General features: G+C 37.9%; 1 protein-coding gene and 1 pseudogene across 9 annotated transcripts; both read left to right on the top strand.

Moving 5' to 3' along the window:
- Positions 1-35,131: 35,131 nt before the first annotated feature.
- On the top strand, positions 35,132-137,999 carry Elf2 (E74 like ETS transcription factor 2). Of its 9 annotated transcripts, none has more exons than XM_026386198.2 (10): positions 35,132-35,386; positions 68,850-68,936; positions 70,377-70,615; positions 83,967-84,132; positions 126,735-126,848; positions 127,984-128,157; positions 131,096-131,182; positions 134,305-134,497; positions 135,486-135,836; positions 136,265-137,999. In XM_026386198.2, the coding sequence occupies exons 3-10, from the start codon at positions 70,544-70,546 to the stop codon at positions 136,887-136,889; spliced, it is 1,782 nt and encodes a 593-aa protein (XP_026241983.1). In that variant the 5' UTR covers positions 35,132-35,386; positions 68,850-68,936; positions 70,377-70,543; the 3' UTR covers positions 136,890-137,999. The 9 variants fall into 9 exon arrangements, with proteins under 9 accessions (XP_026241983.1, XP_026241984.1, XP_026241982.1 ...); XM_026386199.2 differs by lacking the exon at positions 35,132-35,386 and adding an exon at positions 35,775-36,007 and having other exon boundaries at positions 128,020-128,157; XM_026386197.2 differs by lacking the exon at positions 35,132-35,386 and adding an exon at positions 35,775-36,007.
- Positions 106,510-106,609, top strand: LOC113180977 (U6 spliceosomal RNA; annotated as a pseudogene).
- Positions 138,000-144,179: the final 6,180 nt, after the last annotated feature.

Genomic DNA, 144,179 nt, shown 5'->3' with positions numbered 1-144,179 from the left:
ATTCAAGATCCAAATTATAGGGGCTGGGGCTGGGGCTTAGTGGTACAACACCTGTCTCAAATGTGTGAGGCACTGGGTTCGAGTCTCAGCACCACATATAAATAAATAAAAAGGTCCATCAACAACTAAAGTAAATCAATAAATTAAAAAAGTTTAGAAATACAAATTATAGCAAATATCTATTTTTTTGTCTAAAAAATTGATATCACAGTTATCACATTTTATCTAAAACTATGCAGGTGTCAATCTCTAAGATGGCCTTGAATTGTCCTTGCCTCCTGGTATTCATACTGATGTGTCAAATCGTGGCTGGTCTGTATGACCCATAGAATATGGTGGAAAAGATGCTGCAGGACTTCTATATCTAGGTCATAGGACTCGCAGAAACTTCTGCCTTGATCAAGTGTAGCCTGCCCTGGCAGGCATGAGGGCATTCAGCTGCTCAGGAGAGAGTTTAACATAGCGAGGACTGAGGCCTTCCACCAACAGCCAGCATACTCTTGCCCGATATATGAGTGAGCCATTTTGGAACTGGATTCTCCAGCCCCAGTCAAATCCTTGATGACTATAGATCAAGGTCTATATCTGACAAAAACCTCATAAAATATTGAGAACAAGAACAGTTCAGCCAAGCCACTCCTGAATTTGTGATCAACAGAAATGGTGACAGATGACAAATTATTATTGATATTCTAGGGTATTAAACGATGAGGCTGCAGTTGTGGTACTTGGCAATGGCCCTCAGCAGCTCAGTTGCTGAGTACTTGCCTAGCATCCTATTTTCACCACATGAAAATAAACAAATAAAATAAAGACATGCTGTTCATGTACAACTACAAAAGAAAATTTAAAAAAAGATATTACACTATGAGATAATTTTATAATAGAGCCTTAGATAATGAGTGCAACACAGCATATACAAATGTAAGAGGAAAATGAATTGGGTTTTATTGCAAAAATGTTCCTCACCTGCCATGTACAACTTTTGAAAATAAAATACCAATTCATATATAATCCCAGAATGACAAATTGGAATGTAAGCAAAGGCAAGAAAAAATACATTTTTGGTCCTATCATGTGTTAGTCAGCTTTTCATTGCTATAACGAAATGCCTGAGATAGGCTAACTTATTTAGCTAACGGTTTTGGAGGCTAAAAAGTACAAATGATGTAGTGCAGGCTCTGACAAGCCAGCGCTGTCTCTTGGATATATCACCTCATGGTGAATAACAATGGTAGACATGCACACAGAAGCAGTGGTCACATCTTGAGCCAGGAAGCAGAGAGCACTAGATAGGAGCAGGTTCTTTCCTTTTACAATGCTTTTTTTTTTTTTTTTTTTTTTTTTGAGAATTACCTTAATCTCTTTTGAAGGCACACCCCTTAAGGACAGAGGGCTTGAAAGAAGGGCTGAGCAGGTCAGGCCCTTCCTCCTTTCCTTTGAGTGTTGCCTGCCCACAGGCTGCATGAAGTCTGCTCTGTTTGCCGTGTGATGGTGCAGTACTGCCTGCCATGAGAGCGAAGTTCAATGCAGGTGCAACATTAGCCCACTCGGCTCACACACTCATCGACATCCTTCGATTCCTATGGTGGCAGTAAAGCTGAAATTTCTGTTCTTTGCTGCCTTACTCTTTCATCTTTCTCTTAATTGTTCCGTGTTTAGACAGAAAACAGGATGTCATTCATCGGGCCCCCTAAATCCTAGCTCATGGTCGTACTGTCTGGATGCGGTGTTTCCTTCATAGATTTGCCCAAGGTGGGGCGGGGGCATGCCCGTCAGCTAATTGCCCAACACACATGAAGCCATGGTTTCCCTGGAGGCTCAGGGAAAGTGCAAAATGGAGAATAACTTGCGATAAAAGCTGCATCACAGGTCTTCCCTGGGGTTCTCTGGACAAGTTAACTTCCTGCCTGGTCCTGGCACTATTGTGATGAGTCTGGGCACATTCTGTGCCCTGCAAAAACCTGGTCACCACTATAATCTCTAGCAGCCAGTGTCTTAGACCTCAACAGAACTCCCCAGTCCCTGATGAGTGCCACACAGGGAAGTGACCTTCTCTCCTTTGAGCCACAGTTCCCTGTGAACACCCAGTTCAGATGTGGTGTCCCCCAAGAGCTCACCTGTGAGAGACGATGCAAGAGGATTGGAGGAGAAATGATTGGGTTATAGCTTTAACCTAATCAATGAAATAATCCCTCATGGGATTAACTGAGTGGTAACTGGAGTCAGGTGGGGGCGTGGCTATGGGCCATATATTTTGCATCCAGAGAGTGGAGTCTCTCCCTCTCCCTCTCCCTCTCCCCTCTCCCCTCTCCCCTCTCCCCTCTCCCCTCTCTGATCACCATGTGAGCTGTTTCCCTCTGCCACACTCTTCCACCATGATGCTCAGCCTCACTTTGAGCCCCAAGAAATGAAGCCAGCTGTCTATGGACTAAGACCTCTGAAACTGTGAGCCCTCCAATAAACTTTTCCTCCTTTAAAATTGTTCTGATCGGGTCTTTTAGTCCCAGCAGAGAAAAAGACAAAAACACCCTGTCCAAGTCCTCAGTTCTTATCCTAGAACTCACTACTTCTTTCCAAGTTCAATAACAGTGGGAACATAGTTTTCTTTCAGGAAAAAAAAAAATTCTCATCTACATATAGGGGGGAATTCTGGCCCTATGCTTCTTCTTCTTCTTCTTCTTCTTCTTTTTTTTTTTTGTGCTAGGGATTGAACCCAGGACCTTACTCATGATGTGAGGCAAGTGCTCTATCAACTGAGCTATATCTCCAGCCCCTCCATAGTTCTTATGATGCAGCACAAAAATACATTTACCCAAATATGAAGTATTAAATAATATCACAAGGGAGAACCAACTGATGATATATTCCACATATCTAGTCCTGTTCCTTTCTCAACCTTTCCTTCTGCTTAAAGAATCTTGTGTACTCTTCTCTTATTGAACTCTGTCTCTCCTACAAACAGTTATTCCATAATAACACACAGGACTCTCTGCAGGAGCATGCAACAATCTGGTGGCCTAATAGTCTGAGAAAATTTAGCAGATCATTAGTGAATTATGTCATAATTAATCACTGTCTCAGTCAATTTGGATTGTGCTTAGTTCGTTTTCTGTTGCTATAACAAAACATCAGAGACTGGGTAACTTATAAAGAATAGATGTTTGGTTCACGGTTTTCTCCTAAAGATCCTAGCTCCAGATACAGTCACCCTAGAGTTAGGGACTCGGCATACAACTTTTGGGAGCCCATAATCCAATCCATAGCAAGAAGCTTTGAAAAAATTTACACAATATTCTGTGAAAAAAATCAGGATATAAATCAATAAAATTGGGTTTTCATTTCTGGCAGTATTGCCAGCTGACTATCCCCCCAAACTCATATAATATCTAGAAATTTTATGGAAAATATAATAAATGTTCTTTTAAATGGATAGCTAAACTTTCATAAAAGAAAGATCTCTGAGGGAAAGAATGTTGGATGCTGTGTTTCCTTCATAGATTTATCCAAGGTCGGGTGGGGGCAGAGAAGGAGGTAGAGAAAAAGAGTGAGAATATTAATAATTGATAATTAGTTGAGGTGTATGAAGGTGTTCTTTGAAATATTCTTTCACTTCACTGTGGCTTGAAACATTAAGCCAGGCACAGTAGTACATGCCTATAATACCAGTGACTCAGGAGGCTGAGGTAGGAGGATTGCAAGTTCCAGGTCAACCTTAGTAACTTAGCAAGGACTTAAGCTACTTGGTTAGACCCCATATTAAAATAAAAAAGACCTGGAGATTATCTCAGTGATAACATGCCTCTGAGTTCAATACATATTACCCCCTCCCCAAAAAGAAATTTTCAAGTTAAAAAAATCTAAGTAGCTGGACACAGTGGCACATGCTTGTAATCCCAATGACTTGGGAGTCTGCAGCAGGAGAATCTCAAGTTAGAGGCCAGCCTCAGCAATTCAGTGAGATGCTCAACAACGCGGGGAGACTCTGTCTCAAAATAAAATAAAATATAAATTAATAAAATTGCAGATGTAACTCAGTGGTGAAGCATCCCTGAGTTTAATCCCCAATATGCCACCCCCCCCCAAAAAAAATCAAAGTAATGGCCATATGTGATGGCTCACCTGTCACTCCAGCTGCTGGGTAGGCTGAAGCAGGAAGATCACAAGTTCTAGACCAGTCTGGACATCTTACCAAGACCCCATCTCAAATAGATATAAAGGTTGGGGTGTAGCTCAGTGGTAGAGCGCTCCTGGGTTCAATTCCCAGTACCCCCCCCCAAAAAAAAACAACAGCAAGATTCAAAATTCTGAACATGAAATCACGTAAGACCGGAGGAAGGATGAAGGGAATGGTCAAAGTTAAAGTGTTTCCAGGCCCTCACATTCTGTAGGAGGCGAGCAATACCCATTTACTTTCTTTCTATTTTTTTTTATTAACATTTATTTACTTGTAGATGAAAACACAGTATCTTTATTTATTTTTGTGTGGTACTGAGGATCAAACCCAGTGCCTCACACAAGTGAAGCAAGTGCTTTACCACTGAGCTACAGGCCCAGCCCCTCTGTTTTTTTAAAATAGTTTTCTAGTTATAGGTGGACACAATACCTTTATTTTATTTATTTATATATGGTGCTGAGGATCGAACCCAGGGCCACACTCTACCCTACTAGGCAAGCGCTCTACCGCTAACCACAACTGCAGCACCCAATACCCATTTACATTCTACAGATATCAATAGAGAGCTGTATGTATCTTCAATTTCTTTTTATGTGCGACTTCATAATTTTAATGTGTTATTAATCCTAAAGACATTAGACATGCTCATTTAAATATTTCTGAAAGTGCTGAGAGATATATGCACAAAAAGGCCAGGTGCGGTGGGGCTGCCTGTAATCCCAGTGGCTCAGGAGCATCGCGAGTTCAAAGCCAGCCTCAGCAAAAGCAAGGTGCTAAGCAACTCAGTGAGACCCTTTCTCTAAATAAAATACAAAATGGGGCTGGAGATGTGGCTCCGGGGTCGAGTGTCTCTGAGTTCAATACCCAGTCTCCCCCAACAACAACAACAACAACAAAAAGATATATGCACGAGGACATTTATCCTGGGCTGGGGCTGTAGCTCAGTGGTAGAGCGTTGGCCTTGCATGAGTGAGGCACTGGGTTTAATCCTCAGCACCACATAAAAATAAATAAAGATACCATGTCCATCTACAACTAAAAAAAATTAAAAATAAAACATTTATCCCAACATTGCTGTACACAAATGCTCCTTGACTTATGGTGAGGGTCGTATCCTGTGAATTGAAAATATCACAAGTTCCAAAATGCATGTTATACACCTGACCTACCAGACATCCTGGTTCAGCCCACTGTCGAGGACCAGTGGCTTACCTTTTTGAGTTTTTGTTTGGGTTGGTTGTGGTTTGGTTGTAGGCATTGAACACAGGCCTGCTCTACCTCTCAACTACATCCCCAACCCTTTTTACTTTCTTTTCTTTTCTTTATTACCAGGGATTGAACCCAGGGGCGCTCTACCACTGAGCCACATCCTCAGCCCTTTTTATTTTGAGACAGGGTCTTGCCAAGTTGCTGAGGCTGGCCTCTAACTTGAGATCCTCCTGTCTCAGTCTCTTGCATCTCTGGGATTAAAAAAGTGGCTTATCTTTTTGATCTTGTGACTGACTGGGAGCTGCTAATGGTTACCACTGCCGGCACAGTGAGCTGGTATCTTGTATCATTCTAGTTTGGATCTGAAATGCCCTTCAAATGCCCATGTGTTCAAGACTTAGTCCCCAGCAAGGTGCTATTGGGAAGTGGTGGACACTGTAAGAAGTGGAGCCTAGTGAGTGTCTTCCAGTCATTGGGGCTACTGTCCTTGAAGGGGGCAAGGAGACTCCTTTCGTTTCCTCTCTTTCCTTCCCACCGTGAAGTAAATGGGTTTGGTCCACCAAGTGTTCCTACAATGATGTGCTGCATCTTCACAGACCCAAAGCAACAAGTCCCATCCCTTACGTACTGAAACCTCCAAAACTATGACTCCAAATAAAATTTTTTCTCAATAAGTTGATTACATCAGGCAGTATGTTACAGTAATGGAAAGCTAATACATCTGGGAAAATGTAAAAATTCAAAATTTAAAGTATAGTTTCTACTGAATGCATATCACTTTGGTATCATCATAAAGTCAAAAAATTGTTAGTCCAAGTTTCATAAGTTGGGGACCATCTGAATTAGTAGCTTCACACTGGAAACAGCGTAATTGAGAACTAAGTATGATTTGTGTATTCAGAGTTACACTATGCAATCAACTACGATGGAGATGTTGCTCCATATTTATTGGCTTGGGATGATTTCATGTGTGGTTGAGTCAAGTGGTCCCAGAATATAAATGTGAACTTATTTATATAAAATAATTTCCATATATCTGTGATTAGGATGATGTCTGTCTCTGGATGATGACTGTAGATGACTTTTACTTTCTACTTTATGCTCTTTTGTTAAAATGGGCATGCATTAGTTTCTATAAAGTAAAAGCATTAAAGCTGGTTTTTGTTTTTGTTTTTTTTTTCTTTTGGTACCAGGGACTGAACCTGGAGCACTTAACCACCAAGCCACATCCCCAGTCCTGTTTGTTTTATTCTGAGTAGGACCTCTATAAATTGCTGAGGCTGGCTTTGAACTTGAGATCTTCCTGCCTCAGCCTCCAGGGATTATAGGTGTGCACCACCTCATCTGGCAGAGCTATTCTTCAATATAAATACTAAAATAAATTCAAAAATTTTTTTTGCTGTCTCCATTTCCATGTGGGCTTTTCCCATTAGCAAAGAGGTCTATGAAACCCTGGTAGTTAGAAGGAAAGGGATGGGGAGCAATGACCAGAGTCCAGCTGTGGAATTTCCTCTTGTAAGCAGCGGAGCTTCTGAGGTCTCTAGTGGGACTTTAGTATATGGGGAGAAGTCTATTGTCTCTACCTTGTCTGGAAGTAAGGACTAAAGGACCCATTCCTCGCTGTCATGGAGATACTCTGAAAACGGTCATTATTTCCCTGTCTATTTGAGTGAAAAAAAAAATGTTCAGCTGCCACTGGGAATTAGCAAAGTAACTGTGACTGAATAGTCCATATGAAGGAACTCTGAATGCCTGCATCAAGATGGCTCCCCTTCACATTTTTCAATATTTAATCCAGTTCATCTGCCAGCGTACTTTGTAGTATCTTCTCAGAAACTCATTTCCAACTTCTTTAAACCTTTCACTAAGGATCTACTTCCATCAGTGTTTTAGCAAAGTATATAAATTCACATGTCAGCTTCTCCTGAATCATGAGGTATGGGTGCCTCCCAGGCCTGCAGATGCACCAAGGTCCTTGGGGGTCATGGAACCCACAGGAACAGAAATGAATCTGAGAGTCAGTAAAGTACTTAACACTGAAATGTGTATCTAGGCCCAAGTTGCTTAATCAAACCTCCTACTTATACAGTTATAAAACATTTTCCCGACTCTGAAGATTCAATTTCAAAATAATCTAGATTTTTTTTAAAGGTTAAAACCTTTTTTTTTTTTTTTTTTTTGGGTACCAGGGATTAAACCCAGGGACACTTAATTACTGAGCCACATCCCAGTTCTTTTTTGTATTTTATTTAGAGACAGGGTCTCACTGAGTTGCTTAGGGCCTCACTAAATTGCTGAGGCTGGCTTGAACTCATGATCCTCCTGCCTCAGCCTCCCCAGCTGCTGGGATTCCAGGCAGGTGCCACTGCATCCTGCAGGTTAAAGTCTTAATGAGGGTGCAAACCTTCTCAAACGCTGCAAGCGCAAGTATAAATTTGTACCATCTTTTTGAAAGGCAAGGGGATGAAAGGTGTTTCTCTGAACTGAGTTGTCCCCACCTCATTCCTATATGGAATCCCTAACTCTCAATGTTAGCATGGCTCTCCAGCCACCAAGCTGTCCAGACAGCCCACTGGCCCATATCCAGAAGCAGCAGGGAAGTGGCGAAGCAGCAGGGATGTGGCGAAGCCGCAGAATGGCAGCCAGGTGGGCGAAAGCACAGGCAGCAAGTGCTGGCCCATGGCCATGGCAGCAGGCAGCTCCCACTGGGGCATGGCAGGCCTGAGGCCTGGCGGCCAGGGCCCAGCCAGGACAAGCTGGTCCATTCTCCCGGGGCAGCGGGGCCTGCACACAGTGTGGATGCCCACTGCAGAAGCGTGAAATGGAACAGAGGGCAGACCTAAATGAAAATTCAGACTCAAGAACTGTCCAAGCTGGCGCCATGGCACACACCTGTAATCCCAGCAGCTCAGTAGACTGAGCAGGAGGATCGAGATTTCAAAGCCAGGCTCAGCAACTTAGCAAGGCCCTAAGTAATTCAGTGAGACCCTGTCTCTAAATAAAATACTAAATAGGGCTGGGGGTGTGGCTCAGTGGTTGAGTGGCCCTGGGTTCAAACTCCCCCCAAAATTGAACAATAGTGTTAGTATGTTTCCAAGTCCTAATTAGCATAAATTTGGACCGATAGCAGTGAACCAAATGCTATATAAACCCCTGGACTAGCACACTTGGAGGGAGAAACCCTGCTATTGGTCCCCTATCACACTGCAAGAGTTCTGTTCCTGCTCTTCAGTCAATCCTACTTTTACTCACCCATCCTGGTCTGTGGAGTTCATTCTTAGAATTCACAAGGCAAGAACCCAAGAAGAAGTAGTTGATGGTGAGCTGCTGGGGTCTGTTGCAACACTCGAGGGCATGGGCCACCCTTAAGAGCTGAGACATTTCTGGCTGCAGAGGCCTGCAGCTTGTGCAGACCCAGCTGCCAGCACAGCAGTGAATTGGGTTTTACCTCAAAACTCTGGTTTCAGGTGACTATATTTGGAGAGAGTTTTTTCCCCCCAGTACTAGGGATTGAATTTAGGGCCTGGTACATGCCAGATAAGTGCTCTGCCACATAGCTGCATCTCTTTGGGTTTTGAGACAGAATCTTACTAAGTTGTCCAGCCTGGCCTTGAACTTGTGACCCTTCTGATTAAGACTTTGAGTGACTGGGCAGATACTCCACACTTGGCTGGAGTACTCAACCCCGCTCCCCATGTCTCTCTCTCTCTCTCTCCTCCTTCCTCTTTCTCCCCCTGCACCCAGAAGAAAGGCCATGTAAGGGCACAAGAAGGCAGATGTCTTCAAGCCTGGAAGAGAGCCCTCGTTAGGAACCAAATTTTAGGTTAAGAGCATGCTGCTGATCCCAGAGAATTGGTTTGTGTTCACAATAATGAACCAGAGTGTTCAAGGATGGTCAGTCAGGCAGCTGAGCCCTACAGCTTTAGCCTCTCTCCAGCTCCTAAATGCGATACCCATTTCTGAAATATTTATATTTTCCACTCTCAAAATAGAAATATCTTTTAAAAAACGATTTTAAAACCATCTATATCTATATGTATATCTATATATGTAATGTTCCCCTGCAAAAAAATTTAAATAATTCAAGAGTATGTGAACTAAAAAGAGACTGGGGTTCCTCTCTACTCTCCATTTTAGTATGCTTACATATTAATGATACATCCTACCCACAGTGTGGAATAATATGATTCTTCACTAAATAATGTAATTCAATGTCTTCCAATGTTCAAATGTGAATTGGTATCTGAAATGTACATATCATAAAGTCTATCATTTTAGCTTTTTTTAAAGTAGACATTTCACTAAATACATTCATAATGTTCTGCAGCCATCACTAAAATAAATTTATTTTTAAATAGCATATGTTATCTCCTCCTCTCCTCCTCCTCCTCCTCCTTCTTCTTTCTTTCTTTCTTTCTTTCTTTCTTTCTTTTTTTTTTTTTTTTTGGTACCAGGGATTAAATTCAGGGGCACTCCATCACTGAGCCACATCCCCAGCCCTATTTTGTATTTTATTTAGAGATAGGGTCTCACCAAGTTGCTTAGTGCCTTGCTTTTGCCGAGGCTGGCTTTGAACTCGAAATCCTCCAGCCTCAGCCTCCCGAGCCACTGGGATCTTAGGTGTGCACCACTGTGCGTGGCCATATGTTATATTTTCTTTCTTTTTTAAAAATATATTTTCAAATAATAGATTTCTATAATTTTTTCCACATTTTCAGGACCTCTACATTTAAAGCAAAAAGTCTAAAAGTCAATCTAAACAAACCAAAACAAACCAACTTATATACTGGTTTGACTTAATGGCTTTTCAGCTCCATAACAGTGTAAAAGTGATGTGCACTCAGGAGAAAACATACATCAAATTTTGAATTTAATCTTTTTTTCAGGCTGGTGATATGCAGTACCATACTCTCTCTCTAAGCTGGGCAGAGGCAGCTCCCAGTGATCCAATGGGAAAACGATTAATATTGTACAGGGTACTGCATTGCTAAGCTATGACTTTTGGTAGGTAAGGTGCATGTTTTAGTCAATTTTTTCATCACCGTGACCAAAGACCTGACAAGAAAAATTAGAGGAGGAGAAATTTATTTTGGCTCACAGTTTCAGAGGTTCAGTCCATGGTCAGCTCTCCACAGCTCTAAGCCCAAGATGAGGCATGGTGGAAGGGCATGGCAAAGGGAAGCAGCTCAGAACACTGTGACCAGGAAGCAGAGAGAGCTCTGCTCACCAGGGACAAAATATAAACCTCAAAGACAAGCCCTACTCCTGCATGAACTTCCGCCAGCAACATCCTACCTACCTGTAGTTAATCCGTATCTGTGGATTAATCCACCAATTAGCTTATGCCTTTTGTAATCTAATAATTTCACCCTTGTATATTCCTGTATTGTCTCATACAGACTACTAAACCATAGCAGTGTATTAAATTCATTTTTGGCTTATGATACTTTAGAGTTGTAATGGGTTTATGAGGATGCAACCTCCCTGTAAGTCAAGGAGCATCTGTACAGATAGACTATTATCCCTGTCTTGCAGACGTTGTGGCCACTCTATGTTGGAAACTGGAGGGAGAGAGATATGAACAGGAGTTCTTTAGTGTTGGCTCAAATATTTATGAATATGTGACCTTAGGCAAGTTATTGAATCTCTTGAATCTTATCAGTTAGCTTCTTTTTCCCTGCATTCTAGCAATTTCTCTGCTCTGGCAAGCATAGAACTATATAAATTGTTTAAAAAAAGACTTGCTAAGCTTGAATAATTTAAGAGATGGCAAGAGAACTGCCTGTCCAAACCATCTTTTCCCTTGACTGGATAGATTGCTTCAGATTCTACCTGACAGCCCACTTAGAGAGCCAGCCTCGTGCTGTGTGGCCTGTGCGGTGTCACAAGGTGCCGGGGCTTAGAAGGGCTCTGGGCTTGCTTTAATGCTCTGCTGCTGTTGTCTTGAAATTTGTAATGATTTTAAAATTATTATACAAAAGTTCCTGTTGTATGAGGGATTGAACTCAAGGCCTCAAATATGTCAGGGCAAGCGTTCTACGACTGAGCTACATCCTCAGAACTTTTTATTTGATTTTGAGACAGTGTCTTGCCAAGTTGTCCGGGTTGGCTTTGAACTTGGGATCCTCCTGTTGGGATTACAGGCATGAACCACTGCATCCAGTTCTGCATTTTCATTTTATATGAGGCCCCACAAGTTAGGTAGTCAGTCCTTTGGGTGAAAGCATTGTTCTCAGAAGGCCCTTATTTTAGAAGCAAATAATTTACCTAAAAAACATTTATTAATGCCAGTTATCACAGTAGCATTTTGTCACATTAATTAAGGCATTAATTAATTAATTAGGACAGAGTTCTAAAGGATTGAAGCAGAAAATCTCTGAGTTTCAGTGTGGTAAATTAGCCTGTATAGGTCCAGAGCATGGAGAGACGTGAAGATGATGGATTCCAGAGGACTTGATATATTTTGTTGCCAGAAAGTAAAAATAAATGGGTGAATAGGTGAGAAGAGGGCTGGGTGTAACTCAGTGGTAAAATGCTTACCTAGCTTACATAAGGCCTGGGTTCCATCCCTAGCACCGAGAAAGAAAAGATAGCTCAATAAATAAATAAATGGAAGGTGCTAAGGAGACAAATGGAAGCAATACATAACTCAAATTTGGAGACACAAGATGTACATTTGCAGCTCCCTCCTCAAGTAGAAATCCCTGCTTCCTGTCTGAGCTCAGCAAGCTTCTGGCCTGCACTTGGGGTGGAAGCAGGCTACTTCCCGCCTCAAAGCACCCTGATGGAGGACTGGAGCACTAACTGCAGCCACAACATAAGGTACTGCTGGGGGCTGCTGGCCTGCAGCACTCTGCCCGAGGGGGACACTGCACAGGAGATTGACAAGTCAGCCACATCCAGCAAAATTTCTCTTTGGATGTACCAAAAAGAAGGTGAGTCATTTTAGCTAAGCCACAGGCATGAATAAGGTCCCAGTTCCTGTGACAGCTTCTTTAAAATATCATTAAGCAGGATGCAGCTGGAAGAGCCTCTGTCCAGAGCTCCTTGCCTCTCTGCAAACCCCAGTTCCTACGTCTCCTTGCATCACACCCCATCACTGGAGGTGATCTGTGTGTGTTCCTTTGATCTTAAGCTAATTCAGAATATAATACTGTTAAAACAAACAACCCAAAGTGCACTGAGAGGTGAATGAGTAAGCGAAATATGATGTATGCACACAACAGAATATTATTCAGCCTTAAAAAGGAAGGAAATACTCTCACATGTTGCAACATGGATGCATTTTGAGGCCATTATGCTAAGTGAAGCCAGTCATTAGAAGTACTGCATAATTCCACTCATTATGAGCCACTAGAGTAATCAAATTCTTAGAAGCAGAAAATGGAAGGTTGTTGTCATGGGCGAGGGAGGAATAAATAGGGAGTTGTTATTTAATGGGCATGGAGCTTTGGTTTTGCAAGTTTAAAGTTTTGAAAATTTGTTTCACAACAATGTGAATCTATTTAACACCACTGAAATTATATAATGATTAAAAATTGTTAAGATTGTAAATTTTATATTTGTATAAAATTTTGTCATGATTTAAAAATTTTAAAAATTATTTTTTTAAAGCGTACACACCATTCACTCAGGGACAATTTGATTCATTATGCTAAAACTTTTCTCCATGTACATTGCAATCCTGGTGGCTTCTAAGGTCTCTTAAGCCCTCCAGGATTGTTACATTGGTCACATGGATGCTAAACTTTTATAACAAACAGCCCTTTTACTAGGCAAAACATCTCTTTAGATTCCTAAATGGTTTAATTTGAAAATCAAAACCAGCCTGTTTAATTTTATACTTGGTTAGTTACACTCTTGGTTGGCAAGTTAAAAAGCACATTCTCATGTTTTATCGTGTGATCATTACAAAAATCTTGAGGAAGATAGGGCAAGTATTATTCTTTTCATTTCATGTCAAAATCAAGGCTTTTAGAATACATGTGACTTGCTACGAGTCACACATCCAGTTAGCAGCAAATCTGATTATTGGAACAGATCTCCTAACTCCCAAGAGTGAACTAAACCACTGTGAAAGTAATGAATTATAGTACGTATTGGTTAACATTCATTCTAAAAATCTTAGATTTTATATTTTAGTAAAAGTAAAAGTCAGAATTTCATGAGAAAGCAAACTTCAGAGCCTGGCAGGTTCTAATGCAGGAAGTTAGGGGTTGGGTTGGAGTGAGGGAGTGGTGAGCCTTTCTCAGAAATGCCCTTGGGCAGGAAAGGGAAACTTTTTCTTCAGATGGTGGCTGTCACTTAAGATGGCTGTCCAGATGCTAAGCAAGGACCTTAAAAGCATAAAGTAGAAGAGCCTCTGTCCAGAGCTCCTCGCCTTTCTGCAAACCTGTCACATACATACTCCACTCTATTCAGATCACGACTGGGTAGGAAGGAGGAAAATGACATCTCAGAAGCATCTGGGACAGAGCACTCAAAATGAGAATGGAGGTGCCATCAAGGCCATGGGGTGAATGGCCGCTCCACAAGGTCTCTTGCCTTCACTTCTTCCTCCATTACCCAAACTCAGATGGACCAAACTGAGGCCCAGACTCCCAGAGCTGATGCTCTGCACTGAGATGTGAGGGCCTATTAGCAGTCACTTCACAGGCTTGGACATACAAGGGGTCCTTGACTCTGGACCACTATAAAACTATGCCACCACCAATTGTGAGAAATAGCAAATTCAGTGGTCCATCTTTATAATATACTATTTAGCCTTAATTGGAAAGTAAAATCCAATTGTAGCCATTTTAATTAAGCCCCTTCCTTTGCCCGCCCCAATTTTAAAATTAGCTAAAACCTGTACATTGGTAACCCCCAGATCTTCTAATCAGGGCAAGAGCAAGCTCTGCCCTAGGGATACAAAACACCTGCCTGCCCAGGTGTCCTTGCTGGTCAGGTTTCCTAGCACTTCCTTCTCACAGAAGTAAAGTTTGCCAGCCAGCCCACTTCCCAGCACCTGTTGGATTTCTTACAGCACTTGGGTGTTCCTAACACAATGGAACCAGCCTGATGATTTGGTCTCATGATCTAAAAACCAATTCCCCATAGATATGATTCTCGTGGATCCTCAGGCACTCCCAGGGTTACCATGTGGCCAGGGGCACCCCCAGCCACAGCTTTCACAGCTATGGCTGATCCCTACTGTCCACCAAGTCTATAGGTGGTCTTTTAGTAGGGTCCTGGGCTTCGAGAAAAACCACCCAGGGTGATTGGTAGTTGTTCCTGGTGAGACCTCTCGGCCTTGGGTTAATCTCTGAGGCTGCTGTCCCTACTTAGTGATCGATAGTCACTTCCTGGGACCTGTAGGTTGTTTAGGTCGACTGGAGACAGGGGTCTTACCTGGAAGGTCTGGTGGTGGATGCAGAGAGGGCGTGTGGCAGAATGGAGGACCTGGTTCCACAATGGAATCTAGATTGGGGCCTGGGGACGCTCAGAGCCTTGAAGAGGGAACCCGAAATGTGAAGGGAAAGCGAGGAACAAGAGGCAGTCAGTGAGAAATGAAAGACGGAGACCAGGCAGAGATCCAGCGAAGAGTTTATTTGTCAGCACTGATAAATAAAGGCCATGTCTCTGTAGGAGAGAGGCTAACTAACAGGCTTGGGTTCTGGGACCTTTATGGGGCAGGCTCAGGTTCAGAGCCGGAGGGTTCTCATGCGGGTAGTTAGGGGTTGGGTTGGAGTGAGGCAGCGGTGAGCCATTCTCAGAAATGCCCTCGGGCAGGAAAGGGAAACTTTTTCTTCAGATGGTGGCTGTCACTTAAGATGCTAATCAAGGACCTCACAGGCACAATCACAGACTTGGGGCAGGAGTTCCTAATGTTTCTCCTTTGCTAGCAAAGCAAGCTTTCTTTTTTCCCCCCTTTTTCTCAAAACAGTGATTGGCATCCGGGACAAGGACAGAGCTTTTGGCAACATGTAGTGTTCTGTTCCCAGCAGGTAAAAAGAGAAGTCTGTGGGGCTGCCAGGAAGGACACGGTACAAATTGAAATATGTATTCTCTTTTGTCAGAACAGATTAAAAATTTCCACGTGAGTGTAACAAGATGGATAATATACCTTGCCTAGTGAGAAAGCAAGCCAACTTGTTTTTGTTGACCTCTAAAAGAACACTGATATTCTCTAAATCAGGAATATTGGGAATTTAAAAGGGCAAAGCACTGGAAAAGGAAAATAAGACAAATCTAACATTTGGACACCACCAGAGTAATGAAAAAGGAGTCCTTTGAAATTCTCCTTAGGTTTGCTCCCAACAGTTTTTCAGGCTGCTTGGGAATGCCCAGCCTGGATGTGCACTTTAAGTTTTGAACAGAAGAGGGCACTAAGTCAGAGAGCTTAGTCCACCAAATTGACCGGGGAAGGGAGAAAGGGGAGGGGGAGGAGGAGAATGGACTCCTGGGGAGAAGGAAGGGGAAAACTAGTCGGACTGAGGGGCAGCTGATGGATGATTGTCAGGGATTCTTAATCAAACCCATTTTCAATTTGAAAAGGCCAACTTCAAGTCAGGAAGGAAGTGGATATTCATGTGATTTCTCTTGCTCAAAAACAACTGAGATTTAATGTGAAGCATTAGGTTTGAGAATTTGTGAACACTGCTTTGAAGAAGTTGACTTGAGAGGACCCAGTGTAAACCTGAAGGGTAAACAAAGGAAACCAGTAACTGAAAAGGTCTTTCCTGTGTGTTTATTTTCTAAATGAACAGACAAAGGCTATGCTATGACAAAACCAAAGGTTTACGTCTTAGCACTTCTTTCCATTTAGATTTTTTAAAGTATGAAAGTTGGTAAATTTCATAAAATTTTATTCTAGAAGGAAAAAGGTCATAGTTTACTGGCTTTTTTCCACATTAGAAAATTACTTTTCAAATATCTATTTCAAGTATTTTGGATCAATTATTAGAAGTCTGGCTAAATCTATGAAAGAAAAACTTCATAAGTTGGCATTGGGACAAATTTTCGGGTCTTAAATTTCAAAACAAATATTTCAGTATCCCATTGAAAGGATAATGCCTTGAGATTTCCCTCTCAGGGAAGAACTGAGCACATTGTCCCTCACCCCAGGATAGCTGGAAAGGGCCAGGCTCCTCCTGCTGCTCCTTCAGAGCAGCACTTTCCACGTGAAATAAAGCAGCAACCACGTGGGCAGTTTTCAGTGGATTAGAAATCACATTTTAAGGGCTGGGGATGTGGCTCAGCGGTAGCGTGCTCGCCTGGCATGCGTGCGACCCGGGTTCGATCCTCAGCACCACATACCAACAAAGACATACCAACAAAGATGTTGTGTCCGCCGAGAACTAAAAAATAAATATTAAAAATTCTCTCTCTCTCTCTCTCTCTCTCTCTCTCTCTCTCCTCTCTCACTCTCTCTTTAAAAAAAAAAAAAAAAAAAAAAAAAAGAAATCACATTTTAAAAAGGAAAGAGGAAAGAGATGAAATTAATTTTATTAAAATATGTATTTTACTCAATTATCTAAAATGTTATTGTCAATGGGTCATAAATTTAAAAATTATAAATGAGCTGTTTTACCTTTTTTTTTTTTTTGTACCAAATCCTTGAAATCTGGAGTGTTTTATTCTCATAGAACATCTCCATCTGGATAAGCCACGCTGAAGGTGCTCAAAGCCACATGTGACTCTTGGCTAGTAGAAGACATAAGTCCAGAACTCATTATTTTTTGGTCATGGAAAAATATGTATTCAATCAGTTACACGGCAAATTGAATCTTCTAAAATGCAGGGCTGGGGATGTAGCTTATCGATAGCGTGCTGGCTTAACATGAGAGGCCTGAGTTCAGTCCTCAGTACTGCAAAAAACCAAACAAATTCATCAATAAATAACAATAAAAAATAAAATGCACTGTCATTGAGAAGTTTAATTTGACCTTAACTTTTTAAATTTTATAGTTGTAGTTGGACACTGTACTTTTATTTTTTTATTTTTTATTTTTTTTAGAATTTTTAATATTTATTTTTTTAGTTCTCAGAGGACACAACATCTTTGTTGGTATGTGGTGCTGAGGATCGAACCCGGGCCGCACGCATGCCAGGCGAGCGCGCTACCGCTTGAGCCACATCCCCAGCCCCTTATTTTTTTTTTAAATACCTTTATTTTGTTCATTTATTTTTACTTGGGTGCTGAGGATTGAACTCAGGGCCTTGCCCGTGCTAGGCGAGCACTCTACTGCTAAGCCACAACACTAGCCCTTGACCTTAACTTTTAAAAATTATTGAAAAGTTACTAAAACCACTGAATATCTTTAATCTTTTCACTCAGAATGTTTACATGTTTCCCCCCTTGGATAAAAGAACAAGAGCTAAATGTTTCTATGTGTAAGTGCGTGTGTGGCAGGGAGTTCTGGGATGTGAACCCAGGGCTCGCGTGAGCTAAACAGCTGTTTCTATCACCGTGCTCCACTCTCAGCCCTATTTTTTTCATTTTCAACAAAATTTTCCAACTACTTTTGGGGACTAGGGAAGTCATTGCCCAGTGCCTGTCTTTAAGATTTTTTTTTTTTTTAATTTCTTATAGTTGTAGATGGACAGTGTGCCTTTATTTTATTTATTTCTTATGTGGTGCTAAGGATCAAACCCAGTGCCTCACACATGCTAGGTAAACACTCTGCCACTGAGCTACAGCCCCAGGTCAAGAATTTTATTTTAAATATATTTTTAATTGTTGATAGACCTTTATTTTATTTCTTTATATGCAATGCTGAGAATCAAAACCAGTGCCTCACGAATGCCAGGCAAGTGCTCTACCACTGAGCCCCAGCCCCAGCCCCAGCCCCAGCCCCAGCCCCTGTCTTTAAGAATTTTGCAGACACAAAACTCTACATCACTGAGGGTGAAAATCTGAGAGGAGAGAGGCTGGCATTTGAGCAAAAGCAGTTGTTTCCTAATCTAATAACAGAAGTTAGGGAAAATACAAGTGATTAGCATTAATCTTGTATATTTTAAATTTTATATATATATATAATATTTATTTTTTTAGTTTTAGGTGGACACAATATTTTTATTTTGTTTTTATGTGGTGCTGAGAATCCAACCCAGTGCCTCATGCGAACGTGCTACCACTTGAGCCACATCCCCAGCCCTATATTTTAATTATATTGACAGTGCTATTATAAAATTTACATTTCTCTATTAATATAATGCTGCAAATTGTCTTTTGCTTGGTGTGGTTTTTCTCTATTCTTAAGTAAATAAATACAAGTGGAACTAGAATATTTAGAATAAAAAAGTTTAACACTAATAATATAATTTTCTTTTTGTAAATTCAATTCCATTTTTCATTTCAACTACAATTTTATATTCAGAATTGAGTGAATTGTATGTGAATGATACAGGATTCACTCTTATTTGAAAAATATATTTTCTGAGTTATATGAATTTAACTTTCCTAGTTTTTGAACTATAAGGTTTGCCATCTCATGGTGCTCCGTACAGATGACTGTTATATGAATCCATTCAACCCAGAGTTCTGAAGTAAAATAAGAAATGGCTCAACATGCTTATTTTCTGAGGACACTTTAATCGTTGCTTCCAATTGCCCTCCATCCTGATCCTTCAGTTTGGACACATTTAAAGGTCAAGATCACATATTTTTCTCACATCAGAGATATCTGGATTAAGTATGGACCCGCACTCACTAAGAGCACTGCTCTGGCTTGAACTGGACCTCCTGGACTTACATCTAAAAACTAAAGGAGTCAGTCTAGGATCAAATAATTTACTGTGCTCTTCATCTGCCATATTGTATTATCTCTCGTTTCAAAAATACTGGCTATTTCAAGGACTTGCTTTCTTTGTCAATGTTTGTACTTAGCAATAATTTTTTTGGGGGGCGATAATTTTGGGGGGTGTGGGGGAGTACTAAGGATTGAACCCAGGGGCCCTTAACCACTGAGCCACATCCCCAGGCCTTTTTTTGTATTTTATTTAGAGACAGAGTCTCGATAAGTTGCTGAGGCTGGCTTTGAACTCATGATCCTCCTGCCTCAGCCTCTAGAACAACTGGAATTACAGGTACACATTACCATCCCCAGCTCACCAATAATTTTTTATATTTTTTATTTCAATTAAAAGAAAGAAAGAACGAACCACTAGCTGAAGATTGTTCTCCATAAGAAGGGTATCCTAGTCTTCCTGCAGAAATTTCTTTGCCCTTTACTCAAATGTGCCTAACATCTTGCGTACAATACAATAATAAAGTGCTCTTTAGGGACTGGGGCTATAGCTCTGTAGTAGAGCATTTGCCTGGCATATGTGAGGCACTGGGTTCGATCCTTAGCACCACATAAAAATGAAACAGGTAAAATAAAGGCATACTGTCCATCTACAACTACAAAGAAAGAGAAGTCCTCTTTAAAAAGTCAAGTTAAGGGCTGGGGTTGTGCCTCAGTGGTAGAGTGCTCACTTAGCACACATGAGGCACTAGGTTGGATCCTTAGCACCACATAAAAATAAATTAAAGGTATTGTGTCCACCTACAACTAAAAAAAAAAAAAAAAAAAAGAAGTCAAGTTATATGCTGCTGTAGTTTGAATGTGCCCCCCAAAGTCCTTGCATTGGAAACTTAATGCTCAGTGCAGCTGTGCTGGAAGGTGGGGCCTGATGGGAGGTGTTTAAGTCTTGAGGGCTCCACCCTCACCACTAGACTAATGCCATTATAAGAATGTGTTCAGCTTCTTACAGAAGCTCTCTTTGCCGAGGGGGTGCTGTCCCCCCGCCATGACACAGCATTTGGGCAGCTCGTCCAGCTGTGCTTCCCAGTGTTCAGAACTGTGAGCCAAGTAAATTTTTATTGTTTATAATAACCCAGTCTGTGGTATTCTTTTTTTTTTTTTTTTTGTAGTTGATAGACCTTTATTTTATTTATTTATACCCGGTGCTGAGAATTGAACCCAGTGCCTCACACATGGCAGGCGATGTCTACCGCTAAGCCCCAGCCTCAAGCCCATTTGGTATTCTTGTATAGCAGACACCCCCCACCCCCCACCCCCACTCCCCCGTGTTTGGGGAGAACTGACCCACTCTCACTCTATCCATGAGGTCCATGGCACTGTGAGGTCGTGGGCCTGCAACATCTCCGCTGAAGCAAGTGGACTTGCAAGAAGAATCCCGAACTACCAAGAGAATCAGAGAAAAACAAGGGAGAGCGAGTGTCCTGAAGGGAGAGGTTTTTTTATGGTTGTCCTTATCTGTCCAGTGGTTTGGTTTGTTAAAGAAAAATATATTCAATGACACTTGTTGAAATGGCAAGGCAGCTTTTATTTGGGACTGTCATAGTTTGGATCTGGAATGGCCCCTGCAAAGCTCATGTTTGAAAGCATGATCCCTAATGAGTAAGATGCAGAAGTGGGGTTTTTGTGTGATTAGGATGCTGACCTCATCAGTGGATGAATCCATTTGGTGGATTAATACATTGCTAGCTGAATAGACTACTGGGTACTAAGTATAGCAGGTTGGGCCTGGCTGGAAGAAGGAGGCCACTAGGGTTTTGCCCTGGGGGACTCCTTACTTTCTCCTTCTGCTTCCTGGTTGCCTGAGCTGAGCTGATTCCTCTTCCACACCCTTACGCCATGATGTTCTGCTTCATTTAGTCCCGGAGCAATGGAATTGGCCATCTATAAATTGAGACCTCTGAAAACATGAACACCAAATAAACTTTTCCTTATCTAAAATTGTTCTTGTCAGGTCTTTTGGTCACAGAGGTGAAAAATCTGACTAAAACACCAGTGTGGTGGTGTACATTTGTATCCCCAGTGACTTGGGAGGCTGAGGCAGGAGAATCATAAGTTTGAGCTAGCCTCGGCAACTTAGTGAGATCTTGTCTAAAAATAAAATAAAAAACAGTGCTGGGGATGTAACTCAGAGGTAAAGCATCCCTGAGGTCCTGAATTAAATCCCTAGGACTACAAAAAGAAAAAGAAAAAAAAAAAAGAAAAGAAAGAAAGAAAGAATGCTGATAATCCTGATAAGTTGGCAAGGGAGATAAGTCAGTGGTAGAGTGTGCTTGCCTAGTGTGTGCAAGGCCTTGGGCTTTATCCCCAGTATAGGAAAAAAAAATCCTGATATTTCAATGGGCAAGGTATAAAATTATTCCTTGTTTTTCTTTCTTTCTTTCCCTCCCCTAAAGGTACACATCCGGTTTTATGACTGTCACCATTAATTCATTCTCGGCATATGCTATTCACACTGGGAATAGTACTATGAATGATCTCTGCATTTAGAGAGGTTAAAGATCAATTGACTAATATTTTTGGTAAACTCAGGGGTGCTTAACCATTGAGCCACATCCCCAGCCCCCCCCCCCTTTAAAATTTTGAGACAAGTTCTCATGAAATTTATAATAAGAAAAAAAAAGCAATCTTATTTAAAATAAATCAGCTCTTCAAATAAGAATGGACAAAATTTGTACTTTGTTCAAGAGCCCTTAATTTCTGGGTAGGCCAAGATAGGTGTTATGATAGAGTAAAACAATCCTTCTCTCTATTACTGTGCTTGAGATCAAACCCAGGGCCTCGGGAATGCTAGGCAAGCTCTCTACCACTTAGCTACATCCCCAGCCCCATCTCTTTTAAGGCGCTTTCCCACATTTTGCTCAAAATTATCAACATAGCAAGGAATTTTCCTTCTTGCGTAATAGCGAAAGTGGTCTGGTTGGTTTTGTCAGGCAACATTCTCTAGTTTTACTTAGAACATAAAATCTTGATTTTGGCTTTTCCCCAGGTTGTTTCAATTTTCATAATTTGGAAATAAGCTACTTTTATCCTAGTCCTACTACTAACGTAAACCAGGTGGGCCTGGGGCCTTCCCAAGTCACTCAGGTATCATGAGAATATATTGCTTTTATTTGTTTAATCAATTTATTTATTTGAGTACCAGGGATTGAAATCAGGGGCACTCAACCATTGAGCCACATCTATAGCCCTATTTTGTATTTTATTTAGAGGCAGGGTCTCACTGAGTTGCTTAGTGCTTTGCTTTTGCTGAGACTGGCTTTGAACTCTCCATCCTCCTGCCTCAGCCTCCGGAGTCACTGGGATTTCAGAAATGTGCCACCATGCCCACTCTCATTCTTTTGTGAACTTGCAAAATTTAAAATCAATGTAATTCATTATTTTTTGGGACACATATATTGTTTTTTTAATATTTATTTTTTAGTTTTAGGTGGAACACAACATTTTATTTTTTATTTTTATGTGGTGCTGAGAATAGAACGTAGTGCCTCACGCATGCTAGGCGAGCACACACTACCACTTGAGCCACATCCCCAGCCCCTGTATATATTGTTACAATAATTCTTTTTTAGTAACTTCTATGTACAAGACACTATTTGAGTAACTGCAGGACACAGAGTTGTATAGGATAATATCCCTATCCCCAAGGAACTTACAATAGGGAGGACACAATAGGAGCGACATCTTTACCACCACCATTTATAGAGCATTTGCTCTAATAGACACTATTCTAAGAATTACTACAAGTATATGAAAGAAGTACTATTGTCAGCTTCATTTTACATAAGAGAAAATATAGGTAGGAAAAGTAATAATATTAGTTAATATTTATTAAGCACCAATGTACGCACTATTCTAAGTGTTATACATATATGAAAATAAACTCATTTAATTTTCATTAAGAGAGTAGTAAAAAAGTAATACTATTTTACAGATTAACTGATTGAATCCTTATAATAAGCTTATTAATTAGGCCTTATTATTATTCCTTTTTTACAAACTAGAGATGATAGAAAAATAGGTGTATAAACAGCCAAGTTCATACATCTTGTAAGTGATGGAGCCAAGAACTGAACAACATAGTTCATCGCCACAGTCTGCATCTTAATCGCTCTTAAATCTACTTTATCTATGATAAAATTTCATTATATATGCTTTTAGAATATATGAATTCAATTGTATGCACTGAGAGATGGGGAGAAGAGTCTAAATAGATAGGGCATTTCCCTTTTCAATCCAACTCAGTGAGCACTTGCCTTGGAGGGAGGGTGCTATAGGAAATGAAACTATCCTGCTTAGTTCCCGGGACTCCCTGAATACGGATGTTTTGTCAAGCTGGGGGTGATTTCAGCTTTAAAGATTTTGTGGTTAATGTAATAGGGTCCCCCCCATGCAGGCCAAATCTTATCCAACTTTTAACAGTGATGCCTTTCCATGCCGGAGGGGAGTGTGGATGACCCAGGAGGGCAATAAGTTGCTCTCTAAATTAAACCTCCTTAAGATAGTTCCAGCAATTGTTTTGACTGCAACTTTTTTTTTTTTTTTTGTCTTGCTGGCTGACTTTGAAGCCTAACCCCTGTGTAATCAGTAAGGCTGCTGTGCGAGATAATTATAAACTAAGGCAAAAATAAAGTGTCGGGCAATGTAAAAACCAAAAGCTGTGGTGAGTCAAAGGAAGGTAAAAATCACACCTAGGTTGGGGGCTGGGAGTGTGCTGGGAAATCAGAAAAGAAGCTTCATGGTGGAGATGATATTTCATATGGGCCCTGAAAGATAGGCAGCTGACAGACAAGGCAAGGGAGGGATTTGAGTAGGAGCAGAGGCACACAGGTAGGGAAGTACAGGGTGGGATCCGAGTAGCCTTGTAGCTGGTGCAAAGACTCCTTTGAGAAAAGTAGTGGGAAGCAAGCCTTGGAGGACACTGAGTGGGTGATTTCACATAGGCCTTCAATGCTAGGGGGAGGACTGCACTCAGGGATTCCGAGTAATGATTTCATCAGACCTGTGCTTCAGGAAGTTTAAACTGGCAGAGATGTATAAACCACGTGGAAATGAAAACAGTTAGCATTTAGCATACCATTTACAGGTCAAATGTCAAATGCAGTAATCTTTTTTTTTTTTTCTTGGTAATCAGAATTAAACCCAGGGGCATTTAACCACCGAGCCACATCCCTAGCCCTTTGGGTCTTGCTGAGTTGCTTAGGGCCTCAGTAAATTGCTGCGGCTCCTTTGAATTTATCCTCCTGCCTCAGCCTCCAGAGACACTGGGATTACAGGCACTGCACCCGGCTTCAAATGCAGCAATCTGCAAAAAATATAATAGGTCCTTGCATGAGACGCTTTGGCTTGCAAAATATGTGAATCAACTTGATGTAGTCTAAGCAAAAAAAAAAAAAAAAAAAAAAAAAAAGCATATTATAATGAAATAGGTGATTCAGAAAGTCCTGGGGACCCTGGGGGCAGGTGAGCGGATGGGCCTTAGATTAATAAACTTCAGGGCCTTTTAGTTAAGCTGACTGTTTTAGGACATCTGGGGTGATCCCTAGCACTATACTCAAATGGTCAAGTGTTTCGGTAAAATTTATGAAGACATTTTAACCACAGTTAGTGAAGATCTTTGTCTCTCTACTCATTCCTGGAATCTGCAGCAGCCACTATTAGCAATTTTTCTTTGGTAGGAATTGGGGTGAGGAAATTGCCTCCATAATACCTGAGGTTTCAGACCACCTCAGTCTTTGCAACAGTCACATGTTTTCTTTTAAGGTTCATGATTTAGATGAACCAGTTCTAATCCCTAGATGGAGCATGTAAGCATGCATGCCAACTTGGATTTTTCATTTTAGGATTCACATGCAATGAGATCTGTCCAACTGTAAATTGTTCAAACCTTGCATCATATGTATGCTGACAATGTGAAGATTCTTAAATGCAGATGAGATGCAGAAGAGAAACTCATATACAAAAAAGATGTAAAATATTAAATAATTTTGATAAAACTTAGATTTATGATTTAACTGTAATTTGAAAAGACATTTTGGAATATTTCAAGAAAACAACTAAAGACTTCTTATTTGGATGCATGTGAAGCATTCTTTCCCTTATCATTTAAAAATTATTGTTAAATTCATTTATTGTTTTAAATTTATTTAAAATTTTATTTACATAAAATTAAAGGTCTATGAAACAAAATAAAGATAACGATTATACCAAAAAAAAGTGATCTGAGTTCATAATTTCAGATCATACCAAAAGCAATCATTTGAAAGGAAAAGATACATTTTAAAAATAAGTAAAGTTCTGAATTATTTCATACTACAATTGACAGAAAGAAGTATATTATAGCTGGGCCCACGCCTGTAATCCCAGTGGTTCAAGAGGCTGAGACAAGAGGATCTTGAATTCACAGTCAGCCTTGGCAAGGTGAGGTGATAGCCAACTCAGTGAGACCTGTCTCTAAATAAAATACAAGATAGGGCTGGGGATGTGGATCAGTAGTTGAGTGCCCCTGAGTTCAATCCCCGGTAGCCCCTCGCTCCCCCCCAAAAAAGAGAGAGAAGGTATGTTATAATAATATATTAACAAAGAGACAAAAGATGCAAATGTGTTGCTGATTCGGTATTAAATACTGATGCCTAAAAAGATGAGATAAAATTTTATCACTACTCACTGAACATCAAATAGCAAGCTAATGAATGAGGTTTTTTTAATTCAAGGACTGTTTAAGGTTAGTCACTACATTGGGCTGGGGATATAGCTCAGTTGGTAGAGTGTCACCACAAAAAAAAAAAAAAAAAAAAAAAAAGGTTAGTCACTGCATAAGAAAACAGGAATGTCCTGACATATTATTTCTATATAAAATAAATGTGGTAGAATTTCACTTAAATTGAAAGCAATCCTAAAATCTATATATGGCATTATTGATGGCAAGTCATGAGGCTGGGATAAACTTTTTTAGATAATTAGCGATAAAAAACAAATTTTACGGGCTGGGATGTAGCTCCGTGGCAAAGCATCTGCCTCGAATTTGCAAAGGCCTGGGTTTGACCCCCAGTTCCAAAACAAACAAACAAACAAACAAAAATTAATCTTTGCTAGAGAAAAAAAATTAATTTCCTTCCATTCTATCCGTAGGAAAAATACTGCAATGTCATTATATGGAGAGACAATGAGAGAGCATGTAATGAATGAATGTAGGAAAATACTTTAGATATGTTAGGCAGTTAATGAAAGAAATAGTGTATTTTATTTTTCTGGGTTTTGTAAAACTGAAGGTACTCATGGGCTTTTAAAAATCTGTCATTTAGAAAACTTCCCAAACTAAATAAATATTCATATTCATACCAAATTTGGTGTCATAATTTTCCTTTTTTTTTTTTTTTAAGAGGGACCCTTATACTATATTAAGTTTCAGTCCTCATTTAAGTTGGATTCTGGTCACTGGAATAGAGGGGATCAGGAAGCTTCCAGGAATCCACCCACTTCACTCTGGCTCTCTAACATCTGCTTCTCCTGTGGTAGAGCCCCGTAGCCTGAGACTTTCCTTGCTTCTCAGTGGCAGATCATGGGTTTCCCCAGCCCCCAGCCACATACAGGAGCTCCCAGATGACCTCTTGGTTTTGTTCTCAAATTCTTGAAAGAACAAATATAAGCCTAGTTTATATTTGACTATAACTAGATGGTTGATTCAGCCATCTAGTTATAGTCAAAGACAGCAAAGCCACATGGTCCAAGCATGGCTTCTGTGGGTGTGGGTGGAGGTAAGGGGAGGGTCCTGGGGTCAAACCCAAAAGCATGAAAGTATGTGAGAAGAGAAGTAGAAAATGCACAACCCATGAGATTAGAGGGCAGTGAAGCAAGAGTGTTGGATAGGAGGACCCTACAGCCCAGTGAGAGAGTGGGAGGTTAATCAGAGTTGGGGGTGACTAGCTTGGGGATGCAGCTCAGTAGTAGAGTGCTTGACAGCAGGCACCAGGCCCTGGGTTCAATCCCTGGTACTGACCCCCCTCCCCCCCCAAAAAAAAGAGTGAGTGTCATTAAAGAAGACTAAATTCTCAGAGTGGTAGTAGGTATATCTGTTGCCCAACTCAACCTTGAAATTTGCTTGCTTGCACTAATCTTTGGAGGCTTTGGAAGATTATATTTAAGTGAGACTATATTCCTTTTTAATATCTCAAAGCTTACTTGTTATCTGCAAGAACGTTGTTGTTACAGTGCTGGGGATGGAAGCCAGGGCCTCCTTCATGCTAGGCAAATGCTCTTCTACTAGCCCATGGTGAGGATACTTTTTAGAGATATTTTTAATCTCTTTTTAACTTATCAATATTTTTCACATGCTATCCTCATAATACTACCATTTCAGTCTGCTGTTAAATTTAGAAATTAATACTTTGTTGTTACCTAGCATACAAATGGCCTTAGGCTCTGGTAAATATATTTACTATAAATGTTTTATTTCGTTTTTCTGATAAGATCATTATTTTTTTAAACAAGAATAGAAAACAGCTAGCATATGTGAAGTACACAACTCTTTCTTTCTTACATTTTTATTTCTCTACTCCAGACATAGATGTATCAAGAGGCATTTAGAAGTATGATGTAAGTGTGGATAAACACAGGCTTTGGAGAAGCTTCAATGTCCAATCTGCCTTCTGTGTAACTTGGACATGTCTTGAGTCCAGCTTTGTTTCCCTCAAATCACATGTCAGAGGTGTTGTCTGGGAGAGTGGCCTGACCAAGCTTTCACCCCTGGAGATGACAGTGAGGAGGAGTGGGATGAGGCAGACCAAAGTTAAGAGCTTGGAGTCTGGAGCGGCCTGCCTGGGTTCCTTAGCTGGCCCCCTACTCACTTGCTGGTGGTCTTGGGAAAGTTACTGCCCGAGTGTCTCAGTTTCATAACTGGCCACATGACTACAACTTCATGATGGGTTGTTGTGAGGATTAAGAGAAAGAATGTCTATTAAATTGATGCTAAGTTTCCAAAGTTGTTTTTTAAGGACTTGATCACATATAAGTACAGGTATTATCAATTACCATTCCTATTCATACTTTTTTAAAAATACATTTTATTATTTTTATGTGGTGCTGAGGATCAGAACCCAATACCTCGCATGCGCTGGGCTAGTTAGTACTCTACCACTGAGCTACAGCTCTAGCCCCTCACGGACTCTTGAGTATCAACTTTAACTGCAGAAGTATTTTTACAGGGGTTGAGGATGTGGCTCAAGCGGTAGCGTGCTCGCCTGGCATGCGTTCGGCCCGGGTTCGATCCTCAGCACCACATACAAACAAAGATGTTGGGTCCACCGAAAACTAAAAATTAAATATTAAAATTCTTTCTCCCCCCCCCCTCTTTAAAAAAAAAGTATTTTTACAATGTGAAAGTATCCAGTTTTTCACATAGATTCACAGTATTTTACAACTCTTGACTCTTCTTCCCATTTTCTTTTAGGTATTCATGCTTTGATTATGGTCCTCCTTGAGCCCTTTTAACTTCCATGTTGACAGACTTCTTGTCCTGGCCTTCACTTTTGGGAATCTGTTGGCAGCCAGAGTGCAGGGAGTGACTGCAGAGAGTGAGGTGGGGAACATGCTAGATGCACTCAGTACTGTGTCAGTACCTGGTGTGTTGCGCAGAACTGGCAGGCCTGGCAGGGGTGAGTCCAACTGCAAGGTGGCAGTGATGCCCTAAGAATTTGGGGGGTGGGACATCATTCTTAATGTCTGACAAGAACATTTGAAACAAGGCTGCCATACGTGTGTCAGTAAGGGAGTTTAGAAGTATGATATGGAGAAGGCTCAATCGCCATTTGCTACCTGCTGTGTTGTGACTTTGGGCAAATGTCTCAACTTCTATGTTTTGGTGTTAACTGTAAGACAAAGATAATAATGCTGTTCATAAGATGAATCAACACAAAACACCCAGCAGTGTATAGGTACCGAACAATATTACTTATATTGCTAAAATAACGCTTCATACTGTAATTACCACACAAATTAGCTAATAAATTATGAGAAATAAAATTTTTAAAAATTTATTTATTTTTGGTTACTGGTAATTGAACCCAGGGGTGCTTAACCACTGAACCATATCTCTAGCCCTTTTAATTTTATGTTTTATTTTGAGACAGGGCCTCCCTAAGTCCTTAGAGCCTCACTAAGTTGCTGAGGTTGGTCTTGAACTTGTAATACTCCTGCCTCAGACTCTGGAGTTGCTTGGATTACAGGCACGTGTTTTTCTAATCTTTAGGGTGATCTGTGGAGTGAATTTTAACTTACAAGCATGGAAGAAAGAGGGTTCAATACTCTTTAAAAAAAACTGCTCAGCTCACAAATAAGAAAATGTATTTCCAGTACTTTCCCCAACTAGTATGGCATTTTCCCAGAATTTATTAAGAAACCAAATTTTATTCAGAAGTTTTAAAGATTAACATGATCTGAAATCACTTATAAAATATCTTTATATCTATTTCATTTGACTTAATTTTATAGGAAAGTAAAATCTGCTTACAAAAGTTGGTTTTAGTTGGGCATGCAGCGGCTGGGTAGGCTAAGACAGGAGAATCACAAGTTCAAAGCCAGCCTAGCAACTTAGAGGTCCTAAGTAACTCAGTGAGACCCTGTCTCTAATAAAATACAAAGTAGGGCTGGAGATGTAGCTCAGTCGTTAAGTAGTTCTGAGTTCAATCAAAAAAAAAAAAGCTGGTTTTAACATCGAAATTTAGAAATTCTAAAGAATGAAGTGCAATCCATCTTAAACACTTGAAATTTTTTTTTTATTAAAATGCTTTTATTCAAACACATCTTTTTTTTTTAGAGAGAGAGAGAGAGAGAGAGAGAGAGAGATTTAATTTTTTTTTTTTTTTTTAGTTTTTGGCGGACACAACATCTTTATTTGTACGTGGTGCTGAGGATCGAACCCAGGGCCGTGAGCATGCCAGGTGAGCGTGCTACCGCTTGAGCCACATCCCCAGCCCCCACTTGAAATATTTTAATAAAACAATAAAATGTTTTAAAAATAATTATTTGTAGATGGAATAAAATAAAAATTTTCAACTGAAGCACTATTTTAAAGAGAAAACTGCTTCAAGAATATATTGGAAGGTGGGCTTGGCAGGCTGAGACAGGAGGAGTTCAAAGCCAGCCTCAGCAACAGGGAGGTGCTAAGCAACTCAGTGAGACCTTGTCTATAAATAAAATACAAAATAGGCCTGAGAATGTGGCTCAGTGGTTGAGTGCCCCTGAGTTCAATCCCAGTAACCACCACTCTGCAAAATTATCTTTGTTTCTATCTATCTATCTATCTATCTATCTATCTATCTATCTATCTATCTATCTATCAATAAATAAAAGAGACCAGAGGATGGGAGGAGGGAAAGGCTGGGGAGTGATATTGGTCAAATATCTTGTTATATTGTGTGCATGTATAAATATGTAACACAAATACCATCATTATGTACAACTATAATGCACCAATAAAAAATGTGGAAAGAGAAGAACAGATTGAGAACTCAAAAGTATAAAATGATGACTTATTTTATTAGAAATCAAAGAACAACTTCATGAAAAATGTTATAATTTATTTTATCTGATTGCATTTGATGGTACAAATTTCATCCTCAAAATTGCTTCCTTGGATTCTGAAAACATAAGGTGTTCCCTCCAAATTATTTGGTTTTTGTGATTCTATAAGGCAAGTTTCTTATAATTTGCTCAATACAAACTGTTCAAAAAATTCTGATTCATAAAAAGCAAGACAATACCTAAACTGAAAAGTGAATTTGGGGACTAGGTTCCTCTGCAGACATAGCATATAGGAGAATTATGAATAACCTTCTTTGTAGAAGCCCAGGAAGGGGTGGTAGGAGGAATGGATAGACTGGTTCATAAACAAGGTAGGTTAACACCAGAATGCAACTGGAGAGTTGCCCAGAACCACTTGTTCTTTAAGGAGAGGCCAACGAAGAGATTTTTCTGGCTGTTCTTGTAAAGTCTACATAGTCACTGGCAACTAGGGAATTTGCCAACCTGCAATGATCAGGACTACAAGCTTAAGAATTATTTTGGTCACTCAAAACTCACTACCATGGATGTTCTTGTGGCAGCCAGCTCCCTACACTGCCCTCAACCATCCTTATCTCCTAGTATTAATGAACTTGGGTAGTGTCCTCCCATACTGAATTAGGACTGACCTGTGTGACCAACAGAACACAGCAGCAGTGACAATGAGTGAGTCCTAAGGCAAGGTGAGGGCACTCTGTTCTCTTGGACTGCTTACTTAAAATATTATAAAGGAACATGGCTTTATTTAATCAAACATAACTCAGTGCCTCCAAGGAGTAGCTCCGAGCCAATTTACAAGTTGGGAGAGGGAACTGACTGACCGCCTACCACATTGAGAACTTAGTTTTCTCTTGTGTTCCTCATGTTTTTTTTTTTTTTTTTCTTTCTTTGTTGTTGTTTTTGGTTTTGGTCACAGGGATTGAACCCAGGGGCGCTTAACCACTGAGCCACATCCTCATCCCCTTTTATATTTTATTTTGAGACAGGGTCTCACTAGGTTGCTTACAGCTTGACTAAGTTGTTGAGGCTGGCTTCAAACCTGCAATGCTCCTGCCTCAGCCTCCTGAGCACCTGGGATAACAGGCATGCACCACCGTGCCCAGTTCTCTGTTCCTCATGTTGGTTGCCTCTGCCACAACTACAAGGTCCTAAAGGGTATTCCTCCCTTTTATTTTTTTCTTTTACTTTTTTTGGGTACTGGGGATTGAATTCAGGGACACTCAACACCGAGTCACATCCCTAGTCCTATTTTATTTAGAGATAGGGTCTTACTGAGTTGCTTAGTGATTTGCTGTTGCTGAGGCTGGCTCTGAACCCATGATCCTCCTGTCTCAGCCTCCCAAGCCGCTGGGACCTTTTAACATTTTGATATAAAAGCAGAAAAACCTCTTCCTTTGGCTAGCCTGTCACACTGAAGACAGGCCAGATTTTTAAAAAGAATTTCCTATATAATTAGAACAAAGATGAAATGAACATAGAAAAAAAGGATAAATAATTCTACCATTTTATATATATATTATGTAATCCCATTCATATCTAATTTGTACAAGTGTTTCTATATGTATATAAATGCCCAAGAAAAAAAGTCTAAAAACATACAAGTTAAACCATTTATGGTTATCTGTTAAAGAGGAGAGGTATGGGATGGCCAGCTACATATGAAGGATTAAGTGAGGAATGGAAAGAGAAGCATAGAGGGAAAGGGGACTTGGAAATTTTAAAAAAGTTTATTTTGTGTTACTTGAACATTGATGAGCTGGGCACCATGGCACATTCCTGTAATCCCAGTGGCTCAGGAAGCTGAAGTAGGAAGATTGTGAATTCAAAGCCAGCCTCAGAAACTTAGTGAGGCCCTAAAGAACTCTGTGAGACCCTGTCTCTAAATAAAATATAAAAAGGGGCTAGGAATTTGGCTCTGTGGTTAATTGCCCCTGGGTTCAGTGCCTGGTACAAAAAAAATATGAGAATGTATTAATGAATCGTGTGCATAATTATGAAATAAATTATGGGATAGAAAATACAAAGATATCCCAAAACTCTAAAAACTCAAAGCAAACCAAACTACCAAATCAAATGAACAAAAACAAAGGCAAAAGAAATCCATTTACCACATGGAAATGTGTTCTATGATCCTTAGCATGCTACTGGGACTTCTGGCCACACTGGACCTTTCTTACTGACTTATATAAGAACTTTTGAGGACTACTGCAAACCTCTGGGTTTCTTATTTGGCCTGCTTCCACAGGCATGTGTCTAAGACCCACTCACTACTAAGGAGCTGTGCCAGAGATATCAAGTTTGGCACCATGAAGGCCAATATCAAGGGTCTCATTTAGTAAAAAAGTAGAGTAAATGAAGATAGATTGCTCTGCTATTCTGTCAGCAACTGCAACACTAATCCTGGGAAGAGTACCCCAAAACACAAGGCTTACAAAACATCCTGTATTCTACTGGTTGCTGGCAACACACTGGGGTGGTTCCAGACCTGTTCCATGTGTCTCATCCTTCTTGGACCAGCAGATTCCCCAGACATGTTCTTCACATTGTGAGAGGCAGGAGTGCCAGTGAGGCAAGCAGAAACCTGTAACACACCCTCAGGCCAGGTCCACAACCATTACACTGTCACTTCTCCCCTACTTCTTTGGCCAAAAGCAAGTAAAATGATCTAAACCCAACATCAACAGGGTGGAGATTCATTCTATCTCTAATGGAAGGAACTAGAAATCAGGAATTCACAAAAGTGAATGAATTCACAAAGTGCATGAAGGCATGGAGAGTGAGAATTTGGGAACAATAATATCTACCAATGGTATCAGCCTGGGACTTCCCAGGTTACTTCCAATTGGCACTGAGATACATTTCTTCTCAAGGTGGCTAATAGGAAAGATATGACCCAGCAGGTAAGAGCTTCGCCTTACTTCAGGAATCAAGCTTTGTCCTTGCATGTTTCTTAGTGTTATGCAGATGCAGTAGTAATGACTATTACTAGCAAACATCCAAGTGGGCAATGGCTCCCGGAAATGATAATCTACTCTGCAAGAAATGGGGGATAAAAATAGTGCCCTAGAAAGAATGCCATTTGCAGCACCTTGTTTACTGTGCCTTAAAGTTTTCAATGTTATCAAAGCTCCATAAATTCTTTGGTTCTAACGGGTGGCAATGGTTGCATGTCTTAGAACTCAGGAATTCACAAAACTCTATCGGAGCTAAGAGGATCTCTGATTAGCTATCATGCTACCCAGGTTTCCCCTGCATTTTAAGAGTAAAAATCTCCTAAATAAGAACAAGAACCCCCAGGGCTGCTTAAGAAAGGAAGATTCACCACGATGTAAACAGAAAGGCAATAACAACTTTAAAAAGAGATTATTAAATTCTTGATTCTTCAGGGATTTAAAAAACAGTGGAGCCTCTTGTGGTTCTCTGACCTTTGAGCCTTACTCTAGAGTAATTTCCGTGGTTCCCACGTTCCTTTCAAGTTCAGCTATAACTCATACCGCTCAGGGTTTCTTCTACGTTCAAAATTGACCGTGAAACAGTAAAAGGAGAAAGACTGGAGCCCAGAAGCAAACGTGGTGAATGCTGCGCCAAGCACCGGGTCCCTCGCAGGGAGGCTGCCAGCGCCCGAAAGGGGAGCCGAGTCAGTCCCCGCGCGCCCCGGGACAGTCAGTGCTCTTTGTTAAAGAAACAAATACAAGAAAACGCGGCAGCGGGGAATGGTGGACCATATAGTAGGGTTTGTCTGCATAACCTTGCCTCAGAAAGGCCATTAATGAGACGCTCGCAACGCAGGACCGGCGAGGGTACCGTGTCATTGGCTTTTGTGCACTTGAAGGCGCGTGAGTGCGCCCTGCGCAGAGGTTCCCCTTTGTGTGAAAGTGTGGAAACCAGAAGCGTGCAGCTTCTGCTGGGTTTTCGTTTTCGAATTCGCAGGCACTTGGGCCAAAAGACTCCTTCGCCAATACACTCCCTCGTTCTCGCATCGATACTGGAGCTAGAGTTACTTCTCCGTCGCTGACGGGGAGAGGAGCGACAAAGGCTAGGTGCGGGTGCCGGGCTCCCGGGGCAGCGCGAGGGGCCGCCCGCCGCGCTCCGCAGCTGCGCGCTGGGCCCCGCTGCCCGACCGCCAGCAAAAGCGGGCACCAACCGCCGCGCGGCCGGGCCGTTGGGCGGGTGGTAATTTCTGGGAACGGGGCGGGGTCCGCGGGTGTACAAGGCCGGGCGTTTGCGAGCGGGGAGGAGCGGCGGCGCCGAGGGGCGCGAGGCTGCCGGGGCGGTGCGCCACGTGCGTCAGCGGCCGGGGCGGGGCCGGCGTCGCGCTCCTGCCCGCCCGCGCCCCCACCTTTCACTTAGCAGAGGCTGGGAGCGGGGACCCGGAGAACACGGGCTGGAGTTTTTGCAACCCTTGGCACTGTCAGACTGCCCCAGTGCGGAGTCCCCTGAGGAGAAAGGCGGGAGTCCCGAGTTGGGGATGGGGGTGACAGGCGGGCCCGCGGAGGGCTCCGAGAGTGGCGAGGGAGTGTGCGTGCCGTCCCGGCCGGCGGGGAGAAGCGGGCGGGCGCTGCAGGTGCACGCGCGGCCCCGCCGTCCCCACGCGCCTGCCCCGCGCGGCAGAGCCCCCGCAGCAGTCCGGGGTCGGAGCGGGGAGCCGAGAGCGGTATGGGGATACCCCCAGGGGCAGGACTAGGGGCGAGCGTCTTTACCTGAGAAGCCGGGTTTGGGAGAAGTTGGGCGACGAGGGGAGGGCGGGATTCGAGAGCGCGAGGGGCAGGCTCGGTTGGCAGGCGGGAGCCGGGAGCCGGGGCGGTGGGGCCCCGCGGGGTATAAATAGCCGGCCCGCGTTTGACAGGCGCTGCGGTGACTGGCGGTGCCGCCCCCCCGCCGCGTGGGGAGGGAGGAGCGCCCCGAGCGGGCGGGGTGGGGGAGGCGGACTCAAGTGTCCTGGTGGCGGCGGCAGGAGGCCGAAGGGGAGGAGCCGAGCGGGGGTGGAGGGAGGGGGCCGGGAGCGGGGCGGGGGCCACCAGTGCTCCCCGCGCCGGGCTCTGTGTCGCCGCCGTCGCCGCGGCGGTTGGGAGTCGGTGGGGCGGCGCGGGCGGGGGGCGCTGCGCGGGCGGCGCGCCTCTGTTTTGTCTCCTCTCCCTGTGGAGCGGCTCGGGCTGCCGGGGAGGCCCCGGCTCCCTCCGGACGCCCGGCCAAAGGCGGCGGCAGCAGCGGCTAGTCCGCGGCCCTGCTGGGAGGGAAAGGGACGCCGCGGTCTTCCCGGCGACGTGGAGAGCAGGTAAGAGCGCGGGCCGCTGAGGCTGGCGAGAGGGAGCGCGAAGGGCGCGGCGATAAAGCCTGGCCGTCCTGAGTGCCGCCGCCTCCCTCCGCGCCCCCGCCCCGCGCCTGTGTTGTTTGCTCCCGGCTTTGCGGAGGGGTTTTCCGGAGGCTGTGGCGGTGACACCGGCCGGGGACTGGGGGAAGGGGGCCGAGCGCCCCGGGCAACGGTCGGGAGCGGGACTTGGAGAAAGGCGAAGGCGCGCTGCGCGCCTGCCCGCGGGGAGCGCGGGGCTCGGGGCTGGGACGGGGTTACGGACCCCGGTGGGGGGGGGATGGGCCCGCGCAGCTGGTCGCGCTGTGTTTACATCTCGGCCAGAGGCACCTCTGCGGAGGAGCGGACTGCACTGACCCGCCTCGGCTCCCGGGGAGGCCAGGGCGGGGGTCCGGCTCTGGAGGAAGCGCGTCCTGGGAGGGTCTGTGTCGGCGGGAGGCTGCGGCCGGCGCCGGGGCTGGGCGGCGAGCTCGGGGCGGGACCTGGAGGCTCCGGCCGCTCGGGGCGGCGGGAGGGCTGGACAGCAGTTTCCTTCCCCGTCGGGCCTGATCGCCGCCCCGTACCTTCCCTCGCCTCCGCCGCCGGCTGGCACGACAGGTTGTACTCGACCGTTCTTTTATTCTCGCTCTCCACGCCGGCCCCCTGCTGCCAGCTCCCCCTATTCCCGGGGGTAGGGAGGCTTGCCTGTGCTCGGAATCTGTTTTAAACAAAACAAAAACGGGCTCAGTGACACGCACGTCCAGTGACCGCCTTCTGGGTCCTTTGCTGGCGGAGCTGGCCCTCGGGGACGGCGCTCTGGAGTGTCGTGGGGGCGCGCCAGGGGGACGGCCGGGCTCTGCCGGCTGCGGACCCGCTGGCCCCGCCGCGCTGCGCGCGGGGCAGCCGGCCCCCCTCGCTCCGCTGGGGCGTTTTTTATCCGTCAGTAAAGGACAGAAAATATTCCATAGCGCCAGGAGGGATCCAGATCGCACAGTTTCAGTTTTCCTGGTGTGCCAGCGTCCTGGGCTGTCTTTGTAGGAGCCAGATGCCTGGCAGAATAGCCTTTAAGTTCTTAGTACTTCATTAAATGAGTACTAAGATGGGGACACCTCATTGTAAAACTGAACCCCCTCTTTCTTGTGTTTTGAACATTTACTTGACCTGTGTGGTTTAAATTTTAATCCGGTGATGAGAGAACCGTATCTGCGTTTGGTATCAGATTTGCTTTGCTTTTTATTCGAGTCTCTGTCGAGAGGCGAATTATGTACTTTATCTAGTGCCAGGATCACAGAAGGTCTGGTTTACTGAGGTAGCTATGGATAGCGTGTTTTAGAGTTTCTTCAAAAGGTAGAATAACTTTAATGAGTGGAAAATAATTATATTTAAGGGAATTTAAGAATAATTAAAGTTTACATAAGACAATACAATTTACAGAGTGCATTCATATGAATATAATTGAGACATCTAGTAGTTAAACACATGAAGTAAAAATTGAAATACCTTGGGCATGTGAAATTCGAATATTTAATATTATCCTGTTTTTAAACTTAGCTGAATACTTGGATTAATCATTGTACCTCATTTAGGATATAAACACTCACTTAGAAAATAATTAGCTTGAGTGTAGTTGGAAAGAGTTTCAAACTGGTATTTTTCTGTCCTAAGTATCCTCAGTTGTGGTAGGGTGTGGTAGGCCCTGCCAGTGTTGATGGTTTTACCTGCTCACAGTTCAATACCTTTTTTGGGGGGAGAGGTAACAGCTTTGTTGAGATATAATTCACATACCATTCAGTTTGATTTAAAGTATACAGTTAAGTGGTTTTTAGTATATTCACAGAGTTGTGCAACCATTAACTTCAACAGTTTTAGAACATGTTTATCACTCTCAGAAAGAATGCTACTTTCATTAGCAGTCACCATTTCTACTCAACACTCCCAGTCTTAGGGAACCACTCATCTACTTTCTATCTATAGATTTGCCTGTACTGGAAATTTCATAAAAATGAAACTGTACAATATGTTGTCTTTTGTGACTGGCTTCTTTCATAGTGTTTTCAAAATTTATGCATATTGTAGCATGTGTCAGTACTTCTTTTTATTGCTGAATAATGTTCATTGTATAAATGTACTTTATTGTGTTTACCCATTCTTCATTTGATTAACATTTGAGTTTTTTTTTTTTTTTTTTTTACTTTTTTATTATGAATAATGCTGTGGATGTTTGTGTACAGTTTGTTTTTTTTCTGGTGAACATGTTTTCATTTCTCTTGGGAGTGTACACTTTAAAGAAATTAGGTTTTCAACTTAATTAAAAGCCAAAATTCATTCATTTTGAGAGTATGATTAAATATTTTTAGTAAATACACAGAATTCAGAAACTATCATAAGTCTATTTTAGAACATTTTACTTCTAAAAGTTCTCTCTGGCCTGTTGCAGTTATTTCTCATTCCCCTCATCTTTCATCCCTAGGCAAGCACCAATTGTTCTGTCTCCATAGATTTATTTGCTTTTTCTGGGTATTTCATATGATGGAATTATGCAATATATAGTCTTTTACATCTGATTTTTTTTCGCTTTGCATGTTTTTCGATTCATCTATATTGTAGCATGTATTAGTATTGCCAAATAGTAATTTTTTTTTTTTTTGGTATGGATATACCTCTTTTTGGTATTTGTTAAATCAGTTGATAGATATTTGGATTGTTTTAAGTTTTTGAACATTTTAAATAATGCTTCCTGAACATTTAAGTCTTAATGTGGATATATGATTTTGTTTTTCTTGGGTATATACCTGGGAGTAGAACTACTTTGAAACGTTTAACATTTTTTTTTTTTTTTTGGTACCAGGGATTGAACCCAGAGGTGCTTAACCACTTAACTACATCCCCAGCCCTTTTTATTTTTTATTTTTTTGGTGATGCTGGGGATTGAACCCAGGGCTTGTACATGCTAGGTAAGCACACTACCAACTGAGCTAGATCCCCAGTGTCTTTATTTTTCTATTTTGAGACAGAGTCTTGCTGCTTAGGCCTTTGCTATGTTGCTGAGGCTGGCTTTGAACTTGGAATTCTCCTGCCTCAGCCTCAGCCTCAGCCTTCCCAGCCACTGGGATTACAGGCAAGTGCACCTGCCAGGCATATGTTTAAATTTTTTTTTTTTTTTTGGTGGTGCTGGGAATCCAACCCATGGCCTTGTGCATGCAAGGCAAGCACTCTACCAACTGAGCTATATCCCCAGCCCTATATTTAACTTTTGAAGAAATTGCCATACCGTGTCTCAAAGTGACTGTACCACTTTACATTTTTAACAGTAATATATGAGAATTCGAGTTTTCTTCATATCCTTGACAACACTTATTAATAGCTATCTGAGTGGATATGAAGTGGTTAACTCATTGTTTTAATTTCAAACTTCCTTATAACTCACAGTGTTGAGCACCTTTTTATATGATTATTATCCATTCATATATCTTTTGGTGACATAGCTGTTCAAATCTTTTGTCCATTTTTAAGTTGGGTTGAATGACTTCTTACTGACTTGTAAGAGTTCATAGTATATTCTGGATAAGTCCTTTACTAGATATGTTGTTTGCAAATATTTCTTCCTAGTCTGTGATTGGTCTTCTCCCCCCCGCCCTTTTTTTTTTTAATATTTATTTTTTAGGTGTAGATGGACACAACACAATGCCTTTATTTTTATGTGGTGCTGAAGATCTAACCCGGGTCCAGCCCATGTTAGGCCAGCGCTCTACCGCTGAGCCACAGTCCTAGCCCCTCCCCCTGCCCTCTTTTTTAAAAATATTTTTAGTTGTAGATGGACACAATAACTTTCTTTCTTTCTTTAAATAATTAATTTTTATGTGGTGTTGAGGATTGAACCCAGGGCCTCACACATGCTAGGCAAGCTCTCTACCGCTGAGCTACAACCCCAGCCCCTCTCTTTTCTTCTTCAATTGAATATTAGGGACTTTTGAAGCACACAAGTTTTAATTTGGATGAAATCCAGTTTTTTGGTTTTTTTTTTTATGATATGATTTTGTTGTTTTGAGTAAGAGCTTTGCCTAATCCATGTCTTGAGGATTTTCTCCATTGTTTCTTTCATAAGTTTTATAGTTTTAGCTCTTAAATTTTAATTTTATAACCTATTTTTTAAAAAATACTGTTTAGTTGTCAATGGATCTTTATTTATTTATATGTGGTGCTGAGAATCGAACCCAGTGCCTTACACATGCTAGGCAAGCACTGTGCCACTGAGCCACAACCACAGCCAATTTTATGATCTATTTTGAGCTAATTTATGTGTATGATGTGAAACAAGGGTCTAAATTCTTCTTTATTCTATGGATTATTCTAGTACTATTTATTGAAAAAGTGATCAGTTTCCCATTGATTTTAAATGTATAATTTATCCATATGCCCTTACTTCTGTTCCATTATATATATATGTCTGTCCTTATATCTTTATCCACCTGTTTTAATTCATTGTGCTTTCTGGTAAGTTATGAAACCAGGTGTAGTATAAGCCTTCCAATTTTGTTTTTAAAAAATGTTTTGACTGTTCTGGGTCCTGTGTAAAGTTTTTAGGATCAGCCTGTTAATTACTGTAAAAAAGTCTGCTGGAATTTTTATTAGAGATTTGCATTAAATCTATAAATGAATTTGGGGAGAGCTATTGTGTTATCACATTGAGACTTCTAATATATGAACATGAAATTTTTTTACCATTTATTGATCATCTTCAACATTCATCTATAATAATGATGTTTGCATTTTTCAGTGAATGAATATTCCCTTTTTTTTTTTTTTTTTTTTTTTGGTGGTGCTGAGAATTGAACCCAGAGCTCCGGGCATGTGAGGCAAGCACTACCAACTCAGATATATCCCCAGTCCTCCCATTTCTTTTGTTAAAAAAAAAAAAAAATTATAGTAAAAACACTAAATGTCAGATCTACCCCCACCCTTACCTTTTTTTTTTTTTTTTTTTGGATACCAGAGATTGAACTCAGAGGTGTTTAATCACTGAGCCACATCCCTAGCTCTTTTTATTTTTGATTTTTAGGCAGGGTCTGGCTTAGTTGCTGAGGCTGGCCTTGAACTTGTTATCCTCCTCCCTCAGCCTCTGAGCCATTGGGATTACAGGTATGTGCTACCATTGCTGGCTACCCTTAACTTAAAAAAAAAAAATACATTTTTTAGTTGTAGATGGACACAGTACCTTTATTTTGTTTATTTTATATGGTGCCGAGGATCGAACCCAGTGCCTCATGTATGCTAGGCAAGCACTCCACCACTGAGCCATGACTTCGGCCCCTACCCTTAACTTTTTAAGTATAGAATACAGTACTATTCGTTATAGGCAAAATGTTGTTTTGCAGATCAGTAGAATTTATTCATCTTGCATAATTGAAACTTTATGGCTATTGATCCTTACTCCTTCCTACCCCAGCTCCTGGCTTCTTTGAGTTTAACTATTTTATTTCATTATTATTTTTTTTTTTAGTTGTAGACGGACAACTTTCTTTCTTTCTTTCTTTATTTAATGGGGGTGCTGAATCAAACCCAGGGCCTCACACCTATGAGGCAAGTGCTTTACCACTGAGCTACAGCCCCAGCCGGAGTTTAACTATTTTAGATACCTCATAAGTGGATGTATTGTCCTGTGTCAGGCTCATTTCCCTTAGTCAAATGTTCTCGAAGTTTGTCCATGTTGCATATTGCACAATTTCCTTCCTTTTAAAGGCTCAGTAATATTTCATTGTACGTATATACCATATTAATGCTACTTTTGATCAGTTCATGCCTGAGTGTTTTATTCTTTTTGATGCTATTGTTAATGGCATTATCTTTTTAAAAATTTGTGTCAGATTTTTGTTGCTAGTATAATAGAAACAGTTGATTTTTGCAGATAGATCTTGTATCCTTAAATGTCACTGAAATCATTTATTAGGTTTTTTTTTTGTGTGTGTGTGTGTGTGTGTTTGTGAATTCCTTAGTATTTTCTGCATACAGTTTCATGTCATCCCTGCATTCTTTTTCCCTTCCCTTTCTCCCTCCCTCTGCCATTTCCTTTCCTTTCTCCCTTCTTTCCTTTCATGACTAAAGCCACCAATACAAGGTTGGTTTAAAGTGGGGAGAGTAGGCATCTGTATATTTTTATGAGAAAAGAATTCAGTCTTTTATTATTAAGATTATTATTTTTATAGATGCCATTGTAATTGGTAGAGGAAGTTTCTTTTTATTTCTAATTTTTTCATTGTGTTTGTCATGAAATAGGTATTGAATTTTGTCAATGCTTTTTGTATTATCATTACCAGCTGTGAATTTTCCCAGGACTTTCCTGAATTTAGCTCTGAAAGTCTTGAATCTTGGAAACCCCTCAGTCCTAGACAAACCAGTAAGGTTGGTCACCCTAGTTTTTAAAATGATCATTGGTTTTGTCCTTTATTCCATTAATATTGTATTATGTTATTTGATTTTCAGGTATAAATTAGCCTTATATTCCTCAGACAAATGAAACTTGGTCATTGTATATAATTATACTTTGCTGAAATTGATTTGCTGATTTTAGTTGGACATTGTTGCATCTGTATTTGTAAGGAATATTGGTTGGTATATTTCTTTTAAAAAGAGAAAAGATTATTTTTTGTAGTGCTGGAATGGAACCCAGGGCTCAGTGCCCAGTGCATGCTGGGCAAACACTCTGCCACTGAGTTACCAGCCTTGTGTATTTCTTTTCTTGTGAAAATCTTTGGATTTGGCATTAGAGCAATACTGGTTCATGGAATGAATTGAGCATTCCTGCTTCTTATTTTCTGTAAGAGTTTGTGAAGTATTGGTGTTACTACCTTGTTGAATATATTTGATAGAACTTAACAACTTACCAGTGAAAGCATCTGTGCCTGGGTTTTTCTAGTTAGGAAATTAAAAATTGCTGATTGAATTTCTTTAGTTGTAGATCTATTCAGATTCTGTGCTAATTTTTGAGTTAGTTTTACTACTTGTCTTTCTAAGGATTTGTCCATTCATGTAGGCTATTTAATTGTTTGACATATAGTTCATGATATTCCTGTATGTTTTTAAATTTCTTTTAGATATTGATAGATCTTTATTTTATTTATTTATTGATACGCAGTGCTGAGAATCTAATCCAGTGCCTCACACATGCTAGGCAAGTGCTCTACCACTGAGCCCCAGCCCCAGCCTCCTGTATGTACTTGTAGTGACTTTCTAGCATGTATCCTTTTTCAGTTGATCTTTCTAGCTTTGTCAATTTTATTGCTCTTCTTAAAGAAACAAGTTTAGTTAAAGTCTTGTTTTTTTAATATGTTTTTTTCTGTTTTCAGTTTCATCAATTTCCATTTTAGTCTTTCTTCTTTCGGCTTACTTTGCATTTACTTTGCCTTTCTTTTTTTAGTTTCTTAAAATAGAAGTTTAGTTATTGATTTGAGATCTTTCATCCGTTCCAATTTAGGAATTTAAAGCTATAAATTTTCCTCTTGGGGCTGAGGTTGTGGCTCAGTGGTAGAGGACTTGCCTGGCATGTGTGAGGCACTGGGTTCGATTCTCAGCACCACATATAAATAAATGAATAAAATAAAGGCATTGTTTCCATCTACAACTAAAAATAAAAAAAAAAAAAAATAAATTTTCCTCTAGACACTGGGTTGGTTTTATAACAAATTCTGATATGCTTTTTAACAGTTTCATCCAGTTCAAAATATTTTCTAGTTCCTTTGTGATTTCATCTTTGACTGTGAATTATTTAAAAAATGTGAGTTATTTAAAAATTTCCAAACGTTTGGGGATTCCCCATATTTTATTCTGTTGTTGATTTCTAGCTTAATTTTCTTATTTTATAGCCAAACTATGGAACCAGCATAGGTGTCCATCAACAGATGAATGAATAAAGAAAAATGTATATATATACACAATGGAGTTTTACTCAGCCATAAAGAAAAATGAAATTATGGCATTTGCAGGACCATTATGATAAGCAAAATAAGTCATACTCAGAAGGCCAAGGATCCTGTATTTTCTCTCATGTGTAGAAGCTAGAGAGGAAAAAGGAAAAAAGTGAGGGCAGATCTCATGGTAATCAAAAGGAGATCTGTAGACCAATGGGAGGTGGGGAGCGAGGTGGGAAGTGCTGGAGAGTGCAGGCCAAATCAAATTGTTATGTCGTGTCCGTCTATGAATATGAAATAACAAATCCCATCATTATATACAACAATAATGCACCAATAAAAATTTTAAGCTGAGCGTGGTGGCACATGCCTGTGATCACAGCTTTGGAATGAGGATGAGAGTTCAAAGCCAGCCTCAGCAGAAGTGAAGCCCTAAGCAACTCAGTGAGACCCTGTCTCTAAATAAAATACAAAATAGGGCTGGGGATGTGGCACAGTGGTTGAGTACCCCTGAGTTCAATCCCTGGCACCCCCTTCCCCCCAAAAAATCAGGGAAAACCACTTTCTTTGAAATTTAACTATCTAAAAATAAAATGTCAATATCTATGGAACTTTAAATTTGTAATACACTTGTAGCAATCTCAAGGATTCTTATAACAACTTTAACTAAAACAGATTCGTCTAAAATCAAGGGTAGCTTCCTCATACTGAGAATTAAAACTCCAAATTGTTTTAACTTCTAAATTTCCTGATAACTTCTTTTTCTGCGCTCCTCATACTGATTGTAAAGGCTGCCTATGGACACATTCCTGATTAACAGAGCCTAGCTAAAATCTACATATGTATATTTCCTGCCTTTTGTCCCATTTGGCCTCCTCCTGTAAAACCTTTCCTGGCCCTTCAGTTTTCTGAAGATGGAAATTTGAAACAAAAATTTCTTCTCTCTTCCTTCAAAGCTACCTTTGAGTAAAACCTATTTTGCTGCCAGTTTGACTCTGAATCTTTGTGGAAGCAGGATGGGTGGTAGAACATAGTCTATTCCCCCCTTGATGTAGTAGTTTCACATAGTAACATAACCAGTTTATGTGAGTGTCATAAAATTATATTTCCATCTGTTTATGATTATGGGTCAAAATGAACAGATAATATCATGTGGTTGTATGATGACTGATTTTCCAAATATGTTGGTAATAAATACTGTTTTCCTTTTACACTATTAAAAACAGTGATGTCACCAGTTGTGGTGGTACACACCTGTAATCCCAGTAACCAGAGACTAAGGCAGGAGGATCACAGTTGGAGGCCAGCCTCAGTTTAGCAAGATCTTGTTTCAAAATGAAAAAGGGCTGAGGATGTAGAGTGCTTGTGTTTCAAAATGAAAAAGGGTTTGGGGATGTAGAGTGCTTGTCTGTTATGTGTGGGACCCTGGGTTAGATCCCCAGCACTGCAGACAAACAAATAACAACAACAACAACAACAACAACAACAAATCCCAAACACCCCCAAACAAAAAATCCAGTAAAGTTATTTTTTGTGTGATATAACTAATAGTAATATAAAATATCTTCACATTAGACTGTGGAATACAGTCTTTCAGAGCTTTATGTGAGGATTAGGATGTAGCTTATTGATAAAATGCTTGCCTTATGGGCTCAGAGTCCTGGGTTTGATCCCCAACAGCAAAAAAGAAAAGTAAAAAACAAAGTACAAAAAAGCTTTAATGTAAATGAATTTTTTGAAGATAAATACAAATTACCTTTCTAGAGTATCACTATTGGTTATTTTTAAAAATATTTTTTAGTTGAAATTGGACATAATATCTTTATTTATTTATTTTTATGTGGTGCTGAGTATTGAACCCAGTACCTTGCACACGCCAGGCATGTACTCCACTGCTGAGCCCCAGCCCCACTATTGGTTATTTTTAAAAACGTTTTTTTTTTTTTAATTTTCAATGTATCTTTATCTAATTATTTTTATGTGGTGCTGAAAATCAAACCCAGTACCTCATCTATGTTAGGGAAGTGCTCTATTACTGAGCCACTACCCCAGCCCACAATTTTTTATTGATGAACAGTAACCTCCAGTGTTTCTCATTATGTCATATATATGTATCATGTTCAGTTTGCCCTAGTATGTGGAAGCCAGATATTTTTGAAATAAGCTATATATGTCAAATCAACCTAGATATACCATAATTTGAAGGGCATTTAAAAATTACTCCAATTCTGTGTTAATATCTTACCATGGCTGTAACTTTCTGCAGTCTTCCTTATCACTGTCATCAACTGATCTTTAGGTCTTGAAGTCTTTATCATACTGAATAGCAATACCGTGGGGACTCTATACTACAATAGTTGTGGTAGCTATGAAGTGGTTTCTATTATTTTCCTCTTTCTGCAAGTGAGTCTGACATCTAGAGAAGTTTAATAACTTGCTGTTCAGAGGAATTAACATCGTAGGCTGAGGTGGCCATCCTTAGAAAAACGTTGGCTCTTGGCCGGCCCACGGGAACTTGCTCTCACAGTGCTCCCCAAGCCTGTATAAAGAATATGTTATGATGGACACCAGCTTTCCTTCTGGGGGTCTGGAATTTTGGTATGTGCTAGGCAGAGGGTACCTGTGTGACCAGTCCACCACAAAACCTTAGATGTTGAGTCCCTAGTGGGTTTCCCCGGACATAAACATGGCAAACATGTTGCTGCATTTTTATTGCTAAGGGAGTAAGCTCTGTGTGACCTCTTATGGTAAGGAGAGATTCCTCCAGATTTCACTTGTTCTTTTCTGCTTATGATCTGCTGATTGTTTTCCTTATAGCTGTGAGTACAACTATATGCTGAATTCTTTTAGTTCTAGAAAATCTCCACATATAGAGGAGACCCTGACATACCTAGATGAAGGGAGATTCTGCCCTACTGAAGCTGAAGATTGGAGTGTCAGCTTCTGTGGAAGAAGAGTCCCAGGTGCATTTCTTCACTCATTCATTCACTCATACATTTTACACACATCATCCATTCTATATATGTAAGTGGCTGTGTTCTGTGCTGTTTGGAGGAAGCCTGAGCCTCAGCTTAATTAGGTACAGGGAGATACTGCTGTAAGTAGTTGAGGCTTCAAACTGGGAAACTAGGTGCAGTTTTCCCCCTAGTTTCTACTGCTGGGCTCCTTTTTACTTAGCATTACAAAAATGTTTGGTTTGGTTTCTGGTAGTTCTTTTATTTGAAAGGTAGATGAATTTGAATTAGGATACCAGGCTTATTTGAAAATCTTTGTTTCTTTGTTAGTACAGGATTTCAGGCCAACATTCTTTCTAAAAACCATACAAACTCTTTAAGAGGACAACAAGAAAGACAATTGCTAATGATACTAATCCTCCCACCCCAGGCCTATACAATTTGTGGAACAGAATTTGTGAGCTAGGTAATTCACTAATAAGCAGGATACCTTTTTATTTTTTGGACAGGGAAGAATTCATATACCTACATAGATAAGATATATATAAATTTCCACTTAACATATCTCAAGACTTCCAATCTGTTTCTATTATAAATCAGTAAGGAGAGATCTCCCAGGGTGGGTGGAAAGAAGTTTGGTATGATTCTTTTACAGTTATAATAAAAAACCCAAACAACCCCTCCCTCACAGTTGTAAGCACTCGCCTAACATTCATGAGGCCTAGTGTTTAAGCCTAAGTACTGGAAAAGAAAAAAAAAAAAACAAAAAACGCCAAAACCAAAAAAAGCAACATCTTGCATAATCATGAGGCAGAAAAAGCAGTGTGGGTTGAAATTTTCTCACTTGCCTGCTGGTTGACCTTGAGCAAGTTACTTAAACCTCCTGTATCTCAGTTTCTCCACATGTAAATAGGAACATCCTTTTTTTGGTAGGATTATGTAGATTAAATGGAGTATTACATATGAGTTTAAAATAATGCTTAGCACAGAGTAGGTGCTCTGTGAATTTTAGCTATAACTGTCTCTTCATTGTTTGGAAGAAGAAATAACACTCTTTTTTTAAAAAATATTTTTTAATATTTATTTTTCAGTTTTCGGTGGACACAACATCTTTATTTTATGTGGTGCTGAGGATCAAACCCAGCGCCCCGTGCATGCCAGGCAAGCGCGTTACCGCTTGAGCCACATCTCCGGCCCAGAAATAACACTCTTACTATTTATTGACTTTCCTCTAGGATCAATTCACCCTAATGGATTCATATCCTGTCAAACCAGAATATTAACAGGATTTGTATAAAGGACAGTTCTTTGTACTGCTTTTTAAAATCATCAAAGTGAAGAAGTTGGCAGATGTTAAAATTGCCTGCACTGGGGGTTTCAGAATGATGGTTGCTGAACTTCAGTTTATCCCTCTGTAAAAAAGAAAGTTTCTCTAAGTTTGCTTTGTTAGACAAAACCTAACTAGATTTAGATTTTCTTTCTTGTCTTTCTTTTTTTTTTTGGATACCAGGGATTGAACCCAAGGGCACTTAACCACTGAGCTACATCACCAGCACTTTTAATTTTTTATTTTGAAACAGCCTTGCTAAACTGCTGAAGTTGGCCTTGAACTTGTGATCCTCCTGCCTCAGCCTCCCAAGCTGCCTAAATCACAGTATCCACCACTATGCTCTGCTAGGTCTTCTTATGACTGGGAATCTGCCATACTTCTGATCACTTCTAGTTCCACCCTTGGGTAGAGGAATTGCTTGACTACCTCAAGCTAGTTGAACTAGTTGAAACCAAGTCTCTCATAAAGTCTTGTGTGTCTTTTTTTTTTTTGGATGAACAAGAGGCTATCAGTACCTGGCTTGAGACTTTTCAAACATATGAGCAATGTTCAGGGCATAGATTTTGACTCCGTTACTTTTCCCCAAACCTAAACTTCTGCATCTGTGTCCTTTTGTCTAGTTCTCACTTGATTTGAAAATTTGCTTATTCAGATAATTTAAATAGCTAAATACATCGGTTTCCACAACTTAATATTTCTTACAAAGAGTTCATAGAGTAAGATATTCTTAAATTGAGGGCAATGAATTGGTATTAAGAACTGTACGGCTTACCTCACCCCTCAAGATAGGTTGGATGTTAAGATGTGCTTAATGGGATCCATTTGTCTGTGTACTTGTTCTGACCCTTAGTGTTGCTGCCTCAGAATCTGAGCATATGTGAAATGGCAACAGAGCAATTAAGAGGATGAAAATATTCAAAGGGTGTAGTTAAGCCGCAATATCCCTTTTAGCTCCCCTGGTGACTGTGGGTAGCCAGGTCAGGTTGATTGGGTTTTCTTGTCTCTGTGCTCATCAAGTCTTTAAATAGCTGACATTTGATTATTTGAAAAACGTTTACTCATATATTTTTTGTGATACTGGGGGTTAAACCCAGGGGTATTATACCACTATGTCCTCAGGACACCCCCCACCCCCACCCCCCGCTTTAAAATTTTGAGACAGGGTTGCTGAGGCTGGCCTTGAACTTGTGATTTCTGCCTCAGCCTCCTGAATAACTAGGGATTGCAAATGTGTACCACTGCACGTGGTTTAGAGTATTTTTAGGTGATACTTCCCTGTTAGAGTTTCACCATCGTAAAACAGGTTGAACAAGTCAGTATAGATTAGGTTGTATCTGGGAATGTGGCAAGTCAAGTTCTTAGGTTGAAGATTTCTAGAAAAGCCAAAACATGCCTGGTAAGGAAAGCATCAAGATACCATAAACAGAATTTAGATCACAAATGAGTATAACTTCTCTTTCGTTGGTTGTACATGAAGTAAAGTTACACAAGTTATGTAATCATATATGCACGTAGGGTAATAATGTCCTACTCATTCTACTATCATTCCTACCCCTATGCCCTTTCCTTCCCTTCACTCCCCTCTTCTAGTCTAAAATACCTCTATTCTCCCTGTCCCCTTATTGTGAGTTAGCCTCTGCCTATCAGAGAAAACATTTGGCCTTTGGTTCTTTGGGATTAGTTTATTTACTTAGCATAATATTCTCCAGTTCCATCCACTTACCAGCAAATGCCACAATTTCATGCTTCTTTAAGGCTAAGTAATATTCCATTGTGTGAATTTGCCACAGTTTCTGTATCCACTCATCTGTTGAAGGGTACCTAGGTTGGTTCCATAATTTAGCTGTTGTGAATTGGGCTGCTGTAAACATTGATGTGGCTGCATCACTGTGGTATATTGTTTTTAAGTCCTTTGGGTATAAATCAAAGAGTGATAGACTGGGTCAAATGGTGATTCCATTCCAAGTTTTCTTAGGAGTCTCCATACTGCTTTCTAATAGTGGTTGCGCCAATTTGTAGTCCTACTAGCAATGTATAAGTAAGTATACCTTTTGCCTTGCATCCTGGCCAACATTTATTACTGTTTGTATTCTTGATGATTACATCAGAAATTATTTATATTTACTTCCTGGCTGTGGTGTGTGTGTGTTTGCTTGCATGTGTGTATGCCATGTACACATGGGTGTGTATACTATATTCATGAAAATTATGATTAAGAATACATATCTTAATTGTATGACTTAGTGTCAGGGCCATCAGTAAATGAAGATTTTAGGATATTGTTGGCCATGATATGGGACTCTCAAAATTTGTAAAAATGTTTATGATTGGCAGTTATATATATCACTTAAGTTTTCCACTTAGCCTCTCTAGTCTGTTTTTTTTTTTTGGCAAAATTAGCTCTAAGGTGTCTTCCAGATTAAAAGGTCTTTCCTGCAATTTTCCTTATCCTGTACATGTATAGCATCGAATTTTAAATGTCTCAATTAATCACTAATCTCTGAAATATGTCCCAGGAGATGAAATCTTATTGGCAAAATTGTTTATCTCAATTCTGAAGTATGGGCCCCAACTTTTCTAAACTGTGTAGTCCTTCAACTTTTCTTTTTTTTTTTTTTTTTAAAAAAGAGAGATAGAGAGTGAGGGGGGTGGAGAGAGAGAGAGAATTTTTAATATTTATTTTTTAGTTCTCCGCGGACACAACATCTTTGTTGGTATGTGGTGCTGAGGATCGAACCCGGGCCGCACGCATGCCAGGCGAGCGCGCTACCGCTTGAGCCACATCCCCAGCCCCGGTCCTTCAACTTTTCTCAAAATGATCACATTGACATTTGTGAAAGGAAATTCTTTTTCTTTAAAAGATTCATTAGTACTTTCTGGTCTTTTCAAATGTGCTAATTTTCTCTTAAAATTGTTAGAATGAACATTTCAGTTTTACATGAGGAGCAATTAAGTTACATTGATATATCTGTATATCTGTATATCTATATTTATATATGTATGTATGTAAATATATTTGTGTGTGTGGCGGGGGGTTACTGGGAATTAATCCAGGGCCTCCTGTGTGCTAGGAAAATGTTCTCCCACTAGTCACATACCTAGCCCTATGTCACTATGTGCGTGTGCGTGTGCGTGTGTGTTAAAAAAATGTATGTTTATATACACACATATACTCTCTACTGCTGAGCTATATCCCCAGCACTCCCACCCCTTTAAAAAAAAATTGAGACAGTGTCTCACTAAGTTGCCCAGGCCGGCCTTGCTTAGCTTCCCGAGTAGCTAGGATTATAGGCTGTATCCCAGCTATATCGTTATATGCTTATCTGAAGCTTTATCATTATCATATATCTCTATATTGTCCCTATGCCAGTGTCTTATTCTGTATTATGAAAAAGTTAATAAATTTCATTCATTCATGCTCATAATGTTATACCTGGCACTTTAAAGAATGAAAAGAGTTAAATACATCTACTTCTTAAATAGTTATTTTATAGTCTTATAATGGATAAGGAAATTGAAGTTTAAAGAGTTTTAAGTTTCTGTCCAAGATCACACAGAAGTAAAGCTCAAATATTTATTGAACTCCTGTTGTGTTCTGGGAATACAGTGGCCAACAGATTTTTAACTCTTATATTATACTAGCTCTTTATAAGTACAGTAAAAATAGTCTATGTAAAAAGGAGATAATTATATCAATTTCACAGGGCCATTGTAAGGATGGAATGATAGTGTATAAAAATGCTTGAGTGATCTGGGTGTGGTGGTGCACATCTGTAATCCCAGCAACTTGAGTGGCTGAGACAGGAGGATCCCAAGTTGAAGGCCTGACTTAGCAATTGAAACCCTAAGTAGTTTAGCTATTTCAGAAACACAAAAAGAGTTGGGAATGTGGCTCAGTCGTAAAACACCTATGGGTTCAGTCTCCAGTACTAAAAAAAAAAAAAAAAAAAAAGTTTATTGAAGTTAAATTTAGATGTAGTAAAATTCACCTTTACGTTTCTGAGTTTGACAAATTTCTATCATTGTGCATAACTATCACCATCAACATAAGAACATTTCCTTTATTCCAGAAAGTTTGCTTATGTCCTTTTGAGATTAGAGTCTTTCCACTGATCTTGTTTTCATAGTTTTAGCTTTTCTTGAATGTCATGTAAATGAAGTTAGACTACTGTCTGATCTATTAGGTTGTGAAAATATATTTGTTGCCCAGGTAAGAGAACTTACTCACTTGCTAATACAGCTTTCTCACAAATTAGGAATTGTATTAAGAAGTAATTAAAAAAAATTAACACAACTTGTTGGAAAATTGTAAAAAAAGAGTTTGTCAAATGATTAGTAAAGAGTACTCAACTTTCACAGTTAAAAAGAACCAATTCAGGTAAGCAGTTTTCACACTTTGGATTGGAAATTAATAAATCAATACAGATTTTTAACCTTTTGGACCCCAGAAGTACAAAATTGGATGAATCATAATCCTTGACTATGATACACTTGAAAAATGAGCCTGAACATTAGTCTGTTTTTGATGATATAATTTACCATGAAAAATGGAACCTTGACAAAAACTCACATGTTTACTCATATGAGTCTTAATAGAATTAATTTAAAAATCCTTAATAGAATATTAGTTATGTGTATTTCTTTTAGGAGTTCCTTTGCCCTCCTCTGTTATTTTTTTGGAAGAGGCATACAGATAACTTCCCCCATTCTCTTTCAGTTTGTTTTGATTTCTGTTACTGTAAATTTAAAAAACAAGTTGGTGCAGTCAGACTTATTAATCTTTCTTTTGGTGTGTGTTTTTAATATTTGTTTTAGTTGTTGATGGACCTTTATTTTATTAATTTTTATGTGGTGCTGAGGATCAAACCCAGTGCCTCACACATGCTCCGCAAATGCTCTACCACTGAGCTACAGCCCCAGGCCAGACTTAGTACTATCTTTTGCTTTTTGCTTTCCCTAACTGTGAGTTCATGAAGATACTCTATATTTTCTTCTAACTAAAAAAAAAAATCTAGCTGGATGTGGTAGCAAACACCTGTAATCCCAATGACTCAGGAGGCTAAGGCATAAGGATTGAAAGTTCAAGGCCAACTGTGGCAATTTAGGGAGGCAATCAGCATCTTAGTGAGATCATGTCTCAAAAAAGGCTGGAGATGTAGATCAGTGGTAAAGTGCGTCTGTATTCAATCCCTAGTGTCCCCCTCCTCAATTATTTTTTATATTAGGTCTTCAGTACTTCTGTACTTTATTTTTGTTAGTGGTGAGAAGTAGTAATTTAATTTTTATCTTGTATACATAATGATTTGTACCAGAATCATTTTTTAAAAACCCACCCTTTTTATTGATTTTTTTTTTGGGGGGCGGGGGAGTGTACTGGGGATTGAACTCAGGGGCACTCAACTACTGAGCCACATCTTCAGCTCTATTTTGTATTTTATTTAGAGACGGGGTTTCACTGAGTTGCTAAGCACCTTGCTTTTTGGTGAGGTTGGTTTTGAACTCGCTCCTCCTGCCTCAGCGTCCCTAACAGCTGGGATTAGAGATGTGTGCCACTGTGCCTGGTTTACCAAGTGATTTTTACTGCATCTAACAAAATGAGGAGCTAGGACTCTATTGCTGATTAACAGATTACCTAAAACATTTGTTTTGGCAATGTGGAGAAATTGGAACCTTTATATGCTACTGGTAGGAATGTTAAATGTGCAACCGCTGTGGAAAGCATTTGGCATTTCCTAAAAAGATTTAAACATGGGCTAGTGTTATGGCTCAGTGGTAGAGCACTTGCTTAACATGAGGCACTGGGTTCAATTTTCAGCACCACGTAAAAATAAATAAGTATTGGCTAAGGATATAGCTCAGTTGGTGGAGTGCTTGCCTCGAATACACAAGGCCCTGGGTTCAATCCCCAGCATTAATAAATAAATAAATAAGAAATAAAGGTATCGTGTCCATCTACAACAAAAAATATTTAAAAAAAAGAATATTGTTTTTAAAAATTTTTTTTAATATTTATTTTTTAGTTTTCGGTGGACACGATAACTTTATTTTATTTTTATGTGGTGCTGAGGATTGAACCCAGCACCCCGCACATGCCAGATGAGTGTGCTACCGCTTGAGCCACATCCCCAGCCCCAAGAATATTCTTAAAAAAAAAAAAAAAAAAAGGTTAAAAGTATATTCCAACAATTTCACTCCCAGGTATATACCTAAGAAAAATGAAAGCATCCACATAAAATATGTTTTATACATCATTTTTTTCATAATAACATTGTTAATAATAGCAACAAGTAGAAGCACTCAAAATGTGCATTCACTGATGAATAGATAAATTAGGTGTGATATGTAATGCAGTACTTATTTAGAAAAAAAATAGTGATATTCCTTCATAAGGATGAACCTTGAAAATTTTATACTAAGTAAAAGAAACTAGTCACAAAAACCATCTTTTATATATATCCATTTTATATGGATACTCCTCAGTATCCATAAGGGGATTGATTTCAGGACTCTCCAGGGATAACAAAATACAAGGAATTTCAAGTCCCTTATAGAAAATGGCATTGCACATATCATATGCATATGGCTAAAGGTATAGCTCAGTGACAGTGCTTGCCTCCTAAGGCCCTGACTTTAATCTCTGGTACTGCAACAAAACAAAACAAAACACATGCATATTTTTTTTCTTTTTCATTTTTATTTATTTTTTCTACATTTTTATTGGTCTATTATATTTGAACATAATGATGGGGTTTGTTGTTTCATATTTCTACTTGCATACAATTTAACAATGTAATTTGGGAAGTATCACTACCTAGCACTTTCCCCTCCCTCTCCACCTCACACCCCTTGGTCCTTTTGCTCTACTGATCTCCTTTTGATTACCATGAGATCTGCCCCCACCTTTCTTTTCAGTTTTGCTCTCCAGCTTCTATATATGAGAGAACACATAGGATCCTTGACTTTCTGAGTATAACTATTTCACTTAACATGATGTTCTCTGGTTCCAGCCATTTTCTGATAAGTGCCATAATTTCATTTTTCCTTATGGCTGAGTTAAATCCCATTGTGTGTGTGTATATATGTATATATATATATATATATCTCACATTTTCTTTACCCATTCATCTATTGATGGACATCTAGGCTGGTTCCATAGTTTTGCTATTGTGAATTGTGCTGTTTTGAACATGAGTATGCATGTCTCACTGTAGTATAATAACTAATTGTTCAGAAATAATACCAAGGAGGGGTATAGCTGGGTCATATGGTGGTTCCATGTGTCGTCTTTAGAGGAGCCTCCATACTGATTTCCATAGTGGTTTACAGTCCCACCAACAGTGTCAAAGTGTTCCTTTTTCTCCACATCACCTCCAGTATTTATTATTATTTGCATTCTTTTAAAAATTATTTATTTTTTTATCTATATATGACAGTGGAATGCATTACAATTCTTATTACACATATAGAGTACAATTTTTTCATATCTCTGGTTGTATACACAGTATATTCACACCAATTCGTGTCTTCATACCTGTACTTTGGATAATGTTGATCATCACATTCCACCATCATTAATAACCCTTTGCCCCCTCCCTTCCCCTCCAACCCCTCTGCCCTATCTAAAGTTTGTCTATTCCTCCCATGCTCCCGCTCCCTATCCCACTATTAATCAGCCTCCTTAAATCAAAGAAAACATTCAGCATTTGTTTTTTTGGGATTGGCTAAACTTCACTTAGCATTATCTTCTCAAACTCCATCCATTTACCTGCAAATGCCATGATTTTATTCTCTTTTGTTGCTGAGTTATATTCCATTGTGTATATATTGGACATTTTTTTCTATCCATTCATCTATTGAAGGGCACCTAGGTTGGTTCCACAGTTTAGCTATTGTGAATTGTGCTGCTATAAACATTGATGTGGCTGTGACCCTGTAGTATGCTGTTTTTAAGTCCTTTGGGGATAGACCAAGGAGAGGGATAGCTGGGTCAAATGGTGGTTCCATTCCCAATTTTCCAAGAAATCTCCATACTGCTTTCCATATTGGCTGCATCAATTTGCAGTCCCACCAGTAGTGTATGAGTGTACCTTTTTCCCCACATCCTCGCCAACACTTACTGTTGTTTGTATGCATAATAGCTGCCATTCTGACTAAAGCGAGATGAAATCTTAGAATGATTTTGATTTGCATTTCTCTAATTGCTGGTGATGCCGAACATTTTTTCATGTATTTGTTGATTGATTGTGCATCATCTTTTGAGAAGTGTTTCTTCAGGTCCTTGGCCCATTTATTGATTGGGTTATTTGTTTTTTATTATTTGTATTCTTGATTACTGCCATTCTCAGTGGTGTGAGATGAAATCTGTGTAGTTTTGATTTGCATTTCCTTTATTGCTAATGATGTGAATATTTTTTCATGTATTTATTGGCCATTTGTATTTCTTCTAGTATCTGTCTAATTCATTTGCCCACTTGTTAATTTATTTAATGTTTTTTATTTGATTTTTTGGTGTAATTTTTTTTAGTTCTTTATATATTCTAGCTATTAATCCTCTGTCAGAAGAGTAACTAGCAAAGATTTTCTTCCATTCTGCGGACTCTCTCTTCATATTCCTAATTATTTCCTTCATTAAATATACTTTATTTATTGAAGGGTATGATAGTTCATTTATTTATTTAGTTAAATCTTCTTAGTTGAGGATGGACGCAATACCTTTAATTAGTTTATTTTTTTATGTGGTGCTGAGGCTCAAACATAATGCCTCATGCATGCCAGGCAAGTGCTCTACTACTGAGCCACAACACCAGCCCCAGTTTATTTGTAAAAACTGTACCACACTGATCATGATGACCAGCATACACGTGATAAATGCTTTTCTTTATTAACATTGCTGTATTTTTGTATACCGAAATGTTTTAATAGGACCAAGAATGTTAAGAAAATAAATATCTTAGATGAAAATGGACACTAATGATTCTGGTGTTCTAAGCCACAGAATTAACTTAAACCTCCTATGAATCAGAGGCATTATGTTATTTAGTTATGAAGAACAAAAGTTCTCTTAGAAGTAGGAAGCATGAGCTGGAGTTGTAGCTCAGTGGTAGAACACTACCATGTATGAGACACTGAGTTAGATCCTCAGCATCAAATAAAAACATTTATTTTTATCTACAACTAAAAAAAAATTAAAAGAAGTAGGCAGTATGAATTTATACTTTTATACTTTTAGCTTTATTTTTTGTTTTAATAATTTAAGCTATGTCCTTGGCTAAGCATAATCATACAAAGATACCCTAGAAAATTTCCATACTACCATTGTACAAGTTTAGTTGCATAAACTGTAATTCATGTCTAGATTACTTATAAAACCTAATATCATATACATGCTGTGTAAATAGTTGTAATACTATATTGTTTAGAGATTTTCAATCTGGAGTTGAATCCAAGTAGGTGGAACTAGTGGATATGGAGGGTTGACTGTGATTCTGTTTATAGGAAATGGCCGGAACAGGCAAATATCTAGAAATTGAAAGTAGACATAGTCAGGAACTCAGGGTTGGGCCAGGATAGGGAGTAACTGTTAATGGACATGGGATAATTTAGGGGCGGGGGGGGGGTGCTGAAAATGTTCTAAAATTATTATGTGGTAATGATAGTACAACTTTGTGAATAAACTAAAAACCACTGAATTTTACACTCTCCATGGGTGAACTGTATGGTATTTGAATTATATATCAATAAAGCTGTTAAAAGGAAAAAATGCATATATAGTGGTGTTTGATATTGCCAAATTCTCATCTAGGAGTGTTACACTAATTTGCATTCCCACCAGCAATGTATAAGTGTGTCTTATTTCCCACAGTTTTGCGACAGAATGTTATTTTAATTTTCACATTCTTATTTTAATTTTCATTTCAGTGTGAATTTGAACATCTTTTTGTATTTTTTTTGGGGGGGGTGTCCACAGGGGATGGAACCCAAGGCCTCACATATGTAAGACAAGTACTTTATATTTATATTGAGATATTCTGGACCTTTAATTTAAAAAAAAATTAATTTGAAGACAGGGTCTCACTGCAACCAGGCTGGTTTTCAAAATCCTTCTCTGCTTGAGCCTCTGCCCATTAAACAACAGCTTCTCATTCCTTCCTCCCCTGAGCCTTGGCAACCACCATTATACATGGCTGTGTCTGATTTTTACTACTCCAAGTACCTCATATAAGTGGAACCATAAAGCATTTGTCCTTTTGGCAACTGGCTTATTTCATTTAACATAAATGTCCTCGGGCTGGGGATGTGGCTCAAGCGGTAGCGCGCTCGCCTGGCATGCGTGCGGCCCGGGTTCGATCCTCAGCACCACATACCAACAAAGATGTTGTGTCCGCCGAGAACTAAGAAATAAATATTAAAAATTCTCTCTCTCTCTCTCTCTCTCTCTCTGTCTCTCTCACTCTCCTCTCTCACTCTCTCTTTAAAAATAAATAAATAAATAAATAAAAGATAAGCTGTGCAAAATGTATAAATACCTCTGTTGCCCTACAATAAACGGCTCCTACTCCTGCTGTATCAATCTACACAAGTTGTTCGTCACCCCCCCCCAGTTAAAAAAAAAAAAAAAACCAAAACAAAACATAAATGTCCTCAAGTTTTATGTCTATTGTAGGATATTGCAGGATTTCCTTTCTTTTCAAGGCTGAATCATATGCCCATGTATGGATATATACTGTACCATGTGCTGCTTATCCATTCACCTGTTGATGGACATTTGAGTTGTTTCAGGTTTTAGATACTGTGAATAATGTTGCCGTGAACATGGATGTATAGGTATCTCTTTGAGACCCTGCTTTCTGTTCTTTTGGTTGTACATTCAGCAGTGGAATTGATGGATCATATGGCAATTCTATTTAAAATTTTTTTTTGTAGTTGTAGATGGATGCCTTTATTTTATTTTTATGTGGTGCTAAGTATTGAACCCAGTGCCTCACATATGCTAGGCAAGCGCTCTAATACTGAGCCCTAGCCCCAGTCCGACAATTCTATTTTTAACTTTTTGAAGAACCACCATACTATTTTCCTCCACAGATATACCATTTTATATTACTACTGATAGTACCTAAGGTATCCAGTTTCTCCACATCCTTTCCAACCTTTGTTATTTTCTGTATTTTTGATGCTGTGTGGATGGTATCTCATTGTAGTTTGACTCCCATTTTCCTAAAGATTAGTGATGCTTGTAGGCTGTTTGGTTATCTTCTTTGGAAAGATGTGTTCAAGTTATTTGATCTTTTTTTTTTGGTACCAGGAATTGAGGGACACTCAACCACTGAGCCACATCCCCAGCACCTTTTTATACTTTATTTAGAGACAACAGTTTCCCCAAGTTGCTTAGGGCCTAAATTGCTGAGGCTGGCTTTGAACTTGGAATCCTCCTGCCTCAGCCTCCCAGGATGCTGTGATTACAGGCATGCAGCCACCACACCTGGCTTCTTTGTCTGTTTTTGATTTGGGTTTTGTTGGTGGTGGTAGTTGTTGAGTTTTAGTTCTCTATTTTGGATATAAATTGCTTATCAGATATATGATTTGCAAACATTTCTCCCATTGTGTGCGTTTCCTTTTTAATCTGTGGATAGTGTTCTCTCTCTCTCTCTCTCTTTTTTTTTTTTTTTGATACTGGGGATTGACCCCAGCCGTGTTTTGCCACTGAGCCTCATCCTCAGCCCTTTTTATTTTTATTATTTATTTATTTATTTGTGGTGTAGAGGTTTGAAACCAGGGCCTTAAGCATGCCAGGCAAGCACTTTATCAACTTAGTTTTATGTCCAGTCCCTTTATGTTTTTTTGAGACAGGGTCTTACTAAGGTGCCTAGGGCCTCACTGAATTGCTGAGAATGTTCTCAACTTGGGATACTCTGGTCTCAGCCTCCTGAGTTGCTGGGATTACAGGCATGTGCCACAGTGTCTGGCTGACTATGGTTAGTGTCTATTAATATTCAAAATTTAAAATTTTTATGAAATTTAATTTTTTAAAAAAATGTTAGTTATAGGTGGACACAATATACCTTTATTTTATTTATTTTTATATGGTGCCGAGGATCAAACCCAGTGCCTCACGCATGCTAGGCAAGCGTTCTGCCACTGAGCTACAGCCCCGAAATTTAATTTGTCTATTTTTTCTTCTGTTGCCTGTGCTTTTAGGGTCATATCCAAGAAATTATTTTCAAATTCAGAATTGTGAAGTTTTGCCCTTTAAATGTTTTACTGTTTTAAATTTCACACTTAGATCCTTGATATAATTTTGCTGTAGTTTTTGCATATGCTATTAGGTAAGGATCCGTCTTTGATTTTTTGCACATGGATGTCTAGTTTTCTGAGTACCATTGTTGAAAAAGAAAAGATGGTTCTTTTCTTATTGGGTGGTCTTGGCATACTTGTCAGCCATTTTTTAACTTTTTGAGGCATTATCTCTGGGCACTGTGATCTTTGCCATTGGTCTATATGTCTGTCCTTATATCCAAACCATTCTGTTTTGATGACTACAGCTGTGTAGTAAGGAAGTGTGAACCCTTTGGCTTTGTTCTTTTTCACGATTGTTTTGGCTCTGTGGTGTTTCTTGAGATTTCCTTTGAATGGTAGGATGGGTTTTACATTTCTTTTTTCATTTTTAATAATGCAGTATAATTATACATATAGTGGGATTCATCATGTCATAGTCATATATACACTTAACATAAATGATCAATCACATTCCTCTTTACTTTCCCTTTCCTTTTCTTCCCTCCCCCAATCTGCTTGCTCTACCCTATTGATCCCCCTTCTATTTCTACAAAAAAGATTACTGTAATTTTGATAGGGATTGTATTGAATTCATGGATCACTTTGTGTAATATTGATATCTTAACAATATTTTCTTTTAGTCCATAAAAGACTAAATTTTATGGATTGTATTTCTATTTATTTATGTCTTTAATTTCTTTCAGCAATGTTTACTGTTTGCATTGCATAAATCTTTCACTTCTTTACCTCATAGTATATTCTTTTTTGTTGGTCTTATAAATAGATGTTTCTTGTAATTTTCTTTCAGATTCTTTGTTGTTATTATATAGAAATACAATTGATACTTTTTTTAAAAAAAAATTCTGCTTGTTTTATTTTACTACTTCTTTTTTTTTTTTTTTTTGGTACCAAGGATTGAACCCAGGGGCACTGAACCACTGATCCACATTCCCAGCCTTTAAAATATATATATTTTTTTGTATTTTGAGACAGAGTCTCTCTAAGTTACTTAGAGCCTTGCTAAGCTGCTAAGGCTGGGTTTGAATTTGTAGCCCTCTGGCCTCACCTGTACATCATATGTACAGGTGTACATATGATGCTGGGTAATCCTGCTACTTTACTGAATTCATTTCTTAGTTCTAATATTTTTTTTTATTACTTGTTCTAGTTGTTTTGCATAATCTTTATGCTTTTGTACTTATGAAATCATATTTTCAAACGGATAATTTTACTTTCTCCTTTCCAATTTAGATGCCTTTCATTCTTTTTCTTGCTTAATTGCTTTGACAAATACATCTAGTACTTTGTATGACCACAGGTGGCAAAAGTGGGTATCCTTGCTTGTTCCTAATCTTAGAGCAAAAGCTTTCTGTCTTACTAAGAATGATGTTCACTATGGATTTTTCATGTGTAGATTTTATTATGTTTAGGTAAACTATTCTTAGTTTGTTGAGTATTTTTATCTTGAAAAAGTATTGAGTTTGTCATCTGCTTCCTCTTTGTTCTGTTAATGTGGTGAGTCACATTAATTGATTAAAAAATTTATTATAGTTGTAGATGGACCTGTATTTTTTATTTGTTTATTTTTATGTGGTGCCAGGGATTGAACCCAGTGCCTCACACATGCTAGGTAAGTGCTTTACCACTGAACCACAACCCTGGCCCCACATTAATTGATTTTTGTGTGTTGAATAATCCTTGCCTTCTAGGAATAAATCTCACTTGGTTATGGTGTATAAACCTTTGGTTGTTTAAGGGTGTGTTGTTTAATTTCCACAGTTTACTGAATTTTCTACTTTTACTTCTGTCAAATTCATTTCTAATTTCATCCTGTTGTTATCAGAGAAACTTCATATGGTACCTGTTCTTTTAAAAATATGTTGAGACTTAATATGTGGTCCAATATGTGGCCTGTACTTAAGAATTTCCCATGTGCACTTGAGAACAATGTGTATTCTGTTATTGGAAGGAGTGTTTTATATGTGATTTTCAAGTCTTGTTGTTTTAATGTATTATTTAGGTCATTTTTTATTTTGTTTTATTGTTTTATCCATTTGAGAGGGGACTATTTGAAGTTTCCAACTATTATTGTAGAATTCTCTGTATTTCCCTTCAGTTCTGTGTTTTGTTTTGTTTTGTTTTTTTGTACTAGGAATTTAATCCAGGGGTACTTCACCACTGAGCCACTCCCCAGAACTTTTTAATATTTTGAGACAGGATCTTACTAAGTTGCTTAGGGCCTTGGTAGGTTGCTGAGGCTATTCTCAAACTTTCTGTCCTCCCATTTAGCCTCTTGCTGAGATTATAGGCATGTGACACCTCACCTCGCCAATTCTATTTTTGTTTCATATATTTTTGGTGGTCTGTCATCCTGTCTAAATATTTATAATTGTTATGTTTTCTTGTAATATAGAACCTTTAATTAATGCTTAATATCCTTTTCTTCTTTTTTTGGGGGGAGGGGATGACCAGGAATTGAACTCCGGCACTTCCCTAGAGACAGGGTCTCACTGAGTTGCTTAAGGCCTCACCCTTTCTGAAGCTAGTTTTGATCTTGAGATCCTCCTGTCTCAGCCTCCTGAGCCGCTGGGATTACAAGTGTGCACCACTGCTCCTGGCTCTTGTTACATGTATTCTATAATGATTTTTTTTGAAGTTGCTATGGGAATTACATTGAGCACTAAATGCACTTGATTTGAATTTGTACACATTAAGTTCAATAACATAAAAATGATATATAGTTCTCGCCTCAGTTGTTAGTGTCACATGATTTCATCTTTATACATTGTGTGTCCAACATAAGCTAATAATTTATGTAGAAAATAGCCAGGTGTGTTGTGTATGCCTGTAATCCCAGCAACTTGGGAGGCTGAGGCAGGAGGATTACAAGTTCAAAGTTAGCCTCAGCAATTTAACCAGGATGTAATTTAATAAGACCCTGTCTCAAAATAAAAAGGACTGGGGATGTGGATCACTCATAAAGCACCTCTGGGTTTAATCCCTAGTACATTAAAAAAAAAAGTAGAAAATAAAGTGTGTAGTTTAAACCAAAGTTATAATAATGTTGGCTTTTAGACTAAATTTTTTTTTAAAGATAGAGAATTTATTTATTTTTTTTAAAGAGAGAGTGAGAGAAGAGAGAGAATTTTAATATTTATTTTTTAGTTATTGGCGGACAGAACATCTTTGTTTGTATGTGGTGCTGAGGATTGAACCCAGGCCGCACGCATGCCAGGCGAGCGCGCTACCGCTTGAGCCACATCCCCAGCCCTAGACTGAATTTTTTTAAAGGTGTTAATATTTTAAATTATATAGGAAACAAAAAAGTAAATGCAAACCATCTTTACAGTAATACTTTTTATAATTGCCCATATATCTTTTTATTGAGATCCTTATTTCTTTTTATAGTTCTGAGTTATTGTCTAGTGTCTAGTGTCATCTCATTTCACCTTGTTGGACGTCATTAGCATTTCATGCAGTATAGGTCTGCTGGTAATTGACCCTTTGTTTCCCTGAGAATGTCTTAATTTCTTGTTCACTGTGTGTGTATGTGTGTGTGTGACACACAGAGATGGAAACCGGAGCCTTCTGCATGCTGGCAAGTCCTCCAGTAGGCTATGTCCCTGGCCCTTTTCATTTTTTTGAGACAGGGTTTCACTCAGTTGCCCAGGCTAGCCTAGAACTTGTGATCCTCTTGCCTTAGCCTCCCAAGTTGAGTTTACAAGTGTGAGCCACCATGCCTAGCTCTTCCCCACTTTTGATGGCTTGTTTTGCTAAATATAGGATTTGTTGTTGGCTGTCCCCCACAACCTCCCTGCCCCATCCCCTCCTTTTAGCTCTTTGAATATATTGGCCCATGTCTCCTGACCTCCAGCGTTTCTGATGAGATGTTCTGCAGAGTATCCCCTGTGTCTGACAAGTTGTTTCTCTCTTGCTGCCTTCAAAATTCTTTGTCTTTGGTTTCACATCTTTATGTGGGTCTTCAGTTTGTTTTACTTGGAGTTCATAAGTTTCTTTATTTAAAAAAATTTTTTTATGTTGATGGACCTTTATTTTATTCATTTACTTATATGCAGTGCTGAGAATTTGAACCCAATGCCTCACACATGCTAGGCAAGTGCTATACTACTGAGCCACAACTCCAGCCTAGAGTTCATGTTTCTTGTATGTTTGTCTTTCATCACATTTGGGAAACTAAGTTTTGTTTTTCTTTTTTTTGGGGGGGAGGGGTACAGGGGATTAAGCTCAGGGGCACTTGACTGCTGAACCACATCTCCAGCGTAATTTATATTTTATTTAGAGACAGTCTCACTGAGTTGCCTAGAACCTTGTTTTGTTTTTTTAACTATATCTTTATGTGGTGCTGAAGATTGAACCCAGTGCCTCACACGTGCAAGGTAGGTGCTCTACCACTGAGCCCCAGCCCTAGCACCTTGCTTTTGCTGAGGCTGGCTTTGAACTTGTGATCCTCCTGCCTCAGCCTCTTGAGCCGCTGGGATAACAGGCATGTGCCACCGTGCCTGGTACATTTGGGACGTTTTCAACATTATTTCATCAAATATTCTCTCTGACTCTTTCCCATTTCTCCTGCTGGGATTCATAGTACATATGTTGATCCACTTGATGGTATTCTGCAGGTCCCCTAAACTCTGGTCACTTTTCTTCTTCTTTGCTTCTATTCCTCAGACTCAATAACACCCAGTTTCTTGTCTTCAAATTCCGTGACTCTTCTTCTTCTTTTTTTTTTTAAAGAGAGAGAGAGAGAGAGAATTTTTTAATATTTATTTATTTATTTTTTTTAGTTTTCGGGGGACACAACATCTTTGTTTGTATGTGGTGCTGAGGATTGAACCCAGGCCTCATGCACGCCAAGCACGCTACCGCTTGAGCCACATCCCCAGCCCCCCGTGACTCTTCTGCCTGTTCAAATCTTTCTTTGAATTGCTCTAGTGAATTCCTCATTTCGGTTATGCATTTTAGCTCCAGATTTGATTTACATTTGATTTCTGTTTAGTTTTGTTTGTCTCTACTCATATTTACCCCCTTTCATATATCATTTTCTTGACTTTCTCCACATCTTCTTTTTCAATTTAATTTAATTTTTTTTTGATATTGGGGATTTAACCCAAGGGTGCTTATCCAATGAACCACACCCCCAGCCCTTTTTCTTATTTATTTATTTATGGTACCAGAGATTGAACCTAGGGGTGCTTAATCATTGAGCTACATTCCCAGTCCTTTCTTATATTTTATTGGAGACAGGGTCTGGCTGAGTTCCTTAGAGCCTCACTAAATTGATGAGACTGGCTTTAAACTTGGGATACTCCTGCCTCAGCTTCTGAGCCACTGGGATTATAGGCTCCACATCCTCTTTTAGTTGTTTGAGAATTTTAAAGACAGTTGCTTTAAAGTCTTTGTCTAGTTGATCAGTCATCAGGTGTTTTTTTCAGGGACAGTTTCTGCTGATTTTATGTTTGTCTCTTTGAATGGGCCAAGTTTTCCTGTTTCTTTCTGTGCCTTTTGAAAAACGGATAGTTGGATCTACTAATGTGATAACTCTGAACTCAGGTTTTACGTATGTGTCACATTTTTAGGAAGTCTTTCTCTGGCCACTCAATTTGAAATGGCAGACTTTCTCCCTGCTGAATGTTTCCTGTCCTTGTGGTTCATTTAGTTCCTTAACTTTTATCACCATCTATGAGCTGTACATATTTTGCTTATTTTCTTTCCTCTAACTGAAATGTAAGATCCATAAGGAGAGGTTTTTTTTTCCTTTATTTGTTGCTGTACCCCTGGCAACTAAAATTGTCCTAGCTTCTGATATTGCTTAGTTAATGAATAGAGTGTTTGATTATCCTGGAATAGATGCTTAATATTTATTTATACTCTATCTAATTTCACAAAGTAATAGAAGAGAAATTTCCAGTGGACAAATTAGAGCCCATGGGAATGGTTTAGACTGGAAGAGAGATTTGAGTGAAGTCATAGGAATATATGTCATATCTTAGGAGTGTAAGGAGTCACAGTCATAAAGAATGCCGTTATGGCATTTGCAAGTGAATGTATGGAACTGGAGGCTATCATGCCAAGTGAAATAAGGCAATCCCCCAAAGTCAAAGGTCCAATGTTTTCTCTGATATGCAGAAACTAATCCAAGATAAGGGGCGGGGTAGGAGAATTTAAAAAAAGAGAGAGGAAATAAAAAAGAGGGGAGAGAGAATTTCATTAAAATAGAGGAATGATCAGTAGAGTAGACAATGGAGACTGAGGAAGAAGAAGGGGAAGGAACGGAGAAGAACAGAACTTTTTGTATGTGCATGCATGGATGTGGCATAGTGGATCCTTGCATCAGGTGTATCCATAGGACACTAATTAAAAATAAACTGTAAGTGGTTGAAGAGGGATCAGTGAAGTAGAAGGAGGGGAGCTGAGGTGGGGAAGTGTGGAACAGCACATTAGGTTCCAGGCTATCGTAATTATGTCAAGGTATATCCTGGTGTTGTGTCATAACTAAAAAGAATTAAAAAAAAAAATAAAAAGAGCCAGGTGTGGTGGCGCAAGTCTTTACCTAGTAGGTCAGTATGCTGAGGCAGGAGGATTACAGGTTCAAAGCCAGCCTCAGCAACTTTATGAGGTTCTTAGCAACTTAGTGGTCTCAAAAAGAGGTGAGGTATGGCTGTTTTTAGCCCAGGGTCGAACATCCCTGGGTTCCTATCTCTGGTTACACCCACCCCTCCAAAAAGAAGGGGGGAAAAAGGGTATAAGGAATCAGAAGATAAAAGAACAAGGGATGGGATTCTGGAAACACCTACATGTAACGGTTGACCAGGGAGCAGCACTGTCCTTAGACTTAGCATGTGGGAACTCTGCTTTAGGCCCTGTTGTTTAGAGATCCTTAGCAGGTCTTCCTCCAGTTACGTACCTCACCATAACCTTAAGATGTTGAGGAGTCAAGGGACTAGTCTTATCTGGTCTCTTTCTTGGTCAAATTTTTAATTATTTGGATTCCAGAATTCTCTTCTTAGTATTCCTTCATAGGTACCTTCCCTAATTCTCTCCTCTGTCAACTGAACCACACAGTGTGTATGGTCTTCTCTAGGTCTAAGGGATGGCTAAGGAGCAGCTGTTTGCAGGCCTGTGACTGAAACCTTGGACATGTGGGGCTGGGATAACCACATGCTTGCATCTAAGGCCCCTGGTATGGAGTAGAACTGAAGGTGGAAGTGAAAAGGGACAGGGAAGGCTGCAGGCCAGGGGAGTCATTATGACTTCCCAGGCCCCTACAGAACTTGAGGGAGTCTGAGAATTCAAAATCAGAACTTGGTCATTCACGTTGTTATAGAGTATGTTTGTCAAGATAGAAGGAAAGAATAATAATTTAGCAGCTTTTTAACTTGACCTATAACTTTAAAATATTTAGACATGGAATATAGGATTCCATTTATACTTTTGCCCCAAGCCCTTAAAAAGCAGGATTGGGCCCACAAAAGAAAATGAAAAGGAGCAGAAAGGAAAAAATAAGTTCAAGATAAAAGTTTTAAGGAGGGAAAGATAAACAGTGTCAAATGCTTCATAGGCATCAAGTCTTATGAAAAAATGTTTCCATTGGACCAGAAAAGCAGAATTGAGTAAAAAGTTCAGTTGACTGGGGTTAGAATGCAAAAAAGCTGATTACTTTCTAGGACTTTCTCTGAGGATGGAAGAAACTAGAGCAGTAGTTGGAGGGGTAGACAGGATATTCAAAGAAGACTTTTCTATTTTAAAACTGAGGGGGTCTTTTAAATGTTTATATGTTGAACAAAAGGAGGCAGTGTTAAGTTAGAGGCTAAGGGAAAAGGGAATATTGATGGGCAAGGCTCAAGATTCACTGCATAGATTAACGGAAAGGAGCGGGTGTTTGAGGAGATGGGTATTTAGACGGTTATTGTTGCTAAGTCTGGGGAGTTAGGTTGCAGGAAGATGACTTAAGTGATGGTCGTGTATCATTCATATTGGGTTTAGGAGCTTGTTTTCTTTATTTAAAGTTGGATTTCATGTTCCTAAGCAGCAGGAGTTATGCTTACAGCCATTATTGAAATCCTGCTGTTGATTGAAATGTAGCTCATAATATGGGGTGTGGGCTACATGTATGTTGGGTGTGTCCTTAATCACTTGCTGTTTATTGGTGACTTAAAATTTTAAGTTTGATAAAAAATTTTGATTCTACTCAACCTAGAAATAATTTTTTTATCATGTTCAAATAAATGTCTGTCACCAAACTTTGGATATGATTTGTTTTAATAAATTTTTACTATCTAAATCATACTTATTTAGGCAAAATATTTTTTGGTAGGATTATATTAATACTCTCTTTTTTCCCCTCCCACTAGTAGTTCAAAGAACTGCTGGTTCAGGTTTTAGCTCTTGCCAAGTTGTGAAAATAGTGAAGGATGCTTAGACTACTTAATATTCAAATTGTAAGTAATTTTATTTTTACTATTACTATGTATATATTTAAGAAAACAGATTTTGAAATAGTCATTACCTTATATAACAACAACAAATGTCAGTATGATGGGACTGGAATTTATTTAGATTTTCTTAAGATATAAGAAAACTTCCTGTTTCATTTTGTTTGTGAGATTAAAAAAGAAGTCTGATGGTATTGAATCATTCTGAGGTAGTGAGATGAAATTTCTTCTTTTTTTTCAGATATTTAATTTTATTGTAAAAGTTTATGGAATTTCTTTATCAGTTTATTTACATATATATGATGCAGTAGTCAAGTTTCATGTAAAGGCATAATATTTATTAGGAATATATATTCTTTTCCATCTTAATATGCTTGTTTTTTTCTACATTCTTTAATTTTGACATATTCTGTTTGGACTGTTTTTTCTGTATGAAAAGCTTAATATATACAAAATCAAATAAGAGTAACTTAGGAATAGTTTGTTGAATAATTGCAGATGATGCACACGATCATTTATTTCTGCAAGAGGAAAAAAAGCTTAAGAGGTTTGATAAAAGATTGCTTGAAACAATTTGTTACGTTTTACTTTTAACTGTTAGCAAAACATTACCCCCCCCCAAAAAATAACAAAGGCATTCCAAATGTTTTCCCTTTTGGGGGGGTACCAGAGATTGAACCCGGAGGACTCGACCACTGAGCCATATACCCAGCCCTATTTTTTATTTTATTTAAAGACAGGATCTCACTGAGTTGCTTAGTGCCTCACTTTTGGTGAGGCTGGCTTTGAATTCTTGATCCTCCTGCCTCAGCCTCCCAAGCCTCTGTGATTACAGGCGTGTGCCACCATGGCCAGCTTGGTTTCACTATTTTATTTTTAAACTACTTTATTTGAAAGTATAAGAAACTCAAATTACTCTTAGAATTCTGTAGTGTATGCAGTGTGAATACTAAGTGAGAGTGGTGCTATAAGCAAAAAACAGTTCTAATTATGTTATTCAAACAAACAAACCAAGTGAGCCAAAGGATAGAATGCATATTTTAAAACTAACATTTTAATTTGTTAAATAGGTAAAAAGTTTTAGAAATAGTCTCAGTCCAGCACATTTTATATATTCAATGCATAAAGTATTTTTAAAAATTTAATTAAGATGTAATAAAATTACATCTTGTAAAGGGAGAAAGATGTAACATTTTATCTCCTGAAGTGTATAACCATATCACCTGTATACAATAGCTTTGTAAAAATTTATTCAGTGAGTTCATGAACTTGAATTTAAACTCTTAAGATGTAGAATGCTCATTAGTGCCCTCTATTGACAGAGATGTAGAAACCTGTCCTCTTTTTCTTAGTTAAACCAGTTTTAGAAATTGAATTGCAAACTAAGTTATACTTTATATCTTTCCTGTGTATTTTTTATAACTTTCAAATTCTTCCTTCTTTTAGGCTCTATGGTTAATCATCTTTAGAAGACTGGATTTCTGGATAACTACTCTACTCCATCTCTATTGACTTTTAAAATATGATAATGCAAACTTATAACATTGGCAATCATCTGTGAACCTATAATTGCATTGATTCATAGAAGTTGAAGCTTCCTCAGGGAGTAAACAATGACATCAGCAGTGGTTGACAATGGAGGTTCTGTTTTGGAGCTTTCCAGCAATGGAGTAGAAAATCAAGAGGTTAGGCATCAATGTTTTACATTTCTATTTTGTTCATAGAAATCAATGTATGAACTAATTTTGAAATTAATTGGAAACAGTATTTGAGGGTAGTAATATACCGTGCATGAAATTGTATATGTACATGTCATGTATCCTCATATAATTTAAGTAATAGAAGTTGAAGAAGGTGCTGCAAGGCTGACTTGAATTTTTGGAACATGCATATGTTAAAATGAGCTTGGAGGAAGAAAAAAATAGAACATTATAGTATTCATTGAGATAAATTTAAATTCTAAATAAAATTGATTATTTTGGATTATAGAGCATATAGAAATATACTGTACCTAAATACCTAAATTAGATTCATCTTTTTTTAAAATATTATTTTTAGTTGTTGATAGACCTTCTTTTAAAAATTATTTATTTATATGTGGTGCTGAGAATCGAACCCAGTGCCTTACACATACCAGGCAAGCACTCCACCACTGAGCTACAGCCCCAATTAGATTCTTCTTAAGTTAGAATTTTATACCTGTTTTAAAAATTTACCATCTTTGTTTCTTGATTATTCTAAGTCAGTGTGGCGATCAATCATATTTTAATCTAATATATTGCATTTATGAATTTAGATAATTAAATCAAAAAAGAAATTCAGGTTTTGAATCATTAGCACATTTGGTCATTTTCTTGTCATTGAGAATATTGAAGAATAAAAAGATGTAAGTTATGGGCTGGGCATATGTAGCTCAGTTGGTAGAGTGCTTTCCTAGCATGTATGAGGCCTTGGGTTCAATCCCCAGCACCACCAAAAAAAACCAAAAAACAAAAAAAAAGATGTGAGTTAAAAATATAGACTTTTAGGTCTTAGCTTCTGTTCTCACTGTTCAGTGAAAACTGAATATTGGAAGGGCACTAAGTCATAATAAAATAGCACTGTCATAATAATGGATCCGTATTTGGTTAGAGAGGAGGTAAGAAAATGAATAGTTTTCCTAAAAGTTTCTTTTCTCTATTTTTTGTGAAAGATGCTATTGTTAGTGTTTGGTACCAACGTAATGGTATAATGGCATGCTTGAGAAACAAGTTAGGATTTTGGAGGTGTATATTTTGGACTCTGGATTCTTTTAATTGCTTGCTTTGTGTTTGTTGGGTCTTCCAAGTTCCAGATCTGTGATGGACACATTCAGTGGGAAGGGGATAAAATGTTAGTGGACTTGCTGACTCCTAAATGTTCCCTTTGTTGTATTTGAATCTAAAACTGGTTCAAAGCCTATTAAGAGAAGCCACAGCTGTAGAACATACTTTATTCCCACAATCAATTTGTTTTTTCCTATCTATGTGCATATGTACATAGATAGTATGTACACATAGACTATCTATGTGCATGCTTAATTCATTCATTTGTTCTTTGACAAGTATTAATTGATAATTTACTGTACATCAGAGAAACAAATTAGGAGTTTTTACACTTTGGATTATGATGGAATAATGGAGACCAACATAAACAACTAGCAGAATAGATGAAGCATATGAAACCATAGTTTAGAAACAGCTGACAGTATTGAACTGTGCTTCCTGAGAGAAGAGAAGGGCGTCTCTGTGATTAAACTGGCTTACTGCCACTTTCCGGGCTACAGGGTCGGGAAAAGGGACCAAAGCAGATTGTAACTGTCTCACTCAAATAAAGAAACAAAAATGAAAATTTGGAGAGGCTAAAGTGACTCATTAGAGGAGTAACGTATCCAAAAGGAAAAAAGTCCTCCCAGAGAAGCAACAGAACACTGCCCTGGGCTCCACTCATCCTTTGGCTTATTGCTCATTTGTTGAGATATAGGAAACACCATGAGGCCAGGTAAAGAATGGCCAAAAAGGCATAATTCCAGTAATATACTAAAAAATTTGAAATTCCTCAGGTCTGGGAGTCCTTGTTGAATGCCCCAGGGCATTTGTTAGAGATTCCAGAAGGGCTTTGTCAGACTAACCTAGTTCTAGAATTAAGGATAGTCCAAACTTGCCTTAAAGGTTTAAAAATAGGCCTCAAAAGTTGATGTAGGGGTTGGGGATGTAAATCAGTGGTAGAGCACTTGTCTAGTATACACGAGGCCTTGGATTTGATGCCCGGCTCCTCCTTCCCCTCAAAAAGTTGATCCATAAATATTTGTCATGACACTTAGCAGACACCAAAATGCATCACTTAACAATGTAAAGTTTTTGTGAAAGAACCAAATAAAACTTCTAGAGATGAAATACATACTGTCTGAAAAGAAAAATTTATTAGATAGGATTAAAAATAGCTTAGGTACCATAAAAGAAAGAAGAGATCAGTAAATTTGAAGATAGCCATGGAAACTACATTAACAAACCAAAGAGAAAAGAAGAGGACAATATCAAACAGAGGAACAATAGCTAGCAGTGGTGTTGCACGACTGTAAGCCCAGCAGCTCAGGAGGCTGAGGCAGGAGGATTGAAAATTCAAAGCCACCTAAGCAATTTAGCAAGACCCTGTCTCTAAATAAAATATTTAAAAAGGCTAGAGGTGTGACTCAGTGGTTAAGTAACCCTAGGTTCAATCCCCAGTAGCCCCCTGAAAGAAGGAATAGAGACTCTATGTTATCTGGGACATCAGGCTGTCTTAAGATGCACGTAATTTGAATCCCAAAGTGAGAGAAGAGGGGAACCTAAGAATATACATGAAGAAATAATGATCATACATTTCCCCAACTTGATTAAAATAGACCTATTGGACTGGGGTTGTGGCTCAGTGGCAGAATGCTTGCGTAGAATGTGTAAGGCACTGGGTTTGATTCTCAGCTCTGCATTAAAAAAAAAAAAAAACAATTAAAATAAACTTATAGGAAAAAGAAGAAGAACTAAGATAATCACTACAGATATCTTTGCTGAAACTATGCAAGTCAGAGGATAATGATATCTTTAAAATGCTGTAGAAATAAAACTGTCAACCTACAATTATATATCCAGAAGAAAACTCTTTTCAAGGATTTTTTTTCCCCAAACAAAATCTGAGAGAATTTATTGCCAACATATTTATCCTACAAGAAATGTTTAAAATAAGTTCTTTAGGCAGAAGGTAAATGATACCATCTGGAAACTTGGATCTACACAAAGGAATGAAAAGCACTGGAGAAATGTTTTATGTGTGGGCAAATTTAAAATTCTTTGGAAAATCAATAGAAATGTTTATTGTAGGGGCTGGGGTTGTGGCTCAGCAGTATAGCACTTGCCTAGCATGTGTGAGGTGCTGGGTTCAATCCTTAGCACAACATAAAAACAAATACATAAAATAAAGGTATTGTGTCCAACCAGAAATTTAATAAATAAATAAATAAATAATAAAAATATTTTTAAAAGTTTATTGTAGTAAAAACACTCAATATGGTATTGACCCTAACATTTTTAAGTGTATAAAATGATTTTTTCTTTTTTGAAAAAGTTAATTATTCAAGGCAAAAATAAAAACAATGGAGTTTATAATGTGAAGAAGTAAATATATTACAGTAGACTGAAAGATTGAGAGGAGAGAATTGGATACTATTATAACTTTTATTAAACATAAAGTAGCATGTTATTTGTAGGAAGCATAATGTAAAATCTAAAGCAACCACTAAGAAATAAAGCAAAGAAACAAGGTTTGAAATGAAATTGGTACCAAAAAACACTCAGTTCAGTGAACAAAGAACAAGGTGGTAGATTTAAACCCAGTTTTATTGATATTAAATGTAAATATTCTAAATATTCCAATCAAAAGGTAAATATCAGATTGGGTTTTATAAAAAAGCCACATCCCAGCAACTCAGGAGGCTGAGGCAAGGAGAATTGTAAGTTCTAAGCCAACCTCAGCAACTTAGCCAGACTCTGTCTCCAAAGTAAAATTTCAAAAGGGGCTGGAGATGCAACTCAGTGGTAGAACACCCTTGAGTTCAACCCTCAGTACCACCAAAAATGTAAAAGTATAGAAATAGATACATATTATATAAATATTAATCATTAAAAAAGATGGATTTCACTACCAGGGATAATGAATTTATCATAAATAATAAAAGAATCTTTAAGCATGAACTGACCAAACTGAAATAAAAAATAGATAAATCCACATATTAGTTGATTATATTGCAGCATACCTTTCTCTGTAATTGATAGAATAAATATACACAAAGTCAATAAGGCTTTAGAAGATTTGAATGAAATTATCATCTTACTTCATCTATGGATATTTATGGACTCTGCCCAACTGTAGCAGGAATACACATTTATTTCAAGCTTACATGGTCAATTAACCAATATATGTTGGCTATAAAACAAATCTCAGTGACTGAAATTATATGGAGAAAATTATCTGACCAAAAGGGAATTTAAGTAGAAATTAGCAACAGAAAAATACTTGCAAAAGTCTTTGACTATTTGGATATTAAGTAGTTTACTTTATGTATCTCATGAGTTAAAGTATAAATCATGGGCCAGGCGTGGTAGTGCATGCCTGTAATTCTAGCGACTTGGAGGCTGAGGCAGAAGGATCATGAATTCAAAGCCATTTCAGCAATTTAGTAAGGCCCTAAGCAACTTGGCAAGACCTTGTCTCAAAATGAAACAAAAAGGACTGGGGATGTGGATCAGTGGTTAAGTGCCCCTGGGTTCAATCCCTAGTACCCCCCCCCCCCCAAAAAAAAAAGAATAAACCACAAGAAAGAAGATTAGAAAATGAGAACTATCCAAATTTGAGGGATGAATTAAAAAATTTGAGGGATTTAACTAAAGCAGTACTTAGCTACTGTGCTTAAGGACAAAGTTGAAAGGCTTATATATCTGACTTGAAGACTTACTAAAAGCACCACTGATTGAGATGGTATGGTACAGGGGAACCAAAAGATGTGGATCAGTGGAGCATAATATAGGCCCACACATACAGGCTGCTTGATATTCAGTAATGGAACTAAGTGGAATAATACAATTAAATGGAGAAAAGATAGGCTTTTTAACAAACGATGGTGCAACAATTAATTATCCATATGCAAATAAATCACAATCCTTTCTCAACATTGTACACGACGAATAACTCAAAATTGATTATGGACTTTATAAAAGGTGAACTATAAAAACTTCTGGAAGAAAATACAGGAGAAAAATTTTTCAGTCTTGAAATAGGCAATAATTTCTTAAACACAAAAACATGAAAGGGAATGATAAATTGAACTTTATTAAAATAAAAAATTTCTGCTCTTTAAAAAATTTCTGTTGTGGGCTGGGGATGTATCTCTCTTGGGTAGAGTGCTTGCCTTGCATGCACAAGGCCCTGGGCTCAATCCCCAGCACCACCAAAAAAAAATTTCTATTGTGAAAATGAAAAGGAAAACCAATAATTGGGAGAAAATATTGAATACATATACTGAAAACAGACTTTGTATGAGTTCATTTTATGTTACTATAATAAATTTCTAGTCTAAGTACTTCATAAAGAAAGGAGGTTTATTTAGCTCACAGTTCTGGAGGTTGCCAATTTCTGTTCAACTTTGGTGGAGGTCTTAGAGTAGATGGCGTCATACTGATGGGAGTACATGCAGGAGAGAGACATCACCTAGTGAGACAGGAACCCATTGTGGCCAAGAAGGGCAAGGCTCAATTTTTCTTTTTTTTAAATAAAGAGTGAGAGAGGAGAGAGAGAATTTTCAATATTTATTTCTTCGTTCTCGGCGGACACAACATCTTTGTTGGTATGTGGTGCTGAGGATCGAACCCGGGCCGCACGCATGCCAGGCGAGCGCGCTGCCGCTTGAGCCACATCCCCAGCCCAAGGCTCAATTTTATAACTCCTTCAGGGTTCCATAAAAACTACCTTAAGTCCTGACAAGAATAATAACTACAGGGCCTAAAAAACATCCCAGTATGCCCTACCTTTTAAGACCCTGCTTAACACTGCCACCCTGATAACCAAGCATCTATCTATTAAATCTTTGAGGGACAAACTTAAAATGTAACTAAACAATATATTCAGAAAATAAAAAATAATAAGACAACCCATTAAAGTAGACCAAAGAGTTGAATAGATAATTAAACAAATGACCAGTAAGCACTTATTAAAATGCCCAGTATTATTAGCCGTCAAAAAAAAGGCAAATTAGGGGCTGGGGATGTGGCTCAAGTGGTAGCGCGCTCGCCTGGCATGCGTGCGGCCCGGGTTCAATCCTCAGCACCACATATAAACAAAGATGTTGTGTCCACCAATAACCAAAAAATAAATATTAAAAAAAATTCTCTCTCTCAAAAAAAATAAGGCAAATTAAAATTACAAAGAGATCCTACTACAAACTTACACAAAATTAAGTTAATTACAGAGTAAAACCATATGTTGGGAAGGATATAGAGCTGCTAGAACTCTCATACATTGTTAATGGGATTGTATAATGTAACCACTTGGAAAATAATTTCAGAGTCCTTTTAAAATTAACTGTACAAGTCGGACATGGAGGCACAGGCTTATAATTCTGTGACTTGGGAGGCTAAGGCTAGAGGATCACAACTTCAAGACCAGCCTCAGCAACTTAGTGAGGCGCTTAGCAACTCAGTGAGACCCTGTTTCAAATTGAAAAAATGAAAAGGGGCTGGGGATGTGGCTCAGTGGATAAGCACTCCTGGCTTCAATCCCTGTACCAAAATAAGTAGATAAATAAAATTATCTGTATAATTAACATGATCTCATAATTAGACACCTAGGTAAATATCAAATGGGAGGGAAGGGAAGAGCAAGAAAGTTTATAGCCATTGTAACCATAGGAAGATAGGTAAATGGATAAAAAATTGGTTTAGCTACAGTGGAATTTTCAGAAATAAAAAGAAATCATCTATGGACACAGACAAAAACATATAAATATAATTTTTTGAGGAAATGGACCAAGTTGCTTGGGAGGCCAAGGCAGGAGTATCGCAAATTTGAAGCCAGCCTGAGCAACTTAGACTCTGTCTAAAAATGTAAAAAGGGCTGGGGATAGGGCTCAGTGGTAGAGTGGCCACAGGTTCAGTCACTAGTACTAGGAAAAAAAAAATCAGACATAAAAGAGGTCAAATTGTTGATTCCAATATGAAATTTTAGAGAAAGCAAAACTGTAAGGATAGAAATCTACAGATATAGACTAGACTGATGGTTGCCTAACCTGTGTGTTTGGGGGTGCTGCCTGATTTAGGGGTACAAAGGAACTTTCTGGCATGCTGTATTTCTTAATTGTAACAGTAGTTACAAGGATATCTGCATTTGTGAAAATTCATAGGACTGTACACTTAAGATGGGTGCATTTTATTTACATAAATATGGCTGGATAAAGTTGATTAAAAATAAGAATCTTTTTTTAAATTTAAATCTTACCTGTTGAGTGAATTCAGTTTTGTGTTATACAGATGGTATTTCTTAGAATTTTGAAGTTATTTCTTATTGGTTTAAAGTTTTTATTACTGTTCTAATTGTTACTTTTAAATGAAAAAGTATAAGCATTTTGATTTTTCTTCTTAGTTTCTCATTGAAAAAAATAGTAAACTCCTGTGGCTGGGCTTGTGGCTCAGAGGAAGAGCGCTCACCTAACGTGCATGAGGCATTGGGTTCGATCCTCAGTACCACGTAAAACTAAAATAAAGATATCGTGTTCACCTATAACTAAAAATAAATATAAAAAACAATAGTAGGGCTGCGGTTGTGGCTTAGCGGTAGAGCGCTTGCCTGGCATACCTGAGGCACTGGGTTCGAGTCTCAGCACCACATATAAATAAATAAATAAAGGTCAATCAACAAATATTTAAAAAAAATAATAAACACAGGTATACTAAGAAAATGAAATACTATCTTTTGTCTGCTTACCTCTTTTCCACAAGATTTCTAATAGCTTGAGGTATATTATTCTAAACTTTCTAATGTGTATATAAACCACTTCTATAGAAGTGCAATTATACAGTAATACTATCCAGCAGCCCTTCTCCCTCCCTGAGTTCTTTACATCATGCATAGTTTTCCATATCCATATATATCTGCCTTAACTTATTTCCTCTGTATCTCTCATTGTATAGATATGTCTATTTATTCAGTCTCTCTCTCTCTCTCTTTTTTTTGTTTTTTTGTTTTTTTTTTTTTGTGGTGCTTGGGATTGAACCCAGTGTCTTGTGCATGTGAGGCAAGCACACTACCAACTGAGCTATATCCCCAGCCCTATTCAGTCTCTTTCTGATGAATTTTTTTTGTCATTGTTTATTGTTTAGACTCTTTTTTAGCATTGTGAATACCTAGGGTGAGGGGTCTTAAAACTGGGTTTGCATAGCAAGTTAGTGATGTATTTATTTGAAATGACTTCTGGGGGTCAACAGTGGGAGGTAGGGGGATTAGTTTCCCTCAAATCTGCCACGCTTTGTGTTTTAATTTTGATAAGGCTTTTGAAGGTGGCTTTCCTTTACCACAAAAGAAAAAATGTGAAACAAATTTATGTATTCTTTACATACTCTATAATTTCATATCTGCTTATTAATACAATGATGAAAAGATTATTTCCAATTACCACTGTTTTCAGCCATTTTATTATATTTGTTTTTGTAAACTTTTTAATACCTAGGAACAATGACTAAGTGCATATAAAAGCACTTTTTAGGTAAATATGTCAGTTTGGTGCTTATCTTGCCCTTTTATGAGTGTGTGTATGTGTGTGTGTGTGAGAGAGAGAGACCAATGATTGAACCCAGGGGTACTCTACCGCTGAGCCTCATGCCTAGCCTTCTTTTTATTTTTGTATTTTGGGATAGGATTTTGCTGTGTTGCCAAGGGTGGCCTCCAGGCTGGCTTTGAATGGGTGATCCTCCTGTCTCAACTTTCCTAAATGCTGGGGTTTCAGGCATGTGCCAGTACACATACACCTTTATCCTTCCTCTTTAAACTAAGAATCTCCTTGAATGGAAGTTTTCAAGTTGCTGTTAGAACTTATTGTAAGGTTGCCAGACAAAATGCGGGACATCCAGTTAAATTTGAATTTCAGATAAATAACAGGTTACATTTTACTTTACTTGCCCAAAGTATTACATGGTGCATTGTTCATCTGAAATTTAGACTAATTGGGTAGCCTGTATTTTCTTTGCTGAGTTTGTAAATCATAGCTTCTAGAGAATTAGTTTGTGTCAAGACCAACCGAATCTGGATCTCATGCATTTCAATTATTTCATATTTTGATGACTTAAGCAAAGTAATCCCGGGTAGAATAGCCAACTGGATGTGTTACTTTTTATTGTTTTATTTTAAAGCAAGAATTCTTGATTCCTTCCTCTTCTTCCCACATTTTCCAATAAAAATAGCTCCTCTATACAATATAAGGCATTCATTATCTGCAAATCTGCATGTAGTGGGCCTCTCTTATCATTTGGTGGAGAAAAAGCTCATGAAGTTACTTCTTGTTGTTAAATAGCAAATGTTGACTTTGTGAATACCTGTTAAGGTTAAAAATTGTTGAGTTTTATGGTTCTGTGAACCAAGCTAGAAATACTTAAGTGCTACTTTATGTGAAGTGTATACTGTTGAGGAGGATGTAAACGTTGGCTAAGACTTTTGCTCTCAGATATCCTGCTATTTAGTCAAGGAGTTGGATATGTAAATAATTATAATATAATACAATGAACAATGATGATATTAGGTAAACAACTTGTTCTAAAAGTATTTGGATGAAAAATTGATTCAGAATGGGGATTACAGCAACTCCCTGGAATAGATGAAAAGTTTCAGTAGCTGAAAAAGATCTGGATAGATGCAGAGACTACAAAATAACTTGAGCAGAAGTCATGGAAAGGTTCATGTTTAAAAATTAGAGACAATGCTTATAATCAAACAGCTTCTTTAATGTAGGAAGTAAGATTGTAAAGGTAGTGAATTAGTCTTCTGGGGCTCTGTAATGAAGTACCATAAGATGTATGGGTTAAATAACAAACATTTATCACTTTAACAGTTCTGAAGGCTAGAATTTTGAAATCAGTGTGTTGGCTGATTTGATTCCTTCTAAGGGGTGCAAGTGCAGATTTCTTTGTCTCTCCCCTAGTTTCTAGTTTAATCATCCGTTGGCCTGTAGGTGGTGTTCTCTCTATACCTCTACATCATTTTCCCTTCACTTGTGTTTGCCACTGTCCAAATTTCCCTTCTTATAAGGAAAGGTATAGTCAGATTGGATTAGGGCTTATCCTGTATCATCATAACTTGATCATCTGCAAAGACCCTATTTCCATAAAGGACATATTTGTAGGTTGGGACTTGAGCTCTTTTTAGGGAGACGCAACTCAACCCACAATAGGTGGGGTGAGGGTTATATTCCAAAGAGTTGAAGCCATTGATTAGTACATTAACCTTGCCTTTTAGACAAATGGGGAAGTCATCAAAGCTTTTTCTTCGTGCAGAGAAGTAACAGGAGCAAACAGATTTGAAGACTATTGTTACAATATAATAACAGTCAACACTATATACTTTGTGGTAGATGCTGTGCTAAGTATTTTGTACATATTTTAGACTCTGAAATATGAATATTATAATTTCCTTTTTAAATATGAAAAAACTGAGGTTTAGAGATGAACAGAGTGGGTGAAAGGAAGAGGGAGAGATGCTAATCATTTGTTCCATTTAGACATGTTAAGCTTAAAGCGTTGGCTAAATATTCCTGTAATGATGGTAAGTTGGTAGTTTGGAATTTGGTGGTTCTGAGCCAGGCATGGAGGTACATTGCTTGTGTACTTAGATACTTGGGAGTCTGAGGCTGGAGGATAATGAGTTCAAGCCCAGCCTGAGCACAACATAGCCCTGACTGAAAAAAAAAGAATCTGAGTTTGGGTGATGGGTTAAAATGGAGGATAAATTCTCAGTAGTAATCAGCATAGAGATGCTGTTTGAAATCATAAGAATGGGGCTCTCCTGAGGAGGTAGGCTACAGTAGAATAGAATGGAGTATAAAAGATACATATGTACATTTTAAGAATAATTTTAGAAAAAGCCCACTATATAAATAAATAAATAAATAAATAGGAAAAAAAAAAGGAAAAGGCCCACTATCTATTATTCAAGTTAATAGAAATTACCAGCACTTTAGAATAACTGAGTGTTCCCCTCTCTTATATCCCATCTTTGCCCCCAGAGGTGCCATTATCCTGACTTATGTATTATTGTTTTAGTTTTATTTATAGTTATCATATATGAAGATATTCCTAAACAATACTTATTTTTGGGAAAAAAAAAAAAAGATGCACCCAGCTGACTTAGGAAAGGGCAGTATTATTTTAAGCTTTCTAGGAGGGGACAGGTGGAATAGTCCAATAGCAAATTCCCTGAGTTTCATGAGCTCCTCAGATAATCAGTGGCATTATCATGAGTTAGTTCTTGGGGGGCCTAAGGCACATCCTGGTCTGGTGTCCAGCAGTGCTAGAGTATGAACTGGTAGAGCAAAGAGAATGTGGTTCTCAGGCTGGGGATGTATCTCAATTGGTAGAGTGCTTGTGTCCCATGCACAAGGCCCTGGGTTCAATCCCCAGCACCATCAAAAAAAAAAAAAAAAAAAAAAAAAAAAAAAAAAAAAAAAAAAGAAAAGAATGTGGTTCTCTATTTTTTTTTCTCTAAGCTGGGTGGTCTTCTTTCAACACTTTGGAGAAGATCAAAGCAGACCACATTTTGGGGGTGAAATGAGTATTCTCATCTGATTGAGATAAGAGTCAAGGTGGAGTGAGTAGGTACATTGGAGTAAGCCAGGTATGGATAAAACGCTGGGATAGGCTTACTTGGGTATTCTGGACTTAGGAATGTCCGTGGTTACTTTGACAATGACAGCTCATCATGCTGTCTCATTGCTACCAGATGGAATGGTTGCATAGCGGACATCCTGGGATCTCTCTTTATAATCTTCCTGAAGATTCCTGCTGTCTTAATATCCTGTACCCAAAATTATCTTCCTTTAAAAAAAGTTTATTCTCTTTTTTAATGGGATGTAGTCATCAGTTGCATCTTGAGAAAGGATGGAAGGAAGGTAGATATTTTGAGGTCTGTCGTGTCTAAGAAAATATTTTTGTCTTATTTTCATAAGACAGTTTGGGTGAAGAATTCTAGATTGGAAATAATTTGCCTTCATAATTTTTAAGAAATCACTTCATTATCTTCCTTCTGATATGACTATTGAGAAGTCTGTGTTCTGCTTCTTTGTATGTAACCTGTATTTTTTTCTAGAATTCTATAGAAACTTCTTTATGTCCTCAATATTATGATATGTCACAGTAATATGCCTCAGTGTACCTACTTCTCTTAATTTTTTTCTCCTAGATTGTTGGTGAGTTCTATCAAATGGGCAGCTCATATTCTTTATCTGTAGAATTTTTTCTTGATTTATTTCTTAGATTTCTTTTCAAACCTTTTTTTGTTCATCTATCTGTCCTTCCTTCCTCCCTACCATTCATCCATTTCCTTTTTCTGTAACACTAGTTACTCAGATTTTGGACCTCCTTGGATCCTCTAATAATTGCTGTCTTGTCTTTATTTTCAGTTGCTTTATATTTTTATCAATTGCTCCTGGAGGGTGCTTCAATTTTATCTTCCCAGCCTCTATCTTTTCCCTCTCCCTAGAGGCTTTCCTTGAATGTCTAGTAAAGTTTGTCTGTCTGCTCATGATTAAAAGCAGGAGAGTAAAAAGAGGATTGGAAACTGGTTTAGGTGTGGTCTGATACCTGCAAATGTGCCTCTTGTATCTCAAAGATTCTCTTTGTTTTTCCCTGTCCACAAAGTCAGTCTTTGACTCACTGAGATGAAGGAGAGCTGGTCACCTAGCAGTCATGACGGAAGAGGGCTGGGTCTAGGGAACAAAGTGCTTTCCCATCAACTTCTGTGGAATCTTCCTTATTTTATCCCCTACTGTTTCCCTATAACCTGCTGCCTCTCCATTTCCAGGAGCAGTTGGTGTCCTAGTTTATTTTGTTATCAGCCTGTGATTCAGATTCGGCTTTCCTGGGTTGGCTAAACCTTCTTGTGCTCATCCATGTGCTTTTAGTCCTGTAAGATTTTGTTGCTCTTATCTCTTCTTTTTGTGAGTTTAGGCGAAAAATAAAGTCTTATACTGCAGTTTGAGTGGGCTTTCATGAGAGAGTGAAATTATATGCACATTTTTAATATATCATCTTAATCCTTAAGCTCGGGTTATTTAAAATGTTTTTGTCTCTTGAGATTTAAAAAGATTAAAGTTAGCCTTTCCATCTCTTTTTTTTCATTCATATTTATGATACACAAACTCATTGTGTGGGACTGTATGAACTCAAGGATTTGTAAGTGAATCCAGAATTTATGAATAAAAAAGTTGATTGTTTTTTAAATTTGCTCTTGTAGGAAAGTGAAAAGGTTTCTGAATACCCAGCAGTGATTGTGGAGCCAGTACCAAGTGCCAGATTAGAGCAGGGCTATGCAGCCCAGGTTCTGGTTTATGATGATGAGACTTATATGATGCAAGATGTGGCAGAAGAACAAGAAGTTGAGACCGAGAATGTGGAAACAGGTAGACATCTCACAAAATGTTCATTATTTATACTTTTCTTATTTTGTAAGCTTCAAGATTACTATTGCCAAATGAATCTTATTGAAAAACCTCTTTTAATACTCCTTAGTATAGCTTAGAAACCAGTGAAACAGCTCTGTTTAGGGGAATTTGAGTTCTACATTGTGATTCTTTGGGATAAAATAGTCTCATTGTAGAGTTTGCAGACAAAATTACAGCTCCATAAGCAAAATTGTTTTATTATTTTTTTCTGGGAATGAAAATACTCAACTAGTTGTTATTTACTTATAGAAGTCAATAGACTAGTGTATGAGAGTAACTTTTTTAATTAAAAAAATAAATATGATAGTCTCATTCTATAACTGATTAAGAGTCTTTGACTCAATGTTGATGGAGCAGTGTGAATTTTTTTCCTGTTAGGTCAAAAGTATCATTGTAATGGTCTGTCAGGTTCCTCTTTTTGTCTTCTTACAAATCTTGGTATCCATCTGTGTAGTAAAATAACTATATATATAACTTGAGATTAATGCGTATAATTCTTGGAGAATTATTTTTATTTTTACCATGACCAAATAATAGGGTATTTTCTTAGAAGGATTGTAGTAACTATTACATAATAATAAACATGAAAATTTATTTTAAACCAACTGTTATTGTTGAAAAAGAAACCTTACACTTGATTTACTACCCTAGTGAAATTTTAGAATATTTAGATACGTTTCTGTTAATGTAGCAAACTCTTATGATTAAAAGTATTTGATGTTTTTCTGCTCTGTGAGGCCCAATAGCAATCCCTAGGACTGCTAATTTTTCCTGCTTAAAGTTGTTCTCCCTCTTGTTTTATTTTTTGATGAGCTGACAGTTTGAGATAAAATGGTCTCTACGTTACCTTGCTCTTAAATTACCTTGCTCTTCAGAGCACTGATTATGACTGTTGCTAGCTTGCTGCTGGTGAAGTGCTAATCAGATCATTTTATCAAAACAAGGAGCCACACTCTGCATACAACCTTCATGACTACACCTGAGTGGGACCTGATTTACAGAAAAAAAACGATAGGTAGTACAGCTAAAGAGTATTATATAAAATGATATTCTGGAGTAAAATTAAAAAGAGTGGAGTCTGACTGTGCTGTCCAGGCTAGCTTTGAACTCCTGGGCTCAAGTGATCCTCCTGCCTCAGCCTCCCAAGTAACTAGAGCTAAACATTATTCCAGCCTCTGGAGAGGCACAAGTACTTTCCACTGTGTTTGACTCCAGATGTTATTAACTGTAAGCTGACTGTAAATGTTTAATTGACTTAAATTAATTCAGGTTAAAAACACTTTTTAATAGAAAGTGAATGTAAACCACTTAAGGGATTTAATTTTGTTAGTCTTCTTGAAATGAGGGTGATGATGTCATTTACAGGGTAGAGGGAGTGATTATGATATTTAAAAGGAAGATATGGGAAATCTGGGTCAGAGAACAGTTTTGTGATTTTTTTTTTTAAGAAGTAGTTGTTTACTACTTCATAATTTTTTTTTAGATTTATTTTTCTTTTATGCTAGAAAGGATGAAAGTACTTCAGAAGTTCAGCTTATACATTTAATTCCATTCTGGCTCATGAATTTTAATGTAACTTTATGAATATTATTAATAGTCATAGGTTAGTTTTTAAATCAGCAAATCTGGGCTTAATTTTGTTTCTATTAAAGAGTCACATTTGTAAATGAATTAAAATCTGAATAAATTTTCATTCTTCTGATATCTAGATCATACATGAATGGGTAAATGTTGTTATTACTTACTCTAATGTATGTTGGCCATTTAGATAATGAATTGGGATCAAGTTAATTTCTCATGACAATAAAAGTTTTATAACTTAAATTCCAAATATATGTAGGTTTTAGAGAAGAAACTGGGAAGAAAAGGAAAGGAATATTTATAAGATGGAAGTTCTTATTTGATGAATTGGGGTAATTGAGATCTGACCTCTAAGAAACACTTCCTGAAATCCTTCTACTATAATTTAGGTTATATCAGTCTAAAAAGTGTTCACAGTTATATTTATAAACCTGATGTTATAGATCACTACATGTTCACATTGAAGTTTTTCTTTTATTCCTGTATACACATACATGTATGTTCATACCATAAACAGTGTTCTCATTGTTATTCAGGTAGGGGTTCTAAAATTATATAATGACTGGCATCTAGCCATCTTCATTATTTTGTGTATAAAAGTGTTTCACATTTTGTTAATGATAATTATGGGCTATTTTGCTGCTGCCACCCCTGACCCCCACCGTATTTTTTTTTTTTTGGTGGGGGGGCAGAGCTGAGGATTGATCCAGGGCCTTGTGCATGCTGGGCAAAATTTTACCACTGAGCTATATCACCATTTTTTTTCTTCTCATAGATTAAAAGTTTATTTTTTCCCTCAAATCACTTATTTGTAATACTAATGATCTCTTAAACTTTATAGGAAAACACAAATAATTTGAAATTTAAAAAATAGGTATATTCATCTAAACCTTTAAGAAATTATTTGTCATGTCAGATTTAGATTAGTAATCATCAGAGCCTCTGAGGAATGATTGTGAAATATGAAGGGGGATCGTGACTCTGACAGCCCTGAAATAACTTCGCCAGACACTGTAGACTCTACTGGTTCAGGGCCTGTTTGTAGATGAATGTGATGAGTGTTGGGAGAAGAGGAGTTTCTTGGATTCTTTACAGAGAGTTGAAAATGCAGGTTTTCATGTTCACATTATTAAAAATTACATAAATATAGATGTAAGTTTAATTGAATCTCAAGAGTTAGTAATTAAGCATATAAGGAAGTAGAAAGACTTGCAAGGTTTGGAGTAGAAAGTACTATGGAATTAGTATCTGAGTGGCTATAGGATGAATGGTAGGGGAAACTATGAGATAGGAAAAGTAGCTATTGTCAGATGAGTTGAGAAATAGTAAAACAAGGTAGCAGTAATAGGAACAGGAGAGACTTACATAAACAGTATGACTGTGAAGATTTAACAGTACTTGACATAACAGGTAAAGGAGGGGCCATAGTCAGCAACAGTATTTCCCTATTCTTTGACCAGAAGTGATGGCAATGTTATGTAGGGATTTGAGGAGTGCAAAACTGTTTGGGAAGCAAGTAAGTTTGTTAATAGTCATTTTGATTGTGAGTTGAAACAGAACATATAAGAAAGAATATTTAGATAATTAAAGATATATAAAGTGTGTAGTCAGGGTCTCATGACAAAAGAGCTGCCATGTTCAAGTTAATATAATTTATGGACTATTTTAATAAAGGACTAGTTAAGAACATATGGGTAAGCTTAGGGTGATCAGAAGAGAGACAGCATTCCTCCATAGCTAGAAGGAGCAGCTATTTCTGTCCTTTGGCTCAAGGGCTCAGGGGATGGAAGGACTGACTACTAGAATCAGAAGTAGCAGCTCTGGAGAAAACTCACCTTGGGAGATTCTGAAACCTTCATCAAAGGACACAGCTAGTTGGAGGGCAGTACCACACAAAGGGAACCTGGGATTAAGTGCTCTGATTTTCATTCTCCTCCTTCTCTGTAACCCCTGGCCAGAGCACTCCATTAACCAAAGCATTTCTGAAGCCACATGAGCCTTGTACATGAAGTCAATCTCCTGGGATAGAGAAATGTGGATAGTAGACCAGGAGGGACAAATGGAAGCTGTCTAATATAACTGAAACTTAGCAAAGTAAGGTCCAGGAGAGACTGATTTGGGCTTATCATTTGAAGCTGTGAGAAATCAATGAGATCTCCAAGAGAAGAGGTACTGAAGAGAGTTACCTATGGGAAGATACTTAGATTCTGTATTTGTTTCTGTGATAGAGAACAAGAGGACAGAGAATTAATTAATTAATCTTAGGGATTAATTAATCCCCCCACCTTAGGTACCAGGGATGGAACCCAGGGCCTCATACATGCTGGGTAAGCACTCTACCACTGAGCCACATCCCCAGCCCATGGGAATGCTTATATTTTGGAGAACAGGAAGAAGAGTCAAAGAGTAATCAAATATAGAAAATCTTGGGTAACTATTTCTGAGTTTGGTCCCCCCCCCAACCCACCCTCCCACCTTTTAAGTAACTTTCTTCAGTAGGAAAGGGAAGAATATTATTGATTCTGGTTAGATAGTTCCAGGTTTAGATTTCTGCTTTGTCACTTAATTGGCAGCTTTTAAACTTTTCAGAGTGTTTCTCTGTCATAAAATAGGAATTCGAGGTTGTGAGGATTCCATAAAATAAATACTTGAAACACAGTGCTTGTGACGTAAAAGTTCCCTTGCCTTGATTCCTGCCTTTCTGTGTGCCTTAAACACAGAACATTTGTTTAACTTTGTTTACATCTCTGTTGTCTTTCCTCCTTTCCTCTTACTTCCATGTTTTAAAAAGGCAAACATTTTATGCCTTTCCTCTATACTTTTTCCTTATCATTCATCCCTTAAGTTATTGTGCTCTGGCATCTACACTTATTTTCCTTAAGCACTTTGTTTACCAATTTTCAAAGCCCACTCCTTTACCAAATTCAGTGGTTCAAGGAAACATCCAGAAGTAGATGCTTCATCATAATCTGGCCTTCTTATCTGTAGAAACACTGTAGCCTCCTGGCTCTTTTCCTTACTGCCTCTGGCATGGACTGTGCTATTTATTTATGCTTTAGTTTCCTTTATTCATAACATGCTCTGGTATCATCTTGATCTGCTCAGCTGTGTGAAACTTTCCACAACTATTGTGGCCTACATTAAACATTCTCTTTTCTGATTGTTATGCCATCTGGATTTAGGTACTTATATTTTTCTTGCATATACTCTTTTGTTTTCCCTGTGAGTATATAAGCACCATGAAGATGAAGGTCATATTTTTTTTTCTATTTGAATGTAGTGTTGAAAATTGAACATATAATAGCTAGTTAGGCAATACTGAAAAATTGAATCCCTCCCGAATTTGATACTAGGGATTAAACCCAGGGATGCTCAACCACTGAGCCACATCTCCAGCCCTTTTTAATTTTTATTTTGAGACAGTGTCTCTCTAAATTGCAGAGCTTGCAATCCTCCCTCCTCAGCCTGAGCCACTGGGATTACAGGCGTGTGCCACCATGCCTGACCTGTAAAATCTTAAACATATTTTCTTTTTTGTAAATATGCTAAATATCGAGTGCCCTAAGTTATTTAAAATGTTAAAGGGTAGTCTTAAAAAAAGTCTTAACAAAAGATGGCTATACCAATATAGCCATCTAATGTATTATGTCAAAGCCATAATGTTGCTTTTGTCTCATAATGTTGTATTTAGATGAGCTCTTATCTCATAATCGTAGTTGGTTTTAATCATTCTTGCTTATACTAAGTTTGATTTTTCTTCTTATCATAAAAGCAATATATGCTCAGTGGAAAAACTGGAGAGTATTACAAACTGAAAATCATCGCCCATGATCTTACCAATAAGGAGATAATGACTTTTTTGTTTCCAAATGACTTTAATTTGGTATGGTCATGTTTGAGGGGTTTTGTGTGTGTGTGTGTGTGTGTGTGTGTGTGTGTGTGTGTGTGTGTGGTTGGTTGTTGATATAAGGTCTTGCTGTTTGACCAGACTGACCCTAATTCTGGCCTCAAGTGATCCTCCTGTCCTCAGCTTCCTGAGTAGTGGAGATTATAGAGCAGGCCATAGATCACCATGCCCAGCTGATCACTGCTTATTTTTAATATTTTTAACATTTCTTTCTATTCTTCTTGTAAATGTATATTATGAACATAATTACTCTGTATTATATAATACAAATAGACTTACTCTCTTTACTAATAAACCTTGGCAGCAAAGAAGTTCTTAAATTCTTGCTTCTCTCTTCTGATCTATAGAGATAGGACTTTGCTTTTTTTCCTCCCGTTTTTTATTAGTGCATTATAATTATACATAATAATTATATTAATTATTACATGTTCAAAAAATTATTACATCTTCGTACATGCACACAGTAAAACAATATGATGTGGTCTGTATTATGGCCCTCTCCACTCTTCCTCCCCTCTTTTCTCTCCATGGTTCCCTTCTTCCACTCTATTATCTCCTAGGACTTTTTTTTTGCACAGCTGGAGATTGAACCCAGGGCCTCACACATGCTAGGCAAGTACTCCTAAGTTGTTCTTATAGTTAATGATCAAGAAAGCTTAAAAACAAAAAATAAAACAAAACAATAACAAAAACTTCTTTTAATAACAAGGCAAAATTGTATTTAAAGGTTAGTTGAAAAGACAGATGAATAAGAATTTTAACATAATTCAATAAAAAATCAATGCTTATTTTTTTTAACAAATGAAAGTTTTGGTTTTTAAAATGTGGTTTTAAAAAATAAAAAAGATTTATCAATTGAATATTAAGAAGCCCAATTTCTTTCTTAAAGAATCTCAGGAATCCTAGTTTGACTTAATGATAAGCTGTGAGTGATAACATTTATATTTGTTATACCATCAGAAATCCTCCCTGTGGCACAAAAGGACTCTTTTAATTAGAAAATATTGTTGCCACAGGGAGGTAGAAGATCGACATGAAAAACTGGGGATCTGAAAAGGAGCCCCTACCCTAGGATTACCTGAAGGTGAAACAGATTGAGCCAGAAGGAAGACAATGCTGGTAGGTTGGTTTTAATTTTTTCAGAATGTTTACAGTTTAACATTTAATTAAAATTTCTTCATCTACCTATAGTACTTTTTTGTTTAAAGGGCGACAATAATACCTCCTTAAGGAGGGAGATATAATAAAATAGTGTTTTCCTTCATAAACGGTTTGCTATTTGAGTCACCCCTCACCTTGCTCCTAATAATTGCTTCTTTTCTAGATAAAGGTGTAGGGCAACTTCATACATCTCTTTCTTTGGAAGCTGCTACTGACTAAACATCTTCAAGTCTTTCTTTTTTCCTTTTTCCTTTTGTTATTTTCTCATCTAGACAATTTTCTAAATTTATTTTTAAAGTTTTCTTCCAGTTATCTGTTTTATTTTTTTGGTTGATGAACCTTTATTTTATTCATTTATGTGCGGTGCTGAGAATTGAACCCAGTGCCTCACACATTCTAGGCAAGTGAACTACCGCTGAGCCCCAGGTCCAGCCCTAGGTACCTATTTTCTTGATTTAGCCACAGATTTTCTTTTATTTTAAAATTTTATCTATCTATCTATTTATTAAAGTGGTGTAGAGGATTGAACCCAGTGCCTCACACATGCCAGGGCAAGTGCTCTACCACTGAGCTACAATGTACCCCAAGCCTAGCCATAGATTTTCTGAAATGGCAAAATGTGAACCGTAAGTGTATTGAGTTTTCATTCTAGAATTGTTTGAATTATACTTGTACTGTGATTTAAGTCAGTTAGAAAGCAATATTGGAAAAAATTTTTTTAATATTTTAATAACCGAATTTCATTTAGTCTAAGATGCCAACAATGGTAAGAAACATTATTTTTGTATCACTAAAAGAGAAAGAAACTGCCAATTATACATTCTAAGAGACCATTATAAGATACATCCTGGTTTCAGACATGGCAAAATTTTAAAAAAATGTGCATCTTAGAATTAATGAAATAGGATATCATGGAATTATGAGTTTTCTCCCAAACTCGCATTTACTTGGAATTAGACATCAAAACATCTGTCTTCTGAAAATGGGTATGAGTTGCTGTATGGAAATCCTAATGTGTGCTGAGAAAGCTTTCTAAATTCTTTATTGTCTTTTTAAAAAATATTTTTTGATGTAGATGTTGATGTATTTATTATATTCATTTATTTATATGTGGTGCTTAGAATTAAACCCAGTGTCTTACACATGAGGCAAGCACTGAACCACAACTCCAGCCCCTATTGTCTTTTTTTTTTAATGTATTTTTTTTAGTTGTCGAGGGACTTTGATTTTTTTAATTTATCTATATGAGATACTGAGAATTGAACCCAGTGCCTCACGCATGCTAGGCAAGTGCTCTTCCACTAAGCTACAACTCCAGTTCCCCTTTATTGTCTTCTAGGAGAGAATATTTAAAATAAATAATTTAACTACATGGTTTAAAAGCATACAAACTAACAATAAGGTATTAGATTGTGGAGAGAGAGATTTTTTTTTTTCCTCTACTGGGGATTGCACTGAGCTTATACATCCCTGGGTTTCCCTTCCCTTTTAATTTTGAGACAGTCTTGCTAACTTGCCCAGGCTGGACTCACTGGGATTACAGATGTGTGCCAGTACTACCAGCTGAGATAGAAGAGTAAAAAGTACTTTAATATGACATATTTACTTCAATAAATAGTTTCATTCAGGTTGAGTGTCACTTTTCAATGGGATTCTGTGGTCTAAAAAGAAAATGAAATAAAGAGTCATAGTAGGTACCATGAGCAAAATTACATATGAAAGAGCTGTGCTTTGAGCCTGTACAATTAAATGTAAATAAAAATGCTCTATAAACCAGGTACGATGGTGGTGCACACCTGTAATCCCAGCGGCTTGGGAGGCTGAGGTAGAAGAATCTTGAGTTCAAAGCCAGCCTCAGCAAAAGCAAGATGCTGAGTAATTCAGTGAGACCCTGTCTCTAAATAAAATACAAAATAGGGCTGGAAATGTGGCTCAGTGGTCAAGTACCCCTGAGTACCTGGGTACCCTCCCCCCTAAAAAAAAGACAACAAGGGCTTTATGATGGAACCTTTTTTTAAAAAAAGTAATATACAATATACAGTATTTAAAACAGGAAAAGAGCTGTGGAAGACTCAGTGCCCATGTACCTACTCCTAAAATTAATTAAACATTGGAGGAGTATTAGTTTGAATTCCTTTTGTGTAACCTGATCTAATATATTCCTCTTTACTTTTTCCTTAAGATACCTACTATCCTGTTTTGATATTAATAGAAATATGAAAATCCCAGATAAGTGAGCTTTAAAATTGCTAAAAAAGAAATTACCTTTCAGTTCAACAAGTTTTGGAAGGGGGTGGCATATTAGGTACCAGTTTATACTTTTATAAGGATTTAGATAGGTAGTGATTTACATCCAAATCTCTGAAACAAGGCAGTTGTTCCAAGATAGAGAGGGAGTTGATTTAAGGCATGAACTAGACTGCCGCTCAGTAGGGATATGAGAAAGAATTCAGGTGTAAGTTACATATATAAACCATATTTCTTTTTATGACCTGTGTCGATTTTGAGATCCTGTTTATAAATAACGTCATACTATGGCAGCACGAATTAGCTTATGACATGGGTATCAGGTCACTTTCTTAATTAGAAGCATGTTTCACGAAATTGAAGATCTGGCTTTTTTAGTACCCAGATTTAATCTTTAGTTAGCTGTATTTCATGGTATATACAAACATTTCATCTTTGGATAGCTTTTTCTGGTTACAACAGGAATCAGGCAAGAACATATGGCACAACTATTGTGTTGTTTTGGGGAAGGATTGGGACCTCAAAACGTGCTCTACTGATGGTCAGTGGCTTCATCCTATTTTGATACCTGAAGAGTCTTAGTTTTACTATTGAGATTGGGTAGCTTTTTCTTCTGTTATGCTAGTGGCACAGGCGTTACTTAGCTTTGACTATAAATTCTTCAAACTTTAAATATTTTCTTTGAGTTGATATAGCTAGTACATGCTCACATCAAAGATAGCAATGTTTTCCAAGATGATTTACATATATCATTAACTGTTAGACAAAAATGGAATCTTTGGGCTAAGCATGGTGGCACATGCCTGTACTCCAACTACCAGGAAGGCAAAGGCACAAGGATCACAATTTAGCAAGGCCCTAAGCAACTTAGCAACATCCTGTCTCAAAATAGAAAGGAGTGGGGATGTAGCTTAGTAGTTAAGCACCCCTGTATTCAATTTCCAGTACCAAAAAAGGGGGGAGGTACTGGGGGGGATGTAGCTCAGTGGTAGAGAACTTGCCTAGCAAGCAAGAGGCCCTGGTTTTAATCTTCAGCACCACAAAACAAACAATTAGAATTATTGATTCAATAAATTAGAAAATTTGGGGTGAACTAAATAGATTTATTTACAGCAAGACTTTTTAGAGGTTTTCATATGCAAGTGTGAATTGTGATTTTTAAAGAAAAGGTATGTCTTTTTTAGAGAACATTACACCTCTTAAGACTAAGTCTTACAGATTAGTTTTCTGTCCTTAGAGTAATACTACTTAGTGCCAGTGTACTGCAGGCATAAGTAGACAATAGGGCTGATGATTCTCCTTTATAATAAACTGCACATATTTAGCTGTTAACTTTTTTTTTAAGTTTGTCACTTCTTAATGCTGCTTTTCTCATTGCCTAGTAGTGTATCCCCCACTGCCTGCCCATATTTAGATTTTGTAAGTTTGTATACGAGAGAGAGTTAAATACTATGTATTAGGATTATTGGCCAGACCCTAAATGATCTTTTTTTTTTTTTTTAAAGAGAGAGAGAGAGAACTTTTCAACATTTATTTTTTAGTTTTCGGTGGACAGAACATCTTTTATTTTTATGTGGTGCTGAGGATCGAACCCAGCACCCCGCGCATGCCAGGCGAGCACGTTACTGCTTGAGCCACATCCCCAGCCCCCTAAATGATCTTACATTAGTGATCAGAATTAAGTTTTGGACCAAGAAACTACTGCCATTAGCTTCCCTTTATTTATTTACTTATTTACGTAGTGCTGGAGAGCAAACCCTCATGTGTGCCTCATGCGTGCTAGGTGAGCATTCTACCACGGAGCCGAGCCCCCTGCTTTTCCTTTTCGAAGTTGCTGAAACATCTTGAAAAAAGTAAAGTTAGAGGTGTACATAGGTTGGTTATCTGTGGGGATTATGCTTCTTTATGATCCTCTCCTTAAGGTCTTTGTGGGCTTTTTCAGAGAGAGAACACGATACCTGTGACAGAAGGTTTTTTCCATTAAGTAAAGAAGAGGTGCTATGGTGCTTCGTTTTTCCACCACTGCCATCAGCACTACTGTAACAGTTCTTGGAAAGTGGGCAGGAAGCATGCTTACTCTACTATGGTTGTTAAAACTTAAGTTTCAGTATGAACGTTTCCATCCCACTCATTTGTGTCTTCTGGCATCTTCCTTAAGCAGCCAGTTTCTCAGTTCTTTGATCTTATTTTATACCACAGACGTTTACCTGTTTGATAAAGCTAAGCCTGTTCTCAGAGCTGGGTGGTTTGTTGCCTTCTGTCTGCCATCCTCAACTTGTCTTGCTATTTTGGGAATCCTTTTTTAGTCAATTTATGTCATTTTTACAAAGATTTTAAAAATATAGAAACAGGAGTGAATTTCAGGGGTAATCTAGTCCATTTCTTAAAAGGTGCCAGAGCTAGTTAGCAGTGGAACTAGTCCAGAAACCCTGGTCTTCTGATTCCCAGGACAGGCTCTTTCTGTTCTAAAGCACTGCTGAAAGATTCTTTATTCTTTACTTTTCAGTAGGCCTCCATAAAACAAGTATTAATAGTGTTGTGAATTTGTTTTCCTACCAGATACTAAAACAGAATCATGTCCCCTTTCTACTTTTTTTTTTAATATTTATTTTTTAGGTGTAGATAGACACAACACAATGCCTTTATTTTTATGTGGTGCTGAGGATCAAACCTGGGTCCCACCCTTGCTAGGCGAGCACTCTATTGCTGAGCCACAATCCCAGTACCACTTTCTACTTTTAATCTTTATGTCACCTTGAAGAAATCACTTAGTTTTTCTTAGTATGAATTTTTTTATCTCCAAAATGGGAAGTATCATTACCTTTCACTGTTGTGAAAATTAATAAAAAATATGTTTAGCATGGTGTTGACATTAGAAAAACTTCATCCATTGTTCATGCTGCTGCTAGCATAAGCTTTTGAAAACACAATTATCATTTTCCTTCATAAAGCCCTTTTATTAATTATTAGGACATAACTGGATAAAACGAAATGCCTTAGAAAAGTATGCTGTTGCTGGGCATGTAAAATGTGTGCTTAGCATGTGTGAGACCCTCAGTTTAATTTCCAGTGTGTGTGTGCATGTGTGTACACATGTGCCGTGCACATGCACACACACACACACACACACACACACACACATACACACTCAAATCAGAGAAAGACATAAGACTTTGATACACTACCATATTATATTCACCTTTCCTTTTTCAGCTCTTATCACTTCTTTTTGTGTGTGTGATTCACTAACTTCCAAAACTTTCTAAGACTTACATTTACTAAAAATATAGCCCCTCCCACTTTTATCTGGTTAGTTTTTCAAATCTGTGGTCAGATATCTCTTGGAAGAGTTTCTTGATCCTTTCATGATTTATCAGTTTAATTATGGGAGTCTTATGTCTGCCTGTAGTGTTATATTTGGTAGGTGTGTCATATTACCTTTCCAAAATTCAAATTTGAATTTAGAATACCTAAATGTTTCTGATGAGATTAAGGAACTTAGGAGAATTCTGTTTATCTGCTGAGAGATGCTTTTATTTAATTCCTCTATAATGTGAAAAATTCCCAGATGTGGGGCTGGGGATGTGGCTCAAGCGGTAGCGCGCTCGCCTGGCATGCGTGCGGCCCGGGTTCGATCCTCAGCACCACATACCAACAAAGATGTTGTGTCCGCCGAGAACTAAAAAATAAATATTAAAAACTAACTCTCTCTCTCTCTGTCTTCTCTCTCTCTCTCTCTCCCCCTCCTCTCTCACTCTCTCTTGAAAAAAAATTCCCAGTTGAATGGTAAGATGTCTCTATCACTTTTAATTATGGTTTTCAACTATTGATTATTATTACTTTTAATGCTGTTTTTTGATTTTTAAAAAAACATTTTTTTAAGTTGTCGATGGACACAATACCTTTATTTTATGTGTTTGTATGTGGTGTTGGGGATTGAGCCCAGTGCCTCATGCATGCCAGGTAAGCACTCTGCCACTGAGCTATAACCCTGGCCCCTTGTTTTTTGATTTTAATGGAACTTTTTAAACCCAAATGGGTTCAGAGGGGACAGCAGGAGGTGGGGTGGATATGAACATCTTTCTGCCAAAAGGCTTCTTCAGATTCTTAAAGGAGCTCATTATCCAGAGGAGATCAAGAAACTTTGAACGTATCTTTTACCTGTTAATATTTGAGGTTTTTTTTCAGTCTTTTTGTATCATGAGCCTCTTTGGCCATAGGGCAAAGCCTATGAACCTTCTTTCAGAATAACATTTTAAAATATAAAGTAAAGTACCTAGCAGTATAAGGGAGTCAAATAATGGATAGTTATCAAACTATTTTAAATTGTGATATCAGTGAATGTGCTGCTTATTCCCTTAAGTAAAGCGGCCCAATGGCAGATCTCATATGCTGCTATAGTTTCAAGTAAGATGACCATAACTATTTTGAGATATCTCTAACAAATGTAATAGAGTGTGAAAATATCTGTGGTTTTTATTGATCATAAGATTGTAGGTATGTTCAAACTACTGTGGTTTGTATTTTTATTTAAAATTTAAGTACTAGCTGAATATGATGGTGTTTGCCTGTCATCCTAGCAACTTGGGAAGGCAGCAGCAGGAGTATTGCAAGTTTGAGGCCAGCCTCAGCAACTTAACGAGGCCCTAAGCAACTTAGTGAGACCTTGTCTCAAAATTAAAAAATAAAAGGACTGGGGTTGTGGTTCAATACTTGGTACCGAAGGGACAAAAAAGAAAGAAAGAAAGAAAGAAAGAAAGAAAGAAAGAAAGAAACTGTTGAAATTAAAGTGCTAAATAAAGTGCTAAATTTCATTAGAAGCTGAAAGCTTGTTTTCTGGTCTCATCCATTTGTTATTTTAATTGTCATCTACTTTTTCACAATTCTTTCTTGCTGTGTTCTGCCCTGCTTCTGTTCTCCTTTCTCTAATAATCCATAGTAGGGATCTGACATCTATATTAAATGTATCACATACTAAGTACAGTTTTATGATACCTGCTGGTTTTTAAGGGGGTAAAAAAGCCTTTTATATGTAATGGTAGTTTTCTATGTTTTTTAATTGATAGACTTCATATAATTTCTTTGACCATTTGAATATTTAGTATTTCTTTAAAGGTCCATTCAATATTTTGTGACTTCTTTGTTGGTTTGAAATTTCATTTATCTTCATAGCATAAATTTCTGTGGCCAGTGGTTTTCTAACTTGAGCTCACATTAGACTTATTTGAAGGACTTGTGTAAAGATTGCTGGTCCATAATAGCTGTTATTCATTCATTCATTCATTCATTCATTCATTCATTCATTCATTTTGAGATGAGGTGTGAGTGTGTTGCCCAGGCTGGTCTTGAACTTTCGGTTCAAGCCATTTTCTCAGCCTCCCTAGTAGTTGGGACTATAAGTTCATGGCACTGTCCCCCGGCTTGACCAGAATTTCTGATTCAGAGGGTCTGTAGTGGGACTTGAAAATCTGCATTTCTAACAAGTCCCCAGATGATACTTGATGCTGTTGGCTTAAGGATCTGTCTTTAGAAATTATTACCCTAGTCTATTGAGAATGGCATCACCAAAAGAGCTTCTGACACTGTGAAAACCCAGTTACCACTGTAGGTACTTGCTGTATTCTGATAGCCACTAAAGCTTTTTTTTTTTTTAATACTTTTTTTTAGTTGTTGATGGACTTTATTTTATTCATTTATTTATATGCGGTTCTGAGACTTGAACCCAGTGCCTCACACATGTGAAGTAAGTGCTCTACCACTGAGCCACAACCCCAGCCCTAAAGCTTATTATTGAGGGGTAAAAAGACAGTAAAGTTCTTTCAGGTATATGAGAGGATAAAATACATTACTACTTTCAATTAATTCATCGATAAATTTTCATTGAATACCTACTGTGTGTCAGGTACTATTTTAGGCATGAAGCTATAGTGGTAGACAAGAAAGAGTTTCTGTATTTATACTTAGAATCTAGTGAAGAAAAAATTTGTAAGTTCATCATACTATTTAAAATTGCTTTTTCATAAATCAGATTACATAACTCCTGAAAATTTTCTTTGGAGTTAATATTTGGAATTAAGCAATATGGTTAAACTCATGCGTCCACTGCTAGAATAACTTCTCCACTGTCCCCTTCCATATAATATCTATTAGGTAGAGTTGAGATATTTACAGACTTAACATTATTGCTTCTGTGGTAGTCACATTTAAATTTCATCAGGAAGACATAGCTGACAGCCTTTGAGTCCAGGGGCGGAGGAGCAAGTCAAATGGAATTTAAGCATTCCTAAATCTTACAATTTTTCTCCACAATTTTCTATTGGTGTATTATAGTTGAACATAATGGTGGGATTTGTTGTTACATATTTCTACATGCACACACTACAACAATAGAAATCAGCCAGTATCACTCCTCAGCTCTTCCCCCCTGTCTCCCCATTTCTCACCCCTTGGTCCCTTTCCACTACTGATCTCCCTTTGATTTTTAAGAGATCCATTTCCACCTTTCTTTTTCTTTTTTCTTCTCTAACTTCTACATAAGAGAGAAAATAGGATCCTTGACCTTCTGAGTTTACTTATTTTGCTTAACATAATGGTTTCTAGTTCCATCAATTTTCCTGCAAGTGCCATAATTTCATTTTACTTTATAGATGAGTAAAACTCCATTGTGTATATATACCACATTTTCTTTATCCATCTATCTATTGATGGACACCTAGGCTGGTTCCATAGTTGGGAGATCGTAAATTGTGCTGCTTGGTATGCATGTCTCACTGTGGTAGGATGACTTTAATTTTTCAGAATAAATACCAAGGAATGGCATAGCTGGGTTATATGGTGGTTCCATGTGTATCTTTAGAGGGGCCTCCATACTGATTTTCATAGTGGTTATACTAATTTACAGTCCCACTATATTGTTAAACTATTCCTTTTTCTCCATATTCCCTCCAGCATTTATTATTTGTATTTTTGATGACTACCATTCTAACTGGTGTGAGATGAAATCTCAGTATAGTTTTGATTTGCATTTCCCTAATTGCTAATGTTGTTGAACTTTTTTTTATGTATTTGTTGGCCATTTGTATTTCTTTTCTGATAAGCATCTGTGTAATTCATTTGCCCATTTGTTAATTGAGTTATTTGATTTTTTGATGTAAATTTTTAAGTTCTTTATAGATATTGGATAGTAATTCTCTTTCAGAAGAGTAGCTAGCAAAGATTTTTTCCCATCTGTGGGCTCTCTCTTCACATTCCTAATTGTTTGCTATGCTGGGCAGAAGCTTTATTAATTTGATGCTGTCCCATTTATTAACTCTTGGCCCTATTTCCTGAACGTTAGGACTTCTATTGAGAAAGTCATTGCCTGTGCTAAAAGCTGGAGTGTTGACCTTATTATTTCTTTTAGGAATTGCATAATTTCTTATCTAATTCTGAGGTCTTTGATCCATTTTGAGTTGACTTTTGTGCAGGGTGAGAGATAACCTACATGTGGATAACCAGTTGTCCCAACACCATTTGTCTAAAAGGCTGTCTTTCCTCCAGTGTATGTTTTGGCATCTTTGTCAAGGATATCAAGACGACTGTAGATGTGTGTGTGTGAGTTTTTCTCTGTGTCTTTTATTCTGTGCTGTTGGTTTATAAGTTTGTTTTTATGCCAAACTATGCAATTTTTTGTCACTATAGCTCTGTAGTGTAATTTGAAGTCAGGTGTGATGCCTCCAGCATTGCTTCTTTTGGCTTAAAATTGCTTTGGCTATTCTGGACCTTTTATTCTTTCAAATGAAATTTAGGACTTCTTTTTCAAATCGTATAATTTTATAATTTTTTTGGAGGGATGGGTACTGGGGATTGAAGTCAGGGGCACTTGACCACTGAGCCCTGTTTTGTATTTTATTTAGAGATAAGGTCTCACTGAGTTGTTTAGAGCCTTGCTTTTTCTGAGTCTGGCTTTGAACTCACAATCCTCCTGTCTCAGCCTCCCAACCCGCTGGAGTTACAGGCGTATGCTACCTTGCCCAGCTCAGATTTTTTAACACAAGGAAATAATACCATCAAAAATTGGAGTGGGCTGGATGTGGTGGTGCACAACTGTAATTCCATTGACTTGGGAAGCTGAGGCAGGAGGATTGCAAGTTCAAGGCCAGTCTCAGCAATTTAAGGAGACCTTGTCTCAAAGTAAATATAAAAAGGACTGAGGATATACTCAGTGGTAAAGTGCCCCTGGGTTTAATTCCCTGTACTAAAACACACACACACACACACACACACACACACACCAACAAACAAACAAAAAAAAAAAAACCCCCACCAACTTAGAGTGATCCTCCCACCCCATTCATGGAAAAACCAGGGTACAGCACTAAGAACTTAACCTGTTTGCAATGTTACTTATGAAGTGGAAGTGGGATTAGGAGGTGAAGTAGGACTAACTTTGACTTTTTTATAATTTACATGTCTAATCCCTGTCCCCCTTACCCACTGAGTGTAATAAGAGAAGACAGTATATAGTTCAGGGCTGGGAATGTGGCCTAGTAGAAGTGCACTTGCCTAGCACACATGAGATCTTGGGTTCAACCCCTATCACTGACCCCCACCCCAATATAATATAATATATATATTATTAATAATATATTATTATTAATATACATATTATTATAATATAATATATATCCTTTTCCTTCCATTATATACTATTAAGATAGACTATCAAATATTATTTTCTTTGTAAAATAGAACTTTTTAAAAAGTTATAAAAGAACTTCTGTATTCTCCAGGTTTTAGGTTGTGTTTGGTTGTAATGGAATTTTTTGCTCTTTTTTACTTTGTAAATCAGCTAAAATACATAGACTACTTAAGAAGAAAAGGTAATTAATTTTTAAAAAAATTTTAACTAAAATACTTTTCATATGTTTTATTTTAGACTGGGTGATGATAATATGTAGTTATTTTTCAGGACTTATTTAAGAATATATTCAAATAAAAATAAGAATATATTCAAACAGCCTGTAATCCCAGTGCTCAGGAAAACTTTTAGGAAGTTTGAGAAAACATTTAGGAAGATCTGAATTCTTATTTTCTTTCCATATTACATTTTTAAAATGCAAATTATCAGAAAATAAAGTCAAGATTTAGAATAATTACTTGGAATTTAAAAAAATCTTTTGAAGAAGAAACCAAGGATCTAGTTTGAGATGAAAAATTAAAAGGTAGTATTTTCTTTTTGAGACATTTGCTTTCTTGAATAAACTATGCTTTTTCTTTTTATCTTTGTAGACTTTGGTCTACAGTTAGTATCTATTTAGATTTACAACACTAAGTGTCAGCCATCTGGTTTGGAAAACAAGGTTGGCAGCGTCACATTTGCTTTTGATTCATTGCTAACGTTATGTGGCACTCTTAAGAGTGCTAGTCATCTACAGAGGCAAGAAACACAAATGATTTTGCCTAGGCTTTATCTACAGGCCTGTGTGTTCTGGGAAGAGAGGCCTCCATGAAAAAAGGCAGAATTTTTGGTGAGCCATCTTCTTGGAAATAAAAGCAAAGGCAGGAGCCAGTGCATTCAGCTTTCTGTCTCACAAAGGGAGATGCCATTGTAATATCATATAACCCTATGTTCAATTTTGTTGTCTTCTGTTTCTCTAGTAATTAGTAATCGGTGCTTTAACAAAAAGAATTCCTATATACTTGTTTTTGGAGATCATAAGAAATGGGGAGGCTAATGAGAGACTCTAGTTAGTTCTGCAGCTAGTCTGAGGGAAAACAATTCCGAAACACAGAATAGCTGGAAGGAAAAGAAAGGCTGAATTCTTGTGTTTGTCAAAGGAAGGAAAAGACTCTGAGTAGCTGCCCTGGATCTGAGACTATTAGTGGGGCTACTTGAGACTGCTTGTGATGTGCATAGCACTGTGTTTTGTGCGGACAAGAAAAGAAATTAGATAGGGCCCCTGCTGTAAAGGAGCTTGCTCTCTTGTGGGGATAATATATAAGGAAACAATTCTACATAATGTTTAATAAAATCAGTGTTGTAAGAGTGAGAAAGGAGAGAGAGCTGTTAGTTGTTCTAATGGAAATTTCATATTTGAGCTGAGCTTGGGAGGATGATAAAATGCATTTAGGAAGCAAAGACTTTTCTGGTTTTATTTTCCCCTCCCTCTCCTAGGCCATTACCAAATCATGCCAGTTTATTTGTTAGTGGAATAATAATTTTTTAGCCTGTTCTTATTGCACAAATTCAGGAGTTTTTAACACAGTCATCAAGAACCTGAAAAATTTGGCCTCTCTCATTTAACTAGAAACAGCAATAGAAAATAGAAACAAAAGCAAAAACAAAACAAACAAAAAAAACCCCACCAATATCCTAACATGTAAGTTTTTTTTTTTTTGTATTGCCAGGAATAGTCCTGAAGGCTGTACATATTAACACATTTCACACTCTCTACAACTTAAGGCCAGATAATGTTTCCAAGGCTAAACAGCTATTTCAGGTGTAGAAGTAGGGGTTTAAACTCAGGCGCCTAGTAGGACTTCAGAGCCCAGGCCCAAGCATTGTACACTAATGAATTATAACCTGTCCCTCCCTCCCCTTACTGCTGTCTCTACCCATGAATCCAGACTTTTAACCTCCATTGGACTTTCCTGTATACCATTTTCATTCCAGAAAAAAATTCATTTTTTAGTTTCTAACTCCTGGTTATCCTTAGTTTGAATGTCAGCTTCTGAATGAGGTTGGGGGCAGGCCTTAACTGATAACTATCACTTTTATCATAGCCCCATTTTTTTTTTTTTTTTTGGTTAGCACCTGCCACAACTTGTGATATATTAGATACCCACATATAGTAGTAAATACATTTCAAAAAAAGTTCAGTTCTTATAAAAACTGGCATTATTGTGAATTTAATGAAATAACCCGAGTCATTCTGCGCAGAGAAGGAGGTCTCCTCTGTGTGTTGGGGGTGGAATGGGAGTAGTAGGTTTCAGGATTCAGACTAAGTTCTCTCAGGTCTGTCCAAGTCTGACTGTGGTTTGGTGCCACCTGGTGGAAGTTATGTCCTCATGTGACTGCTGTTTGAAGATGGTGTAGAAAATGGGAGCCAATTATAGTTGTCCCTTATTATCTGTAGTGGTTTGGTTTTAGTATCTAACCCTCCACCCCGCCCCATACCAGTTCTTAGATACTCAAGTCCCTTATATAGAATGACATAATATTTACATATAATCTATGCACATCCTCCTGTGTACTTTAAATTATCTCTGGATTACTTATAATACCTAATACAACATAAGTGCTCTATAAATAGGTTATCTTTTTTTAATGTTTATTTTAGTTATGGGTGAACATAATAAACTTTATTTTATTTTTATGTGGTGCTAAGGATCAAACTCAGTGCCTCATGCGTGCTAGACAAATGCTCTATTGCTGAGCCACAACCCCAGCCCCAGGTTATCTGTTGCTTAGGGAATAATAAGGAAGCAAAAAGTTTGTCTCTGTTCAGTACAAGTGCTCCTCCTCAATATTTTCAATTGGTGGTTGGTTGAACTGAGGATGTAGAATCCACTGATAAAGAAGGGCAACTATACCAGTTGCCTTATCTGAATTCATTAATTCATGAAGTTTTACCATGATATTTATATTTGTATTTATGTGCTTGATATTTACACACCGTGGTCCATAAAGTTAGAGACCATATCTGCTTTGTTGACTGGAATTCTCAGTCAGGAACCCAGTAGGTTTTCATTAAAGTATTTATTGAGTGAATGAGAAAGCATCATGGGCTAGAACAGAATGCCAGGAATTTTGTATTTAGAGACTGATGAGCAGTGCAATTTAACCAGCAGTGCTTTGTAGGAGAGGCAGGGTTGAGAGGTGAGCTGGACAGGTACAGTGGAATCAGATTGTGATGGCCCTTAAGGTAATGTGAATAGCAGAGGAGCTGTGTGAAACAAGATCTGGAGGTGACATGTGAAAAGAGAAAGATGTATTTTAAACACTCAGACTGTAGCAAGGGGCATACCTTCCAAAATACCAGGTTGAGAGGTTAGGGAACTACTAGGTTAGGGAATTAAACTTGACCCAACTTCACAAGGCAACAAAGGAGAGGAAAAAAAAAATGATGGAAATAGAATTTATAAATTGAGATAGTTGAAATAAGTCCAAAGCATACCAGAAATTATATTAAAACCTTCAATGATATTCTTAGAATGAATCTGTGATATTTATAACAGAGTCATAAAAGTAAATCAAATAAGTAGAAACAGATAACACATATTAGATAAAACTAAATTTAAAAAATGGAAAAACATTTAGAAAAATACTAATCAAAGGAGCTAGAGAAATAAGATAGAATTTAGGGTGGATATCTTTAATCAGGTCAAAGAGTGTTTTCAAACTGGGAAAAAAGAATAGTCAGAAAGCATAATTATAATAAACATACATGTATTTAACACCATGACTTTACAACACCATTTCAGAATTGCCAGGAGAAGCAGACATAATTACAAAATAGTAGGACTTGAACACATTTCAAAATTGAAAAGTCAATTAGACACATAATTTAAAATGGCATCAAAGAATTGAGCCACAGGACTGGCAAACTTCATAAATTGAAGTAACATAGAATATTGTACCTAAACTATAGAAGTAAGACCTCAGATATTTTAAAATTTATCCAAAGGCCAGTTTTTAACCATATGCTATGCTACAGGGAAATTTCAACAATGTTCAGAAAATAAGTATCATACAGAATATATTGTCTTGATGGTATAATAAAATTAGAAAACAATGAAAAGACAATCATAATACTTTATGATTTTGGGAACTAAAGCTCAGTTAACAGGTCAAAGAGGAAATGAAAATTATAAAATACTTAATAGCTACATAACAATGAAAGCATTGCATATTAAAACCTGGGCTTGGCATGGTGGTATGCTTCTGTAATTCCAGCTGCTCTGGAGGCTGAGGCAGGAGAATACAAGTTCAAAGCTAGCTTTAATAACTTAGCCAGGCCCTAAGCAAATCAGTGAGACCTGTCTCTAAATTAAAAAAGGGGCTGAGGGGGAAAAAAAAGGGGGGCTGAGTGGTTAGGGTTTTGTCTCAGTGATAGAACGCTTGCCTATCGTGTGTGAGGCACTGGGTTTGATCTTCAGCACCACATAAAAATAAATAAATAAAATAAAGCTGTTTAAAAAGGTGCCGAGGTATGAAATATGATATGTCAAGAGCTTTGTAATGTTGTGAACAACCAATAAAAAATAAATAAATAAAAAGGTGCCGAGGGCTGGGGATGTGGCTCAAGTGGTAGCAAGCTCACCTGGCATGTGTATGGCCCGGGTTCGATCCTCAGCACCACATACAAACAAAGATGTTGTGTCCGCCGAAAACTAAAAAATAAATATTAAAAAAAAATTCTCTTAAAAAAAAAATAAAATAAAAAGGTGCCAAGGATGTTGCTCAGTGGCTCATATACTATAATTGGAACAATACAGAAGATAAGCATGGCCCCTGTATATAAGGATGATCCATAATATGAAGTTGTCCATCTTAAAAAAAAATTGGAATGTGACTTAAGCAGAATTCACTGGGTAATAGAGTAGCTCTAAATGTATTTCTTAGAAAATAAGATTGCTATAATGAGCATATATTCAAATCTTGATGTTAATAAATTAATAAAGGACCAATATAACAAAGCCAAATAAAGTAGAAGAAAGGTAAAAATAAACATCAAAATTAATGAAATAGAAAGTAAAAATACAATAGATTTTGTTTTTACAGTACTGGGGATCCAACCCCCAGGGATGCTCTACCACTGGGCTACATCTTTAGTCCACCCCTCCTCCCCACACCCCTCCACTCTCATTTGGTACTGAGGATTGAACCCAGGGGCCACTAAGCTACATCCTATCCTTTATTTTAATCTTTTATTTATTTATTTATTTATTTTGAGATAGAGTTTTGCTAAGTTGCTGAGGATCTAAGTCCTGCCTCAGACTCGAGAGTTTCTGGGATTATAGGCATGAATCACCACGTACAACTCCCCAGCCTTCTAAAAAATTGAGACAAGGTCCTGCTATGTTGCCAGGCTGGCCTTGAACTTGTTGTCCTTCATTTCAGCCTCCTGAGTAGCTAGATTATAGGTGTGTACAACTGTGTTGGGCAAAATAATAGATTATTAATAAAACCAGAACATTAATAAAATTTATCCTTTCTCTCTCTTTACAGTCCTCTGTAAAGAGAGAGAAAGGATAAATAAGCACTGAGAACAAAAATATGAACAACAGAATAGAGTTTAAAAACTATAAAAGAATGTTGTGAACAAACTACTGCCAAGGAATTTGAAAACCCATGAAACGGATAATCTTTTTTTTTTTTTAATATTTTTTAGTTAAAGGTGGATACACAGTATTTTTTTTTTTTTTAGAGATTGAGAATTTTTTAATGTTTATTTTATTTTACATTTTGGCGGACACAACATCTTTGTTTGTATGTGGTGCTGAGGATCGAACCCGGGCCTTATGCATACCAGGCGAGTTCGCTACTGCTTGAGCCACATCCCCAGCCCCAACACACACATTATCTTTATTGTTATATGATCTGAGGATGGAACCCAGTGTCTCACACATACTAGGTGAGCACTCTACCTCTGAGCCACAACCCCAGCCCTGAAATAGATAATCTTAATATGTAAATTATAGCAGACTCAAGAAGAAATAGAAAACCTAAACAAATCAATAATGATTCATTTAAAAAATCTTACATATCCATGCTGCTCATTTTTAAAAATCTTACATATGAATGCTGCTCATATATATATATTTAAATAAAATCCATCAGATCCAGTTCTAGTACTTTATATTTTAAGCATATTTTAAGGGATATACATAATTCCTGTTATATCCAAATTATCATAGAAAAGTAGTAAAAAGGCGGAAAGCTTCCAAACTGATTTTTGTGAAGCGGGACTAACCTAAGCTTAAAATTTCCAGTACACAAAAGTTTCTGGTTAAACTCATGTATTATCTCAGCTCTAAATATTCAAAATAAAGAATAGCAAATGAAATCCAGCATTGATTTAAAAACATAATGACTAGATGTATTAGAAGGGAGGCAAGGATGGCCAGATACTAGGAAGTCTATTAATGTAATCATGTAACTAGAGTAAAGGAGAAAACCCATGTAACAATGTCAATAGATCCAAAAAGCATTTGTTAAATTTCAGTGCTAAACTGCTGAGACTGGCTTTGAATTTGAGATCCTCCTGCCTCAGCCTGTGGGATTACAGGCATGTGCCACCATACCTAGCTGCCATACTTTTTCTCCATGAAGTATGATATTTGCTGTAGATTTTTAGTATATACCCCTTATCATGTTCCAATCCACATTAAGAGTATTTATCCTCAGCAACTTGGGGTTGTCTCAAAATAAAATTTAAAAAATAAAAAGGAGGGCTAGGGTTGTAGCTCAGTGATGGAGCGCTTGCTTTGCATGCATGAAGCACTGGGTTCGATCTTCAGCACCACATAAAAATAAATAAATAAAAATAAAGGTATTTTGTCCATCTACAGCTTAAATAAATAAATAATAAAAAGGAGTGGGATATAGACATTGGTAAAGTGCCCTATGTTCATTCAATCCCTAGTACTCCCTCTTCCCCCTGAAAAAACAAAAACATCAAAATTTGAAAGAAGAACCAGTTATTATTTCTCCTAGACCTCTGTGGTCATGTGGTTCTGCTGATATGAACTGGTTCCTCTTAAATGTGTTGATCTGTCCATCAGCTGGAAGCTGGCTTGTCGAGTGGGGGCCTCAGCTGGGTCAACTTAGCCCTCCTTCTTTCTAGTCATCGTATTTCTTTTTCATTTCTTATGCTGTGGTCAAGGACCTGGTGTTATGTTGAGGAATGGTGATCCTCCTGTGCATCCCTGTTTCCTTCCTAATCTCTGAAGGAGGTGTATCTGAAGTTGCCACTTGAAATTTAGTGTTTGTTGTGAGCTTTTTAGTATGTATATTAAATTAAGGAGTCTTTTTCTGTTTCTTTGGTTTTGTCCTTTCAGCATTCTTTGACATCTTGTTTTTTCTCCTCTAACCTGTTCACATAGCTGTAAAGTAATGGATTCTCAGGTGTTGATCTCTTCTTGCATTCTCAGATGGTCAACTCTCCACATTTCTCATCATTTTGCTTTGTTTTGCCTTCAGTTAAAGATCTTTGCTTTGTATATTTATAAGTGAAATGTAACTGTAATTGTATTTTCTTGTTCTTATCTAATTTTAGAGTCAAGATTACTCTGGGCTCATCAAATAATCTAGGTGTGGCTTTCTCTTCTCTTTCTTTCTTTCTTTCTTTTTTCTTTTCTTTTCTTTTTTTTTTTTAATTTGGTACTGGGGATCGATCTCATGGGTACTTGACCATTGAGCCACATCCCCAGCCCTATTTTATATTTTATTTAGAGACAGGGTCTCAGTGAGTTGCTTAGTGCCTCACTTTTGCTGAGGCTGGCTTTGAACTTGTGATTCTCCTGTCTCAGTCTCCCAAGGCACTGGGATTTCAGGCGCGCACAGCTCTCTTCTGTTTTTGGTAACAATTTGCATAAGAACTACTTTTAAAATTTGCTAGGCTGGGCATGGTGTTATATACCTATAAGTCCAGCTATTTGGGAGGCTTTGAGGCAGGAGAATGAAAAGTTTGAGACCTTCCCAACTATGTATGATATATCAAAGTGCATAAATGCATTCTACTGTCATGTATAACTAATTAAAACAAATTAAAAAATTAATAAAAAATGTTTGAGACTAGTCTCAGCAACTTAATGAGATCGTGTTTCAAAATTAAGAGGGCTGGGGCTGTAGCTCAGTGGTGAATGCTCACCTAGTATGTGTGAGACCCTGAGTTTGATCTTGATCTACAAGTGGAATTGAAAAAGGAAAAAAAAAAAACAAACTAAACAAAAAACGCCCAAAACAAAACTCAAATCCTTGAAATCAATTGTCATAGTAGTATTTCAAATAGAGACCATTAACTGTTTTAACTCACTTTGCAGAGTGCCATGCATATTTGGGTGCTTAATAAGTGCTATACTTGTTTGTCTAATATTCATTAGAAAAGACTAGTTGGAATAATTAATTTGCAGTCTCCTATGAGTAATTGCTAAGTTTGAAAGAGTGTTTTGCCTAGTATATAATCATAAAGCATATAATCAACAAACTTCCTATAATGCCAGCTACTTGGGAGGCTAAGGCCAGAGGATTGAGAGTTTAAGGTCAGCCTAGACAATTTAGCCAGACCCTGTCTCAAGTAGAGAAAAACAATCAAACTCAGGAGAGTTTGGCCCAGGGAAAACTTAAGTCAAATGTAAACAACATGAATAAAAAGTCAAATTATAACTAAGCCATGTAGTTATCAACAATAGTACATACTGGCTACTCATTCATTATAGGATTTGCATGGTTCATACCTTACAATGAATGCTCTTATTGTAGATGATTTATGATAAAATATTTTAGAAGTCATGAAAATCTAAAAAGAGCCATGTTCTTTTCCTAAGAAAATTTTGTCATTGTGAACCTCTATTAAACACTCATGACGCTGGTCGTGGTGGTGCATGCCTGTAATCCCAGTGGCTCATTAGGCTGAGACAGGAGGATCTCGAGTTCAACTAGCCTCAGTAATTTATCGAGGCCCTAAGCAACTCAGTGAGAAACACTGAGTTGTAATTTATAAATAAATTACAAAAAGGGCTGGGGATGTGGCTCAATGGTTTAGGCATCCCTGGGTTCAATCCCCAGTACCAAAAAACAAAAACAAAAAACTCTCATTACTTTTGAGGCTTTTGTTTTGGTTTTTTTTGGTACTGGGGATTTAACTCGGGCCAATTTACCACTGAGAGTCATCTCCAACCCTTTTTATTTTTTTATTTTGAGACAAGGTCTCAGTTGCTTAGGGCCTTGTTAAATTGCTGAGGCTAGCCTTGAATTTGGGCTCCTACTATGTCAGCCCCCAAAGCCACAGGGATTATAGGTGTACACCACTGTGCCTGGCTTGTGCAGGCTTGTACACACATAAATATTTGAACTTTCTTAGGTGGGGTTTAAAGATGTAGCATATACCCATTATTGTTTAACTTTATGTATATGCAGTTTTGTATATCATATTGTCTTTAGGACTTTCACTCTTAAGGGGGGGACTCAGTGAATTGAAAAGTCAGACTACTTTTTTTCTTTTGTTAATAATTTAGGACTTCCAGTTCGTAGGCCCATAAGCTTAATTATTTGTTGAATACATGAATGTATATGTGACTGTGGGTCAAGCATCTTTATTTTACTTATATAATGTAAAATATGATATTAAAATAAGCCAGTAAGCCAGAAAAACTGCAAATAGACAAACCGAAGGATAAAACATGAACTAACTCATCTTTTCTCTTTGTAAATCTGTAGACTGTACTCCTGTTTTCTCATGTAGGCGAACCAAGTTTTTTTACCTAGTGGTCCTAAATCACCTGATTCTAGCTTATTGTCTTTTTTCTTATAGATTAGTTTTCTTGACTTCCCTTTTTTCCTAAACATGTGCAACACAAACTTTGAATTTCATTACTTGTTAATATGATTGTATGAGAAAAGCTTAGACCGACCTCCTCCTGTTGTTCTCCTACTCCTGCTCAAAATATTTCTTTTTCTTAATTTCTCAGAAAGATACTTCCCATTGCTTTAGCTTTTGACATTAAAAAGCAAAACAGCAACCATTTTGCAGTTGGCAATATATAAAGTAAAGGTAAAATGGATTTAACTTCATCTATTTTATAACCTATAAATGTCATAGAAGATTTTTCTGGAATTTCTGACTTTGAAATCATAAGGTAGCTGGGGATGTGGCTCAAGCGGTAACGTGCTCGCCTGGCATGTGTGGGGTGCTGCGTTCGATCCTCAGCACCACATAAAATAAAATAAAGATATTGTGTCCACCAAAAACTGAAAAATAAATATTAAAATTTAAAAAAAAGAAATCATAAGATACTCTATGGTCTTTGTCCAAGTATTTAACTTCTTGGGGCCTCAGGTTTATTGGTGTATATAGAATAAGGGAAAACTTAATTCTCATGTAATTCTCCTTTTGGTGGTTGGAGAGCTTGCTAATTAAAATAGGAGCCAGTGTGGTGACACATACCTGTAATTTCACTTGGAGGCTGAGGCAGGAGGATTGTGAATTTTAGGCCAGCCTTGACACTTTTAGTGAAACTGTGTCTCAAAAATAAAAAGCCTGAAGATACAAGTTCAGAGGTGGAATGCACCCGGATTTTATTCTCAGTTATACTTCCCAAACCCTTTGTGTTATTATTCTCAGTTACACTTCCCACACCCTTTGTGTTAGAATCTAGCCGAAGACTATCTGAAAGAGCACACATTATAGGTTTGGGTGTTCTTGTGTCATATGCCTAATCCATGATAGTCAAAGAAAAAAGGTCGCAATCAGGTTCTTTATGTTTTGAAAACCTGTGGGTGATAAGATCACTAGACTCTTTTCCAACCATAACATTGTATCATTTTTTGTACTAGATATCAAAAGGATACAAATGAAATCATTAGTGTAATCTAAAAATAAAAACATTTAAAACCTATATGGTATTGGGAACAATTATATATCTCAAGCATTTTTTTCTTCTTGTTACTACAGGACTATAAAATCACCCAAATATCACAAGTGAACATTTTGTGGCCATTAGCATTCAAATTCTGTAAAAAGGCCAAGAGTTTTTATTTTTGGTTATAGTGTACTTTAATTGTAATGATTATATATTCAGACATTTTCAAAACACAAGAGATTAGTGATTGAAAGAGTTTGTCCAACTAAAGCAAATCAACAAATGAAATGAATTTAAGATTCTGTCCTTGAAAATTAGAGACCATTAACAAGCTTTATAACCTTTCTTAAAATTGTGAGTTGTGACCAGTTGGGATTTTAAACTTCCCCTTCTTTCCATGTCAGTTACATATTTGCTGATTAACAAGCCACCCCATTACAACACCAAACATTACTGTCTCACACAATTTTTGAGGTTGAGAATTGAGGAATGGCTTTGCTGTGTGGCCCTGGCTCTGGTCATCGAGGGCTTCACTCATCCGAAGACTTGGAGGGTCTGTCTGTCAGACATGGCTCTTGGCAGGACTTCTTGCCTTATGTTCCAGCTCTGCAGAGCTGCTGGGTGGGGGGTACTCATGACTTGAGTGGCATTTGGTTTTCATCTTCAGCCTTATTCTTTTTGTTAGAAGACAGGAACTAAGTACTGTCCATACTAAAAAGGAGAGGGGAATTAATTAATTCCCATGAAGGGGGAAATGTGAAAAAAAGTGTGTGGATGAGAAAATCTGTAGGCACTAAATTTATCATCTCAGGTAAACAGGCTGTTAGTTTGGTTCCTGGGGAGTGTTGAGAGCGAGGGCTGTGGTGTTAGGGTGCTTGTTTGCATGCTGACCTGCCCTTTTCTAACCTCAGTTCACTCATCTATATAATGAGCATAATACTAGTGTGTATTTCATAGACAGGGGAGAGGAGTGAGTAAAATAGGAAGGTAAAATATTTAGCATAAAGACTTTTATTGGATAAGCATTCAATAAGCTGTTACTTTCCTTTTTTCCCTCTGCAAGGACGTATTAGTTACTTTGATATAGAGGATGTCTTTCTAAGTGTAATGTCATTAGCAGAATATGAATTTAAAGTGTCTATGGTAATAGCCTGCACATTCAGACTCAGTTTAAGAAAATTCTGCTCATAGCTAGGCATGGTGGCTCATGCCTGTAATCCCAGCAGCTTGGGAGGCTGAGGCAGGAGGATTGCAAGTTTGAGGCCAGTCTCAGCAATTTAGCAAGGTCCTAAGCAATTTAGTGAAACCCTGTCCCATAATAAAAATAAAAAGAGCTGTGGATATGACTCAATAGTAGAGCAACCCTGGGTTAAATTGCCAGCACCAAAAATAAATAAATAAATAGGGCTGGGGATATACCTTAGTGGTAAAAAGTGCCCTTGGGTTAAATTCACAGCTTAAAAAAGAAAAAAAATTCTACTTTACCTACTCATGATGAAAACTTGAAAAGTGCAGGTGTGTATGTGCATATATACACAGAGATATACTTAAATGTATGTATATGTATCACATACTGTGATATATATAAACATGCATACTTATATATAAATACATACAATCGAGTGTGCTCCATGGTTTGAGTTATAACTATAGGAAAAATGTATAAATCTTGCCACATCTATATTTTTAATATTTTCTCATGTTAAAAATTTGGGGAATAAGAGGAACTGAGTATGGCGGTATACACCTGTAATCCCAACTACTTGGGAGGCTGAAGCAGGAGGGTCACAAGTTGGAAGCCAGCCTTAGCAACTTTAGTGAGAGTGTCTCAAAATAAAATAAAAAAGGTTTGGGATATAGCTCAGTGGTAGAGCACTTGTTTAGCATGCAGAAGGCCATGGGTTCAACCACCACTACGGACAAAAAACTAAACATCAAAAAGTCCCATTCTGTGAGTCCCTACCTTTGGTCTTAAGCACCCTCCTCCCCCAAAAATTCAAATTTGAAGTTATCATTAAAGAGATGTGTCTCACTATATTGCCCAGCCTCCCCCAAACTCTGAGGCTCATGTGATCCTCCTTCCTCAGACTGACTAGTAACTGGAACTACAGATCTGTGCTACTGCGCCTTTTTTGTTTTTGTTTTTAAATAGAGCAATCCATTGAATATCTTCCCTGTTTCTTCAAGATAAGCCTAGAAATGAAATTCCTACATCAGAAACATGAGCTTCTTTTAGACTTTTGATAAATGGTACATTGCTGTCCTGGATGTTTGTTCCAGCTTATATGAGCAATGGCTTATCCTTTCTTGTTATTCCCAGTGTAGTATTTATTGGTCTCTAAAAAGCATTAGTAGCTTTTGAAGGCCTAGTTACAGTAGTAAGGTAGAATGGTATTAATGCCCAGAGAATTTTGTTTTTACAAAAGCTTTAGAATATAGTAATATTTTCCAGTCTTTTTGAATTCATTTGTGTTGTGTATATAAGTAAAATAAATAGTATGCAAGAATACACACAGCCATTCTCCTGGAGATTAAAATATAAGGTGGTCAGGGACACATGTAATTAGGATGTACAGAAGATTAAACACACACACGTACATACACTTCTTAAGATACATTTTAAAAGCAAATAGTAAAGTAAAAGTTGCCTATCAGGCTACAGACTTGAGTCTTTCCTACATTGAGAAGACTATTCTTGAGCCGTGTTGACTTGTCACCTCCACAAAAAATATACTTGGGCTTATGGTACTGTTTTCTTTTCTAAACATTATGCATGAAAAAATACTGATAAAGGTAAAAATTGAGATTCGTTATCAATTTCAGTGGTCTGATTAAAGGTTCCGTCTTGGTATTCCTTATCCCTCACATGGAGATACTGTCAATAGATGATCTTTATTTCATATTGATTACCAATAAGTAAAAGTAACCAGTCATTTAGTTTCTTTTGCCTCAATCTTAGCAGGTTTACTTACTCCAAGAAAGAGATCTTTATTTGGACTAAAGGGAACTGTTTTTGGAAACAGCACGTGGGTTCTTTTTCGTAATAAGGCAGAGGTAGGGGAAGGTCCTAGAGAATAAATACTAACAGAAGAAATTGGAAAAAAAAAAAAAGAATCATGGGCTTTTTGCAAATCCATTCTGACGCTGCACCGTTGGGTGAACTTTTATAAAAATCATTTTATTCATTTTTATAAATATTGCTGTTAAATATTTTTTTCTCTAAATAATCAATTAATTCAAATCATAAAACGTATGTCACCTTGTTATTTTAAATTTGTATCTGTCAAAACTTTTTTGAGTTCATTCGGCAAACACCGAACACTTAATCTGTAGAAGGCAATGTGTTATGAAAATTTTGTGACAAACAACTTCAGGGTAACATTTTGTTTCAAATGATTTTTATCTTAAATTCAGGGAGGCTTTTTCTTGTTTTAATGAGGTCTCCAGTCATCATTTCATTGGTTTTTGTGTTTTCAATTAACTTCATAGTCACAAAGTTGGTAATTTATCTCCTTTTACTGTATTTTAATATGTACTTTTTTTGTAAGAAGGTTAATTTCTCGCAAAAAAGATTGTTTAAGTAGATGAACACTTTCGTTTCCAAACGAACAAACAGAAATGTAAGGGCACCTGGGTTTCAGACTGCCCTTAGGGGAGCCAGCGCCCGGGGCTGCTGCGTTCTGTTTGCTGCGTGCCTGTGTAGCCTGCCCTGTGACTTCTGAAAGGGAGAGCGACCAAGTCGGGCTCGGAAAGTAGTGGAAGCTCCTTACTTTCCAAGTCCATGCTTTTGGAATATTTTCTAGATGTGACGTTTTTTCATTGGCGTTCCTGTTTTAAAGTGTGGTTCTTTGAAGGGAACTGATCGTGTTGCATAAGCTACAAAAAGGCCCAGACAAGTTTAAGAGCCACCGCTGCTCCCAGCTGCGGGACAGTGTTCTGTCGCTTCCAGGAGGACCACCTGATTAATGGCTCTTTTGCAGGGGGCACGATTGCAGACTCGGCTTCCGCAGGGCGTGAAACGAGCCCCGTGCCGCCGAGGGCTGGGTCCCGGCCCGGCCGCCGGGCGCCGCAGCCTCAGGTGTCGCCGCGGCCGCTCGGGCGGGCGGGCGTCGGGACTTCCTGTCTGGGCGCGGGGCGGAAGGATCGCGTTGCCAGCCGGGCCGCCGCCGCCCTGCCGTTAGGTGGTGGGGTTTCTCAGCCCGGCGGCGGGAGGCGGGCCGGCCGCGGCTTCCTGTCGGAGGACGCGCAAGGATCCAGGCGTCGGAGTGTGTGCGAGTGCGTGAGTGTGTGTCGGTCGCACGGCGTGTGTCTCCGGCCGCGGGTTCCGCCTCCTCCCCTGCCGCCGCTGCTCACGGTGGAAGTCAATGTGAAGCAGCAGCTCCAGCCCCGGGATAAACATGGCGACGTCTCTGCATGAGGGACCCACGAACCAGCTGGATCTGCTCATCCGGGCCGGTAAGGACAGGGGAACTTTTCTCCTGTGCATCGGTGCAGCGGCAGAGGGGGTGCACAGAAGGCGGGGTGCCTCCCCGGTAGCGGTCAGTGCAGGGGGAACAGTGTCCACCTCAGTCACTGGGGCGGCCGGGGAGAGGGGGGAGTGAATGAAGTAATGGAGGCGACGAATCAGGAAGTGATCACCTTGGAGAGTAACCTGCCTCGAATCCGGCGTTGTCGCTTCAGGGTGGGTTCGGCGAGCGGCGACGGCAGCTGCCGGGAGGAGCGCTGGCAGCGGGTGCTGGGGAACCGAGCCGCGGTTAAGTTGGGGACTTGGGGGCGGACGAGTTGCGCGCTTCACCCCAGTTGCCGAGGAACCAGGAAGTGAGTGAAGCTGTTGTCTCTGCGCTGCGCCTGCCACGCTGTCTGGCTGGAGAGGCCGCCACTGCCGGCGGTCGGGGGCGGCGGGCTTCCCGGGGGACGCTCGCCGCCCCCCTTCAGACTTCGCCTACGCATCCGTGACTTCCGCATGGACCGGGCAGCCCCGGGCGATGTCCGGTGGACCGGTACCCGCCAAAAAATGCCCGGACCCTCCCTCTTCCCTGTATCCCCGCATTATGCAGCTCAGGAGTAACGGTCCTGGAAAGGGTCACTTAATAACGTTGTGGAACCGGGGTGCTACGGCTCCCAGGGGCTCGCCTCTCCTCGTTTAGTGGGTGGCTGTGAAGAAACTAGGTTTATGCCCCTTCCCTCGTGGGGTGTATTTTTGGGGGAGAGAATGGGAAGGACACGGAGTATATTTCGTCCCCCTGACCTGGTGCGTCGGGCGTGAGGGAAGAGCGTTTATTTTTGTAAACAGTGGGTGAATGTGAAGGAGCGGGGCGGGCGGGAGGGAGTCTTGGCCCCAGGGAAGTCTCCGCACGGAATTGCCCCCTTTCCCCTCCCCCCCAAACCTCCCACCATAGCGGAAGCGCCTAGGAGAGGACAGAACCCGCGGGATTGACAGGTCTCCGGTTCCAATCTGCTCTCTGAGATGTTCCAAATAAGAACGTTGATTTCTGGGGGCGGGACTACGGGCCCTCGCTGGGCCAATGAAGATTGGGCGGGAGTGAAGCTGACAATGTACGCATGGAATTGGAGGGAAGAGGAGTGTAAACACGGAAGTGGCCGAGGGGTGGGGGATGTGCAGCGCCACTGCTGCAGCGGAAGGGCATGGACTTAAGTTACATAGAAAAAGCAGCTTTGCTTAATAGCAGACGGCACAGTGAGGGCCCTAGGTCGTTGTAGCATGGCTTGAATATTATTTGCTTAATGTAATAATAAATATACATGTTCCTTTCTCCGGGTTCTGTGTCATATCACTGTCGATGGGAATTGGAAAATGAGAAATGTCCAAGGAATAGTAATGCTAAGAAAGGTCTTGCACTTTTTCTATCCATTGTTTTTAGGTAGGGAGTCTTGAAATTAGTTGTTTGGCTGGCAAACTATGTAATGCAGTTCGATTGAGGATAAAACATGAACACGTGTATCTTTAAATTTAACAGAACTTGAAAATCTGGAATCATGTAACCATATGTATTGTATAACACATGGTGAATAGCCTTTTATTCTATGAATCGTAGTATTATACTTTTCATAAGTTCCAAAGACAAATCACAGTATTCTGAGTAGTAATTGAAATGAAGAATTTTAAGTTTTTGGACTGGAGATATAGCTCAGTTGGTAAAGTGCTTGCCTCGCATGCACAAGGCCCTGGGTTCAATCCCCAGCATCACACACACACACACACACACACACACACACACATATGCACACAATTTAATGAATGCAAGAAAGCACAATGAAAACTTCCTTTTTATGTTTTCGGTCCGTTAATAATACAATATGAATTAATATAAATTTTTGACTTTATATTATTTGTACAGTCAATAATTACAATTGGTTGGGTCAGTGATAATGGTGACTGCTGAACGAGAGAGGTTGTTTCCACTGATTGAACACTCCAGAGAACCTTGAATTAGCTTCTGCAGTTAGATCTTTTGAAAAGTACAATAAAGGTGAGAGGGTTTAACTTCATCAGTAGAAGGCATTTTTTCCATTAGTCCTTGGGAATGATCAGCAAAATGAGGTGACCTGCAGATATAAACAGTGTTTGGTTTGAATATACAGAGTTTTGTTTTCTTTTGATAATGGTGTACTTCCCACCCCTCCCCCTTGGTGCTAGGGATCTGAGTCTGGGGCAACAGGATGCTACACAAGAGCTCTACCAGTGAGTTACACCCACAGCCATGATAAAAGTTTTTAAAGAAATTAAATGTCCTTTTCCAGCTTTACTGAATTCCTTTAGTACTGCAGATCTTTAGTTATGTCTTTTACTTTTCATGTTCTGGCAAGCTGTGTACCTTGTTTTCATAGCTCCAGAGTGCGCAAATAAGAAAGACTATGTGTTATACAATACCATTTTTGATCATGATGTTCTACAAAGAATATGTTTGGGGTTGTACTTCAGTGGTAGAGCACTTGCCTTGCACTGCGTTTGATAAGTAAGAAGAGATATCCCAGAAATTAAGATGCATGATTCTAAATTTTTATTGCTGCCAGTTTCTGTCATGTTAGCAAATTTTGTATTTGTAAAATGGTCAGGACACACTTTTTATCTCTGAGGGAGGTCATCAAGAGTGAAGAGAAAGTTCTTCCTCACAGAGATTTTTATGATCTAGTTGAGAAGATACATGAAAATCTCTATGATGTATAAATGTAAGAATAGCTGTGGTGATTATAATAATAGATTGATGATTAGTGTGGAGTGGTAACTACTGTCACATATTAAAGTACAAGAGAATAGACTTGCTAATGTTTTCTTCCTTAGAACTTAATTATCATGTATATGTACTCCTTCAGCCTTCAGTATTTATGCTGTCAGTGGGGTGTGAGGATGAAATAAATGAGCTTATTATATATCACTATCATTTATATACAAAAAATATCTTTGTGGTCAAGACTTAACACACTTTATAAAACTTTCACTGACAACAGGATTTGTAAAAGTGAGCCTTGACCCTGAAGCAAGGAGTTGAGGATCTTTATCTAGTTATCACTAACACTAGGTTGTCCTAGTGACTTATGGCTTCATTTTCTCTGACAGGGTTAAGTAGATGACCTCTAAGATTTTTGTAAGCTCTAAAGTTATAATTGGCTCGAATATTTAATGGAAAGTTAAAGCTCTTCTTTTTCTTTTAATTATACTGCGAGTTTGTCTCTGTGGTATTACGTATTTAAGAGGTTAATTTATTTATAAATGGGTGACAAATTGGAATTTGAGGCTATGTACATACATTAAGTCTATTTATATAGTTTAATAATTAAGGCTTGGTTTTAGTATAGTTAGCTTAATACAGGAAAACAAATGTCTGGCATTAATGCTTAGAATTTATGTGAAAGTATTGTGTGTCCATGGTCTGGATTTCCTCAAAGATTTTGGTTTAAAATATTCTACCTTTGGGGCTGGGATTGTAGTTCAGTGGTAGAACTCTTTCCTAGCATGTGAGAGGCAGTGGGTTTGATTCTCAACACCATATATAAATAAATAAAATAAAGGTTCATCAACAACTTAAAAAAAAATGCCACCTTTGTATCACCACATATGCATTCCTTGACTTCTTTTTCTTTCTTTTTTTTTTTTTTTTACATTTGAGAAGTAAAGGCATCAGAAGTTCTGTTTTATAATAGTTACTAAATGAAGGGGAAATTTTTCTCTGGAAGGTTTGCCTTAATTTTCACTTGACAAAAAAAAAAAGTTGTATTTTGTCAGCATTTGTCATGAAATTTGAAATTGTAAATTTTATTTCTGATTTACTATGAATTGGAATATCTAGTGAAGGTTGAGTATCCTTTATCTTGAAGTGCTTGGGACCAGAAGGGTTTCAGATTTCAGAGTTCTTAGGATTTTGGAATATTTGCATAAAAGCCAGAGCATTTCAGATTTGGAGTGCTCAACATGTATCAATAGAAAAAAGAAATAGCAGTATGTGAAAAAAGACAGGAAGCATGTGTTGAAATAAAAATTAAAATGGTATTAATTTTCTTTAAAAAAATTTTCCTTTGGGGGCTGGTGGTATGTATAGCTCAGTGACAGAATTCTGTCAAACCTTCATGAGGCTCTGGGTTCAGTCCCTTGTATTATTAAGGGGTGGGGGTGCGGAAGGGGTGCTGGCTGGGAATTGTATTGAAATTGACCTTCAGAATTCATTGCAGCATTAATACTAAAATTTATATAAAAATGAGTTACAGAGTAACATTGTTGTGTAAAAAGTCAACCAGGATAATTCAACATAAAGCAATTTAATTTTGAAACCAATTTTATGGGCAGAGAAGGATGTCTTGACATTTAAAATAACTGTGTACTCTGTAGTTTAAATGTTCAAAAAATTGCAGCTTTTAAAAAATCCTTAATATGTAAGTGGACAAATAATGTTTTACTTATAGAAATGGAATAGTAATTTTTCATTTACATATTGATATTTATATTTAGAAGCTAAAACTCATAGAAATGAGTATAGAATGTAATTATTATTAATTACATTTGATGATAAATAAACAACTGTGTACCTTAAAAACCATATTCTCTGATCTGGGAATTCTGAGAGTCCCAAGAGTCTTATCTGGGAAGTTAAAACTATTTTCATGATGATACTAAAAAATCATTTGTTTTTTCACAAGTGTGCTAGGAGTTTGCTAAAGGCTGTGACACAGTATTTCAACATTGAATGAAGGAGGTAAATCTGTCTGCCTTCAAATAAATTAAGTATTAAAAAGATGTTCAGGGATGGGACTGTAGCTCTGTGGTATAGTTCCTGCTTAGCATGCTGGAGGTCCTGGGTTCAGTCCCCAGTGGTGCAAGTGTATGCATGCGCAACAAAAAAGATTTGCAAAAATGTAAAAAACAAAGCTACTCTGAATTTTTTGTTTTTAAAAAAGTTTTTCATTCATTGTACTGTAATGTGTAACTAATTAAAATACATTAAAAAAGTTTTTCATAAAAACATTTGTTTACAGGGCTGGGGATGTGGCTCAGTGGTAGAGCTCTTGCCTAGCATGCATGAGGCACTGGGTTCTATCCTCAGCAACACAGGAAAAAAAAAATAGGTAAATAAATAAAGGTGTTGTGTCATCCTACAACTTAAAAATAAATGTTTAAAAAAGAAGTTTGTTTACAAGTAATCTGTTTATAAAAGTTTACAACATTTGTTTAGAAGTTTTAATAAAGGCGTTTGTTTACAAGTAATTATTTTAAAATTAATTAGTATTTTAAAATTTCTTTTGTTTTAATTTCAAATATGATACAAATCTATAGACAAGACCTTATATTATCAAACTCTGGGGTCCTCTGAATAGAAACAGTTTGAGAAGAGCTGAATTACAGTATTCCTGTTCAGTCTCTATTCAGTATGGTAGCCAGTAGCCTATTGAGTACTTGAAATGTGACTGAGAGTTTTAAATTTCTTTATATTGATTACATGTTGAAATGGCAATGTTTGGGGTGTATTGGGTTAAACAAAGGTGTTAATTTTGCTTTTTAAAATGTGGCTACAGGAAAAGTTTATGTGTGTTGCTGTTATTATTGGACAGCTTTGGTTTGGAAAAATAGTATTTAGTTATTTTTCTTGGAAAATAGTATTTAGTTATTTTCTCTTATAGTTTATAACACAGATACATTAATTAGGTCAAGGGCAAAAAAAAAAAAGGTGGGGTACCCAGACTTTTACTTTCCCCTCTTTTCGTTACCTTCATTTGTATTCTTCATTACTATTGTTATAGACTGTGCATGACATAAGTAAGTGTGTGGTGGTTGAACAGTGATGATCTTGTGATACTGGTTTGTGGTACTGTTTGTAGGAGAGTACTCTGTCACTTAATGGAACATCTTAACATTTTCCCTCCATTGCTCTCAAATGAAATTGCTACTAAATTTTGTTTTTGACTTGAGAACATTGTTATGAACTAGATCCATTGCCAGCATTCTCTTATGCAAAGCTGAGAGGTATGCCTCTTGTCAGACTTAATTACCAAGTTTGGTATTTTGTAACAGCTGTTGAGTGAGTCTGGAATAGTCTACCATACAAACACCAGTTGATTAGAAACATAGAAATGGAACAAGAATATTCCTACCAGTAGTAAATGAAGACATGGGCAATTTTTATTTTTGGCACTGTATTTAAAATGAAAATAGTTTTTGAAATGTATTTGATGCATTTATTTCTTCAAGGAGGATTGACTAGTAATATGAACTACTAGAAAATGATACCTTTCTGGTTACTTTCAGCTTCATTTGTTTCTATTTAAAAGGAGTTGCTTGTTTTTCCTCTGTAAATTTCATACACTGGTTTAGAAAGGATACTTACTAGTCTCAGATTTTAAATAAGAGGTAAGGAGTGTTATTTTTCAGCTATTGCTTTTAGTTTACTTACTTTGATTGCACAACACTGTTAAATTTATGGTTGTGCTTTAGAATTGTGTGTAGTTTGAGTTTAAATTTTAATTATTGATCTGAACAAAATAGTATTGAAAAAAATTGCTTTAATTATAGAAACTTGTATAGAAGGGGTGGCTCTTAAATTTCGGTTATCAAAAACCACTTGTTGCTGGGCTGGTGGCACACAATGAGAATGAGGCAGGAGGATCAAAGTTCAAGGCCTGTCTGGGCAACTTGGTGTGACTCTCCTTCAAAAAAATAAATAAATAAAAAGGACTGGGGACGTTCAACTTGGTAGTAGCATACTCCTGGGTTCAGTTCCCAGTACTGCAAGGAAAAAAAAATTACTTCTGTTAACAAAAGTATAGACATAGTGCCTGTTTTTACAAAATAGGTATTCTTGGAACTGTCAGTGGTACATTATTTATTGTAAATTGAGAGTGAGCTCTTGGAATTTTGTGTTTAGCATTATTTGGTAGATAAAACTTGTAAGAAGTGAAAGAAGTAAGCATCGAAAAAGAAGTGAAATCAGTGGTCTCAGACCTTGAGCTGTTGTCTTACAGAGTAACTTTTAAAATTATATTTTATTATACTTAAGTTTTTGACATCCTCTGAACTATTAGCTTCATGAAGCTAGACAACCTATTCACACTGTATCCCAGATTTTGTAGCACAGGGCAGACACTAGTGAAATACTCAGCAACCACTTGTTAATTATCCTTAAACTGTTAGTTCTCTGGTTGATAATTCTTAGATGTCATATACATATTTTATATTCTCATCCTAAATTGAAGATATAAATTTTCTTATATGTATTTATCTTACCAAATAAATTTTTTAAAAAGGCATTTCTAGGATATAATATGTTGCACATTGGGGAGAAGGGAAAGGTCAGAAATATCTAAGAAAATACACTTTAAAATTTTTTCTATAACAACAAGAAATTAAGGTTTTGAAAATATGCCTCAAACTACATAAGAATTTCAGGCACATAGTATGTGTTAGGCAAATTTCATTTTGTTCATAAATTAATTACTTAAAAATCTGGTAAATTATTAATACTGAATACTTCAAGTCTGATTTTAATATGGTAGGGTTTTAGGGTGTGTCTTAACACAATTACATAAGGCATTAGTTTACACAGGATAGTTTATTAATAGCACCTAAGACCACAGCTAAATTGCAGCACCAAGCAGACTTTTAAAGAGAATGCTCCTAGATTAAATTTTTAAAACCTGTGTGCGCTTTCCAGGTTCAGTAGTATATGTGAGTATTGTAGGGAGGCACTTTGAAAAAATTCCTGAGAATAGTAATATATTTCATACTTACTACTAAGTTTCTTAAAAATTTGAGCTAGAAGGGCTGATTGAATCCTTTGCTTCAGTGAAGCTGCAGATAAGAGTAAGCAGGGTCACCTAAAGATAGATTTACTTAGAGGTTTGGCTGCCTCTCTGGAACCATTTAGCTTTGAGCAGATTTCCATAAATGGAAAGAGCAACTGGAGAGACCTAGTACCTTGGTTGAGAGTGTGGATGATGTGCAACAGGTGGTGGAACCGTCTCTGGATTTTTAAAATAAATGCTCCCCAAATGACGGGTGCTTAAAGCTGAAGCTTTAGCATTGGTGAATTCTGAAACCAAGTGGATTTTTCTCCCCAGTTATAAGTTTCCTGAAAATAAAGATTCATGTCATTAGTGAATAGAACTTGTGAATTTGAATATGATTTTATGAAACTTGTATAAACATTTACTTTCAGTTTCTTGAGAGGACATCTTGAGAAAAATCTATCAAATTAAAAACTGCTACACATATATGTTTTAGAGCCTTTTACCAAGGGAAGTATTCAGTGTTTGAATATATAATACAAAATTAATAAAACATTAAGAAGTTTGTCCCCCACTTCCCTTGGAAGGTCAGTGGGTTGTTCGACATTCAATACATAAAAGAACATTGAGAATTATAGCAGCTATAAAGTTAAGATAGCTCCCTTGACCTCAAGGAGCCTATTAGTATCTTGTGGGAGTGTTAAGTTGTCACTGTTTATCAAGTTATTTATATGCCAGGCACTGTGCTAAGGTTTTTTTTTTTTTTTTAATGGGAATCACATCATTTAATTCCTAAAACTATTTGAGGTTGGGGCTGGGGTTGTGGCCCAGTGGTAGTGCTTGCCTCACATGTGAGGCACTGGGTTTGATCTTCAGCACCACATAAGAAAAAAATAACAAACAAAATAAAGGTATTAAAAACTATTTGACGTAAGTAATATTCCTGTTTTTTGAAGAACATTGAGGCCTAAAGAGATTGTTACTTGCCTAAGTGGCAGAGACTAGAACAATTTCACAAGTAACTTAATATCAAAGCATGAAAAGAAGTGGTAGAAGAGACACCCAAAAGGTGATGGAATTAGAAAAGGCTTTGTGATGGGGGGATAACTGTTAAAGAAACTTAAACATCTCTTAAGAGAGCCAGGTGTGGTGCTGGGCCTCTGTAGTCCCAGCTACTTGAGGATGAAGCAGGAGGATCACTTGAGTCCACAAGTTTGAGACTAGCCGGGGCCAATCTCAAAATAATGAAACAAAAACAGAAAAAATCTCAAAGGTAAAACCTAGCAAGGTCAAGTGAAGTTCCGAGGAAAAGAACAAGGTTATTGTGAAGAAAGTTCCCAATTGTCCTATAGCTAAAGTTAATGGGTGTTGTTATACATCTCAGGCAGCCCTGCTCATTCAAGAGAGTCTCTGTAAGAATTAAACTAATTTATTAAAATCATTTAGAAATAAAAAGTGTTTCTGACCGATTCTGTTAAGTATTTTCTTACTTGTAGTTTTTAGTGGCAATATATCAAAATATATAATTGACCTTGTAGGATTGTTAATCTACACCATCCTCTCCCTGCTTCCCACCCCCAAGTTAATTTTGGCCTAAAATTGATACAGACTTCGAATTTCAAGGGTCTTTTTTTTGTTTTCCTTTGGATAAGATCCGGAAACTTCTCATTAATTTTTCATCAGCCTCATTGGTTGCTTTTTGAATGCACATTCATTAAGTGTAAATACTACCTTATTTTGGTTTTAAGTTATTTCTGTAAGTAGTTGATCAATAGAGTTGTTCACATGGAAGATAATTTATAGTTATGTCTTAAACAGTAATGTGTGTAGTTCATTTTTAATTCAGTAAAACTTATTTTTCCCCCAGTGGAAGCCTCAGTTCATAGCAGTAATGCACACTGTACAGATAAGACGATTGAAGCTGCTGAAGCCTTGCTTCATATGGAATCTCCTACCTGCTTGAGGGATGCAAGAAGTCCTGGTATGTGAACTGTTCATCTTACTGTCATATTACTTCATATTAGAATGAAGACTTTTTAATGCCAGAGTATTATTGTTGGACTTCTCAAAGGTCTAATCTCTTTTTCCTTTTTAGACTGACAAATTAAAATTAGTGCTAATTTTAATAAAATGTTCAAGTATTACTTTGATTTGATAGAGATAGATACTTAATACCAATTTATGATGAATGCTAAGAGCAGCTATACTTTTTAATTCAAATAGGGATCCCTGTGTTTTATTCAGGGATAGGAGAAGTAAATTGTGGCTTATTGGTCAATATATTAATTCATGATAGTATATCTTTAAATTTGAAATAGAAATGTCACATACAGATTAATCACACATATTCAAAGGAAGCCAGAGCAACATTAGTGTGTAATACCATATAAGATAGCAATTTGTATGTACTGTTTTTATTGACCTAAAAACCAGGACTATTTCATTAAATATGAATTTGAAATATTGAAATGTAATATTCATTGATCTGTAATGAACAGTCTTCTTTTTTATATTCTAAAATGAACTATAAATGCATACTTTTTACTGAAATACATATTTATAAATCTGATAAATTTGCATATATTACCTAAAGAATAATTATGGATATATGGAAGGTAAGTAATTACTAAAGAACTGTTAGACCATAATTTTAAAATGTTTTCCCAGCCGTCAAAATTAATCAAAAGTTTACAGAGAGCTTAAAAGTGTGAAGAAGCCTGGTGTGGTGGTGCATGCCTATAATCTCAGCTACTTGAGAGGCAGAGGCAAGAGGTATTGAAAATTTGAGGCCAGCCTCTGCAATTTATTGAGACCCTGTTTGAAATAAGAAAGGGCTGGGGATGTAGCTCAGTTGATAGAACACTCCTGGATGGTTCAATCCCCAGTACCACCAAAAAAAAAGCAGGTGATTGTTTACCACCTTTAAGATAATTTCTTTCACTTTTATTTTCTTGCATACTTTGGATCATATTGAATATTCAACAAATTAATTTCTTTAGTATTTAGTTTTTATCCTGCTTTGATTCGTGGTAAACCTTACTTCTAAATATTGAACTATCCCTATAAGAAATATTAATGGGGGTGGGAAATTTTAATTTTTCAACTTTTTTTTATAGTGGAAGTGTTTGTTCCTCCTTGTGTATCAACTCCAGAATTTATCCATGCTGCTATGAGGCCAGATGTCATTACAGAAACTGTAGTGGAGGTGTCGACTGAAGAATCTGAACCAATGGATACCTCTCCTATTCCTACGTCACCAGAGAGCCATGAACCAATGAAAAAGAAAAAAGGTAGAGAATATTTATAAATTTCTGAGAAAACAGATGACTTGGTTTTTTTTGCTGGCATTTTTCCCCCCCTTTAAGGGACACACAAAATAATATATGCTATCTAGTCTTAAAGACAAATTGGGGATGGGGTTGTGGCTCAGCGGCAGAGTGCTCACCTAGCATGTGCGAGGCCCTGGGTTTGATCCTCAGCACCACATAAAAGTAAGTAAATAAAATAGAGATATTGTGTCCAACTAAAAAATAAATATTTTTAAAAATTGAGTTTTTAGTTTTTATTATTTTTAAAAAATTTGAATGGCTCTACTTTGGTGCCATAAGTTTTTGGACTTGAACCTCACTGATGACAAACTGAGATTTTAATTTTGTGTTTTAACACTTATACTGTTTAAACAAGTTTGTATTTAGGCTCTAATGGTACTTATCTAAAAAGGAGCTTTTAAGCCTGGCATGGTGGTATATTCATATAATCCCAGCTACTCAGGAGGCTGAGGCAGGAGGATTGCAAGTTTGAGTCCAGACTGAGCAACTTAGTTTGAGGCCAGTTTTGGCAACTTAGTGAGAACCTGTTTCAAAATAAAAATTTTTAAAAAGGGCATCTCCAATCTCACAAGGAAACAGAGTATACCAGTATTCTTTCCTATTGAAACTAAAGGAGCCAAAATTTGAAAGGAGTAAAATCCTAAGTTAGGTACTCATCTAATTTTAGTTTCTTCCCTATGTCTTTGCATTTAAATAGAGGGGGGAAAGAAAGCAAAAATAAGGTAAAGGTGTTTTATTCATTAAACCCAGTTTAATGAATAAAATTCATAAATTGTTGCCGTGTACTCACTGTTGTAAGGAAGAAATGGACAGAGTACCAAGCTGGGAGGTGGTGTGCCTCAAGGATAGGGCACTGGCCTGGAATGTACAAGGCCTTGGGGTCCACCACTCCCTCTCCCCCATAGTATACCTGGAGGTAGCTGGGTCTTGAGAAAGATAGGAAAGAGAATTTAGAAGCAAGAATTATTTCCTACTATAAATGTTTAAAACCAAATGACACACATATAAGCAGCTTTATTAACTCACTACCCACTAAAAGCCTTTGGCTGGTTGCATGTAACAAAAACAGAACAAAAAAAGATGGGAAAAACATGAACAGCGGAGGTCATATAGAGAACCAGGATGTGTATGATATAAAACAGGAAATAATTTGCCAATTTACTACTATATCTTTGAAAGCTCTTCTTGAATGACCATTTAAAAATTACATATAACTATCCTATACTCATTGCCATTAGGATGTCAGTGAGTCATCAGAGTGCCATTACTTTTGGTTTTTCAAGTACATTTTATTTTTTAGTAGCAGAGCTTTTTTATTTTCAGTGCCTTTAATTACTAATGTATGTAGTATATTTCCAAGAAAGGATAGGCTTCAGTGTCAGTGTTTTAAAAGTTAATTTGATAGAGCCCTTTTTCCTACCAAGGAGTACTCTGTTAATTTCTTAAGGAACCTGATTTGGAAATGCCACCTTCTAAGAAAAGAAATTAAGCCAACTGTTTTATTAGACAGGATTTCATTATGTGGCCCAAGATGGTCTTGAACTTGTGTGGTTAGCTGGTCCTCCTACTTTAGCATCCTGAGTAGCTGAAACTGTAGGTGTATGGCACCACACCTGATTTAGCCTCTTTTTCACCTTGGGCTTTCATGCTTGAATTGAGGAGATGGTGAAGATATTAGATTTATTACTGATAGAATAAGTATTATTTGAGAAATTAAGCTTTATTCTAATAAGGACACCAGAAAACTTGCATTCTGGTTTTTGTAAATGCAGAGTTTTATTTATTAGTTACCAAAATGAAATCCTAGAAAATATCTATTTTATAATACATATTAAGACAATTTAGGTCTTTATGTGGTTAATCTAAATAAGCCTTGCTAATGGAGAAGAGAGAATGACATCAGAAATCCTAACTGTATGACAGTCACCAATCAGTAATTTTTTTAAATCTGAAAACATGATAGACTTGAGTATTTTCAACCTTCCTTCAGACTTCCTCTGTGCCAGTAGTCATTCATCTGTGCTGAGGATCTAATGTAACTCATTTTAGACTTATGCCTTCTTTAGTGTAGATTTAGCCCTTGCTTTTCTCTTCATTGTAGATGCTAGTCTGTCTGAGAGCCTAATTACAGAAATGAGGAGAAACAAAAGAGAAAGGCACAGACATTTATTAGACATATAAAACAATCACCTGGAATTTTTTTTTTAACTTTTAAAATATATGTGCATGTTGAGGAAGGGGAATTTAAACACTTTTGCTTAAATTCTGGTGAATCATCTGTTTCAGAGCAATAGAGAGTGTTTAATATTTTTTATTTTTCCTCATTTGAGCTCAGAGGACTTTATAGATCATCATATCCTCTGCAATAAGTAGAGCTGTTTCTAACAATCCCATAGAAGAGAATACAAAAGCCAAACATGGTGGTGCAGGCCTGTAATCCTAGTGGCTGGGGAGACTGAGGCAGGAGGATTGTGAGTTCAGAGCTGGCTTCAGCAACTTAGTGAGGCTTTGCCTCTAAATAAAATATTTTTAAAAAGGGTTGGGGATGTTGCTCAGTGCTTAAGCGCCCTGGGTTCAATCCCAGGCACCACAAAAAACATTATACTAGGACTTGTTGGTATTGCTACATTAATGTAAAAAGGTTAGCAGATTGAGGCTCTGACCATAAAAATAGATTGGTAGTATCTTATTTGCTGCATACCTTGAAGAGGAGCTAGCTGCTTCATTTAAAATTGCAGAAGTATTTTAAATGTTGCTTTTAGAAGCAACTATTTACATACATATACTGAGTATTTTAGGCCATATGTTAATGTGTAGTTAAATTAATAATATGTTATCAGAGGGTCAGCTAATCATACTTCTGTTATTTTTCCTGTTTTCGATATCTTATTTTTTTCAGTTGGCCGTAAACCAAAAACCCAGCAATCACCAATTTCCAATGGGTCTCCTGAGTTAGGTATCAAGAAGAAACCCAGAGAAGGAAAAGGTAATTTGGGGAGGATTATTTTGGAGATGAGTGTTTTCTTTCTCCCCCAGTTAGGTAACATGTTTACATTAGTGGTTTTTTAAAAAAAAAAAAATCATTTCTACTACATGTGTATATGGGACTACAGTTGCTAGTAGTGTTTCTAAATTAGGGATGGATCAGCATTACCAGGGGAGCCTTATCAGAATATCTAGGCCTGGTCCTCCCTGTCATCCCCAACCTCCACTGAGATTCTATAGCCATAGCAACACTGGGGGGAGTATCAAGAGGTCCTGACATCCTTAGGACAGCTTGATGCACATCCTTCTTAGGGGCGCTGGTTTTGGGGCGTGTGTGTATATACTAGCACTCATCCCCACACAGAGCCACTTGAATTGAAAGAGTTTACAACTAAGACTTGTTTCTGAAACATACTTTTTAAACTGGTTTAAAGCAGTACAAGGCAGGCTGAATTTAATTTTCTCATCAGCAAATTTCAGTCATGAGACAAAACTTAAGATTTGAAAAACTTTTTGCTTGAAAATATGTGTATCCTCACTAAAAATAAAAAAACTGCAATAAGCTTCCCCCACTCTGTTTTCTTAATTCATTGAGTAAAATGACTTCAAGTAACATTTCAGTAGTGGTTTTAGATATATTTTGTCTCATAATCTGATAGCCCCAAATTAATCACTTTAATGAATAAATGTTTTCAGACTAAGATTTGATAGATAAATTATAATTCTGGAGAAAAATTTTTTGTGATGACCTATTTTTACCAGTCAAATCCTCCTCCCACACCCCTTGTTTTTGCGGTGTTGGCAATGAACCCAGGGCCTCTCATATTCTAATAAGCGTGCATTCTACCATACAGTTATACCCCCAGCCTAAAAATTGCTTTTCATTAAAATTTCAGTCTTAAACTTGAGGCAGATGTTACAATGTGGACACTTGTTTTAGGCAAACCTGGATTCAAAATCTAGCAGTGTCTCCTCCTTTACAAAATGACATAGGCTTTACCTGACAAAGAAGTCTTCCCTTTCTGAATCTTCTTTTCCCTAAAACCAAAACTAGGATTGTTAATTAACTTGGATGGAAACTTGAGTGGAGTTTTTAAAGATAACCAAGCAATGTTGATGAATTTAATTCAACAAGCAAACTCCTGCTATGTATTAGGCATTGTCTGCTGTATAAAAATTTCTTCCAGCATAAAGCCTCTGCTCACTTTTGCTATGTCTGCTTTAAGGACCTGATAATCCCCTGGCTGTGAATAAAATAAAAATAAAATAAAAATGCCCCCAGCAACAAATTTTAATGTAGTTGATACATGATTCATCGGTTGCTAGGTTAATGATGCTGATGTAATAGAGCTTCAGAGATAGTTAATGTAATATTGTGAAAATTGAGGGTCAGTCTTTTTAGGTTGAGAGATGCATACTTGCTTCCAAACCATGAATTTGTCTGATTTTGAGGGAAATCCAGATTAAAAATTAAATACCAGAGGAAGAGTGTCAGTGTGTCCATTAAAGGAGAATTGGATTGGCAGCTTGGTTTGGAAGCTTCTCAGGTAGCCTGTAGCTTGGGTCTGGGTTTAAGGTTATGGAGACTGCTTGGTGGCCCAGTGGTGGTGTATGTATTGTCTTCTCCTTAGGACTCTTCTGTTCTTTCATCAATTTCAGAACCTCTGCTTCTGAAGGCTCCACAGGGAATAAAAGAAACCTGAAAAGCCTGCTTTTCTCATGACCCCTGCCCATTTCTCTTCCCTTTTCCAATGGGTGGGCGGGGTTTCTTTCTTCTTTTTGGGATTAAGTTCCTTATTTTATTTGCCCAGATTCCTTTCTTTTATGCAAACTTCAGCCAATTTCTAAGTCTTTGTGATGTTTTGCCAGCCTGCTTTATTTCCATTCCTGAGGCCCCATTGTTTTTTGTGATTCATTTGGAATGTAATTATGCATTGCCTTCTGATATACTGTTCCTGTAGTGTTGTTTAACTTATCTACTTTTTGTTTCTTGTCTATTAAATTGTAAATACCTTGAGGCGGAAACCAGGTTTTAAATTTTATTCTGTATCCTCCACTGCACTTAAGCACTAAATGTGATGAATAATGTATTTCCTCAGTTTCAGATTTTAATATTAGTTGTGCGATCCATAGCTAATGATGTAGCTGACATTTGATAAATACTAATCTTAGGGATCACCCTATTTCTTTCTAGTAGTCCATTTAAGAAGCTCATGTTTAAGACTGAAGCACAAATGTCTTTGAGTTGTTCTTATATTACTTATTTTTGTTATACTGGTATAATCAGCAGAAAAAGATGAGGAGTTTTTTTAAAAATCTGGTTTCAAAGGCAAGAATTTGTTGCTGGGTTCAGTGACACACACCTGAAATCCTAGCTACTCAGGAGGCTGGAACAGGACGATTTCAAGTTTGAGACCAGCCTTAGCAACTTAGTGAAACCCTGTGTCAAAATAAAAAAAGGACTGGGGATGTAGGATCTTAGGATTGAAAAGATCCTAAGACTGATACCAAAAAGTTTCTCACATTATATATTGCTGGCCTATTTAATAAAACTAATAGTGCCTTTTGATTAGTTTTGATATGGAATTTAGGCTTGTATAATACAATAAACACAGGTATATGTTAACTTATTCAGATTTCAGACCTTTGCAAATTAATAAATTTGATTGTTTAATTCAGGTTAACTTTTGTGCTAAGAATTGTGTCTTTCTCTTCACTAAACTCAAACTCTAGAATTAGTGATACATGACAGTACAAAACCCAGGACATTTATTTTATTAGTATCATAATTGGAAACGTGCAGTTTTTAAGATCAGCAAGCAAGTATATTTAGGATTCTATTTTATATTTATTTTGGAAGGGGTGGATATTGGGGATTAAACCCAGGGACGTTCTCCCACTGAGCTACATTCCCAGCCCTTTTTATTTTTTCATTTTAAGACAGGGTCTCACCAAGTTGCTGAGGCTGGCTTTAAATTTTTATTCCTCCTGCTTCAGCCTCCCACATTGCTGGGAATTAGAGTTGTGTGCCACAGAGTTCCGGCAGGCATTCTATATTATAAAAAAGGATACTTTATTTGCCTTTAATTGTGTTAATGAATTGTTTTTGCCTTGTTTTTAAAGGAAACACAACCTATTTGTGGGAGTTTCTTTTAGATCTACTTCAAGATAAAAATACGTGTCCTCGATATATTAAGTGGACTCAGAGAGAGAAGGGTATATTCAAGCTTGTGGATTCAAAGGCTGTCTCTAAGCTTTGGGGAAAGCATAAGAACAAACCGGACATGAATTATGAAACTATGGGACGAGCTTTAAGGTAAGAACACAAATGAGCTAGTTTTCAAACACAACTTGTATATATCTCTATATTGTCTGTTAGCTGTTTAAGAGCTCAACATCCCTTATATAAATTTAGAGGGTATTTTAGAGGAGTTTCTTAGATTGGGAAGTAGGTAAAGAGCGAGGAGTTTGATCCACATGCCTATAATTTCAGCATCATTGAAAAATACAGGGAAAAAAAATCCTTTTTACAAGTTGTAGGCCTTTAAAAAAATTAACCCGCCTCAAAAAGTTTCGAAGTTACTTAGCTTTTTAATTTCTTGCAATTTTGTTACAAATGGATTTCTCTTGACACGAAATATTTTCATAAGTGTTGTCTGTTTGAGAAATCCACAAAATTTTCAATGTGGTGGGCATACTAAGGGTATTTATAAACAAACACATTGGGTTTTATGTGATAGTAGTCACAAATCCCATAGATTCATCTCACTTAGTAAGTGTGACTCAAGTAATTTGTTCATATAATGTAACATTGTTTTCATAACCTTTGTAAATCCTAATAGAATTTTTTCCAGTAATTATTTAATTTAAGAAAGAGTTGTGGCTGAGCATGGTGGCTTATGTCTGTAATCTTATCAGCTCTGGAGGCCTGAGGCAGGAGGATTGTAACTTTGAGGCTAGCCTCAGGAACTTAGCAAGACCCTGCCTCAAAATAAAAATGGGGATATAGCTCAGTGGCAGAGTGCCCCTGTATTCAGTCTCCATTATTGCCCCCCTCCTGCATAAAAAAGAATCAAATTAGCCAGCTGTTTAACAGATCTCACCATTATAGGGCCTATGGTATCACGTTCTACTTCATTTCTGCTGCATATCTGAAACCTTTTGAGCAGTCCACGCCGTAAGCTCTTCCTTCTCTTAACAGGGATAGGAGAATGTATGCTGGTGTTTGCTGTGCATGTTTTTGTATTTTTGGACAGGGGGCTGATAATACACTTGATTTATTTAGTAATTTTTCCCCTTTTCAGATACTACTACCAACGGGGAATTCTTGCAAAGGTTGAAGGTCAGAGGCTTGTGTATCAGTTCAAGGATATGCCCAAAAACATAGTGGTCATAGATGATGACAAAAGTGAAACCTGCAATGAAGATTTAGCAGCAGCTGCTGATGAGAAATCATTAGAACGAGTGTCACTGTCTGCAGAAAGTCTCCTGAAAGCAGCAACTTCTGTTCGTGGTGGAAAAAACTCTTCTCCTATAAACTGCTCCAGAACAGAAAAAGGTGTAGCTAGAGTGGTGAATATCACTTCCCCTGCTCATGATGCCTCCTCCAGGTCTCCGACCACTACGGCTTCTGTATCAGCAGCAACAGCTCCAAGGTGAGGGGCATATAGTTACTTGTAACGTGTATTATTTTTGGAACGTATTATAACATTCTACAAACCCACTGTTGTCGGGACTTTAAAAAGTGCTTGGTATTTTAAATACTCTTGTTGTTAAAGTAGATGCCTCAAGTAACTTGAATTGGTTTTTCTGGTTGCATAGACGGACCTTTGTTTTTTCCTTTTCCACAATGCTGGAGTTGAACCCAGGGCCTTGTACATACTAGGCAAGAGCAACCCTGGATGGACCTATAATGTGGGCTTTAATTTTTTCTTAATTTGTTTTGTTGTATTTCATAGTTTAAGCTTGGATTGCCAGTTTATCTGTAAAATTTTATACATTTTGGAGTTTTATTCATCTTTTTGCACAGACTCATTTCCTAATTAAGCATCAATTATAACCAACTTCTTTCTTAATTTACTAGGACAGTTCGTGTGGCAATGCAAGTACCTGTTGTAATGACATCATTGGGTCAGAAGATTTCAACTGTGGCAGTTCAGTCAGTTAATGCAGGTGCACCATTAATAACCAGCACTAGTCCAACAACAGCGACTTCTCCAAAGGTAGTCATTCAGACAATCCCTACTGTGATGCCAGCCTCTGCTGAAAACGGAGACAAAATCACCATGCAGCCTGCCAAAATCATTACCATCCCAGCTACACAGCTTGCACAGTGTCAACTGCAGACAAAGTCCAATTTGACTGGATCAGGAAGCATTAACATTGTTGGAACCCCATTGGCTGTGAGAGCACTTACCCCTGTTTCAATAGCCCATGGCACACCTGTAATGAGACTATCAGTGCCCACTCAACAGGCATCTGGCCAGACTCCTCCTCGAGTTATCAGTGCGGTCATAAAAGGGCCAGAGGTTAAATCAGAAGCAGTAGTAAAAAAGCAGGAACATGATGTGAAAACTTTGCAGCTGGTAGAAGAAAAACCGGCAGATGGAAATAAGACAGTGACCCACGTGGTGGTTGTCAGCGCCCCTTCAGCTCTCGCCCTTCCGGTAACTATGAAGACCGAAGGACTAGTGACATGTGAGAAATAAAGAGCAGTTCCACTGTGGACTTTTAGACTGTTAGTGGTAGTACTGACATAAATGTTTGCAAGGGAAGTCATCAAGAAAAGTCAAAGGAAGACTTTAAAACATTTTTAATGCTTATAAGAAAACAATCAAACTTACTGGAAATAAATTACCTATCCCATGTTTCAGTGGGAAATGAACTACACATTGAGATGCTGACAGAAAACTGCCTCTTACAGTAGGAAACAACAGCCCAGCAATAAGGAAAAGGATTGAAAGGGACCAAGCAGCTCACTACAATATCAAGTTACACTAAGACTTGGAACACTAACATCTGTAAGAGGCTATATAGTTTTCAGTGGGGAGGGATTGGGATGGGTGATCTCATTGTTACATAGAGCAATTTTTGATGCATTTTATATGCATACCAGCAATTATTACTGTGTTCGCACAGTACTCACTTAACTGGTGCTATGTGAAGACTCTGCTAATATAGGTATTATAGAATGTGAATTGAAGAATGGATGGATCCAAAAGCTTCAGAAAGAGGATAGCAAAAAAGATCTAGTGCGACTTTTTTTTTTTTTTTTTTTTTTATCATATAGCTTAAGCTGATTTAAAACAAAGGCCTTAGACTAATTTTCGGTTTTCTTTCTTGAAATAAGCTAATGGCTTGTTTGTGTAAAGCTTTTTTATTAAAAGAAAAATTTTAAAAATCTTGTACCTAGCACAGTATTGTTATAGAATTTACATGTAACATTTTATATGGTAGTTTTAAGTCTGTCAGTTTCTTAATTGTGGACAAATTAACAGTTGGCTCTCTGGCCTTTTGCTGTAACATGCCTGTGTCATTCACTCAGCCCTGGTATCTGTGCAGACACGTCAGTTTCAGTTCTACTGTCACTTGAAAGTTCAGGCGCAGCATGAATTTTTGTCGGGTAGCTCTAGTACCTGGCATTTGTTTTCTTTCTTTTTCTTTTTTTTTTTTCCTTATTTCTTTTACTTTTTCTTTCTTTTTTAGTTAAAAGTTTAAGAGGGAAAGTACCAGTGTTCAGATTTGAACTATAATAGTTTGTATATTCAACATTTGAAGTATATTCTATTTTGTTGTACTCTTGTTTCAAAGTGTATTCAAGTAGGTTTTCTGAAATATAGAAATGAAATTTATCTTGTCTTGGTCTCTGGTGATATTTTTAACAATATTTACAAGTGTGAAGAAATGCTACTTCTGTTGCTTCCTAGTATAAGAATATTCGGCAAACATCTGCGTGCTGCCAAGTCCTTCCTAATTTTTATCATGAACTATAATGATCTACTTTATGTAATTTAGTATTTTAGTTAGCCACACTTAAAGAATTTATGTATGTGACACTTCAGAGTCAAGCCATCTGGTTCTCATTCGGAGGGTAAGAAGTACAAGTAATTCTAGCCCTTTTACAGGTTAAGAAATTGGTACCAAAAACATAACTTGAATTGCCTAATTTCACACAAAACTAGGTCCTGTGACTCTGCATCTTAATGCTCTACTACAAAGAAAATTTGTTTATTAGATGAATGGATTCTTAATATTTTTGACCTTTATACATTTGATGATACTACTTAGATTGACAAAAGATTTTTTCTTTGGTACAGGGATTGAACTCAGGGGCACTTGACCACTGAACCACATCCCCAGCACTATTTTGTATTTTATTTAGAGGCAGGTCTCACTGAGTTGCTTAGCGCCTTGCTACTGCTGAGGCTGGCTTTGAACTCGTGATCCTCCTGCCTCAACTTCCCAAGCCGCTGGGATTGCAGACGTGTGCTACTGTGCCTGGCTCCAAAAGATGTTTTTAAATGTTCCTGTTTTAATCAGAAGTCCTGACAGTACTTCTGTGGGTGGGTTTGGGTATTAGGTACTTAACCCATGGGCAATTTACGGTGGAACAAATCTAAAGTCCTTTTTATTATTTTGAGACAGGGTCTCTCTAAGTTACTTAGGGCCTCACTAAATTACTAAAGCTGGCCTTTAACTTTGATCCTCCTGAGCCGCTGGGATTAAAATGTGTACTGCACCTGGACCTGATGGTACTTTTTAATAAAAGCTTGAGTCTCACTCATCCTATTTGGAAGTTAATCTCAAAGTCCACCTCCCTTTAGAACTTCTCCTAAATGTTTCAAGTTGTGAAAATTGGTACTGTATGTTTTGGTACCTACTGTATTATGTTCTTTTTCACCATGTCTTCCATAATACTCCTTTTGGTCAAAGATTATATTTTATTCCATCCCTAGCCCCCTCCCCAAGAAATGATCATATTAGAGACACTCAGAATAGACACTTTGGGATTTTGCTAACATTTACTAAAATCAGTCACATACTATGGAAGATATCTAAAGACACTTGAATTTCAAGTGAATGCCTTCTTCCTATGCTGTATCCATTACCTCCACCACTCTGCCTGAAAATCTTAGGGTCTATCTTAAAATAAATTCATCCAAAGCCTGGATTTGGGAACATATAGGTTGACAATAGCTATTGATAAGAGTATCAAACAATCAGTTGCATCCTCTCCACATCTTAAACTATGGCTTTTAATCTCAGCCCTTCCAAACTGTCAATCAGTGTAACTTTTATTTGCTTTTTTGGTCTAGCATATTTGGGGAAAGCCATGTGGCCATGCCTCGACACTCTTGTACTCTGTGCCTCCCCAGCTTCAGCCGTCTGTCCTTAGGTGGCAAAGATGGAGCTTGCACTGCTCTCAGCAGGTGTGCAGCACACTTCTTTACAGAGAACATGGTCACTCACTAATGCACCTTCACCCCATTTCTGGAACCCTCCCCTGGCTCCAACAGTCAGTAGCCTATCATTCTGTCTTTTTAAGTTGAATTCTGGCTTAGACACAGTTTTCATTGAGATCTCCAAATCAAGTAAATACTTCAGTATTTCATATGATCTCATATCTTTGGTCTGTGCCTCAAAACTCCTTTAGTTTTCTATGGTAATCTCTCTGGTTTCCTTCCTTCCTTAAACACCACCTTACCATCCAACCTTTGGGTTTCCAGCAAGGTTCTATGGCTCCTTTCCTCAGAATTGTGAGGATTAAAAGTTATTTAACAATTGTTAGTCCTACCTATGACTGTATATGGTTCTTACTACCAAATCTATTGTTCCAGACTAGATTTTCCTCAAGTATTAGATGAGTTCATCTAATTGCCAACTAGCTCTTTCCTCTTGAATGTACCAATTCAACTCTTTCCCCCTCCAAAATGTGTTCATTTCATTTGACTCAAATGACATTACCAGCAACCCATTACTAATGGCAGAGGAAATCCCAGCGCCATTCTTGATACTTTATTCATATCCATTCATCAAATTCTATTGTGCCTTTTAAATATCTTCCATTCCTATCCTTCCTGTCCTGTTGCTTGGTCCCAAACCTCCCAGTAATAACACTGGTGAGATATCTGCTGAAAGGTTCTAAAATGCAAATTTCTTCACTCACACCACTGTGATTGCTTTAAATTGATTGGCATCTGGCTAGAAAGACTGACATATAACAGAAATTTCTGAAATGGGCTTGGAAACCATTCAGGGTGCTATTCAGCCTAACATTTAAAGTCCTTTGATCAAGTCTCTGCCTGTCTTCCCAAGACTGTTTCCTTTTTTTAAAATGTATTTTTTAGTTGTAGATGGACACAATACTTTCATTTGTTTATTTTTATGTGGTATTAAGGATCAAACCGGGCTGGGGATGTGGCTCAAGCGGTAGCGCGCTCGCCTGGCTTGCGTGCGGCCCGGGTTCGATCCTCAACACCACATACCAACAAAGATGTTGTGTCTGCCGAGAACTAAAAAAAAAAAAAAAAAATAAATATTAAAAAAAAACCTCTCTCTCTCTCTTAAAAAAAAAAAAAAAAAAAAAAAAAAGGATCAAACCCAGTGCCTCATGCATGCTAGGTAAGCACTCTACCACTGAGCCACAACCCCAGCCCAAGCCTGTTTCCCTTTCAGACATCGCTGGGCTGGCCATTCTGAAATACTTCATTTCCCCAACCAACACAGGCACCTGTTGTTCACTGAGCCTCCCAGTAATGGCCTCTCCCTGGATAACACTTTCCTCCACTTAGATTTGAGTCGTTTAATTTGCTGAGTTGGCAGTGACTGACATATAAGCAGAAATTTCTGAAATAGGCTTGGAAACCATCCAGTGTGTTATTCAGTGAGCTCTGACTTTTGAGACTGGGGTGAGCCAAGTGTACAAACACAGGAGTAGAAGTCCTGTGTAGGAGTAGAGGACTGGAGAATAAAAGGACAGATGAAGTATGTCCTAAGATGTGACAGGCAACAGCAGCAAGTGCTGTAGGAAGGGGAAATCGAACTGGTCAAAGAAAAAGTGACAATGAGGTGAAGCCAAAATGTCATAAGGATGGCACTGGAACATTACTAGTGGCCACACTTGACATTGTACACTTAGGAAGCATATGTTTCTGATCACTTTGTGTAAGCAGGCTATGTTAATTATTAATAACCAGATAAACTTCTTCCCAAAGACAAAACTTTGGCCTTGAGGTTATTTACGAAGTTTCCTATGATCCTTTCACTGTAAGTCTCCCAGCAGGTGAGAATAACCAACCTTACTTTAGTTTCAGTTATCAATGCCATTGTTCTGGGGCTGGGGTTGTAGCTCAGTGGGGGAGTGCTTGCCTAACGTGTATGAGAAACTGATTCGATCCTCAACACTAGATAAAAATAAAGGTATTGTGTCCATCTACAACTGAGAAAAATATTTGTTAAAAAATCCACCAAAACAATTCCCTCTGCAGATTTTGACTGTTCACAATACTGAGACCTCTGTGATTGTGACTTGTTTTCTTCAGTCCCATTGTTATAATAATTATTGCCTCATGATGAAAACTGTAGGAACTTGGTACACAGTGAAGTCAGCCCTAAGTAGCGTAAGATACTGTTGGCAAATATCAGTGGATTCAGTTTACCTCCTCTGCATCAGTTACAGCAAAGACTATTTTGAGCATCCAGCACTCTTTGAATACCTCAACTAAGCAGTAATGCTGAAGTTCAGAACTAAACAATATTGCAGTTTCCAAAGTGAGGACATAATCCAAGTGAACCAACTTTTGAATGCAAAATACCACCAAAAACAACAAAAACTGATGAGTAGGTTGCAATCTAAAACAAGAATTGTCTTCTCCCACAATACTTGTTTCTTCCATCCCACTTTAGTATGTTTAACTTTGAGAAAATCCTTTCTATGGTAGATTTCATTTAATGAAACAAATCCAATTGCTGTTCAAAAAGGTAAAGTAATGAAATGAAATCACCATCCAAAACAGTAAAATAAGTAACATACATGTTGAGGTTTTAGGCTGTTACCACAACCAAACAGTGCTAACTGCTGTGACAATACTGCTGCTCAGGGCACATTCAATACCAGAATCGAAATGACAGTGTTTGGGGTGGCAGCCAGGTATTGATTGGTATTTTGAAAGTATCTCTAGGCAATTGCATTGTGCAGCCAGGTGAGAACCTTGCCAGGCAGCTACAGCAAGCAGAGTCTAAGGATTAGGGGCTAACCTGAGAGTTCTTAAAGCATGCAACTGGGATAGTTTGAAATATATTAAGCATAAAATATGGTTCTTTAAAAAAAAAAAAAAGCTTCATGTTTTACTGTATGTTCTATTGATTTTAAAGCCTTTTTCTCACACTTTAGATATACATATCTAAATATATACATTTTAGTAGATGCACACAATACCTTTATTTTATATATTTATGTGGTGCTCAGGATCGAACCCAATGCTCACATGTGCTACTCAAGTGCTCTGCCACTGAGCCTCAGCCCAAGTCCTCAAAATGTATTTTAAGAGGCAAATGCCCTGTCAAGGTCACACTAGTTTTGAGTTTCATGAAGTGTGGAAGCAGTTCCCCAGAGTATCATAACTATTTGGGCAGTGGCAGCAGTAACTCGGTTTTTAATTTTAATAATTTTTGAGCAACCTTGGAGAAAAGCTGGGTGTGGCGAGGCAGGGAGATGGTAAGTTCAAAGCTGGCCTGGGCTACTTGGTGAGATCCTGTCTCAAAGTAAGAAGGGATGGGGATGTAGCTCAGTGGTTTTGCAATCTCAGTGAAGAACCTAAAGTTCAGAAAAACTTTTAAGTAAGTTCAGCTGGTCAGTGGTTGACCTCCTGGGGTTCCCAGTTTATTTTTAGGCTCAACCCCACCCTATCCATCCAAAACAAAGGGGATCAGGGAAGAAAACAAGGTTAGTAAATGTCCTTGATTTCTCACAAATTGATTCACTTCCCTTCTCTCTCTCACTGAGCTATGCCCAACCCCAGCTCTTATTTTTTGAGATAGGGTCTTGCTAAATTGCCCACATTGGTCTTGCAAGCCTCTTGCCTGGGTCTCCTGAGTAGCTGGGATTACAGGCATGTGCCTCCGCACCCATCTCACAAACCGAATTTTAAAATGTTGCAGAATTTGCTGGGTGATTTCTTCAGGTACACCAAAGATTTGTTTCTCATAATATATAATATGCCAGGTGAGGTCAGATTGGGGGTCACATGTGAGTTTCAGGAGGCTGGGAAGACTTAAATTTTGAATGATAGAAGATTTAAAACAGCTATGTGGCAAATGACTAAAAAAAAAAGTGCTTGTCTTATTCTTTAAAATGTAGGTAAGAAGCTGGGCTTGGTGGTGCATTGTCTGTAATTCCATTTGCTGGGATGACAGAGGCAGGAGGATCACAAGTTTGAGATCAGCCTTAGCAATTTAGTGAGACCCTGTCTCAAAAAAGAAAAAAATAGAGCATGAAAAATACGAACTAAGGCTCAGGGGGTGGCCAGGGAAAAGCTGCTATTCTGAAGGCCCAAGTGGCTACAAGAGGAAGAGGACGTGAAACTGGATATGGAAACATCTTCCAAAAGCGAAGATGATTTTCTCTGTTGAACAGAACTTTTGCCCTTCTTTTTTCTTTTAGATTATCTGAATTCATCAGGGTAGGTGGCTGTATGTATGTCCTAGGTTTTTTTTGTTTTGTTTATTGACATCTTTCTCTTTAGATCAGAGGAAATGTCAAACTAACTAAATTTGGTTATTTTGTTTTTTGAGGAAAAAAAAAAAAGGGGGTTGAGGGTACAGTTCAGTGGTTAAGTGCCCTGGGTTCAATCCCCAGTACTGAAAATTTTTTTTAAATGCTGTGAATAAATAATAAAAGTCAATAAAAAATAGAAGAAACTAGGCAAGAAAAAGGGTGGTAAAGAAAATTAATAAATATGCAGAATGTATGCCAACAAATGTTATACAATGTTTAAAAT

The sequence above is a fragment of the Urocitellus parryii genome, chromosome 10 (assembly GCF_045843805.1).
Source record: "Urocitellus parryii isolate mUroPar1 chromosome 10, mUroPar1.hap1, whole genome shotgun sequence".
NCBI classification, from domain to species: Eukaryota; Metazoa; Chordata; class Mammalia; order Rodentia; family Sciuridae; genus Urocitellus; species Urocitellus parryii.
The sequence above is the reverse complement of the archived record's forward strand: the minus strand, read 5'-3'. Positions and strand labels throughout refer to the sequence as shown.

Excerpts from the sequence above, each read along its gene's own strand:
- Elf2 (XM_026386198.2), top strand. The coding sequence starts at position 70,544 with ATGACATCAGCAGTGGTTGACAATGGAGGTTCTGTTTTGGAGCTTTCC. Across the intron at positions 84,133-126,734 it reads GACCGAGAATGTGGAAACAG|TGGAAGCCTCAGTTCATAGC; the intron begins GTAGACATCTCA and ends TTTTTCCCCCAG. Across the intron at positions 135,837-136,264 it reads TCAGCAGCAACAGCTCCAAG|GACAGTTCGTGTGGCAATGC; the intron begins GTGAGGGGCATA and ends TTAATTTACTAG.